The sequence below is a fragment of the Leucopleurus acutus genome, assembly GCF_964270905.1.
Source record: "Leucopleurus acutus genome assembly, chromosome: X".
NCBI lineage: Eukaryota > Metazoa > Chordata > Mammalia > Artiodactyla > Delphinidae > Leucopleurus > Leucopleurus acutus.
In genome coordinates, this window is record NC_139148.1 from 130,163,151 (window position 1) to 130,300,489 (window position 137,339).

The 137,339-nt window shown below is 61.0% G+C and overlaps 4 protein-coding genes across 12 annotated transcripts in view; 2 read left to right on the plus strand and 2 right to left on the minus strand.

Annotated features, from left to right (window-relative positions):
- HAUS7 (HAUS augmin like complex subunit 7) overlaps positions 1-14,491 on the minus strand; it is a gene marked incomplete at both ends in the record, with an annotated part of 17,919 nt that extends 3,428 nt beyond the window's left edge. For 2 of the 3 annotated variants that reach the window (XM_082864871.1, XM_082864873.1), the window contains 9 exons: positions 1,149-1,263; positions 2,121-2,345; positions 2,792-2,888; positions 2,981-3,139; positions 3,559-3,650; positions 6,657-6,718; positions 9,203-9,270; positions 13,284-13,399; positions 14,393-14,491. In XM_082864871.1, coding sequence (XP_082720997.1) covers positions 1,149-1,263; positions 2,121-2,345; positions 2,792-2,888; positions 2,981-3,139; positions 3,559-3,650; positions 6,657-6,718; positions 9,203-9,270; positions 13,284-13,399; positions 14,393-14,491 — 1,033 coding nt within the window. The remainder of the gene's footprint in view (positions 1-1,148; positions 1,264-2,120; positions 2,346-2,791; positions 2,889-2,980; positions 3,140-3,558; positions 3,651-6,656; positions 6,719-9,202; positions 9,271-13,283; positions 13,400-14,392) is intronic. The other variant, XM_082864872.1, reaches the window with a different exon arrangement.
- Positions 14,492-38,157: 23,666 nt separating this feature from the next.
- On the plus strand, positions 38,158-52,442 carry BGN (biglycan). The gene is made up of 8 exons (XM_082864870.1): positions 38,158-38,256; positions 47,290-47,549; positions 47,887-47,999; positions 48,575-48,788; positions 49,344-49,454; positions 49,732-49,825; positions 49,941-50,079; positions 51,342-52,442. Exons 2-8 carry the CDS (start codon positions 47,309-47,311, stop codon positions 51,537-51,539), a joined length of 1,110 nt encoding a protein of 369 aa, XP_082720996.1. The 5' UTR covers positions 38,158-38,256; positions 47,290-47,308; the 3' UTR covers positions 51,540-52,442.
- Positions 52,443-77,743: 25,301 nt separating this feature from the next.
- On the plus strand, positions 77,744-117,121 carry ATP2B3 (ATPase plasma membrane Ca2+ transporting 3; the record flags this gene model as incomplete). 5 transcript variants are annotated; one of them, XM_082864852.1, is made up of 21 exons in its annotated part: positions 77,744-77,951; positions 81,900-82,097; positions 82,281-82,538; positions 82,935-83,060; positions 83,176-83,298; positions 86,323-86,364; positions 87,785-87,949; positions 88,316-88,530; positions 89,175-89,417; positions 89,791-90,032; positions 92,059-92,293; positions 96,666-96,845; positions 96,977-97,064; positions 97,677-97,783; positions 98,081-98,272; positions 99,430-99,643; positions 100,323-100,534; positions 101,392-101,499; positions 102,543-102,725; positions 106,931-107,017; positions 116,801-117,121. In XM_082864852.1, 21 exons carry the CDS (start codon positions 77,744-77,746, stop codon positions 117,119-117,121), a joined length of 3,747 nt encoding a protein of 1,248 aa, XP_082720978.1. The 5 variants fall into 5 exon arrangements, with proteins under 5 accessions (XP_082720978.1, XP_082720980.1, XP_082720979.1 ...); XM_082864854.1 differs by lacking the exon at positions 106,931-107,017; XM_082864853.1 differs by lacking the exons at positions 86,323-86,364; positions 106,931-107,017 and having other exon boundaries at positions 83,176-83,349; positions 87,749-87,949.
- A 6,495-nt stretch (positions 117,122-123,616) lies between these two features.
- Positions 123,617-133,775, minus strand: CCNQ (cyclin Q). 3 transcript variants are annotated; one of them, XM_082864876.1, is made up of 5 exons: positions 133,541-133,775; positions 130,471-130,654; positions 128,874-129,006; positions 127,452-127,679; positions 123,617-124,039 (listed from the first exon to the last, which is right to left on the minus strand). In XM_082864876.1, the coding sequence occupies exons 1-5, from the start codon at positions 133,656-133,658 to the stop codon at positions 124,010-124,012; spliced, it is 693 nt and encodes a 230-aa protein (XP_082721002.1). In that variant the 5' UTR covers positions 133,659-133,775; the 3' UTR covers positions 123,617-124,009. The 3 variants fall into 3 exon arrangements, with proteins under 3 accessions (XP_082721002.1, XP_082721001.1, XP_082721000.1); XM_082864875.1 differs by having other exon boundaries at positions 123,617-124,099; XM_082864874.1 differs by lacking the exon at positions 133,541-133,775 and adding an exon at positions 133,034-133,534 and having other exon boundaries at positions 123,617-124,099.
- Positions 133,776-137,339: the final 3,564 nt, after the last annotated feature.

The following is a 137,339-nucleotide window of genomic DNA, read 5'->3' on the forward strand; positions in this document are numbered from 1 at the left end:
GTAAGATGGAGACCGCTGGCCTCACTGACAGGATAAAGAAAGACTAAACGAACTAAAACACCTCTGATTCCAACACAGAGCAAACCAGCGTCCATGTTCTAGCTGAACTCCTAGAAGGGACTCTTCTACATTTTTTTCCCTTTAGATAAGTGAAATCATACTGTATATTTCTTTTTGTGTGTGTGTTTTTTTTTTTTTGCGGTACGCGGGCCTCTCACTGTTGTGGCCTCTCCCGTTGCGGAGCACAGGCTCCGGACGCGCAGGCTCAGCGGCCATGGCTCACGGGCCCAGCCGCTCCGCAGCATGTGGGATCCTCCTGGACCGGGGCACGAACCCATGTCCCCTGCATTGGCAGGCGGACTCTCAACCACTGCGCCACCAGGGAAGCCCCTGTATATTTCATTTTTAACCTGCATTTTCCTTTTAACATTACATGATACACATTTGCTCATGTCACTGTAATCAAGTTTTGAAACAACAAATACCGTCCCACCATATTCACATACCAGAATTTACTCAAGAATTACCCAAGGGTAAAACCTTGGATTATTTCCATTTGTCACTATTGTAAATCCTGCGACAGCATCATGTGAAACGGTATAAGACTAAAAATGACCTACAGGGTCAGTAGTAGAAAATGTTAAGTAAATTATAGCAAATGCCTGAAAGGAAGTGTCTGATGATTAAAAATGTGACTTCAAGAACATGGGAAAACGCTTAAAATGAGATCCAAGGGAAAGAATATAATAGTGTACACATGTTGTAATTCTACTCACCTTACACAAAGAAATAAAAGATGATGAGAGGAAACGGAATAGAGGGAAACAGACCAAAATATTAACACCGACCATCTCTGGGCCAGCACATTACGTAATGTTTTTAGTTTACCTCTGCACGTCTTTACGTTACGTCTTTACGTTATCCCAATTTCCTACAATTAATGTTTTTATTTTATAATCCGTCAGAAGAGTTTTCAAGGGAAGGAAAACCTTAAGCATTGGAAAAAGAAGAAGAAAAGTGAGGGGCCAGTCCCCAAATGCGGGTCAAGCACAGAAGGAGGCAGGCACTAAGCGGAGGTGCACCGTGAAGGCCCTGTCCCTGCCCACCAGACGGGTGGCCACAGCCACAGAGAAGTGGTGACCACATACCTAGACTCATCACAGAATTGTTGCTGCCCCAACAGATCTGCTTGCCCTGCTGCTGTTTCGCCATCCGCACGGCTTTCACCGAGGTGTCAGTGACCTCCACGACCGCTTTCAACAGCTGGGAGGGAGGGAGGAAGGGAGGGGACTTGTGGGCTTGAATGCTGGTGGTCTGACCCACAGAAGGTGTCTCCTGCTTCCCACCCAGGTTGACGCCAAACATGTGCGTCCACCCACCAGCCCAGGGTGAGGGCAGGTCTCCAGCTGGAGACTCACCCATCAGAGCTCCCCAGGCTAGCTCCTCCCCCCTGGCCCAGCGGGGACGCCACACTATCATGGACCCCATCCCACAGAGGCCACGCAAAGCCAGGGTCACGGTGGGAAAAACACTGTCCCAAAGTAAAAGGGCATTTCTGATGGGAGAGGACTGTGCCCTAACTCAGCCTGTTGGTAGAACTGCAAAGGACAAGCTGGTCAGAGGTTCGGAAGTCTAGGAGCTTTTTTGTTCAAAAACCAAGGCCAGCATCATGGAAGCCCTGAGCACATGTCAGAGTTCCACGCATGGTGACTGTACTCACAACCGTAACCAAACCTAGCATTCCAGGCCAGCCTCTGGGGCTCTGAGTCAATACTGATGTAGTCAGCGCAGCAGCGTGAGGCCACTTTTTCTCATCTGTCTGAACCGGGTCAAGGGCACAGACAGGCAAACTTCTGTCTATCTGTCTGGCATAGTTCTTGGCCACACAAGAACGAACAGGCTGTGATACATTTGGGTGTTTCGTGAAGACAGAGTGAGGCCAATACAGGGACAGAAGCTGGAGGCGGGACGAGGGTCTCCCACATTCAGCTAGGACCCAGTGCAGGCCATGGCACCGTGAGAAACGCCTGCCCCAACCCGCCACCCACTCGCAGGGAGTCCCTCACTGGGGGCTAGGGTGGCACCTGGGAGGGAGAGGGAGGGGGGAGGGTGATGCTTACTTGGCTGCATGAGGTCAGAGTCTGGTACACGGCCTGGATGATGGGGCCGCACGGGCGGAGGTTGGGGCCTGGGCGCTGGCAGCAGTCTCCCAGCTCATCGTCATAGACTTGCAGGAAAGCCATGATGAGCTGCCGGAAGTCAGAGATGACCAGGCGCAGCTTCTGGTCTAGGGTGCTGGCGTCGGCCCCGCCCACAGCGGCTCCTTGCTTGTGCTGCGCAAAGCACTGCAAAGCCAGAGGCGGAGGGTCCCTTGAGGCTGCCCTGCCTGTCGCGGGGCACCAGGTCCCTAACCCACTTTGTGAGGCGGGGTCTGCCGCCCACTCCATGCTTCCCCGAACTGGGAGACAGAAAGAAGACCAGAGGCCTGCATGGGCCTCAACATCCTCCTCGCGACCTCAGTAATGAGGCTGGGTCCAGGGCTGCGGGGAGGGCCACACGCCGAAAGCCCACCCGAGGACGGTCCTGTCCACTCCTCAAAGAGCCTCCCCACTCCTGCCTTCACGGAGCCTGAGTACCCATCACATGCTAGAAACTGGTGGGCACCCACCACCTCGCTTAGGCCTCCCGACACACTCATTGTAAAGACGGGGTGTCTGAGGCTGGGGTGGGCGACGTGCCTCGCCTTAGGACACGTAGCGGGGCCCCTGCGCCCCTGCGGCCGGCGCCTCACCTCCACCCTGAGCGACTGCAGCTTCGAGGCACTCTCCTGCAACTGCCGGGCCAGCTCTGCCACCTTGTCGTCCTCTGACTCGATGGAGGGGCTGGCCCTGCAGGGAGAGAAGGGGGGACACTTCTGCCCTGCGCCATCACGGGCACTGGGGCACCTGTGGGCCATGCACAGACCGAGCGGGGCGTGTACCTCTGCCAGGCGCTGCTCTGCTTGTCGAGAAGTGGCTGCACGCCCAGGGGCCACGCGTCACACTCGGGGCTCAGGAGCATCTGCAGGTGGGGGCTCAAGAAGAACTCCCCCAGCAGCGCCTCATTCTTCTCCCGGGTATCCTCGAAGTGCTCTTTCACACTGCAAAGGCAGCCCCAGGGCCACGCCATCACCGGCCAGAGACCCAAGAGGCCAGATGAGACCGGGCAGAGAGGCCAGGAGAAGGCATCTCCTCCAGTCTCCGAGAGCCCACCCACGTGTGGAGACACCGCGGGTGCCCACCCTCCGCCGAGGTCAGCCCATGTTCTCCGAGGCCCGCACCACACCTTCATGCCGACAGCCTGGCACCTCGGGTGGCACCCCGGGGTGGGGGTGGGGCTTCCTGCCTAGGCTTGCGGCCCACAGCTCCTGGGCCAGGGAGCAGCCGCCTCTACGGGAGCGGGGAGCGGAGCCCCAGCCGGAGCTGTGCCCGGGGCTGGGCCCCTAGCCCCTCTAGCGCCAGACGGAGGACCAAGGGGGCCCACCGGCCGTTCCAGGGAGGGCCCGTCCTGAGCCTTTACCTGCAGCAGCTGGAGCCTCCGACAGTCAGGCTCCGGACCACGTCCAGCAGCTGGTCCATGAAGCGCAGCTGCTTCTGGGCACAGGCCCGGCCCTGGGCAGGAAAGGCCACATGCACTCACTGGCCAGGCCACGTGCCCCCAGCCCGCAGCTGGCCCCTACCCAGTAGCGTCGTGGACTGGCCTGGGGCCCCTGGCACAGCAAGACAGGCCATGGCTGTGGCCTGCGCCGAACCCACTCCTTGCGGGGAACAAGAGCTCGTCCCCAAGGGGCGGCAAGCAGCCAGGCCTTACAGCCAGGCTTCCCAAGTGGCAGCTGACTCAGCCCCCTACCCCAAAGGCGGCTGGGACTCCCGGCAGGGAGCTGTCTGGCCAGGAGCTCAACTCCTTCCTCCTTCCAGAAAGGGGAGGAGGCTCACGGCTGATCCCCATGATGTAAATACAACCCGAGGGGCCCAGCCTGCTCCCTAGAGCCCTGCATAAGCAAGGATGCTGGGAGGTAAGCTGGGCCCGGCTCTCCGCTCGAGCTCCTCGCCGGCCTGCCCTGACACACCGCTATTCTGGGGAACGCACCAGAAAGATGCGCTCAGCCAGCATCACCGGTGACTCAGTATAAAGCCCTCCAAGAAGCACCTGCATTTAAAGTGGGCTGAGAGCTCGGTGCTTTGTGACCACCTACGGGGGTGGGAGAGGGAGGGTGGGAGGGAGACGCAAGAGGGAGGAGATGTGGGGATATATGTATACGTGTACCTGACTCACACTCACTGTGTTATAAAGCAGAAACTGACACACCATTGTAAAGCAATTATACTCCAATAAAGATGTTTAAAATAAATAAATAAAGTGGGCTGAGAGGGAGAGGGCTGAGAGGCTCCTGGTGGCATCTCAGGCCGGGCAGCCCTGTGTGGGGAGCAGATCTGGGGACAGGGCCACATTCTGCTATCATGTTTGCAGCTCAGTTCCCCGTTCACGAGTCTCATGGCTGCGGCTGCCTGGCTCTCGGCTGTGTAGCCACGTTGACAGGACCAGTGCCTCCGGAAGCTTCTGGCATCTCCATCTCCTTGCCCTCGGCCTGCCCCTGGCTGCTCATCACTACCTCTTGTTGACTCATTCTCCCAACCTGGCCAAACAGCACTGAGCCTGAATGATACACCTGAGGGGCAGCCTGGGAATAGGAGGTGGGAGGTGGGACACTGTCTAGACAGAGGAAATCCTGGGCTGAAATGTGAGACCAAGCGCCACTCAGGATCTCACAAAGCCTTGACCAGCGGCCAGGGTTGCGTGCCGTCCCCTCCTCAACAGACCCGGCTCCAGGAGACCCCCCCAAGCCCAGGAAAGGGTAAGTGTCCCTCACAGCCTGTACACTGAAAGCTACAAAACATCTCTAAGAAAAACGAAAGAAAACCTAAACACGTGGAAACACAGCCCGTGCTCAAGGATAGAAAGAGTTAATATGGCTGATGGTAATACTTGCCAAGGTGATCTACAGATTCAACACAATCTTCATCAAAATCCCGAATGGATTTTTTGCACAAATTGACAAGCTGATTCTAAAGTTCATATGCAAATTCAAGGGACCCCTAATAGCCAAAACAACCTTAAAAAAGAGCAAAGTTGGAGGATTCACATGTCACAATTTCCTACAAAGCTACAGTAATCAAGGCAGTGCGGTACTGGCATAAGGACAGACATATAAACCAATGGAATAGAGTAGAGAATCCAGAAATAAACCCTCACTTTTACGTTAACTGATTTTCCACAAGGATGCTAAGGTCTTTTCAATGGTGCTGGGAAAACTGGATAGCCACATGCAGAAGAATGAAGTTGGATGCATACCTTACACCACACATAAAACTAACTCAAAATGGGTCAAAGACCTAATATAAGAGCTAAAACTATAAAACTCTTAGAAGAAAACACAGGTGTCAATCTTAACGGCTGGATTTGGCAATAGATTCTTATATATGAAACCAAAAGCACAAGCAACAAAAGAAAACTAGATAAACTGGATTTCAACAATGCTAAAAACTTCTGTGCTCCAAAGGACACATCGAGAAAGTGAAAACACAATCCACAGAATGGGAGAAAACATTTGTAAATCGAATATTTGATGTGACTTATATCCAGGATATATAAAGAGTTCTTACAACTCAATAATAAAAAGACAAATAACCCAATTAAAAAGTGGGCAACGGAAGCGAATAGAGACTTTTCTCCAAAAAAGATATATAAATGGCTAATAAGCACACGAGAAGATGTTCAACATCATTAGTCATCAGGGAAACGCTAACCCTTCACACCCACCAGGATGGCTGGTGTCAAAAAGACAAGAACAAGTGCTGGTGAGGATGCGGAGAAACTGGAACCCTCGCACATTGCTGGTGAGGATGTAAACAATTGTAAAATGGCGGCTCCTCAAAAAGTTAAACAATTCCACTCCTAGCTATATACCCAAGAGAACTGAAAACACGTCTTCTGTCAAAAACATATAAAGAACAGTCACAGCGCTGCTTATAATAGCCAAAATGCGAAAATAATTCTTTCAAATATTCTTTTTAAATTTTAAGGGTAGGTGCAGAGTTTCTTTGACTGATATGGGGGTGGATTGGGCCTGCCTCTGCATGGAAGCCCACGGGTGGGCAGCACATGGGGGAAAGTGCAAGGGCTCAGGAGCCAGAAGCCTGGGTTTGAGGCCAGGCTCTGTCACTGGGTAACCTTGAGAGACTTGTCTGTCACCTTCCCCATGAGATGGGGCTAAGACAAGTACCTCCTGCCAGTGCGGGTGTGACAGTTACTGGCACGTAAAGTACTTACCACGGTGTCGGTGTGTATGAAGTCGTCCACCAAGGACAGGATGTGCTCTCTGCCCCTTCGGTCATCACAAGCCAAAGATCCTTCTCGGCCTCCTCAGCCACCCTCCCCTCTCGGCCCTAGGGATGGCTGGGGTCTACCCAAAGGAATCCTAGGGGTTCCTGCCCCAGGGGGCTAAGGAGCGGGGACTGTGGGCGCTAGCTCCTGGGCCTGAGGGAAGAAAGCCCTCCCATGCCCACCCCAGCGTCACCGAGGCCCCCGGCCCATGGGGACAGAGGGCCTTCTGTTACCTTCAGGAGCTCGTGGTCATCCAGCCCACACAGCATCAGCTCATGGCCCAGTTTCACCATCTCTGTTGGAACACAAGGACCCAGTTACCACAGACACCCACCCAAACAGGCAAGGACACCACACACCCATGCAGGGTGCCGAGTGCTTCCCTGGTAAGGGTGCTCCTGCTGTAGCGTCAGCGGGCCCAGCACCCATGAGGCCGGGTTGGGCCTGCAAGACCCAGGTATACAAGGATGCAGGTGGAGGACACACCAGGTGCCAGGACTGCCTCTTGCTGTGTGACCTATACCCAGTCACTGCCCTTTTCTGAGGGCCAGTTTCCTCACCTGAAATAAGAGGTCGCACTCAATGCTCTTCCACATAGGGAACTCTTGCTTCTAGCAGAAGCCAGCCAGCTGCCTGAGGAGCCCACAGAGGCCAGGGAACCTTCCAAACATGCTGTGTGTCACCGTTTCAGAGACCTCGCCAAGCCAAAGCAAAAGGAACCATCTCACATTTGTCAATCTCCTGCACACCTTTCATGCCAGCACGTCCCTTCATTTTGCTGGCAACCCTAGGAGATGGCAACCCTTTCATCTCACAGATTGGGAAACTGAGTCCCTGCGTGGTGCAAGGAATGCTGGGCCACGGCTTCCAGGGAGCCCCGGGCATTTTCCGAGTAACCACCTGGTATACGAAGAAAGGCCAGAACTTGGAGCCAGAAAGCCTGGGGTCAATACTCGCTCCATACCCCTCCCCCCAGCCCTGCAGCAATGCCCTTACCCTCACAGCTCCCACCCTCATATGCCTCAGTGGCAGGACACACATCTGCTTTGGAAGGTTTGCTGCTAGAAGCAAGCAGGGCATCTCCAGTCATCCTGGAGACACGGTACAAATGCCAGTTATACCCCCAGCACATGTGCTCAGCCCACACCCCTTCACCCCGAATCCTTGCGTACGCCCTGGCCTCCCTCTCACTTAGCCCACATCCGAGTCTCATCGTGGCCGGACTCGTGCCCTGTTAGACCCAAAGGCAGGCTGCAGCCCTCCTCAGAATAAAGGCCAACATCCTTCTGCGGCCCACAAGGCCGGCCTCATCTGGCCCCATGGCCCCTCTGACCTCATCCCAGCCCTTGCCCTCACTCTACACCCTACGTCAGCCACCCCGGCCTCCTGGCTGCTCCTCCAAGCTGCCAGCCACACACAAGCCTACCTCAGGCCCCTTGCGCTTGCTGTCCTCCTGCCCTGAACGCTAACCTTCCTGATACCTGCCTGGCTCCCTTCCTCCCTTCCTGCATGGCTCTGTTTTTTTAAACAAAGGCCTTCCCCTGCCACCTTGTGTCGACAGCTCCACCCTCCTCCCAACCCACCCGAGCACCACCTTGCCTTCACCTGGCTTGTTTACGGCGCTTCTCACCATCTGATGCACTGAGAATTGGCCGCCTTCTGTGCATCAGCTGTCTCCCAGCTAGCAAGTGAGCTCCGTGAGAGCAGCACGACTCACTGCTGCACCGCCAGCACCTAAAACAGTGCCGGGTGCACAGTGGGTGCTCCATAAACACCTGTCACGTGAATTTGTGGCTTCTAACCCCCCTACCTGTCCCGGTTTCTCCCAATGATACTCCTTCACAAGCACTCATGTCTACCACCTGCTCTGCCACTCAGCACACTCCCATGGGGTGGGTAAGGCTGAGCACCCACACTTTACAGAAGAGGAAACTGAGGCAGGGAACGGAAAGGGCCAGGGCTGGCACCTGTGCGTGCATGTGTGTTAGAGGATCCAGGTGTGGCCTGATGACCAGGCTCACCCGGCCTCGACCCGGTCCCATCAGGAGGAAAGTGGCGGACATGACAGTGCTGGGGAGAAGGGCAGCGCCTCTGTGCAGCCCAGGCCGGCCCCCAGGCCAGCCCCGCAGGCTCCAAGACACAACCCCCGCTCTTCTGGCCCACTGCAGCCTCGGGGACAACTGTCCCCAGATAACTAACTTGGTAGTGCCAGCAGCGGCACGGGTCAGGAATCTGGGGTCCAGCTAACCCACCCTGGAGCTGGTGGGGGGAGGGAACACAGGCCCCTGGAAGGATGGGCCTTTGGAAACACTGTTGTGTGGGCGAAGAGCCAGCCACCATCTTGAGGACTGCAATGCACTCCCCTTTATCTAATGTTCATTGCTGGGTTAAGGACAGTTTCTGCCAAAAAGCGATCAAAAAGAAGCGGTTCCAAGACAAGGCCCCACAGGCCCACAAAGCGCTGCCCAGCGCGCTCCCGGGAATGCCGCGTGTCGCGTGCACGCACACACACCAGCGCAACGCGGACGGACCGCTGGTGGCGTCGGCGAGAACGGCTGTCTCTGCCCCCAGCACCTCCGTGGATGGGCTGGCAGGGTCTCCTTCACATGTGCAAGGGAGGGTGGGTCCTAGCAGGCTCTGGGAATCCATGGAGTGCGCACCGTGCAGGAGAAACCACCAGTCCAATGGGAAATTCGCGACCTGCTGAGGAGGCCGTGCACCAGGTGAGAGTGGCCCCGAATCCGCCATTCAACACGAGACTCCCACAGCGGAGACCCACCTTGGATCTTCACCTCGGCTGAGGCCCCCTTAGGTGAGCTGAACCTGTCTTGCCAGGAGGGACAGACCCTGCAGGGAAAGAGCAAAGCCCAGTCAGGCCTGAGTGGGCTGCAGGGGCCCCTCACACCCCTCCTTACACATGCTCTCAAAAGCGAATCTTTGTGCCTAGGTGCTAAATACCACTGGAACACTCACTTTAAAATGGATAATCTCATGTGATCTCAACTCCGTAAATTATCAGAGAAACAAAAAACCAAAATATTTCTGAACGCTTACCTCAGAAATGTGAATGTGAATACTGAAATTAAAATTCTCACAATAAGGCTTCCCTGGTGGCGCAGTGGTTGAGAGTCCGCCTGCCGATGCAGGGGACGCGGGTTCGTGCCCCGGTCTGGGAAGATCCCACATGCCGCGGAGCGGCTGGGCCCATGAGCCATGGCCGCTGAGCCTGCGCGTCCGGAGCCTGTGCTCCGCAACGGGAGAGGCCACAGCGGTGAGAGGCCCGTGTACCGCAAAAAAAAAAAAAAAAAAAAAAAAATCTCACAATAAAAGACATGAAATGACTGCCCAAGAGAAAACACTGAGTTCCTCAGAGCACTGAGCTCTTTATCAGGAGGAACCCGGGGGCTGGCTTTTCTTGCAATCATGGCGCAGGTCTATTTGGAGGATGTCCGAAACGGCCTTCCCTGCTCTGGCGTCCTTGCAGGCCTGGCTTGGGCCCCCTCTCGCACCTCTACGTGTGTGTCTGCCCTTCTCCGCCTGCAGCGCTTTCTTCCCGCCCAAGCCAAGCACACCGAGTTGGCTCCAACTCGTCCCATGAAGCCCACGGCTGACATCACCGCCCCAGGGAAGCCAGGGGCGGGCTGGACATGCCTGCAGCCAGCTTGGCGTCCTTCCGTCACTGCGGGGCCTGGGAGCTGTCTTTCCACTGCGCTCTGACCGCCCAGATTTCAGGCTCACCGAGGCCAGGAGCTGACTTTCTGTTCTGTATTTCTAGGCCCTAACATGGCAGCCATCACTGAAATGGTGGCCAGTGGGCATTAACGAATGGATGACCACAGCCCCATGTCACAGAATAATCTGCCATTAGTAAATGCCCATGCTGAGCTCTCTCAACAGAGGGAATGTTTTTAAACTAACATAAGTTAACAGGAGATGATGCTACCCCAGGTCACAGCTTTGAGCCAGCCTCCCAGGTGGGCAAACAGCAATCCCAGCTGTCCCCCTGGCTTGGTGGAGCCCCAGCCTTGATGATACCACACAGATAAACGGGACAGTGGCCACCTGTAAGCATCTTGCCTTAAGATGCCCAGCTGACGGGCAAGACCACTTCCAGACACAGAGCACATCCAAAGGCAGTAAGGGGTGCGATACACTGGCAGGCGTCACAAGTGACGCACAGCACAGGCCTCCCACTGGGTCTCTTCCATGAGAGGGGTGCAATCTGAGCGCCGCGTCCCCAGCCCGAAGCTCCACGCCTGGCACAGCACCGAGGCCATGGGAACTTCGCTCCAGCTGCTTGCCAGGGAGCCCCAGGATGACTGGGGCCAGGACCCCGCCCTGCTATGGCAGTACGGGGACCAAGCCTCAGCCCCAGGGACCTGCTGACTCACTCGTCACGGTGGGAGAGGGCAGGGTCGGTGTTCGGTGGAAAAGGCTCACTGTTCCTTCCCTGTCTTCCCTGTTCCTTCCCATGCCTCCAAACGCCTGCATCCCAGGTCACACCGGCCCCAACTACGCTGGGGCCCTGGAAGCTAGTGGAGCCGCCCTGACCCGACCTGAGGCACCAGCCGCCCCCCCCTACTTGCAGGACTGCAGGAAAGGGGGGGGGCAGCCACCCGTTCTGCCAAAGAGGGCTGGGCGAGTAAGGGCGGGAGGAGGAGCCCCCGCTGTGTGAAAAGCTAGGAGGCTGGCCCTGGGCCTGGTTGCTAGGCAACCTTCCCGCTCACAGAGCACCAGAGAGAAGAGAGCGCTCAGTGATCCATCAGGCTGGACCTCAGCAAACCACTTCAACACGCTAAAGAATAAATCCCCGAAAGCCTGAGTGACCTCACTCGAAAGGGCTTTCATTAGAGTTGATTTTCTTGAAGCAGCAGGGAGCAGGGCAGAAACTAACGGTGCTCAAGGCCTTGAACCCAAGTACAGCTCTTCGGGAGCCTTAACCTCAGCAATCTAGGGGCCCCACGGCTCTGCCCCGCCCGTGCTGAGGGCCAGCTTGGCATAGAGGACCCCAAGAACCACCACGCCCAGCCCCGCAGCCAATGCCGCGTGCGGTTTCCAGGTTCCGCCCAGACAGGGGTGAATAGGTGGCCCTAAAGGAGGCTGCAGTGGTGAAGCCACGTGCAAAGAAGCCAGCAGGAAACTGGGGGAAACCAAACTGTGCAATCCTCTGGCCATCGAAAGGCCTACGGCACTTCTGCCAGCTTGGGAATCATAAAAAGCAACCGGACATTACCTGGTTGCTTCTTAAAAGGATTCTGTTTCTTGTATTTAAAAAAGCACTGAAAGCATTTGAGGACTGCAGCCAGAGGCTCTCACCCATGCCCCCTATGGCCAGCAGAGGGACCCAGTCCCCAGCTTCCACCTGGGCCAGGCAACTCTGGGCTGCCTCCCACGAGAGCCTCTCTAAGACCTGACTCTGGCCTCCCTTCGCCTGGGAGCGTGTTCAAGACCCCCGAACTAGCCCAGGCCATCCCCACTACTATCTCTCCTCCCAGGTCCCTGGACCAGGCGCTGGTACCTCCAGGGCCAACAGTGCCTGTCATGAGAGCCATTGCCATTCCAAGCCAGGCTCCTGCCATCTTTTCCCAGGGCTCTTGCAGCAGCCTCCGTTATTGGTCTCCCTGCCTCCAGCCTCTCCCCTCCAAATCCATCCACCACAGGACTCCCAAGTCACCCTGCCCAAAATGCCAATTTCAGTATGGCACTCCCCTGGTCCCGTGCCTGTCCTGCCCAGAGCGTAAGTTCAAAGGCCTTCACGTGGCTTGGAAGGCTCCACGTGAGCTGCCCTGGGCTGCCATTCAGGCCACTGCCGCCCGGCTCTCCCTCCCACACCTTGACTCCCCGCTCCTGTGGAAACGAGTGCCCACCATGTCTCGTTCCCTCCCAGATCAAATGCCACCTCCTCCCTGCCAAGGTCCACAGCACTCAGGACTGCAGAGGTGCGCCCAACACTGGGATCAGTGCCTGAGCCTCTGTGGCCACTGAAGTCCCAGCTCCTTGAGGACACCCATCCGTGTCGGAGGCACCTGGAATGGAACCCCGGTAAGCACGTGTCTGTACACCTACTTGTCACCCCACAGCCTGGAGCATGTCTCACATATGTTCAACGCTGCACTGCGACCTGGGGCTGATGGCGGGGGTGGGGGTCCCACCTGGTGCCTGCCCTCCAGCAGCTCCCAGTGCTCTGGAGAGCCAGACAGGACAGCAGGCCAAGACCCAACCAACAGGCTGAGGGCTCTGGCAGGGGTGCGCTCAAAAGGCTGTGGGTGTCCCGAGGAAGGAGGAATACGTTTTGCCCTGGGAACTGGAGACTTCTGAAAAGGAGACAGGACGTGTGAGCTGGGTCTTTGAAGGCTGTATAGGAGTATGTGTGACATGCAGACGCCTGGGCAGGCTTTGCTTCCCTTGCACGGTGCCAGGCACACACACCCAGCTGCACCTTGACCCAAAGGACTTGGAAATGGGGTCTTGGCCCTGCCTGCCACTCCTCGGTGGCAAGACCTGAGACAGTTCTCGACTCCAGCCTGACCCTCAGCTTCCCAGTCTGAAAATGAAAGGACTGAAGTACATCATTCCCCAGGTCCCTGCCAGCTCTGAAACTAGTAGTTACAGCAAGAAAAAACGCTCAGACGCCAAGCTCAGCTTCTGTGAGGCGGCAAACAGAGGAGCTGAAGCACTTCGCGGGGCACTTTCTTCCCAGATCTGAGCACGGCTTCACTTCTTATCTAAGCAGCTGCTCTCACAGTGACGGGGGATGGAGGACAGCTCCTCAGATAAAGAACAAACCCCATCTTCCCCCCAGCGGGTTGAGTGGTGCCCGTGTACCCCAGGGGTGGGGGAGGAAGAAACCAGGCTGTTACCGTGCATACATCCACTCCAGGATTTCCAAGCGGTACTTCGAGGGGCTACACAGCAGTTCCTGAATGGTCTTTGGTTCTGTGATATAAAGACCCTGGAGGAAGGGGCAGCTGAGGTCCTAAGCAAGGAAAGGGAAAGCCAGGAAGCTTTAGAAAGCCAACATCAGCGAAGGGCTGAAACGCACATCTGCAGTCAGGCTCTCAGCGCACCTCCGTTCACGCACGTTCCCGGCCGCCCAGCACCCACCAGGAGGGTCACACACACCCCACCACCCCCGCCGGGCGCGCCCGGCACACTGGCAGCGCTGTCGATCGCGCCCAGAGTTCAGTCCCCCTCATCCGCGGCTCCGGCCGCCCGCCACTCCCCGTCCTTTACGGACGCCCCCTCGGAGCGCAAGCGGTAGTTTGATTTGGTAGCAACTAGGGGCTTCGGAGAGATTCCGATCCCGGCTCCAGGCTGTGGGAGCAAAGGGAAAGGGGAGGGAAAGGGCCGACGGGGCCGATCGCGGACGGGAGGGAGGTGTCGCGGGGCGGGGGGGAGAGGAGAGGGGATGAGGGGAGAGCCGGGACGGGGTGGGAGAGGGGAGAGCCGGGACGGGGTGGGAGAGGGGAGAGCCGGGACGGGGTGGGAGAGGGGAGGGGCGCGCGGGTAGCGGCCCCGGGACCGCTGCCTGACCTCGCGGGGCGGGCTCCTCACCACCGCTGTCACGGGCACTGGCCGCTGACTCGGAGGGGGAGGCATGGACCCCGCCCATCTGTCTCCTCCGGACCCCGCGAGCTCCTCGAGTGCCGGGCCTGTGGCCCCCGACCCCCGCCGCCCGCCCCTGCACTCACTCCGCGCGCCCGGCCGGGTCTTGCAGCGACAGAAGCTCAGGCGCGGTAGGCGCACGGCGCCTGCCTGAAGTACCAGGCAGTACCAGAATGAAGGCCTGGAGCCGCCCAAGGAGCCGAGAAGGACGCCCCACAAGCCTTCCCCCGCAGCAGGACACAGGGCGCAGCCTGCAGCGGCGACTGGGGCGGCGCGCCGGGCGCCGCCGACTTCCGCAGCAGGCCCTGCCCGCCCCGCCGCCCGGCCCCGGCCGCCCCGGGGCGGCTTCTCGGCCCCGCAGCACCTTCAGCTTCGCGAAGACCTCCACGGCCGCCTCGAACACGCTGTCGTCCCCCTCCTCCTCGTAGCCTCCGCAGCCGCCGCCAGCACCCAGCAAGGCCATGTTTCGCGCTCGGAGCCGCGCCCCGCCCCCACGCCCCGGGCTGACTGGCCGGCCCAGCTGCCAATCAAGCGCCAGCCGGTGCTCCTCCCACCCACCCGCCTTCACCGGGGCCCGGGAGCGGCCCGGAGACGCGGCCCACCCCTCCCCCACTGCGCCTTTCCCCTGGGCCGCGGCTCCGCCCAGGAGGCTGACCTCAAGGAAGGGGACGGAGCTGGGGCTGGCGCTCAGTAGCCCGCTCTCCCGCCACCCTCCCGCCCGCGGCCGGGGCGGAGGACTCGGCCGGGAGAGCGCCTTCCAGGAGAGGGCGCTCCTACCCTAGTCGGTTTCTCCGCGGGAGGAAGAAGCGGGGCCTGGGTGACCGGACAGAACTGGGACTTGAGCGCCCCATCTCCCAGCGCGGGGCTCTGTCTCCGTTTTCCCACACTCACAACTGTAGTCAGAGGGAGGTTTCATGGGTTCGAATCCGGCCCCAGCTGTGTGACTTTGGGCGGGTTACCTAACCTCTCTGTGCCTCGTTACCCTCACCTAATGTGGATAATGAAACCACTTACCTCCTTGGGTTGCTATGAGGTTGGAATGAGGTAATAATTCCTATAAAATACCTAGAACAATACCTGGCATGCAAAAAACACTATGTACGTGTTCACTATTACTATGCTGGGCCCTGCTCCTTCCACCTACCCTTCCTCCAGTCTGTCTTCGACCTTCTGGAAGGTTCTGTGCCTCCTTCCTGCCATGTCCACTTACAAATGTCTTTGCACCTCTCATGCCCCTCAAACTCAATGAGTCCGAAATGACATTTGTCAGCCTGTCCTCCCCACACACCTCCAAAACCCCCAGCTCAGTGAATGCCCCCATCCCCCGGACCTGCCGATCACATGAGGTAGGAAGGAGCTGGAGGGTGGCTGGTGCCCAAGGAGTGAGGAACCAGCAGCAGGCAGCTGCTGCCAGCCCTCCTTGATCCTCTCCAGAGTCTGTCCCTGCTCTGTGCCCCACCCTGCCATCTCCTGGAGGGTGGGATCGGGGCAGGTCTAGAGGCGAGGAGACATAGGGACCTGGCAGGAGGCAACTGCAGTCCTCTGAGTGACAGGAGAGGACTTAGCCCTGTTCTGGGAGAAGGGGATGGGCAGGCGTCTGGGCTAACAGGAAGGGACCCCAGCCCGGCCTTGGCCTTGCGGGGCAGGGCCTGGTTCCCTACTGAACGGTTTGGAATTGCAAGCTATTCTGAGGACACAGAGCCTCTGAACTTGAGCTGCAGGGATGCCCCAGCCCAGGGACCCAGGGACCCAGAGACTCGCAAAGCAAGTCTGCTCCGACGTGGTTGCCGACTTGGGCCCTTCTGGCAGCTGAAGGCTGGAGGGGTCTTTGGGTTGTTTTGTTAAATCTTTTTTTCCCCTTTTCTGTTTTTGTTTTTCTTTCTTTTTAAACAATTTCATTTCCATCACAGCCCAGCTCAGACGTTCAAATTCTTGTGGGTTTTCCTGTGGAGCTTTCCTAGGACTAGGGAATTTGGCGGGAGAAACCATGGCAGTGCGGTGGCCTTCCCCACCCTCCCCATATCCTCTGCTCCTGAGGCTCGGGAAAAAACCAGCCCCTGTGTATTCTGGAAGAAAATTCCCCTTCTCCACCCAGCTCCACGGAGCCAGTAGTCTAAACAGCCCTTCCCCGACTCAGCAGCTCTGTCTATGGCACAGGGTGGGACTGTGGGATTGTCAGGGCCATGATGAGAGAAGACCATCTTAAAGGGTCGTGGGCTTCGTCCCGTGCATGGAGAACCCGCTGGCCAGCCCTAAGCTCATGGACATGGCAGCTGAAGATGCAGCAGCAGGCCGCAGCCTCCCCAGCCCCAAATCGTGGTGCCTCCCAGGCGCCCTCCACCGGAAAGACTGGAGGCTGGGATGGGAACAGAGACTACTGGGCCTCTCTAGGAGGGGGGAGAAAGGGCTGCCAAGTGGTAGAAGCTTCTGGAAATGTGGACTCAAACTCAATACAAAGAAGTGCTTCTCTCAGAGGGCACTGTCTAAACACTAACTGGCTGCCTGGAAAGAGAGGAGGAGCTCTCTGTCTCGGGATGTATGCAAGCTCAAGGAGGCAGGGAGGGATGCGGGGTGGCTTGCTACGGCGAGCAGGGAGTGGACAGCTCTGTAGGGCGCAGCCCTGCCCAGAGCCCCTGGCTTCTGTGAGGGAGGCCTGGGCCGGTCAGGGGCTGAAAATGGGGCTGAAGGACAGGTCCACCTGGGAGGGGATGCAGCTGGGGGGCAGATGTCAGCAGAGGCTGTGGGGCCCTGAGCAGACCCGAGCACTGAGCCAACCTCCTGATCATGGGGGAAACTTGGCCATGTGTCAGTGCTTGGAAAACAGGTTGGAAAATGAGACCAGTTGACAGGTACTGGCCTCACTGTGTCAGGGATGGGCTGGCAGCAAGCAGTGGTGGCTGAGGCAGCCAGCCACGTGACGCACCTCGCCTTGTGCCTCGGGCACAGGAACGTATAGCCAACCAGGTGGCTTCACCCCATGGCCTCCCTGCCCTGGAGCAGTGGGCTGTTGGCTAGAGGTGCGCAGGTCATCGGGCAAGAGGAAGGGTCCCTAGAGCATCTCAGCCCCGACGTTCCAGCTGCCTTTAGCAGCAGACCCCAGGGTGCTGGGGGAATCTGACCCCCCAACAGCCAGTCGAAGAAAGCTGAAGTTCAAGTGTTACCTCTCCAGCAAGGAAGAGAAGGCGGATTGGCTTCTGCTGCATCTGACAGGGGTTGAAGGCCTTGTTCCCAAAGACGGGAGCTTTTGAGGGACGGGGCGGTCCCTCCAGCCCCCACTTTCCCCACCCCTGAGATTCCCCAGTAAGAAAAGGAGATTAAAGGACTCCTCACCACATCCTCTGGTGAGCACCAAATGCAGGCTCCTGGAGAAAAGGCAGGTGGAGAGCGTATGTGTGAGAGAGAGAGGGACAGAGGGAGAGAGGTTTCAGGGGAAGAATTCTGTTAGTTATGGGATGAGAAGCTCTATGGGAGAAGTAAGTGGCAGGGCCTGGCACTGGATCTGGGGGAGAAATGATACAGGGTAATGAGGCCAGGCTGAGAATGGTCTGAGTTCAAGGTTCTCCGGGAGAGGCGAAGTGAGAGGGCTGTCTCCCCTCGCTCTCCCCCGCTCCCCCTTCCCGAACCTCTCTCATCTGCTCGAGACTGAGCCGCCAGGCTGGGCTGTTGGTCACCCATCCACCCAGGTGCCTGGGGCTTGCAGCCAGCCCACGCCATCTGTGCCAGCCGGAAGCCCACTCGAAAACAAACCATCTTCACGCAGATGGGAGGAGGGGTAGAGAACAGGAAAGTGGGGGGCGCTTGCAAATGAGATTGGGAAGAGCCTCAAGGCCGCAGGGACCCCAAACTTTGACCTGAGCAATGAGACCCAAAGGGTTCCAGGAAAAAGAATGACACCAACTTTCCTTCGGGTGGCTGTCATTCAGCATCCCAGAGGCCCTGGGGACTGGCCTGGCCAAGCACAAGCTACTGGGGAACTGGCAGTCATAGTGGGCCAGACAGACGTGGGCCCGCCACGAGGGTAGTCTTGGGGGGAGTCTAGTGGTCTCTGGTCCTAGCACTGGGCGGATAAGAATGTCAACCTAGGAGCTGCCTGGTGACTGCCAGTTCCGGAATGCTCTCATTCTAGGCCTGTGTCCACATAGAGAGATTACCGGCACAAGAGGATGAAGAAGCTGCCCTGGGACCTTGGCCTCCTCTTCCTGTCGCGTCTGATCCCTATGCTGGGGCAGGGACCACAGCAGCCCAAGGGGCAGCTGAAGAGCCAGCCCTTGAGAGGGGCAGGTGGCTCCCTGCCCATGGGACACCTAGGCAAGGCTGCCCTCACAGCAGGTCAAACCCTGGACCTCCTGCTTTAGGGCCCCACCCCCATGTCCTGCTGCTCAGGGGCCCTTGGGAGCTCAGAGGACCCCACCCGCTCCCAGCTCCTGCAAGAGCACGTTTCGTATGCCCAGGACCCGGATCGGATCCCAGCCCACTCCGAGGGCCTGCGAGGGTCTGCGGGTCTGTTTGGAGGCCCGAGGCGCTTGTGCGGGTGCGGACGCAGCCAGGCTGCGTGGGCGGGGCTGTCCCCACCAGGTCGCTCCCGGCCCTGGTGGATCCTGGGGTGAGCCATCGGGGAGGGGGGGGGCTGACCGGGCCTCTGGGGGTTTGGGGGCTCCCCGCTCGCGCCCTCGCGCTCAGGGTCTCTGGCGATCCAGGCGCACGCGCCCAGCGCAGAGAAGGGTGAACAAGCCGGGGCGCGTGCACGCGGCGCGGGCGAGGCGGGGACGCGCGGCTGCACATGCGCTGGGGGCTCGGCGGCCCCCGGGCGGCGGCGGAGGGAATGGCGGGCGGGACGGCCCCCTCCACGGGGAGACGCTCGGGTCTAGACGGCTTGGCAAGGCCGGCGGGGCTGAGTCACATGCGTCTGGAGCTGGAGACGCGGGCGCCAGGACTGGAACGTGAACGTGCCCACTCGGGAGGGCCGGCGGCGGGCGGTGGACCTCGCCTTCCCTCTCCCTCGCCCCCAGCCCTCACTCGAGCCCCAGTGTCTGCCCAGACTCTGTCCCATGTCTGAGGCCCCTCCATGCCCACCTGGAGGGGCAGAGGCAACTTCTACAGGGAGTCAAGCAGGGCCCACGTTATTGGCAAGAACCATCTGGAATTTCAGACGGGAAGGAGGATGGGAAAGCGGCCTTCACGTGCCCCTATCCCAGCCATGGCCCTGCTCCCCCGACCCAGCCACATCGGCCACCTGGGACCTTTTTGCCCCCAAACCACTCTTGCTGCTTTCCACCTCCTCTGGCCCACCTTCCACTGGCACCCTCCCCAGGGATGCCCACAGCCCAGCAGCTGAAGGTGCCGGCTTCTCTCTGCTGACCGCCAGGACTTCTTACTACCCACCACTGCATCCCCAGCCATCACTGGGGTTCTGTGTTCCCTTTTCCTCCCTCTTTCTCTGTCTCCGCCTCAGTGTCTCCCCCCGCCCCCCACCTCCATGGCTTGCTCCCTCAGGAGCGCTAGGTCTCAAGCAAGGAAGCATGACACATGAGTCCGGATCGCCTGATGTATTTAGTTTTCACAAAAGCATCTGCAAGAAAAGTTGTTTAATTGGGACCAGATCCTCTGAGGTTTTAATGGCATTAAAACAAGATGGGTTTTCTCTAAGGGAGCAACTGCTGGCAACAGGAAGAGGGCATGGAAAGTTTGGCTTTCTTCTTCTCCAAGTCTGAAGAGGGAAAAAGCCACTGTACCTTTATTTATATACAATAGATGCCCAAACACATGCTGGAGGGACCCTCCCACATACCCCCCCCCATGGGTAGACCTGGCATCCATGTGCACATCCGTACACACACACGCACACACACAGGCTTTGATGTTACTGGGACACATTGTGGAAGGCACAAGAGCAGGCCTGCTCCCTTGCTCTGGGGGTCACCCCAAGGGTGTGTCTTTGGCTGCAGAGCCACTGTTCTGCCCTGGGCCCTGGCAGAAGGCCTGGTTCAGTGAACTTGTCAAATGACAGACAGCAGGAGGGCAGGCCTGCCAGCACAGACTTTGGCCCTGAGCTCCAGATTCATACACAGAACTGCCTTATAGATGTTATGGCTTGGCTGTCTAATAACCAGCCTCCCACCTGAGAGGTCAGGAGCTGGCCTCCCCAGCTTCTGCCCCACGCTCACTCCACCCACAGCGTTCTGGCTCCACCCACTTCTCCCACCAGCCCGCCCCACCCTGGGCCAGACACGGTGACCTCTCCCGTGGAGGGTGCAGCCGCCTCCACGCTGGCTCCCTCCTTCCGCCCTTGTGCCCCCAACAAGTCTGTGCTCCACCCTGTAGCCCAAGGGACCCTTTTACAATATAAGTCAGATCACAACCTATGGACTGGGAGAAAAGATTTGCAAATGATGCGCCTGACAAGGGCTTAATATCCAAAATATACAAGCAGTTCATATAATTCAATAACCAAAAAAACCAACAACCCAATCGAAAAACGGGCGGAAGACCTAAATAGACATTTCTCCAAGGAAGACATACAGATTGCCAATAGGCACATGAAAAGGTGCTCATCATCACTAATTATTAGAAAATAGTAAATCAAAACTGCAGTGAGGTACCACCTCACACCAGTCAGAATGGCCATCATCAAAAAGTCTACAAACAATAAATGCTGGAGAGGGTGTGGAGAAAAGGGAACCCTCCTGCACTGTTGGTGGGAATGTAAATTGATACAACCACTATGGAGAACAGTATGGAGGGTCCTTACAAAACAGAACTACCATATGATCCAGCAATCCCACTCCTGGCCATATACTGGAAAAGACAAAAACTCTAATTAGAAAATATACATGCAACCCCCATGTTCAGAGCAGCACTATTCACAATAACCAAGACATGCAAACAACCTAAATGCCCATGGACAGAGGAATGGATAAAGAAGATGTGGCACATATATACAATGGAATATTACTCAGCCATTAAAAAGAATGAAATTCTTTGCAGCAACATGGATTTGCAGCAACGTGGATGGACCTAGAGATTATCACGCTAAGCAAAGTAAGTCAGAGAAACACAAATACCATATGATATCACTTATATGTGGAATCTAAAATATGACACAAATGAACATATCTATGAAACAGAAACAGACTCACAGACATAGAGAACAGACTTGTGGTTGCCACTGGTGGGGGAGGGGAGGGAGGGAAGGATTGGGAGTTTGGGATTAGTAGCTGCAAACTATTATATATAGGATGAATAAACGACACAATCCTACTTTATAGCACAGGAAACTATATTCAATATCCTGTGATAAACCGTAATGGAAAAGAATATGAAGAAAGAAAGAATATATATATGTGTATCTGAGTCACTTTGCGGGACAGCAGAAATTTACACAACATCGTAAATCAACTAGACTTCAATACAAATTTTTTTAAAGAGTCAGATCATGCGTGACTCCTCTGCTCAGAAGTCTACAGTGGCTCCCTGCTTCCCTCAAGGTCAAAGGCAAAGTCCACCCGCCACCCTTTGATACCCTATCAAGCTGGCCCTCCTGCCCTTCCCCACCCTCACCCCTCACTTAGCCCGCTCCGCCTCACTGGTCTCTTTGCTGGTTCTCAAATTGGGCCAAAGCCTTGCCTGCCTCAAGGCCTTTGCACTGCTGTCCCTCCTTTTAGGAGGGCTCTTTACTGGAGCCCTTTTTGCGTGGCTATCTCCTTTTCACTCACATCTCCACCCAAATGTCACTTTCTCACAGTCCTCATCTGATCCCCTGTCGAAAGTGTTTCTTCCTGCAGTCACCCTGACCAGCCGTTTCCTTCTGATGGGGTCCTCGTGCACCCCACTAGACGGCCAGCTCTGTGAGCACAGGGGAGATGGCCATGTAGTTCACCATTGTACTGCACGCTGTGCTGGGGAATGGTGCCTGGCCCACCACAGGGGCTCAGGAATGTTCTGTGAGCAAAGAATCCATTCTCCAATCCTCCCTTGACAGGAGGGGAGCTTTCCGCTGTGCAGTTCTCAGGAGGCTTAAGGGACAAAGGGCATTGCTTTGGCATCCTCCGGGCTGCCAATTGTGAGGGAATGTGTCCTGACTTGTGAGGGTACGTGTGTTCTTGGGGGGCAAGTGTGTGTGGACAGTGGGCCACGTGTAAGGGAAGGACAGGAGGAGAGGGGGCAGGAGTCCCTTCCTAACCCTCAGAACCCTGCGATCGTGCAGCCAGAAGCAACCGTGATCATCTTATGCAGCTTCTCTAGGCCCCTTCCAGTTCTCAGATTCTAGAACTTTCTAAGCAGCCCATAGCCACCACATTGAGATGGGGAAACTGAGGCCCTGAGCAGGGAGGCTTCCTCCTGACGTCACATGGCCAGGCCGTCCAGGGCAGAGCTGGGAGCCCAAAGCCCTTCCAGCAACACCCAGGCTGCATCTCTGGTTCCTGGAAAATCCTGACAAGCTTCCCGCCCTGCGCTCCAGACACCAAGCTCAGGGTTAGTGTTGGCCAGGGGCCCTGCCTGTCTCAGCCCAAGTCCACGACCAAGCTGTGTGTGCAGGAGGGGCGGGGCAGGACGGCACCTCTGGTCCTGCTGAGCCCGCAAGCTGGCTTCGCTCTGTGCGGGTTCGTTCAAGGTCCCCACGATGGCCAGGCGCCCTGACACTGGACCGAGTAGGGCCCCCGGTGGGGGAAGGGCAGCGAGGACAGGACTCCACAGGACCTGGGGAACTGAGAGTGCTCCAGGCCTCGCCCCTTCCTGCCTAGGTGGGTAGGAGCGGGGGTCCGTCCCTCCCCCAGGCCACTGTGCCAGAGAAACCTGGGAGTAGGCCTCCCCCACCTCCAGCCCTGCTAATGGGAACCAGATGGCAGGATGTTTAGTCAGCGCCTGGGGAGCGGCGCGAACAGGGGAAATGGGTTGGGGGCCAGGATTCCAGAATCCATCCCTAGGCAGGGGGAGGGTCAGAGCCAGGGCTCCCGCCACAGTCCAGCTACAGGGTCCCGCATCAGGCTGGGTCCTACCACCTCCTCAAGTGATGCCCAGCCAGGAGGCAGGAGGCAGGAGGCCTGGCGTCTGGCATCGGAGTTGGGCGAGCCCTATCCCCTCGGTTCCTTCTGCGCAAGGGGGGAGGGGGGTCGTGCTCGCTCGTCCAGCACATCCTGTGTCACCCACGGGCGCGCAGGCAGACGGTGGCTTCATCCCTGGCGCGCAGGGGGCTTGCTTACAATCCCCAGCCGGGCTCTGTCTCTGGTCTGTGTGCGGCGCGGCCCCAAATTCAGGCCTGAAACCAGAGACCTGGACAGGACAGGGGAGGGGGTGCCAGCAGACCCTGCGAGTCCCTGCCACACCCCGGCCGCAGTACAGCTGGCGCTGGGGACTCTGGCTGATCCCCAGGCCCACATGGGCAAACGCTGAAGACCCCAACGAAGACCCGCTTGCGGGGGACTCTGTGCCCTGCCCCCAGCCCTGTCCTGGGTCTCACACATTCCTCTGTGGCCCCGGACGGTGCCTTGAACCCCAGATGGCTACGGGACCCGCTTTCTCCACGAGCTTTCCTGGCCCTGCTGCTCACTCCCCTCCCCCTCTCCCCTCCACCCAAGCCTTGCCCACAATTAACTCATTTTTTAAGATCGCTTCCAAACATAAGTCAATGCTGGACAGAGCTGTAGGAAAAGCTTCCTCAAGGCTGGCCCCAAAGAGCCATGTGGTGAGACCCGGCCTGTTTGCCAGCCCCCGCCCGCCCTCGGCTCCCACAGCTGGGCCTGGGGCTGGGCCCTCTGAGGGCGGGCCGGGGGGGCCTGCAGTCAGACACCCCTTCTTTGCCTCTTGCTGCAGCCCACAGCCCCTGTTCTCAGGCCCCACCCCGACCCACAGGTACCCCTCTGCCTGAGAGGGCACCCGTGAGGCATAGGGGCGTCTCGGGCAGCCGTCACAGAGGCCTGGAACTCTCAGGCCACCCGAAGCCAAGTGTGCCCGAGGAACCCGGCTGCCCCTGGCCCACACACTCCGCTGTGGGGGGAGGGAGCGTGGGAGGTGGCAGTCTGGACGTACACCTGCTCACCATTTTACAGAGGGGAAAGTGGACGCCTGGAGGAGGGGAAGCTGCCCAGAGGTGGGCAGGGAGCCAGTGGAAGGAGCAGGGGCTCAACCGCATCCTCCAGCCCCGTCTGAGGCACGAGGTCTGTGCCCGGGCGGCCCTGGGGCCCCAGGGGCTGGGGTCTACGCTTGCTACCCCCGTGTTCTGTTTCCCCTGGAATTGGAAGGCCTCTGCGCCGGTGCCCGTGGTGGACGCTCACAGGCTTGGCCGGCTCCAGAGGGGCCGGAGTCGCCGTTGTCCCGGTGGCCCTGGCACCTGCCCCCTCTCCCGAGGACCCTGGAGGTACTGGGGCCTGCGGCTTGCTCTCGGGGCCCGGCGCCTCTCCTTCCCAGCCGCCGAGGAAGGACCTGGCAGCCTGGGGCGGGCAGCCTGCTCTGTGGTGGGCCTCACAGGTCCCCTGTGTGTGGAGACAGAAGCCCCATTCACGGGGGCCACTGGGCCGGCGCCAGTGGAGAAGGAACACAGGCCTCTCAGAAAAGGAGCGAGAGAGCTCGGGTCCAAGAAAAAAATCAATCTCTCTTTCTCCTCAGGTGGGAGCAGGGGACCTTGGCGGGAGTCGGGGGCCAGGCCTGTGGAGGCGTTTGTTGGGGGGAGCTTTCCTGGGGAAGGGCCGGGCTGGGTCTGGGAGGCTCCCAGCACTGTAGCTCAGGGATACGGACTGTCACTTGCCGCTCCCCTGGTGTCCCATCCTGCCGCGGCCGCCGCTGCCACCCCTCCCTGCCGTTCATCCCCTCCGCCGGCCCGGGCGGCCTGCGCATGGTGGCCATGCAGAGCGCGCTGCTCCCTTTCCTGGCCCTCTGGGCGGGCTGCTGCCCTGGAGGGGCCCTGACCAGGCAGGGGCCAGGCCTGAGAGAGCCCGTGCTGCAGCCAGCCTCCACAGGGCTTCCCACCCTGCGGCCGCTGCTGCCCAGCCCGTCTGGGCCCCCCGACGGTGAGTAGCGAGCACCAGCAGGGAGGCTGGCAGGACGGGACCCTGCCCCGCTAGTGGGACCCCCCGGGGCGGGGGCAGAGGGAGAGCGAGCGGGTCACCCTGAGGCTGCCCACGAGGTGCCCCCCGTGGGTGTTCGGTTCAGGGCCAGGAGGGACCCATGAGCCTCAGGGAATCCTCCCTGGGGGGCGAGGGGGGACTGCAGACTCTGGGAGGCCCTCGCGCTGGTTGCCCAGGGTGGGGGCGGGGGAGGGGAGACAGCCCCCTAGGAGGGGCCACTGCAGCTGGCGCTGGAAGTGAGGGCCCCGCCCAGGGGTGGGGTGGGAGGGGCCGGTGGGGGGACCCAATTCCCCACCCCCTGTAGACGGCAGGCCCCTGGTCAGTGCTGCTTAAGGAGGGGCTCCATGCGGTGGAGGGGAGGCCCAGGGCGGGGAGCCGCCGCCCCTCCTTTGCAGCGGCTGAAAGCCCCTCAGCGTGGCCCCGGGGCTCGCCTGGCCCCTAACAACCTGCTCTCGCAGCAGCCACTGGGGCCGTCACCTCCACCAGCGACTCCTTCATCTCCCCAGAGGCTGCCCACCGCTCCCTGCCCAGGAAGAACCCACAGGGAACCGGGGGGCACAGGAACAGGCCCAGCCCCTCTGCCCAGGGCCCCCCCTCATGAGTCCAGGACCGGCCGCTGCCTTGCCCCAACAGGCCTGAAGGGTCCCCAGGAGTTCTGAGAGGCAGGCAGGGCGACCCATCCTGCCCTTGAGCTCTCTCTGCTCCCCCTCTCTCCCACTCGGGGTCCCCCACTCTGGGACCATGAAAAATTGGGGAGGAGATCAGGGAATCTCTGACACTTGGTGGCCTTGGGGGTTGGTGACAGAAGGCTGAGAGCCCCTGAGGAGAGAAGAGGGCAGAAGTGAGGCCTGGGTGGACAGAAAGAGGGAGGCGGGCCGGCCGACAGCTGATACCCTGCTCGGGAAGGAGGTGCTGCCTCCCCGCCACATAGCGGTCCAGGCACCCCAGCCCACACCGGCTTCTTCTGCAGGTCGAGTGCGACCCACCCCCGGGAACGGCGGCCCGGACATGCCTAGTGACGGGCAGCTGGACAGGCCATGGCTGCGGCCCACCTCCGAGGAGGGAGCCCATAGAGCCCCAAACAGCCCCCAGCCCCGCGCTGGAAGGCCCCCGCCAGACCCAGGCTGGCCAGAGGAAGGCGATGCCGCCAGCAGCCTGGGGGCAGGAGCAGGGTCACAACCACGGGGCCGGAGCTGTGCAGTCCTATCTCCAGGCCACAGCCGCAGCGGGGCCTGGGGCGGCGAGGCCCCGGGCTGCCGAGCTCAAGCCCTTGCAGGCAACCAGGACCCCCCGAGCCCAAGAGGGGGCAGTGGCTGCCGAGGAGGGCCAGGGCAGGCAGGCAGGGGGCCAGGAAGCCAGGAAAAGGGGCCCAGAGCCTAGGAGGCCCCCCAAAGGTGAGGACCAGCTGGGACAGGCAGCCCCCATATGGGCCCTGCAGGGGGTGAAGTGGCCGAGGCAAGAGCCAACCTCCGCCAATCATACTAACGTCCCCAGCCACTGAGACCCCACCGCGCTCTCAACGTGCCCAAGCTGAGCGGCCCCGTGTGTGGGCAAGTGGGGAACCCTCCCAGGGCAGGTCCCCTCCCCCAGCCTCAGGGCCCCGATCTGGGCCTTTTGCCCTTGGTGCCAAGGGAAGGAGGCCCAGAGGCCTGTTGTCCCAGCTCAGCTGGCCAAGTCACCGGCAGGTCCAGGGAGCCCCGGGCAAGCCCCTGCCCCTCGGCGGGCCCCTGTTTCTATGTGGCCAGGCTGGGGCCTCATCTCTCATCCTCCAGGGGCCTCCCAGCAGCCCAGCCCTGGAGGCTGGCATCGAAAGAAAGATCACACCCGAGGCCAAGGTGGCAGCGGCAACTCGGAGACCACAGGTCGTGGGCGGAAAAGGCCTGGAAGCAGGCAAGGGCACGGCCATGGGCTTGCAGACCCGGGCGCTATGGAGCAGGCCATGCCCTCCCTGCCGGCCTCCTGCCTCCTGGCCCAGGCGGCCATCGCCTGTGGCAACGTCAAGATGAAACACGTCCCTGCCCTGTCCGACCCCGGCCTGACGACGCTCTACCTGGCAGGTGGGTGTCCCCTCTTCCCTGCACCCACTCCCGTGGCAGGGGTGAGAAGGCCATACACCTTGGTCCCTTGGCCACCGTGGCTGCCACGCCACCGTGCCTGGGGTCGGCCCGCCTCCCCTCTGACCTGGAACAGTCAGAAGAGCCAGCTCCTTCAAAGAGTGTCACTGCTGCCTCCGGCCCGTGTGGGAGAGGTAGAGTGGCAAAGGGGAGGGGGACAGAGGGGCGCGGAAAATGGCTGCCCTGTGTGCTCACAGAGAATGAAATTGCCGAGATCCCGGCCCACGCGTTCCTGGGAGCGCCCAACCTGGAGTGGCTGGACTTGAACAAGAACAAGTTGGATGCCCTTGGCCTGCACCCCGATGCCTTCAAGGTGCGTGGCAGCCCCTCATCCTGCTGTCCTGGGGGGTGGCGCGGGAAGAGGCCCTGGGCATCCTCTGCCCGCCCCCCTGCCCTACCTGGAGTGGGAGCTGTGCAGAAACCCAGCGCTGCGGGCTTTGATGATTTGGGGTAATGTGGCCCATAGCTACGAGCGTGGGGAGCAACACAGATCCTTGGGCCCCACAAGGAAGCAGCACTCCTGGGAGAAACTTAGGGGAGTCCCCGAAACCCCCAGACAGGCCTGGTCCAAGAGGGAACCAGGAAGCCACAATGCAACCAAATAGGGGGCTCCCTGGGCAGGATGAGCCCAAAGCCATGCCCGGAAGGCCTAGTGCCAGCCAGCAACACCCCAGTCTCCAGCGCCCTCTTCTCCCCCAGCCCCTAGAGTCTGACGCGGCTGAAGTGGCTGAACCTGGATGGGAACTCACTCTCCACGGTGCCGGCCTTGCCTGCCTCCCTGCAGGAGCTCAACCTCAACGACAACCTTCCGCAGGGCCTGCAGTGCAGCAGCTTCCGGGGTGCGGGCAGGCCCCGGGGGACAGGGGCCAAAGGGACTGGGCCCGAGCAGCCACGGAGGCCGAGGGCAGGGGCTGTCCAAGGCGGCCTGGCTGGAGGGCAGACGTGGGAGCGCCAGCCCAGGAAGGCGGCCCCGGCTCCGAGGGCCGGGGGGTCTCTGGAGCTACGGTGGGCAGCTCGCAGCAGGCCTTCTGAGCTCGGCGGTCAGCTCACCTGCCCCTCTTCCCGCCGCCCGCAGGGCTCGGCCGGCTGCTCACACTGGAGGTGGAAGGGAACCGGCTGCACGATGGGAACATCGCCCCCCTGGCCTTCCAACCCCTACGCAGCCTGCTCTACCTGAGGCTGGACCGGAACCGGCTGCGGACCATCCCGCCCGGCCTGCCAGCCTCCCTGCAGGTGAGCTGGGAGCCCCGAGGCCACAAGAGGCAAAGCTGTGGCCGAAAGACTGGAGCATCTGCCCACGCCAGCCAGGCCGGCGGGTAGAGCTGCCCCCGGGGGGAATTTTGACGGATAAACCCACAAGGCCTGCGCACCAAAGGGCCTTTCCTCCGCCTGACCTGACCTTCCTGGAGCCCAAAATTGAGGCTCGAGGACTGTCCTGGACCCGCTGGGTGTCCCTGCACACGGCTCATGGCCTCTCTGGGCCGCATGATCCCCCGTGCTTGGCGGTACTCTCTGAGCCTGTGTCCTGTGGGGCTCTGAAGAGTCATGCCAGGGCTTGCGGGTGTCGCTGGGATCCTTTGCACAGCTGGCCATGGCCCTGAGAGGGGCAGAGACGGAGGGACCCAGTGGAAGGGGGCAGGGGACCCGGCCAGGCTGCCAGTGAGTGGTGGGTGGGGCGCTCACCCCGAGCCCTGGCCCTAGGAGCTGCACTTGGGCACCAACGTCATCGAGGAGGTGACAGAGGGCACACTGAACCGCAGCTGCAGCCTCAGTGTGCTGGCTCTCAGCAACAACCGGCTCCAGGAGGACCGGCTGGCGCCCCGCGCTTGGCTCGATCTCCCGTGAGTGCGCTGCCATCCACCCTGGCACCGCCCGAGCTCCGCCCCCATGGGCCGAGCTGTGGAGTCCAGAGAGAGAGGATGCTCCCTAAGGAGGCAGAGAGTCAGGAAGGAAGGCCGCGAGGGCTGAGGGAGGGCGCTGTTGCTCAGGCCTGGTCTCTGGTGGGTCACCTGGGTCACCTGCCTCCCTGCCCAGGGCTCAGGGTGGCCTGGGCCCTCAGCCACACCTGCTCCTCCAAGATTTCCCTCTGTCCCTCCCACCCGACAGATTCCCCAAGACCACAGAAACCCCCTCCCCTGCCCATGCCCGGAGGTGCCGTGGGCCCAGATGGAGGGGCAGGCTGGGTGGTGGGAAGTCACATGGGCAGGAAGGGGCATGGAGGAGATGGCAGCCATGGGAAGAAGGCATGTGAGTTTCCCAGGGCAGCCGTAACAAAGTACCACAAAGTGGGTGGCTTCAAACAACAGAGATTTATGGCCTCACACTTCTGGAGGTCAGAGGTCCAAAATCAAGGTGTGGCAGGGCTGTGCTCCCTCTGCAGGCTCTAGGGGAGGGTCCTTCCTGCCTTTTCCAGCTTCTGGGGGCTCCAGGTGCCGCTTGGCTTGTGGCCACATCCCTCCAGTCTCTGCATTTGTCTTCACGTGGCTTCTCCTCTGTGTCTGTGTCTCTCCTCTTCCATCTCTTATAAGGACACCTACCATTGCATTGCCCATCCTAAACCAGGATGATTTCATCTCAAGATCCTTCACTTACATCTACAAAGACCTTTTTGCCAAATAAGGCCACATTCACAGGTTCTGGGTAGACATATCTTTGGGGGGCCACTATTCACCCCACTACAGGAAGAAGGATCCAGGATGAGTACCCATGATCTCATTTGGACTGCTGAGTCGGGTCGCTGGCAGGAGGGGCCCAGGAGGAGACAGGGCCCTTACAGGCACTGCCTAAGGAGTCAGGATGTGACCCCGGGACCAGCTGAAGTGCTGGGGAAGTACAGTCCATGGGATCTGAGGACCACCGAGGCAGGGCAGGGGTGGGGGGCTGGGGGGAGGCAGGGGTTGACCGTCCAACCTGCCATTCCAGAGACTGGAGCCTCCCACCCTGCGTCCTCGTGTTCCAGGAAAAAGTTACCAGGACGTTTGGGTTTAATTATTCCTCTTTCCTCTCCCCCTCTTGCCAAGGGGGCAAAGGAAAGCAGACAGCAGCCTAGGGAGGGGCCGCCCAGCCGTGTTCCACTCCCGCCGCGGGGCCTGGGCAGGGGGCTGGCGGCCACCCAGCTTTTCTCCAGCTGGTAGACGGGGAGCAGGCCTGTGGCTCTGCAGGCTTGGGAGGCACCGGAGCCCCCGCCCCCATGGACTGAGGACGGCTCCCATCCCAAGGCCAAAGGGCTGACCCCACCCACAGGGGCTGGGGGATATCACTGAGAGAAGTCACTTTCCTTGCTGGACCCGTTCTAGAAGCATCACCACCCTCTGCTCCTGATTTCCCACCATGGAGTGACCTGGGCTCACTGCCTGCCTCCCCGATCCCTCAGGGTTCCCTGTCCCTGACCCCTCGGAGCCTTATTTTTCTGCGGTGAGCTAGGTAGGACCCCTCAGACCCCTTTTCCCAGCCTCAGCGGACAGAGGAGAGCACAGCAGCCAGCTGTTGGGAGCCTTGGGGGCAGCTGCCATCTGGGGCAAATCCTCACTCTCCCCTTGGGCTGTGCCACTAGCTACCCCCACCCCGACCCCTGGGCCCGCAGGAAGCTGGAGGCCTTGGACTTGTCGTACAACCGGCTGGTGCACGTGCCCTCCTTCTTGCCCCGGGGCCTCCGCCGCCTGACACTGCACCACAACCGCATCGAGCGCATCCCCGGCTACGTGTTCGCGCACATGAAGCCGGGCCTGGAGGTCCTGCATCTTTCCCACAATAGCCTGCGTGAGGACGGCATCCACGGCGTGTCCTTCCTGGGCCTGCAAGCCTCCCTGGCCGAGCTGCTCCTGGACCACAACCAGCTGCAGGCCGTCCCACAGGGCCTCCTGGGCCTCAGGGCCCTGCAGGTGCTGAGCCTGAGCCACAAGATCAGGTAGGGCCATGGCCTGTGGCCATCCTGCTGTCCCCCCACCCCACCCGCGTCCCTACCGCCAGCCCAGGAGGAAGCTCGGCTGAGGCCCAGAGGCCCAGCCCGGGAGGTTGGCCAGGTGCTCTGGCCTGCGGGCTCGTCACCCAAGGGCCTCAGAGGCTGAGGGCGGGACTGTGGGGGGCATCCTTCACCGCCCCCACCTCCCCATCTTGGTCGCCGTGACTGGAGGCTGTAGCCGCTGGCAGGCCCGGGCAGCCAAGGTGGACAGCTGCAGACAGCAGAATCTGGGCAGGGGGTGGGCGGGCGGAGGTTGGGAGGGCTCTGGCCCAGAGCAACAAGGGCCGAGCCCCAAGTGGGCAGGTGGCAGGTGGTGGCTGCGACCCGCCTGACCCTCCACCCTGGGTCTGGTGTCTCTGCCTTGGTCTCACCACCCCCTCACTGTCGGGCTCCTCTTTCTCTCCTCTCACCTGAGGCCTGACTCTCCTTTCTGGGGTCTCTTCTCCTCTGCCCCGCCCTGCTACCCCCACTCCACAGGCACGTGCCCCTGAATTCCATCTGTGACACACGCGTGGCCCAGGACTCCAACCTCATCTCCACGCACCTGGAGAACAACCTTATAGACCGGCGTCACATCCCACCCACCACGTTCTCCTGCATCCGGGCCTACCACAGCGTGGTCCTCCAGCCCCAACAGGGGGAGGGGGCGTCCGCCTAGCCCCACCAGCCTTCCCCGCCCCCTGCTCTTTTGGGACTGGGTGGGTGGCGGGGCAACTTTGTACCACTGGGAGAAAGATGTAGAAGACCCTGCTGCTTCAGATGCACCCATGTCCCATTGACTGCTGAGGCCCCTTAACTTAGTAAATGACCCAGCCTGGCATGGCGCTGGTTTGGACTTGCACATAATAAATGCATCTCATTCAAGCCCGCTTGCCTCCACCAGCCTCCCTCCCTCCTGGATCTAAGCCGCCTGTGCACGCTGGCACTCCGTTGTGCATGGAGCCCCCAGAGCCCACATCCTGGACACTGCTTTGTCAGCAGAGGGTTAAGAGGGCCTGGTTCTAGAAATTTCTCCGAGAGCCTCCCCACCCCCACCCACCCTGGCCAGGGTTCTGAAGTCCCAGCGTCACCACCCTCTTGTCCAGGACGCATCCCTGTCCCAGGAGTGGACGCACACAGGGTGTCACCACCCCCTGACTGGAGTTGCTGACTGTCTGCTGAGCCCTAAAGACAGGACCCATCCACTGTGCTGGGTGGGGACGCAGGAGCTGCGGAGCCCCCTGAGGCCCCTGGAACAGTTGCCCTGCCTGTGTGAGGGGCCCCCAGGAACGGGGCGTGGTCAGTGTGTCAGCCTCGGCAGCCGTCACCGTGCCCAGTGCTGGGGAGGGAGAAGGACGGTGGTATGGGGGTGACAGGCATGGAGGATGCAGCCGATCGGGATGGGCCCCGGCCTTCAGTGCTGCTGGATGTGGGCGCAGCGAAGGAAGCAGGGCCCCAAGTGCCCACTGCCGAGACCTTGCCCCGCCAGCACCTTGGGCTGGGGTCTGGGCCTGGGAACCGTGAGTCTCGCTTCGGTCCCATTCTGTAGCCAGTCCCCCCCACCCGCCTCCGTGAGTTCTCAGCAGAGAGAAGGCCAGACTCTGGGAGGGGGCGGGGAGAGGCCTGGGAAGCTGGCGGAGTGTTTGCTTTGGACTCATCCCTGCATTCCTTCTCCTCCGGGCCCACAGATATGACACTTCCTGTTTGGACTGGGTCAGAGGCCAGCAGCCCTTGAGGCGCTGGCCCTGAAGGAGCGGCCGCTGCTTTCCCAGCTCTCACGGCCCCTCCTCCCCAGCATGGCTGCCTGGCCCCGGGCCCCCCTGCTCCAGGGCGGTCAGCCCCCAGCCCCCTCCCTGCACTCAGGGGTCAGGCCCCCACCGGGAGGCACAGGAAGTTCAGGCTGGGCGACCCCACCCCCCGCCGCTCGCACTTCCCCACTGAGCAGGCCCTCTGGGTTGATTCCACTGCAGATGGGGAACTCAGCCCTTGGAGCTGCCGGCAGGTGGGCAGACAACTCCTGCGCAGCCGGTTCGAAGCCTTCCTCCCGCCTCACGCCCCACATCGTGGCCTGCAGGAGAAACAAGCCCAGGGAGGAAACACCATGACGGGCATGCGGGGCCAGTCCAGAAACCGCCTGGCCCCCCGGCCCCGCACCTGCTCCCCCTCGTGGCCCCCACCGGAGCCTCCTGGCCCTGCTGCTGGGGGCCAGCCTCCCCGAGGGGAAGACCACGGGGCCCCGCGCTTCATGGCGTCCCTGCGTCTTGCTGGCTTCGCAGGAGGCCCACAGATGCCTCCCTGTGGCACAGCCCCCCGTCCAGCTTCCCTCGTCTGGCCACACCCAGAGCGTGCCTCTCTAAAGATAGCTAGACACAGGCCGGGCCTCTACGGAGCCCCCTTCGAGCCCTGAAATTACAGCCCTGGCGGCCCGGGACATAGAGCCGCTGTGTGATTATGTCCTCAGGGGAAGGTCAAAAAAAGCTCTGGCATAGAGAGTGCCAGCTTTCACCGGCCACGCCTCGGCCATCAGCGCTGGTAAACTTCCAGAGAGCGGAGCTCGCCTGCTCCGCAGCCGTTCGGCTCCCGTTAGCAGTATCCTCATCCAGAGGGTCCCCTGAGCACACATTACACCTGCTGCCCCTTGGGGCTCCAGGGTGTCATGACTCTGGCCTCAAGGAAGCAGTGAGGTGCGAGGGGCGGCCCCCTAGTGACTGTGGGCCTAGCCCCTGCCCTGCCCCTGCCCAGCCCCTAAGGGTGCAGAGATCGGGGGTGGATGAAACCAGCAGGCCGTGAATTCGGGGGTGCCAGCTTGGGTTCCGGGGCTGCAGCGCCTAGGAGCCTCGAGGGCCCTCTCCAGGATCTCAGCTGAGTTCTAGGCAGGGTGGCACGCTCAAGAAGTGACCTTGATGTATGTGTGTGATGTGTCCCTGCCTGGAAAGTGGTCCTGGAGGTGGAAGGGGACTCCCGTGGGCAACGCCTTGCTCTGGGCTGGCCGCACAAGAGCCCTGTGGGAGCACTCCAGGGAGAGGTCGGAAGGCAGCCCCAGGGCGCCACTGCAGAGCCGCCGCCTCCCAGAACTCCCCCCTGCGCCCCATCCGGTGTGCTCCAGGAGAGTGAAGGGCCCCAGCGGAAGTTGAGGCTGATTGGCTCAGTGCCCGGGGAAGGGACAGACGATGCAGAGGGGAGACCTGAGAAAGGAGTGGGGAGCCCAAGACAGACAGGGGGAGTGATGAGCAGAGGCAGAGGGGAGTGAGCAGGGCACCAGCCAGACATAGCAGGGCAGGGAGGCTAGGAAGGCCCTGGAAGGGGTCTGGCAGAGGGCCCCTGAAGGTCAGGGTCGGGCAGCTCTTTCTCGGGCCCAGAAACTCATGGGCCGAGCAGCTGGGTGGGCTGGAGCCCAGGGTTGGGGGTGATCTCTGTCAGCTGCTGCCACCTCTATAGGGGCTCCCTCCGAGCCCCTGGAAGCCCTGCCCACTGGGCCACCTCCCAGGCTCCCAGGCTCTGCCCTTCAGGGACCCGCATCAAAGGCAGGGTTTCGTGCCCACAGGGGATCAGAGGCTTGAGGCCTGCCCTCTGGGTGCCCTGCTTCTGTCCTGGGCCTCCCCTTCTCGCTTTGAAGCCAGGGCACCAACAGCTGCAAGCCAGAGGGACGGGCTGCAGCTGACTCCGGGTCCTTCTCCACACACAGGCCTACAGGATGGCAACAGGCTTAGATGGCCCTGCCTGGGGCGGACCCACAGCTGCTCACCAGCCCTGCAGGTGCTTCTCAGGTCAAGAGAGCCGCGTCTTTACTCTTTCTGGCAGAGGGGTCTTCTGCCAAGGGGCCTGCTGGGGTTTCTGGGCTGAGGGGCGGGCTGGTGCCGGCAGGATCACCCAGCCCTCCGAAGTACCTGGGGGGAAGAGTCCAGGCTGGGGCTTTGGGGGTCTGTCCAGCGGTGTCCCAGAGGCGCAGGGCATGCTAGGAGAGGGTGCTGCCCACCCCCCTGCCTCCCCTGGCCCCACCTCTAATCGCTCGGCCAGCCCTGTCTGCCACTGGTTCTTGTGGAGCTAAGACAGCTGTGCATCGGCCTCCTCCAGGGGCCCGGGGGCCTCAGGAAATGCCTGCTCTTCCTTCCTGCCTTGCCCCCCATGCCTGCCCTCCCCTGCCTCCTGCTGCCGCCTCGCAGCCCTGAAAGGCCAGAGGGCAGGAGGCTGCGGCTCCGCTGGCCAGCAGGGACGTGCTGTTCTCAGCGCCGCTCAAGCTGGGGTCCAGGTTGTTCCCGCACTGCAGCCACAGAGAGAGCTGAGGCCTGGGGAGAGGGAGGGGGAGGGGGAGGCCCAGGACTGAGGTGCAGGCCGGCTGGTCTGGGAGTGGCCCCCAAATTAGAGGGCCAGGCCCAGTGACTCAGTGGGCCTTGGCCCGGGTGTGCAGTTATGGCTTATTGCAGACTGCAAACCACAGACACAAGAGCCTTCCAGGCGCAAAAACCGTACTTACGGACATATTGCCCCAGACGTACCCCCCAACTGCGGGAAAGAGCTCCAAGGCGCAGGGTGTTGCCTCACCACCGCCCGCAAGTTGCTCCCTCCAGGAACGTGCCGGCCCACCACTCGGCCTTCCCACCTCACTGCGTCCCTGCTCCCCACACCCTCCACACCTAGCCCTGGGCTCTGCCTTCCACCAACACCGTCCCTCTTCCCTACTTGTCTGCTCTAAGTCATCTCCTCCAGGAAGCCTTCCTGAGCCTCTGGCGCTGTGTGTGGCCCTGGCGTGCCCCAGTCCCCTCCTCACAGAGGGGACCTTACTCAGTAAGCGACCTGGCTCCCTGGGCAATGGGCATGCCTTTTGCTTATTTCTTTTCATTTGAAAATTTTGTAAACAGCTTTATGGAGCTAAAATTTACATACCATACAATTCACCTATTTAACGCATACAGTTCAATGGTTTTTATTGAGTATATTCACAGAGGCCGCAACATCATCATAGTCGATTTTAGCACATTTTCATCACGTCCAAAAGAAAACTGATACCTTTAGCTGTCACCACTCTATCCACCACCATTCCCCCTGGCCCTAAGAAACCACAAATCTACTTTTTGTCCCTGTAGATTTGCCTGTTCTAGACATTTCATGCAGAATCATGCAATATGTGGTCGTCTTCAACTAGCTTCTTTCGTGGAGCACAGTGTTTATACGTGGGTTGGACCCTCTTTCCCCTCCTCCCCAGCTGCATCGGGGGACGCTGAAGCTCAGTGGGGCGACCCTGAGATGTTTGAATATGTCGCCAACAAACAGTAAAAAACAAACAAACAAACAAACAAGCAAAACTGACTCCCTGTGTCTGGAAGGGCACGTGTTCTCTCCAATCTCCTGCTCGCAACCATCTGCAACTGCCTCACCCAGGAAAACAAGGAGTCGGAGCTCCCGACCTGGCCCTGCTTTTCTTACTTCTCCCTTGGCCGTGGCCCAGCCTGGAAGCTTCTTGCAGGCAGGCGGCTTGGTCAGGCCACCATTGTGTCCCAGGTCTGACCAGGGGGTCCCTGAACTGATGCTGGTGAACAGAAGAGGGGTCTGGGCCCAGCCACTCCCCCTGGCAGAACTTTCTGGACCCTTACCTGCCTGATGGCCTGAAGCTGAGCACCAAAAGCCTAAACAGCAGCTGGCCGGGTGCGCGGGACCCTCGGGCCTCACCCCTGCTCTCCTTTCACGCCCCGCCTCTCCCTGGCCCGCCCTCGGCCTCTGCATCTTTCTTTTCCTCTCAGTGGAGTTCTGTCCTGTCTCGTGTTGCCTGCCTTCGTTTCTTCCCTCTTCTCCTTCGCAGATCTCAGTGTCGCTCCCTGCCTCGGTTTCTCGCCCCGTCTAAACCCTCACGTTTGTCTTCCCACAACTGCTCTTGCAGGAGTCTCCCCATGATCGAGGCTGGGTACACGGGCCGGGGGAGGAATGGGACCCCACCCAACAGGAAGGAGGTGTCGTGCTATGGCCCTGGGCTCATCTGGGCCCTCAGGAAGTGGCCGAGCTTCCAGTGATGGCGTGGATGCCACGGCTGATGACGGCCCCTTCCTGGGATGCTTGGTGGGCTGAGCCAGTTACCACTGTAAGTGGCCAGCACAGGGCTCAGCCCCGAGGAAGTGGCCACCCTCAGAGCAGTTATTGCACCCTAGGGGACCTGCTCAGATGGAGCAAGGATGACTCGCTGGCTCCTCCTCTCTGAATCAGCTTCTCTGAGCCTCAGCTTGGGGCAGGCAAGCTGGGGAGGACCCCCAGTATCTGTGCTGCGTCCTGCCAGCCCCCAGCTGAGTCCCAGCCTGAGATCACACAGACAGGACCGCTCCCTCTTTTTTAGGGAAAAGAGGCTGCAGTGGGCTGGGAGGTGGGGCGCCCGGAGTGCCCGGGAGCCTAGATCAAGCCCTTCCAGAAATCCACAACAGCTGCCACCCTGATCCCTTTCCAGGCTGAGGAAGGCTCAGGACCAAATTCCGGGGCCCCGTCCCTGGACTAGCGATCAGAGGCCACCTGCCCCTGGTCTCCCCTCCATTTCTGCCCTCTCCCTCTCTTCCGCCCGCCCTAACACCCGCAAGCCAGCTCCCGCCCCTCTCTGGGCCTCAGTGGCCCCATCCGGATAGTGGAAAGTTTGAATCTCTGAGGCTGCGCCTGCCCAGAGCCGCCAAGGGTCCTTGTGTGAGTTAGACTGTGTGTCCCTTCACTGTGTGCCCCAGGGTGCAGAGGGGGGGCAGGCAGAGTGGGGGGAGTCCTGGGGGGCGCAAGGGGGAGGGGTGCAGCTAGCCCAGCCGTCTACAAGAAAATTACTCCCTCTGAAGCTGCCAGGGGGGCCGGGAAGCCTGCCCCCTCCCTCCCTCCCTCCCTCCCTCTCTCCCTCCCTCTCCACGCCACCAGCCCCCTCCCTCTTTTCCTCCCTCCCCGCCCCCTCCCCGCCGTCCCCTCCCGTCGTCGGCCCGCCCGCCCAGCCTTTAGCCTCCCTCCCGCCGCTGCCACCGCCTCTGTCTCCCTCTCTCCACGAACTGCCCAGGAGTGAGCAGCTGCTCTCCGACGACCCGACGGACCGACAGACGCACGGACTGCCCGACCCTCAAGACCGCCAACCAGCCAGCCTGTGCCCGCCGCTTCCCCTCCTCAGGTAGGGTCCCCCCCTCCACAAGCCCCGTAGTGTCCCCGCTGTTCCTACGCTGGCCCTGAGCTGCTCTCACTGCCTAACCCCTGGGTCCGCTGCCCCCTCACCGCCCTCTCCCGCCCCTGGGCTGCTTGTGGATTCCCACTGCACGGCTGCAGGCTCCTGGTCCGCGCCCCTTCGTCGCCACCCTGCGGCCCCCTGGGTCCTTGTCCCATTTCTGCGTCTTCTCCCCGCTGTCCTCCAGGCACCTTCTACATCCCCTTCGTTCACCCCTCTGACCTTGCTCAGCTCTGCTCCACATCTGCCCTCTCTGCCTCCCGCCTCCGGGTTCTTCCCCTTGGCCGCTACCCCAGAGCGTCATCCAGGCATGGCTGGGCGGCTGGCACCCTCACTCTGCCAATGGCCCCCTTAGTTCACTGCAAGTCCCGGGTGCACTTTGCACTCGGCCCTGGTTAGGAGGACCTCTGGGCGGCCACCCAAGCTCGTCACTGGGGAGCGGTCCCCACGGCCTGGGGCTAGTCCACGGCGTGGGCTCAGAGACTCGGTTTCCCAGGCACACCCCAGGCTCCCTGCCCAGATATTCCATGCTTACCCACAGGCCAGTGCCGTGCCTCCACCTCCTCCCGGGCGAGGTGTGGGTCCACAGAGTCCTGGCTGGGGAGTCCCCGGGCGGGGCTGCCTGGACAGCTCAGTCCTCTCTGCTCCAGAGCCCCCTTGGACTGAGGTTCCAAAGTGGGGTGCAGAAGGAGACTCAGGCAACTGTGCTGTGTTAGCCACAGGCAGGCTTGGCCTGTGGCCCCGGAGGGCTTCTGGGGACCACGGGTAGATGCGAGGACACCATCAGCCCAGGATGGGCACCTTTAGGAAGGGGTGAGGTTCAAGAGCTCCCAGGCTAGATGCTCTGTCCCCCAAAGGCCGCCCCCCACTGGTGCCTGGGGGCATCTCAGGAAAGGAGAGAGAACTCCAGTTCTGAAACAAAGTGTAGCGACAAGGTTGCCCTCCAGAGCCGTTTGGGAGGGGAGCGGTGGCCCCTGCTGGTCCCACTCCCACCCCATCCATTGTACAGAGGGGGCAACTGAGGCCCAGAGAGGGGCAGGAACCTGCCCACAGTGGCACAACCAGTCAGGGGCAGAACTGGGGCCAGGACTCAGAGCTCCTGACTGACAAATCCAGGCTATTGACCCCGTAGCATCCAGGGAGCCTGCAAAGTCACTTGCATGTTGACGATGATAGCTTATGGTCAAGTGCAGTGCGTGGGGACTGGAGTGAGAGGGGGCTGGCATGCTGAGGGAAGTGCCGAGGGACCCAGGAGAGGAACAAGGGAGAACGGAGCCCTCTGTCTGGGTGTGCCACTGAGTATCCTGGAAGGCTGGGGGATGGGAACTGCACCTCGCTGCTCCACGGGCGGGGCGGGGCTGGGGCCTGGGCACCCGGTGGTGAGAGCTTCCCCAGTTGCTCCGCTGAGTGCGGCAGAAGTCCCGGGGTCCTCCAGGGCAGGGTGCTGGGTGGGGCGGGCGGGGCAGACCTCGCTCAGGCCAGGGAGATTGTTCTCACGCAGCTGAAGTCTTCGTAAGGGCCACTCAGGTTGCCGATTCGGTGGCCAGTCCTGCCCTCTGGGGGTTCCTGCTTCTGTGCGCTCACCCCTCCCTGGCCGGCCAGCTCTCCACGAGGTAGGGACTGACTGAGCTTGAGACCAGCTGGAGATGCTCAGGCCCCCCTCGGTGCCACCCACACCCTGGGAAGGCTGGCGGTTCGGCAGAGGCGCCTTTCTGTGCAACTTCCGGTGTCCGGCTGCCGTGGGCCAGCGTGGGTGAACCTCTCAGGGCAGTCCTCTGTGCGTGCATCGAAAGGAAGCCATAGCACTGTCTCCGAGCCGCCAAGACCGGGCGGTGGGAAGAAGGCTGGGAGCAGGGAGGGCCCCCACGGCGAGGCAGCGACCGGCCCACCTTCACGTCCCAGGACCCGGCTCACAGAAGGCATTAACCGTCCGACCGCTTTTATGCCCTGCCCTGGAGCAGGGACCAGGGACCCCACTATGTCGATGGGGAGTCCGCGGCCCAGCCCCTTCACCAATGGGTCTGGTGGCAGTTCTGTACCAGCTCATTTTAGGGGCCCAGAAATGTGGGGTGCTGGCCCTCTGACTGTCATGCAGGGTGACAAGCAAGCATTGGCCCCAATTTCTCCCCAATCCCATCAGTGGCCCTGGCCCATCAGAGGAGCGTGAATGGGGAAGGACCGGAAGAGAGGGTGTGTTCCTAAGACAAGAAAGCGGTTCCTTTCTTCAGCAACATTCCTTAGTCATTCAGGACCACAGAGCATCCCTTCCAGCACCGGCGTCGAGTCCCAGAGGAGGGATCTGTCATGAGCCCCTTCCCAGGACCACCCACCACCAGCCCTCCTCCACTCCCTGGAGAAGCCCCAAGGAGACAGGCCTGTCCCAGCCATCACTTGTCCTTGGCCTCCTGGGGATGCAGCCTGAGGCCGTGGCCGGCCCTCAGGGCCACCCTTGGAGCACGTGAGCTGCGGGGCGGCAGCCCAGCTCCCAGACTCCCAGTAGGGCCCGGCGCTGTCTGGCTCGCCTCCGGGCAGGGCCCCAGTCCCAGCTCCGGGGCCTCCAGAGCCCCACCTGCTAGGCCACTGGGCTGTTTGCCCTTTCAATGGCATGTCTGGAGCCCCTCTCCTTCCCTGCCAACACCCTGGATTGTTAGAAAGTTCTTCCCCAGGGTTGGAGAGCTTGGTCCCTGCCCTGAGCTGCCCACCCCTCCCTGTGCCTGTCGGCCCTGCTGGTGGGAGGGGACACACCAGCCCAAGGGCTTAGCTCAAATCCTGGGGCTAGAGGGTGATGGTGACTGTCCTGGGGCGCCCTGCTGTGAGCATGGGGTGGGGGTGAACATGGGCCCCCTCTGGAGGCAGGCACCCCCCGGGCCCTGCCAGCTCTGCCCCCTCTTGTCCTGTCAGCTGGTGCCTGGGGCACTCAGTTCTCCTCCCACCCCCTCTGTCCCCTCTGCTCACATACTGGGGCCCACACCTGATCACCCACGAAACCTTTTCTGTGAATCCTATCTTCAAGGAAGCCAGTGCGGGGAGAGGCAGAGGTGCCTGCCCTGGGAGGACGGAAGGGAGTCTGCTCAGTCCTGCCCCAGGCCAGAGGCTAACTGGAAGCCCTAGAGCCAGGCCCTTCTCCAGGCTTCCAAAACCAGTTTCCCAGTGCTCCCTGGGGCTGTGGTTCATCTCCCCACCTTCCAGATGGAAGGTTCTGGGGTGAAAGCCCTCCCCTCACCTGGAGTCCCCAGCCCCAGGGTCCCCCAGGGCTTCCTTCACGCCCTCTGGGACTCTGTTTGGCTTGTCCCCCACCCTCTCTACTCTGGGGTGGGACAGCTCCTGGGTGCCTATGGGAGCTGCCCACTTGCCCACACGCCACCAGCCTCAGCTCCTCCAGAGGCTGCTCGGCCCCCATAGCAGTCCGCAGAGCAGCCCAGCTCGCGCTCATTGGCAGGCTGGTATCGCTGACGTTCCCAAGCCCAGTGGAGGTGCCAGGGACTCAGACGACTCACGCCTGCCCCTCCCCATGGTGACACATCGTTCAGGTTTAGGGGACTGGGGCTCTACCCGGCCTCCTCACAGCCAGCTCTCGTGATCCACGGCGTCTGAAGGCCAAACTCGGCAGAAACCCCAGCCTGGAGCAGAGCTGCAGGACAAGGGGCAGCGGGCTGGGGGTGGTCCCAGGCTCCATGCGACTCTGAAGCGGCCCCTGCTTCTCCCCCACCAGCTGCCTCTGGGTGGCTCAGATGGCCAAGAGGGACACAGCAGTCAGAGGCCCGAGTGGCCATGGGATCGGCAATTTGGGGAACAAAACTAGGACCTGAAGGAGAGGGGCAGAGGGCAGACAGGACCTCAGGCTCTGGGAACCAGGCTGAGAGCATCTCCCTGTGGGGTCTGGCACCTGCTGGGACCTAAAATGCTTGGGGGAACCTCCCGGGCCAGGCTGGGATGATGGCTTTTCCAGGCCACTTCTGTGCAGCTGGAGGCGGAGGCAGAGGGGCTGGGGCTGGCCTGATGGGTGCGCTGGGGCCGAGGAGGGGCATCTGGCCCCGCGGGCTGAGGGGAGCTATGGATGGTGGCAGTCAGAGAGAGACGCCATGTTTCTAGAGGATTCGTGATGCAAGCCAGGGGGCGCAGGACCCACAGGGCAGGGTCCTGCTTTCCGTCAGTGTCACCTCCCAGCCAGAGTGGGGGAGATGCAAGGAGTCTTCTGCAGGGACCGGGGGCTGGTTCGGCCCCCTGTGCAACCCAGGGAGTTCGGGATTCTGTGACTTTGGGCTCTGCAGCAAAGTCTGCGGGGGCAGAGGGTGGGGCAGGGCACGTGTGCCCCCTCTCCCATTTCCTCACAGTGTGGCCTTGGGCAGGAGTTTCCTGCTGGTCCTCAGGAGGGCTGTGCTAAGAAATCCCTTGAGTGCCCTGTCCCACCCTGGGAAGGGATAGAACACCTTCCCCCTCCCTCAGGGTTTCTGCAGTGAGCCTTCGGGGGTGTGGGGGGGGCAGGGCACCCAGCAGCCCAGGACCCCCAGCTGACCTGGCTCATCTGCCGCCTGACTCAGGCATGGCAGAAGGCCGGCACTGGAACTGCCGGCCTTCCAGAGGTTTCCCAGAAGGCTGGGGGTGGAGGTGATGGCTGTCCTCAAGGCTGTGGGGAGAGACGTCCGGCCTGGTCAGTACCGGCCGCCTAGCCACTTCCCCGGTGCCAGCGCTCTGCAGCAGATGGGCTGGCTCCCTGTTGGCCTCTGACACCCACATCCAAGTCAAGTCTGTCCCTGAAGGCTGCAGGGGCACAGGACCCAGCTCTGTCCGGTCACCTCAGCAGCGCCAAGACCCCAGCAGGGAGGAGCGCCCTGGCCAGCCACGCCTGGATGTCTGCTCCCCTCGTAGCTGGAAGGCGTGCCGAGGCCGTGGCGGTGGGCTCGGGGTGGCTGGCGAGCAGACACTGATGGCGCGGGGCTCAGGGCCCACCCCAACCCCTGCAGCCACGACCCCAACGCGCGTAAGCCTCAGGAGACCCACGGATGGTGCACGTCTCCTCTCTCGGGGCCCGGGAGGGAGGCGGTGAGCAGCCGCGTGTCAGCTTGCAGAGCAGAGCTCTGGGCAGCGCCCCTGCCTCTGGCCTGCTAGTAGAAGCTGGGCCTCAAAGGCTTTGGCGGACAGAGGGGAGGGGGGAAGCGCGACCCGCAGTCCCAGGGACCACGGGCCCGCGCGTCCGGGTTCAGGTCGGGCTGCTCAGAGGGGCCAGACACCCGGGCCGAGGCTGCGGAACAGCGTCAGGCGTCCGGCATCTGCGACTTGGCAGCCGCGGGCCGCACATCTGCAGGCGAGCTCCCAGGGCCTGCCAGACCTCAGGCCCGCTCCCGCCGCCCTTGGCCTGGCCTGAATGCCTGGCACGGCCCCTCCGTGTTCTCAGGGGCTGCCAGTGTGTCTTGTTTGGCTGTGACCTGGAGCAGTCCCAGTTGGAGGACTGTGCTGGCTTTCAGAGGGCCAGACAAGGAGAGCCCTATTGGGTGGGCGGCCCTCACTCCAACCTGTGGGCGCGGCGTGAGGCCTCACCGCCATCACCGCTTCTTTCCTTCGCTCTGAGGAGGGACCCATCCAGCTCAGAGAACACTTTGATGGGGCTCGAGGCTGCCTGAAGTCCTTGGGGACACGCCCAGGAGGCCCAGAGGCCCGGGTAGTGTGGGAGGTGGGGCCGGCGGGACTTGCCACGGGTCTCACAGTACCTGTCCGTGGGGGGCTCCCGCTTCCAGGGCTGAGGGCCCACCCCCCTCCTGCACGTGTGTGCGGTGGGAGGGACCCGGTGTGAGGTCGGGGGAGGCAGCCCTGCAGCTCCTTCTGGGTCTGTTGCGGCCCCCGGGGGCTCGGTGTCCAGTCGGCCCCCTCCACTCTGCACAGTTCTGGCCGCTGAGTCTCCTGCCAGCTCTCCGCGGGGAAAGCAGGGCTGTGCCGGAAAGTGCGCCAGCCTGCCCACTGCCTGGGCCCAGCCAGGAGCCGGGTGAAACCAGCCAGACCTTGTCCTGTGCTGTCACGGGGCCCTGGGGTGGGGCCTCCAAGTCCTCAGCCTCCCTCCCCCCAGAGTGAGCCTGCACTAGAGCCAGCCCTTCCCCTCTCTCAGCCACTCTGTGGGGCCCCAGATGCAGCGACATCAGAATATCAGGCACGGCGCCCGGAGCGGCTCACCTCCTCCAGGGCCTCCGTCCCCCACGGAGGGTCCCGTGAGCCCACTTGGGGCCCCAGTGGCTAGTCCTGCCCTGGTTGGCCTTCCCAGCGCCTGTCCATCCTCCCCCGTGGTGGAGGGGCCAGATGCGGGTGGAGACGCCCCGTGGAGGCCCCCAGACCTTCCTGGTCCCACCAGGCTGGAAGAGCCCTGTCTGCGCCCACCGCCCCCCGAAGCCTCCCCCCGGCCTGGCCAGACCAAGCCCCTGCCCCCCCTTGTCCAGGTGGACGGTGGATCCCAGAGCCTCCCAAGGATCCTGCCGGGCTTTCCAGCCCTGACTCACCCCTGCCCGCCCCCCCACCATGAGGCAGTGGCTTTGGCAGGAGTGCCAGGCCGGGGGGCAATCCCCTCCCTCTCGTCCCATCATCCTCGCCTTCCTGTCCTCTCCGCTGCTCTTCCTCCGCGCAGCCCTGGGTGTCCAGCAGCCCCTGGGCAGGGGCCCTGCGCCACAGCGGCAAGCCTGGGAGGCCTAGGCCCACCCTGCTTTGCCCTGGGGTTTGCGAACTCGTGGGAAGGAGGGACTCATGGTCCAGGAGGCCAGCCCAGGGCCTTCTCCCAACTCTTCGCCAAGGCCCTCTAGGGGCTCCCCAGGTCCCACGGGGCCAGCCTGGGGCTGGCGGGACCTTGGAGTGTCATCATGAGCTCTCAAGGCTTGCAGGAGCCAGGGAGGCTGGGCGCTCCCCCAGCATGAGGGACCCTCACTTTGTCGTGTGACCGGGGCAGGCAGGCAGCTTTTCTGGGGCTGGCTCCGCAGCTGCGTCTGATGAACAGCACCCTGGGCCCCCGGCCGCTGCCTGCCAAGCAGACTGTGGCCCCAGCTGCCAGAAAGGCTGCTCTGGCCCCTCTTGCTGGCAGCTGCAGCTCTGTCCTCAGGATGGTGGGAGCCAGGACAGGCCACGTGCCCAGCTCAGTGGGGGGCCTGAGGAGTGCGAGAGGGGCGGCAAGATGGGGATCAATGGGAACCTGAGGTGCAGAGCTGCTGCGCCCACGTGTGGAGGTGGCCGCAGCTCCCAACCCCCGCCTGCTGGTGGGAGGACTCCAGGGCAGCAGTGCCCACCCTCCCCAGGCGGCCAGTCCAGCCCCAGGTCAACCGGGCCTGTCGGGGGCCTCCTTCCCCCTTTGCAGCCGGCTATCAGGCTCGGGGGGCTCACCCAGCCCCACTGAAGCCCCGAACAGCCTTTCCCCTGGCCAAGATGGGCCCCAAGTGCGGGCCTCCCTGAGGTGGGGCTGCTTCACGTCTGCACCCGGGGCAACCGCAGACACCCCGCGCCTGGGAGACAAGCAGGGCAGGTGCACTTATTCCTCTATAACACGGGAAAATGAGGCTGCGGCTTTCCCAGGAAAGCAGGTAGCTGGGGGTGGTAGGAGAGGCAGGGGCTCCAGCCTCCTCCTGGGCACTGTCCTTCAGCAGAGGAGCCTCTGGACAAGCCTGAACCTGCCCGCCACCCTGGCAGCAGCCCGCTCCCCTCTGGTGGCCTCTCCAGGGGCCCGGGGCCGTGGGCAGAAGGAAGGGTGGGAGCAGAGGCGGGAGCCCTGGGGCTCTGCGGGCTGAGCCAGGGGACGGCTCACGAGCCAGGGGAAGGCTCGTGGGCCAGGGGAGGAAGCCACAGCCCAGGGGAGCAGAGGCGGGGGGGGCAAGGGACACCCCTTCCATGTCCAGGATTCCACGCGTGGCCTGGGAGAATGCCCCTCTCCTCACCTTCCCTCCAGGGCTGGCCCAGCCTTCTACCCAACGTGCCCAGCCTGGTGCCTTGGCCTCTTGACTCTCTTAGAGAAATGTGGGTGTGCTGCAAGGGGGGCTCAGGCAGGAAAGGAAGCGACTTGTGGTCACCTGAGTCAGCCCTGAGCGCGCTCACACTGCCCTGAGCATGTGGGAGTGGCCGGGCCACAGTGGTTTCTTTAAATCTGAATTCCTCAAAGCCTGTGGGTGGCAAATGGCTGGGTTTCCCTCTCCGCCTCCTCCACTAGCCTCACTGACCCCCCAGGCAGGCTGCAGCTGACTCAGTGGCTGGTGCGTGAGTGTGTGTGTGCTTGCGTGAGTGTGTGTGCGCTTGTGTGTGTGCTTGCATGAGTGTGTGTGTTTGCGTGAGTGTGTGTGTTTGCTTGTGTGAGTGTGTGTGCGCTTGCGTGAGTGTGTGTTTGCGTGAGTGTGTGTGCGCTTGCGTGTGTGCTTGCGTGAGTGTGTGTGTGCTTGCGTGAGTGTGTGTGCGCTTGCGTGTGTGCTTGCATGAGTGTGTGTTTGCGTGTGTGTGCGTTTGCGTGAGTGTGTGTGTGTGCTTGCATGAGTGTGTGTGTGCTTGTGTGAGTGGTTGCATGAGTGTGTGTTTGTGTGTGTGTGCGCTTGCGTGAGTGTGTGTGCGCTTGCGTGTGTGTTTGCGTGAGTGTGTGCTTGCGTGAGTGTGTGTGCGCTTGCGTGTGTGCTTGAGTGACTGTGTGTTTGTGTGTGTGTGCGCTTGCATGAGTGTGTGTGTGTGTGCTTGCGTGAGTGTGTGTGTGCACTCGCGTGAGCGTGTTGGAGGGGTACAGACTCACCAACTGGGAAGACACAGTGCTGCCCACTGAGGCCAAGTCCTGCCCGGAGTCTCCTGCCCACCCACACCTCCCTCCCGGCCCCTACAGCCCAGGGCCTGGCTGCACCGGTGAGGGGTGAGGGGTGAGGGACACGAGGCCAACACGTGCAGAACCCCAGCCCCCCGGGCTCGGGACGGTAGCCAGGCAAGGGCCCAGAGGATGGGCGTGGGCGCCAGCTGGGCACTCCTGATGGCCTCTCCTCACCCCAGTCTCGCAGGCACACCCACCATGTGGCCCCTGTGGCCTCTTGTGGCCCTGCTGGCCCTGAGCCAGGCTCTGCCCTTTGAGCAAAAAGGCTTCTGGGACTTCACCCTGGACGACGGGCTGCCCATGTTGAACGACGAGGAGGCTTCAGGCGCCGACACGACCTCGGGCATCCCAGACCTGGACTCCCTCCCTCCCACCTACAGCGCCATGTGCCCTTTCGGCTGCCACTGCCACCTGCGGGTCGTTCAGTGCTCCGACCTGGGTCAGTCCGGTGGGATGGACGTGGAAGCGTGAGGGTGGGGAGGGGGTGACCCCAAGCCAGCTCGGGAATCCTGGTTTCAGTGTGGGAGGGTGTCCATCGGTCTGCTTGCAAGCAGGCGGGGAGACCCCAAGCCAGCTCGGGAATCCTGGTTTCAGTGTGGGAGGGTGTCCATCGGTCTGCTTGCAAGCAGGCGGGGAGCGAGAAGCCCCTCCGTCTGCCGACTCTGGCGCTGGCCCACTGGCGGCGGAGTCCCTGCGTGCACGCGGGTCCCTGAGCTCCGCGCCACGCTGGGGTCATGGCCATGGCTCACACTGGTGACGGTGGTGCCGGCCCCCAGGTCTGAAGGCTGTGCCCAAAGAGATCTCGCCCGACACCACTCTGCTGGACCTGCAGAACAACGACATCTCCGAGATCCGGAAGGATGACTTCAAAGGCCTCCAGCATCTCTATGTAAGCCCACCCTGGCCCTTCCAAGGGGCTGCAAGGAGGTGGCAGGCCCGCAGCATGGGGGGTTGGGTCCAGATGGGTGTGGGCACATACTTGTGGAGTGCGAGAGGGGACCGGAGACCTGGGGAGTTCTGAGAGAGGTCTGGAGGCGGCTGTGGTGGGAGTGCCCAGGGTCACAGGGCACATGTGCAGGTGTCAGCAGCCGTAAGTGCAGGACAGGATCACTCAGCCCAATTCCCTTCTTGACTGAAAACTTTTCATCTTATTGACTCCTCCCAGCAACACAGTGAGAAAAGATTTCATTGTAGCCAGGGTGCAAGTGGGGAAACTGGGACACAGAGGAGCGGCAGGCTGCGCTAAGCAGCAGTGGTATTGCTGGGCCTAAGCGCCAGCTCCCTGATCTGCACTCTGCCCAGGAGCACAGACGGGTCTCCTGGAGGCTGAGCTGCGGCTCAAACATCTGTAAAGTCCTGACAACTGCTAAGCGCGAATCGCTAGCTCAGGTGGCAGGGGGTGGGGGAGAGGAGAAGGCGGGCAGGTGGGGCCGGGGCCTCCACCTCAGCACGCGTGCTGCCTAGGCCCTGGTCCTGGTGAACAACAAGATCTCCAAGATCCACGAGAAGGCCTTCAGCCCCCTGCGGAAGCTGCAGAAGCTCTACATCTCCAAGAACCACCTGGTGGAGATCCCTCCCAACCTGCCCAGCTCCCTGGTGGAGCTCCGCATCCACGACAACCGCATCCGCAAGGTGCCCAAGGGCGTGTTCAGTGGGCTGCGCAACATGAACTGCATCGGTGAGTGAGATCCCGCCAGTGGCGTCGTCACCCGTCCCCGGCGGTGGCAGTGGATGGGGGAGGAGGGTCAAAGGGGGGGGCTCTGCCAGCCAGGGCAGCTGGGTGCTGGGCTGTCCAGGGCAGCCATGGACCAGCCGGCTGGGCCTCGCGGTACTTTCTGGAAGCTTGTCTAGGAGCACGCCCCAGAGCTGCCAAGGGCCCGTAAGGAAAGGGAAGGGAAAGGGCCAGTGCAGCCAGCCAGCCAGCCAGGGGCTGGGTGGGCGGGGGAGCCCGGCCTTGATTCCTATCTCCCCTCCCTTTCTCCATGCTCCCTCTGTCCCCTAAGGCTGACGCCAGGCCCAGTGCCCTTGGGAGTTAGTGGCCTTGAATAGCGAGGAGTTTGCATTCAGTCCATTAGCGTTAGTAACTTAGCGGCACTGCTTTTAGGGAGAGATGGGGGAGCGGGTAATCAGCAGGGCCCGCTAGGCCAGCCCAAGCCAGGCAGCCGACAGGCTCTGGGGGCGTGCGGGCAGATGCCCAGCCCTGGCTCCAGGGCTGAGGGGGCCTCTCTCTTAGAGATGGGTGGGAACCCCCTGGAGAACAGTGGCTTTGAACCTGGAGCTTTCGATGGCCTGAAGCTCAACTACCTGCGCATCTCTGAGGCTAAGCTCACCGGCATCCCCAAAGGTAGGAAGTCAGCCCTTGCTTCCCACACTACCCGGCCTTCGGAGCACACATGGACACAGGTGGGGGGCCTGGAGCCATCTGGAGGCACCCAGTCAACTCAGGGAGGGCTTTGGCTGCCCCTCTCCCCACCTGGGGCAGAGCTAGGGTCTCTGCTCCACCAAGCGTGGGACCGTGCACACACACACACACACACACACACACACACACACACAGCATCAGCCCACACACGTGGCCTCCCCTCCTGCATTCAGCCCAGAGCATCCTCTTTTCCTGGCAGACCTCCCCGAGACCCTGAATGAACTGCATCTGGACCACAACAAAATCCAGGCAATCGAGCTAGAGGATCTGCTCCGCTACTCAAAGCTGTACAGGTGGGCTGGGGGTCTGGGGGCTGGGGGGGCTGGGGGCTGGGGGCCTGAGTCCTCACAGTGCCGTGCGGCCTGCGGGCCCCGCCACACCGTCTTTTTCTCATCCGCCCCTTCGCAGGCTGGGCCTGGGCCACAACCAGATCCGCATGATTGAGAATGGGAGCCTGAGTTTTCTGCCCACCCTGCGGGAACTGCACTTGGACAATAACAAGCTGTCCAGGGTGCCTGCTGGTCTTCCGGACCTCAAGCTCCTCCAGGTGAGAGCCAGGGAGTGGGCAGCCCCTCAGCCCATGGCCCTCCTTGCTCAGGCCCAGCACGTGTGGGGTCTGGGTACAGAGTGGAATGGGACCCCGCTGCAAAGGAGCAGGCTCAGGGATCCCTCCTTCAGCGCCAATCACCTGCACTGAGGGAGAAGAGGGGCGGGTGGGGATGCCGCTGTGGACAGCACGGAGGGCGGGCCCGGGGCAGCGAGGTCGTGAGGGAAGAGCAGGTTTCTCAGGTGGGTGCAACACCTACAAGGTGCGGCCGGGCCCACGAGGTCAGGGAACAGTCTGGGCACGGGGGTACACAGATCTGTGGCAAGACAGGGACAGCCCAGGGCACGAAGTGGGCTGATGAGGGATACAACGCCTGGCCTGGGGCTCTCTCAGGGGCCCTACCCCCAGTTTGGCTGTCAGCCACATGGATGAACTTGGCCGTACTCGGCCCTGCTCTGGACCTCAGTCGCTGCTTGCAACCCATTCGCACGTGCCAGGAGACCCGCCATTCTCGCGGGCTGGCCAGTCAGAGCCGAGTACACCGGAGCCCGCCTGAGCCCTGCGTGGGGACCGCCCACCTGCAGCGGCAGCGCCCCCCTGGCCAAGCCGAGAGCGCCCTCTAGCGGCCGTGTCCTTGCCGCCTCTAGAGGGCGCCGCTGCAGTCTGAGCGCCTCCCTGCCGTCATTGGGTCCTCCCTCCCTGACCCTCCTGTCCCACAGCATGTGGCTTCAGGGAGCTGGGGGAGCGGGGGAGGAGGAGGCTCTTTCTCCTCTCACGCCCCTGGGGCTCTGGACTGGGAGGCTGCTTCCCTGGGGGCAGACCCAGAGCCCAGGGAACCCAGAGGGAGGGCCAGGGACTTTATGTGAGCCCAAGGTGCCATCCTTCCCGCATCGACAGTCCTACCCCACCACTCGTGCCGCACGTACCCCTCACCTCACACCCACACCCCCCGAGCTCCCCATCCCAGCACCCAGTCACACACCAGTGCCTTAACGCGGGCCAGCACCCGCCCAACAACCATACCCAAGCCCCAGTTTGCTCCTCCAGACCATGGGAGGATCACCTCCACGCCCTCAAAGGGCCGTGTGGACGCAACACAATGAAACGTGGCCCATGAGGCGGTGGGGCGGGACTCAGCCGGGAGGGAGGGCACCAGCCCTCGGGGTTCTGCCCTCCGCTCGGCCTACCCAGGCAGGACAGACGTAGGCAGGGGGGTCGGGGCGACTGGGCCACCGCCCTGAGCCACACCCCTCTGCCCCCAGGTGGTCTATCTGCACGCCAACAACATCACCAAGGTGGGCGTCAATGACTTCTGCCCGGTGGGCTTCGGGGTCAAGCGAGCCTACTACAACGGCATTAGCCTCTTCAGCAACCCCGTGCCCTACTGGGAGGTGCAGCCGGCCACCTTCCGCTGCGTCACTGACCGCCTGGCCATCCAGTTTGGCAACTACAAAAAGTAGAGGTGGCGGCAGCCGCCAAGGTGGCCTGGGCGGGGCCTCTGGGGAGCACAGCGGATGTCCTGAGGGGGGAAACAAAGCAAGGGAGCGAAGCCAGTGCTCAGCTGCACCCGACCCAGCCCCGCCCTTGATCCCCAACCCCCTCGTCGCCACCCGACGTCCTTGCCCTGGCTCCCAAGTGTGCAGGTGAGGCGTGAGGCCTGGCCCCCATCACACGCCCCTTAGCTTCAGAGCTGCCCCTGCTCCCCCATCATGACCACGCAGAGGTGCCCCCACGAAGCTTTCTTCCCATTCACCCCAAAACCAAATTGTCTGAGGCTCCAGTCCAAGGAAAATGGTCCCTGGGTCTGGGGGGCCAGGGATGGAGACGGCGGACCCCGCTGAGCCCACCCTACCTGCCGGGCACACATCCCTCCTCGGCCTGGCCTGCTACCCTTCTCCTCCCATGCCCGCTGGCATCCTTCTGTGACTTCACGGCCATCCATCCCAGCCTGTTTGCTCTACCGGCCCCTGGATCAGTCCTCTCCATCTCTCTCTGTCTCTCCGTCTGTCCCTCCCTCGTCTTCCCTCTCCTCTCTCACATCCTTGGGCTGGGTCTGGTCTCTGTCTCGCTGGGCTTCTGCCCAGCCCCTACCCAGGTGGGCTGCGGTGGGGGACAGCTGCCCCCCACCCCACCCAGGCCTCGCCCCCAAGCCTGGATGATCCGGCAACCATGCGCTCCACAGGCCACGTGCTCCCAGGGGGAGCATTGGACTCAGCCAGGCCCTGAGAGTCTGTCCCCCGGGAGGGGCCCAGCACCCCGCAGAGTCCCCAGCATGCTCCTCACTGCCCCCCTTTCCCCCACGACGGCTAGGTCTCCCCTCCCGTGGCCTTCCAGCCCCTGGGGTAGTGAGGAGGGGCTGCTTCTGAGGTCGGTTGTTGTCTTTCAATTAAAGAAACACTGTGCAACACGGCTGCGTGTGCAGCCTCTCGGGGTGGACTGGGGACCCAAAGGAAACGGGAGCCACGAGGGTCCGCTGTGGCTGGCGCCCAGGTTCCGCCTCTCCGTGCCCCGTCGGAGCCCTGGGCTGCCTGTTCGCTGCTTTCCCTGACTTCAGCGGGGAGCACCCCCAGGCTCAGGGCTGGACCAGAAGGCCCCAGGCTGCCCCCTTCCCGTCCCTTCTAGTCACTTCTGTTGCCCCGGCTATCCTCAGACTGGGCTCCTGCAGCAGGGCCGGCTGAGGTGGCATCTGCCCTCCCAGAGTGGAGTGTCTGCCAAGCAGCCGCTGGCTGAAGGGCACCAGGCCAGAAACTCCCCCCAACCGAGCGGGAGCCGGGAAACCCTAGGGGCCCCTGCCCGCCTCGATGGGGTTTGGGGGCGCAGCACAATACCGGATTTCGGCTGTGGTCAGAGCTGTGTGCCACACCTGTGTCAGCACCAGGGGGCGCACTCCTGTACTGGCTTGGCCTGGGCTCCCAGCGCAGCGACCACCCAGTAGGTCACCCTGTGCGCAGGTTGCAGCGTGTGGGTGCCGGTTCCCAAGAGAGGATCCAGGGCACAGCCCGTGAAGCCTGGGGACATAGGTCTGTCCCGGAAAGGGAGTGGGTGGGGAACAGTCCCCCAAGAAATGCCCCTTGGATGGCAAGCCCAGCGGGCTAAGCAGGAGACAGGCTATGGCCTGGCTGATCTTCCCTCGTCATACACAAGGGGCCTCTGCCCCAGGTGATGGGATCCAGGGCTTCCCTGAGCAGCTGTGGGCCACCAACGAAAATAGAGCAGGCGGGGCCGCCAGGAGTGCCAGCCCAGGAGAGAAGGAGCCCAGAGGCGCCACGTGCTGGCTCCGTGCACAGAACCCTTCCGCCTGGCCCGGCCCTGGGGCACCCGGCGTCCCCAGATTTCTCCTTTTGGGGATGGGAGGCACCACTCAGTGTGGTGGCCCAGCAATAGAATGTCACCCGTTGGCATCACAGCACTATTCTGGGCCGTGTGCTCCACGGCCCGGCAATCTCTGCTGAGCTGGGCAGGCTCAGGGCAAGGGCACTGGCGGGGGTCCAGGAGTCAGGGCCTCGGTCAAGTCCCCTCGCTGGTGGGAGGAGGGGCAGCCGGCACAGGGCCTGGCGGAGACAGAAACACGGAGCCCTCGGGCTGTTTCTCTGCGGGCAGCTCTGGGCACCGGACCCTGTGGATCGCCGCCTTCCCTCCAGGCTTGCTGCCCTTCCTCTCCTCCCTGCCTCCCTCTTACTCTGGGACACCAGTGCCACGACACGCTGGTGGGACCGGTGTAATAATGCTGGTAGGCACAGAGGAGAACCCCGTGGTTGGGCCCCAGGGAAGGTGTCCTGTAGGCCCGGTGGGTCACACACATGAGAGGGGACAGCGCCATGCGGGCATGGCCCACACCCTGCCAGACCCAGGGGACCACTCAGGCCCCACTGCAGGCGCCGCGGAGTTGAACAGGGCCGCACCCCACGAGGGCCTGGGGATCATGGTTGGAAAGGAGGTCTCCGTACCCAGAGCACTTGGTCAAAGACAAATGACCCTGGCGGGGGGACTTCCCTGGTGGTGCAGCGGTTAAGAATCCACCTGCCAATGCAGGGGACACAGGATCGAGCCCTGGTCCTGGAAGATCCCACATGCTGTGGAGCAACTGAGCCCGTGCGCCACAACTACTGAGCCTGCGCTGTAGAGCCCACGAACCACAACTACTGAGCCCACGTGCCTAGGGCCCGTGCTCCGCAGCAAGAGAAGCTGCTGCAATGAGAAGCCCGCGCACCACAGTGAAGAGTAGCCCCCGCTCGCCGCAACTAGAGAAAGCCCGCGCGCAGTCAAAAAAAAAGGCAAACGGCCCACTTAGCCTCACTCTGGTATCGAGTGCGTTGCAGACTATGAGACGATAGTAATAACAAAAGTTGAGACTGACTGGCCTTTGAAAAAAGCCTGTGGCAACATCTCTGTCAGCCAACAGTCCCTCGTGTACGCTTCCCCGTATGCCTTATACACCACGCAAGGCTCCTGCCTGCGGAGCCCAGGGCCCAGCTGCGGTCCCAGGAAGCCCCAGGTGGCAGAGCTGCAGGGGACTGGGGTGCTCTGCTGTGAGCTGTGGGCAGGTGGATGGGCGAAGGGGTGTGCAGTCCCAAAGCCTCGGTAACCCCGCGGGAAAGGGGCAGGAAAGATGGGGGAGGGGCCAGGTCCAGTCAACCTTGAATTGAGTAGGAGCCTGCACTTGGGTGCACGTTGGACGTGGGGTGAGAGTTAGGGAGTGGGCAGGGTGGGGTGTGGCACCCCCGGGGCCTGGAGAATGCCCCCTGAGGGCCAGGAGCATGCCGGGAGCTGTGGACGTGTGGTTGCACTCAGAGTAGGGCTCTGATCCGGAGGGTGAGCTGGGCCCGTCACACGTGCGTGCACACACACACCCAGGGCAGTGAAAGTCATGGCAGTGTCTCGCTCTGGGAGGGCTGTCCCGTGAAAGGAGAGGCCACTAGGGAGCTGACTCTGAGCGGCATGGCGCTGGCGTGGGGGACATTTCCAAGTACTTATTGCGGGTCAGGTGCCTTCTGGGTGTAGCCGGGCCCAGCTGGAGCCTAAGCTCAATCCACTGCTTGGGTTTAGACGAGTCGGGGCTTGTCGGAGGGGCAGCCAGCCAGGTGTCCTCAGGCCATGGCCGGGGCTGGGGGCAGGGCACTTAGAGGGACAGCCCCTCCTTGAAGGGCCTGGGTGGTGGAGGGGCCCACTCTGAGAACTTGGGGGTGTTCCTCCATTGTGGGCCCCACCCCCATGGGCTCCTGACTCTGGGCTCCAGGCTTGGGAGGGCAGAGGTTTCAGGAAGAGGCAAAGCAGCTCCACTCTGGACACATGGGGCAGGGCATGGTCGCCAGGGGTGGCACAGGGCCACTGTGGCCGCGGAGAGCCCAGGGCAGCTCCAGCGCTGAAGGACCCCAGCTCCCGCTGCCAGCTCAGGGCTGGTATGAGTTTCCTGGGGCCACTGCTGTAACAAAGGACCACACGGGCGGCTTCAAACAGAGATCGAGTCTCTCATGTTCCTGGAGGCCACAAGTCCAAAATCAGGGTATCAGTAGGGCCGCACTCCCTGGAAAAACTCTAGAAGAGGGTCCTTCCCGGCCGCTTCCAGCTTCTGGTGGCTCCAGGTGTCCCTTGGCTTGTGGTTGCGTCACTCCAGTCCGTCTCTGTCTTCACGAGACCTCCTGCTGTGTCTGTGTGTCAGCTGTTCTTCTGCCTCCCTATTATAAGGACACTTATCACTACATCTGGGGTCTGCCCAGATAACCCAGGATCGTCTCCCCATCTCAAGATCCTGAACTTATATCTGCAAAGGCCCTATTTCCACACAGGGTCCCAGCCCAGTGCAGGGTGGGGGGGTTAGGATGTGCACGTCTCTCCAGGGGCATTTCAGCCCCTCCTCCCTGGGCTGCAGGGGACCACTGGCCCTGGAGGTCCAGGCACGCTGGTGGCCCCCGAAGCCAGGGTGCGGTGGCTGTGATCTCAGCCAGGGAGAGAGTTGGGAAGAGGAGGGGGACCCGGGGCCCAGCCAGAGGGGCTCCCATTTCAGGGCTGGACTGAGGATTGCTGTCCCCGGAGGAGACGGTGACCGCCACACCAAAAGTGGCAGGAGCGAAACCGGGCAAGGGAGGGGCGACAGCTGCGGGGCCCACGGAGGGGAGGGACCCGGGGACAGGTGGTGGCCGAGGACCTGGGAAAGAAAGAGTTTGGGAAGGGGGAGAACAGTGAGGGCTGAAGAGGCAGCCGGCTCTGAGCTCTGGGAACAGGACACACTTCACGTGCCAGTGCCAATGCCCCCGTGTGCACAGCAGCCATCAGTAAAATGAACACCGCCCCCAGGAGTGATAATATGTCCCCGGGTCGCTGAGGGAAGACAGTGACACAGTCCTAAAAGTGAGTCTTCTCTCTTCTCTTCAGCCACTCCCAAGCCTCCCCTCTCAGCACCCATTTCTTCCTCCACCACTTCTGTCCTCCCAGAGCCACCAACACATGTCTGCTAAGAGGCTGGTGTTTGCTACTGGCCAAGGTTCACCCCCGGCCCAAGGGAAGCTCCAGCGAGGGCCCAGGGAGGCCAGGGGCCTCGGGCCTGGGATGGAAGGACGTGCCCTTGTGCCAGACCCCAGAGAGCCTGTTCCCCCGTGGGAGGCCAGGAAGGGGGGTCCGAGTCTGGGGGAAGGGCTCTCTGGAGGCGACCCACCGATTGGGGCTCCTCTTCCCCGGTGTGGGTGCCCGGGACAGGCTGGCGCCCCATGACCCAGCCCAGTGCAGGCCCAGCTTGACCACCGGCTCCAGGTGGGGGCTGGCTCCCCTCCGAGCACAGGGGTGGCCAGGAGAACAGTGCCAGGCTGCCGGGGCAGCACCCGGCTCCAGGGCTGCTGAGGGGCCGAGGGGGTCAGAACCAACCACCAACCGGGACAGCCAGCTGGCTCTCAGAAAGCAAGTCCCAGGAAAAGCGGCCGGGCTTGGAGTGCAAGGGGAGCATGCGCGTGAGTGAGCGTGCATGAATGAAGTGTGCGTGGGAGAGAGAGAGTGTGAGCAACTGTGTGAGAGGCATGAGGGAGGGTGTGAGTGTGACTGGGTGGGTGAGAGTGGGTGTGAGTGTGAATAACTGAGGAAGTGTGAGTGTGTGTGAATAACTGAATGTGTACAAGTGTGTGCAAGTTTGTGACTATGTGTGACTAGTGAGCATGTAAAGATGTGAGAATAACTGAGCATGTGGGGGGAGGGAGTGTTCTGAGTGAGCGTGTGTCACCGGCTGTGAGAGTGTCAGCATGTGTGAGAGTGTTAGCACTGTGAGAGTGTCCGCACGTGTGAGAGTGTCCGCACGTGTGAGAGTGTCAGCACGTGTGAGAGTGTCAGCACGTGTGAGTGTGTCAGCACATGTGAGTGTGTCAGAACGTGTGAGAGTGTCTGCACGTGTGAGAGTTGTCAGCACGTGTGAGAGTGTCAGCACGTGTGAGTGTGTCAGCACTGTGAGAGTGTCCGCACGTGTGAGTGTGTCAGCACTGTGAGAGTGTCACCATGTGTGAGAGTGTCATCACTGTGAGAGTGTCAGCACGTGTGAGTGTGTCAGCGTGTGTGTGTCAGCACTGTGAGAGTGTCAGCATGTGTGAGTGTGCCAGCGTGTGTGTGTCAGCACTGTGAGAGTGTCAGCACGTGTGAGAGTGTCATCACTGTGAGAGTGTCAGCACGTGTGAGTGTGTCAGCACTGTGAGAGTGTCAGCACGTGTGAGTGTGTCAGAACGTGTGAGAGTGTCAGCACGTGTGAGAGTTGTCAGCACGTGTGAGTGTCAGCACGTGTGAGTGTGTCAGCACTGCGAGAGTGTCAGCACTGTGAGAGTGTCAGCACGTGTGAATGTGTCAGCGTGTGTGTGTCAGCACTGTGAGAGTGTCAGCACGTGTGAGTGTGTCAGCGTGTGTGAGTGTGTCCGCACTGTGAGAGTGTCAGCACGTGTGAGTGTGTCAGCATGTGTGAGTGTGTCCGCATCCCTGAGGATGTGTCAGCATGTGTGAGTCTCTGTGTGTGTGTGTACGCACATGCACACGTAAGTGTGACCTCTGCCTGCACTGAGAGGTGCCAGATCTCAAGGGCTGTCTGTGGAGCAGCTGATTCCTGCTTGAGGGACAGACCGTGGGGAGCTGTGCCAGTCTTCTGGCCCAGGGAAGAGCCCCTGGGTCTGCAGAGCCTTCGTGCCCTTTAGGTGTCTGTCACAGTGGCACCTCCTCAAATAAGCCTTCCCTGAGCTCCCAGCACCATCTTTCATCTCCCCCCTCCCCGTGCTCTCCTTGGGCTTTTACCCCAACTGTGATGCCTTGAGTTCACGCTCTGCCCACCAGCTCCTTGTTTTGGGGTGTCTGCTGTGTCATCGGTGCCCAGACCAGGCCTGGCACACAGGACACCCCGGGACCCTGTTTGTCCCAGGCAAGGAGCAATCAGTGGCCGTGTCCAGGCCTCTTCTACCTACCTGCTCCGGACTGGTGACGCGCACCACGGGCCTGTCACTCACACTCAGCCCCCGTCCTGTGCCGCTCCCACCCCCTCGCTCTCCTGCTCGCTGCTCACGGATGGGGGCCAGGGCCTGATCCAGGTCCAGAGGCACTCACTGTCCCTGGGGCTGGGCAGCTTGGGGCTTTAAGGACCAGCGGCACGGCCAGCCAGCTCCCGCCTGGCCACTGGGTGTCCACGGGCACACACTCGGGCCTCTGTCCACGGACGTGCCTACATGTGTTTGGGCATACGGGGGTCTTCTCCACATTGGAGTTTTGTCTGTGTGTCTGTCTCCCCTTGTGTCTGCGAATGTGTGTCCCTGTGTGTCTGCTTCTGGGTGTGTCCACCTGTGTGCGGGATCTCTGCATCCTGTATAAGGGTCTTTGTGTGATAACCTTTTGGGGTCATTGACTTTGAGAACCTGTCCCAAGCTCCAGCTACCCTCCGGGAAAAGTGTTTAGATGTCTTACTCCCAACTGCTAGCAGGCAGTTTGCTGAGGATCACCAGCCCCTCGGAGGCCACGGGGCGGGGGTGAGGGTCAGAGGGGGGCAGGGACCCCACATTACAAATCAGCAACTCAGCTCCACGCCCCGTTTGACTGTCAAGGAGACAGACCCAGGGGCAGCCAGGAGAGGGAGCGGCAGCCTGCCTGCTCGGTGCCCTTTCTCTGAGCTCCCAGGTGCCAGGGCCCCCCAGTACCCAGCCGCGCCCACTCCCACCCCCCTTGGCCAGCGCCCTCCGGGGTCACCGCCAGGCCAAGAAGGGCGGGCACCGCCGCGCGTCCTGGGGGAGAGAAGGGCGCGCACCGGGCGCGTAGCTCGGGAGCCGCGTGGCTCTGGAGCCCCGCGGCCCCCGCGCCGCGCGCCGCCCCCCGCGCCCGCTCCCTCCTCCCTTCCTTCTCCTCCCCCCTCTCGCTCCCTCCCCCCTCTCGCTCCCTCCCCCCTCTCGCTCCCTCCCTCCCTCCCTCCCTCCCTCCGCGCTCAGAGCTGCGGCTGAAGCCGAGCGCGCCGCGTCGCCCGCCGCCGCCGCCGGTGCGGAGCGTGGAGAGCACTCGGCCGCAGCCCTCGCCCGCCGCGGAGGGTCGCGCCCGCGCTGCCGGCCAGGCCGCCTGGTGCCCGGGCCTTTCGGTCCCTGGAGCGGATCGTTGTCCGCCGGGCGTCCGCCTGCAGCGACTAGCGACAGCGCCCGCCGGAACCGAGGCCGCGGTGGCGGCCGTGCCCATGACCGGGTAAGTGGTGCCCTGGGCGCTCGGGCGCTGCCGGGGTGGGCGCGGGCGCGGGCGGGGAGGGCGGCCCGGCAGGTGGCGCGGCAGGCAGGTGGAGGGACACGGATCCCCGCCCGCTGCACCTGCGCCCCGCGCCTGGCCTGCTGTGTCCTTGCGGCGCCGCGGCCGCGCGTCACCCCCGGGTCCCCAGGCCAGCGGGCAGCGCCCCGCACCCTGCACCCTGTGCCCCGCATCCTGCGCGCACGCGCATCTGCGTCTGGGGAGAAAGGCCGCCGGGGGCTGCGGGCGGGTCCCGGGGCGGGCACAGCCGGGGGGCTCAGGGCCTGGACTGGAGCCGGCCTCGCGCACGCACGTTCTCGGAGCCTCTTGGCACCCCCTCCGCCCCCACCCCGCCCCGCTTCCTCACACTGTGTCATCCTTCCCGGACACACACAGTCTGAGAACCCCTCACACGTTCCCGCACTGTCCCCTGCACGCCCACACAGCTGCCTGGGCCCGCCACCGGCATGCCAACGGCAAGCAGACTCGGCCACACTTGGGTAACTCCTTCCCCATCCCTCTGCGCACAGCTGTCCCCCCCTCCTCCCCTGTGTGACCTTGGCCAGATGGCTTCTCCGGGTCGGGTCCTCAGTTTTCTCAGGGGTTTAGGATTCTGGAATTTGGAGCGCTGGTGTGGCATCTCCCAGAGGAGGGAGCCCTGGGTCTCCCCCTTGGACTATCTGATTCTCTCCTTAGACCTGGTCTCCTTCCTTCTACTGGTCCCTTTGGGGCTTAACGCCTGGCCAGGAGAGGGGTGGGGGCATGGCATGGGGCAGGGCAGGACCAGAGGGAGCCTTGGAGAGCCCAGGGCGAGGGTCTGGTGAGGGGATGGGAGAGAGTGTGTAAAGGCTCCCTGAAGGGGCAGGGCAGGGCCGCCTCCCTCAACTAGGCACCTGACATTCCTGGGGCTGGGGGGAGGGGGGAGGGGGGCCCCTCGGTATTCCAAAGGTGAGGCCTTTGGGCCCCTGACCTCAGGTGGGTCCCTGCCAGCCACAGGGTCAAGTCCAGCCTGACCCCAGCCAACCCAGTCCCCCTCATTTGCCCACCAGCTCTGTCCACTCCCTACCCACCACAGTCACCCCTCACTAGTCTGGTTACTAATCCGCCCTGGTTGCTTGGGTGCCCAGCACAGGCCTGGCTCAGAGTGGGCATGGGTTTCTGTGTGGCACATTCACAACCTTGACCTCACTGAACTTGCAGAATCAGCGGTGAGGGAGGCAAGGCCTGGGTTTTTGTCCCCATTTTTCAGACAGGGAAATTGAGGCCCCAAGAAAGGAAGGGACTTGGCCCTGCGTTGGCTGGCTGGGGGGTGGCTGGGGACACTCTCACGGGCCTGGTGGGGGGAGCACGTCCCACACGTCCTGGCACAGTTCTAAGCAGGTTTCTAGACCCTCTGGCTGAGTCTCCCAAGCTACGCCACTGTTTCCATCACCCCCTTTCACAGCCAAGGAGACCAAGGACACATGAGTCACGAGAGGGGAGCTGGGCTGCAGACCTGGGCAGTGGGAAGCCCCTGCCTGCTCTGGCCTGCAGAGGGGAGGGCTGGGGGGCTGTTCGGGCCCCGGAGGGCCTCAGCTGAGGCTTAGCAGAAAGTCCAAGGGTGGAGCCAGCCCCTGGAGAGCCGTGTGGAGGGGGCTGGGGGCCTGGATTGTCCCTGCTGCTTGCCTCGAGGAGAGGGAGGGCCATGGACACAGCCAGTCTGGATCAGACCAACCTGGTCCATGCCTAGTGCCGCCACGTGGTCTGATCGAAGGGGCAGGCGTCTCTGGCACAGAAGTTGGGGGGAGGGGGGAACGCAGGCAGATGGAACTGGGGCGGCGTGGGAGGGGGCTTTGTGCAGAGCCAGAAGGAAAGCCAGTCCTTCGGGGAAGGAAGCCCCGGAGGCTAAGAGCGCGCTGGGGGGAGCTACTGCGCCAGGCAGGCGGCCGGCAGGGACGCTGCAGCAGGCCCCCGAGGGGCAAAGAAGGTGGCGGAGAGCACCCGGTTGCTGCCGGCTCTGGGCCTCATGGTCTTTGTGACCTTGTCTGAGTCCCTTTCGCGCTCCGGGCCTCGGCGGACTCCGCTGACATTTCAGGGTTCGGAGCTGGAGCTCCAGACGTTGAATCATTTGCGAACGCGGGGAGGTTGGCCGTGAGTCAGTGAGCGCTCTCTAGCCCAGAACAGCCTCTCCCGGCGCAAGGTGGCAGCGGAGGGTGCTGGGGTCGGCTGCAGCCCCTCTCCCCCTCCCCCAGCGTGACTTTTAGAGAGGGACCCTGGCCTTCTTGGTGAGCAAGATGAGAGTGTCCTGGGCGCCTGGGGACTTTGAGAGCCGAGCTTCGGCTGGGACTCTCGAAGCCGTCGACGCCAGGCCCAGCTTCCTCCTCCCACCTTACAGAGTTGTCAGCACGTATGTGGGCTTTGCCCACTACGCTCCCTTCTGTTCTTAAACTGAGGATGTGTATATTTAATTGATGGCTGCTGTCTCTGTCAGAGGTTACCAGCACCTCAAATAATGTCAGTAGTGACAGTGATAATAGTTTGTGACAGACACTGTTTTCAGTGCTTCACAGACATTCTCTCACTTCAACGAAACAACCAAATGAAGCAATGGCTGTTACTGTCCCCGTTTTGCAGATGAGGCGACCGAGGCCCAGAGAGGTTAGGCAACTTGCCCAAGGTCACACAGCCAGTAGGGGTAAAACCAAGATCGGAAGGCAGGCCGTCAGGCTCCTGAGTCTGATTTGTGCGTGTAGCCACTGGTTCCGGAGCCTCTGGAAGTCTGTGCTGAACTCAGCAGAATGGCACATTCTATGAGTGAGCCGATTGTCAAGGGCACTTCCAGTCCTGGGAAGACCCTGCAGGTCAGAAGCTGAGCCACCTGGGCCCCCCATCTACCCACTGAGAGAAACAGACAAACCGTAGATTTGAGTCCCTTCAGTAAGTCTTCCCCGTGACCCGTCCAGGGCGCCTCTACGAAGGTGAGTAAATGTCTGCTGCTAGGTGGAGGCCTGGGCTGTGGCGCCAAAGGCAGATGCTTCAGTCTAGCGTAGGGCGTGCAGCCTGGGCGCCTCACCAGTGCCGTCTCTGAGATGGGCCCGGGAGCCAGGCTCCGGCTGTGAACTTCACCGGGCACAGCAGGCAGACACCTGGACCGCGCAGATGTCTCCTCCCCACTTCACCCCCACCCTTTCCCAGAAGGCCACTTCTTTACCTAGGACCCCAGCTCCTGGCTGTTTCTCTCTTCCCTGCCCTGGCTAAGCTGGCAGAAGCCAGGCCAAGTGGTGCCCGGCTGGAAAGCCCTCCCCTGCCTGGGCACCTTCTGTTGGGTGGGAGGTGCTGGAAGTGGGCCTGGGAGCGCCACCTGGAGAGCAGGGTCTGAGCCCACACGCCACCAGGACAGAAGACAGAGACTCTCCACCGGAGGAGCAGAGGCTGGGCCTCCCAGACTGCCCAAGGTTGGGAAGAGGGGATGAGGCCAAGTTCACGTGCCGAGTAGATGGCAGGACCCACACCAGAGCCACAGGGTGAGGGGGAAAGGCTCAGGTGGGGGGAAGGGCTGGAGGCTTCCCCTGAGTCCCGCCTCCGAGGGCTGGCAGGGATCTTGGAGCGCAAGGGGTTTCCGGAAACTTGGGTCCAAATCAGAGTTGTGTGAGGGGGTGCTGTGGCCAGTGTCCTTGGGGAGCACCTTATGTAACGGGGTCCTGGGCCTGCCTCAGTGTTCTGTAGGTGGCTCCAGTAAAGGGGAAGCCTTTTATTCAAATGAGAAGTTCTGTCCTGCATCCGCAGTCCCGAGGCGCCTTCTTCCGTTGTGAGGTTCCACGTGGTAGCCACTAGCCACAAGTGGCGACTGAACGAAACTTAAGCAAAGTTGAAAATGCCGTCCCTCGTCCACACACCACGTTTCAAGTGTTCAGTAGCCACACGTAGAGAATGCTTCCGTCATTCCAGAACGTTCTGTCACCCCGTGCCGCTTTAGAGCCAATGCAGACCAAGTCCTCACAGGGACCCTGAGGCCACTCTCAAGCCTGCGCCCCCAGTGGCTCCTTGAAAGGGAGCCGGTAAAGAGGTTGTGGACGCCTCCAGGCAGCCTGTCCGCACCCTGGAGAGTCTGGGGGGCTCTGCCACGCTCGCCAAGGGCCAGCCCAGGTGCCCGCACAGAACTGGGCAAGGGAGGCAAGAGTGCCTCTTTCCAGAAGCAGCCCACCATGTGGCGGGGATGCTTCCAGCAGCCCCCGCATGCCTCTTTGGGCAAATCCGGATCTGGCCCCTGCGAGTTCAGGATCGCTCGTGGGGCAGGTCTGCAGACAGGGGGAGGCTCTTGGGCGTTTTTTCAAAATAACGTTTACTTCTTTCATTTAAAAATGGTGCTCTTAACATGCATGCTCTTTACAGAAAATTCATGAAATGCTGAGACGTAGAAGATATAGGAACACCCCACCCCCCTCATCCTATCTCCAAAGTACCAGTCAGTGTTTCCCATTTCACTGGACACGTTTCTGCTCCGTTTTCTTTGCATGGGCTATTTATTTTTACATTACTGTAATTATACCATGGGCACAATTGTGTAATCTATTTTTTACTTCACACAAGCATTTTCTTTATTAATGTAATCCCTTTCTAAATGATTTTTTTCAAAATGGATACGGCTTAATTTTTTGAAGATTATGAAGCAGTAAGTACTTATTACGAAAATAAAGAACATGATCGTTGGCTCATTTGACAGCTGTTTACCGAGCACCCAGGATGTATCAGGGCGGTCCTCGGGGCTGTAATTACAATTTTTAATGGCTGAATAATATTCTCTCAAGAGATTGTAATTCACTTAATTATTTGGCTATTCGTGGAGATCCAGGCATCTCCAGAGCATCTCGGTGGGTGACTCGTTCTGTCCTGAGGAGAGAGTGCCCAGACGGAAGCTCATTCTGCCAAAGGGCTTTTCTGGGCGTCTGAAGGGCTGGCTCGCTGCAGCCTTGCCAGCGTTAGTCATTGTAATCAAACAACCTGGCATAAATATCTAGCTCCAGAGTATCTACTTCAGTTTCTAGTTCTTGAATTGTTCCTGACGGTGAGCATTTTTCTACACGTTTGTTCAGTTCCTCTCCTTTATTTGTGGAGGTCCAAGTGTTTCCTCTTGTGGGTCTGAATAAACTTTATCCATGAAACATAGTGACAGTTTAGCATACTTGTTGCAAATAATTTTAAATCCTCTTCATTCATTGCCTTTTCATTTTTTCATGCAAAAGGTTAACACTTTGCATCTCACAATTTTTTTGTGATTTCTTCCATTGCTTCTAGGCTTACACAATCCCTTGGAGAAATCTGAGAACTTCCCACCTCTGGGTTGGCCATGTGTCTGCGTGTGTGTGAGGGAGCGTGTGCGTAGCTGCAGTTTTAAGATGTTTAACTCTTTAATCCACGGGTGGGCAAACTTTTTCTGCAAAGGGTCAGATGCTATATATTTTCCACCTGGCAAACCACAAGGTCTCTGTCCTGACCATGGCTGTGTACCGATAAGACTTTATTCACAAAAACACTTGGCTGCCAGATTTGGCCCCGAGGCCGAAATTTGCCAAGCCCTGTTTATCCAAAAACAATTTGTGTTGGGGAATAGTATGAGGTAAGGTTCTCAAGCTGTAACCCATCATCCCTGTTTCTTTTATTAAACCTTTTGTCCCCTGGTTAACGTGTGATCCTGATGTGTGGTAGGGCCTGTCTCTGGGCTGTCTGTCCCATTTTGTGGACTCGGGCGTGGGCTCCCACACTGGTAACTGCCCACACCCTGGATTTTTTGATACCTGGCCTGCAGGTCCCACGTCAGTTATCTTAAAGCAAAACAAAACTCCTTTGCTCTTCTTGTCCCCTGAACTTTAGAGCCACTTGTCCGGTCCCCGAATCAAGCTCTCATTCTCTGCACCTCTTTAGAGTCCGGAGCAGCGGGTGCTTCTCTGCGGACTCGGGTGGTGCCTGGCTCTCCGCAGATGCTGTGGGTTTTCCTCACAGAGGGACACAGGGGAGGTGGGTGTGGGCAGGAGAACGTGATCAGAGCAAAGGCCCACAGCCCAGGATGGCCAGACAGACCCTCCTGATCAAGAGGCGGGAGAACCAAGCCGGCAACCAAGGGAGGGGCAGGGAGACGCAGGCGTCACTGCCGGCCATCTCCGTCCCGGCCGCGGGGGACCTCAGAGCGCGGGGCCTTGGTCCTCGTGCTGTGCTTTGGAGTCACCTCTCCGGCCGGCCCGGAACGAAGGTGGATGCCACCGGGCCGCCGCGAGCACTTCTTCCCCACTGGCCTGGGAACGTCCTCCGCCCCCCGGACCACGGGACGCCGGTAATCCCGGCACGCCCACGTCCCGACACAAACCCCAGACCGGGGAGCGGTGGTGGCCTCCCTGCCGAACGTCTGTGCACACGGTCACTGGGCACGATGGTGGCCACCGCGCAGGGAGGGCCCTTCTCCGCGAAAGGACCAGCCCCCGACCGCAAGCGCTGGGCGCCCTCGGCGGCGGCGGTGCGCAGCGTGGGGAGGGCCAGGCGCCCGCTTCCCCGCCGTGAGCGGGCCTCCACCTGCCACGCCAGGCCCGGGGGAACCTTCCCTGGCACCCCCTCCCCACTTCTGGGCCTCAGCTCTGTTCCTCCTGGAAGAAGCTGGGCAAAGCGTCCCATCTTGGTTTGGAGCCAGGGGCCTGGGAGGGAGGCACGTGGCCCGGGGCCGGACGGTCCGGTCCCCTCGGTGCTGGGCTCCCGAGCGCTGCCCTGCGAGCGGGCGGCCCTGCCGCCGAGGGAGGCTCCCGCCTGATGTGGCCCAGTGCCCGCAGCAGGCCCGGAGGGAGGGGCTGGGACGCAGGCGCCGGCCATCCTGGGCGCCCCCCAGCCCACCTGATCCCTCCCTCCTGGGCCCCTGGCTGCACGGCCCGCAGCGCCACGGCCGGTGGCCGGGCTCTTTCTCGCGGACACCTCTGTCCCGGGGAGCGGAGCGGAGCGAGAGTCCCTCCGACCCTGCCATCCATCCGTGCGGCCAGAGGGCTGCTGCCTGGGACCCCTGCCCTGGCGGCCCCCAGAGGGGCCCGCGTGGCTGCGCCTGCGGGTGGCACGGGGGCTGCACTTCCATCGCGTTGCACGTGGCGGCAGGCCCGCCCCCCATCTTATCCCCCCTCGTCCCCCACCCCCTTCCTGGCTCTCGGCCTCACTGGGCTGCAGTCAGCAGGGGCATGCAGGGACGGGACTCGGACCCTGCGTTGTTGTCATTGAGGCACTCCCGTGTGACAGGGGCCCTCCTGCCTCTGCATGACCCCCACTCCCTCCTGGGCACACCGTGGGCCTGCGGAGCTTTGCGGTGTCTTCTCAGAGGTTCGCTGGAAATACTTCTGGATTTGTGTGCCAGGTTCTCCATGAGAAATAGCTTTCAGGACCCAGCAGAGTGCCGTCTGCGTGATTCAGATGGCAGCCAGGCCCCTGCCGTCTGGTGCCCTGGTGACCTTCAGATCCTGCCATTGCTGCCAGTTGGGGTTGGTAAGGATGCTGGAACGGAGCCTGAGAGCCTTGCAGATGCCCATCCCTGGGCTGCAGCTTCCGAGGCGTCCTCTGGGGTGGCACTACCAGCCACTCTCTCCTCCATCCACACATTTGGCGCGTGTCCCTCCGAGGTCAGCCTGGAAAGGTGGCCCAAACGCTCTGGTGTGCTAGTTCTTCGTGTCTGGGTCACAGAAGGCCAGCTAGACTGGACTCCCGTATTCAGTCTGAACACATCTTCTCTGCCCCACTCGGCACTCTCGTGCTGCTGCCACTCAGCCCTCCCAGTGGGATGCCCAAGACCAAGGTGTTTTCTACGTGCTCAGAGTGGCCTGTGCCCAGGGTCCCTGTATGACGATGGTCCTCATCACCTCTTTCTCCCAGTTGAGCCGGCTCCATGGGGGACTCAGCCAGGGCGCTGGACCTGGCTCCAACCTCCAGCCAAACTGGGTCCTATGAGGGACACAAGGAGACCTACTTTGCCGACACTCAGAGACCCCCTTGGTGGAGCCCAAGTCAGCGGCACATCTCTGGGCCCGCATTTGCAGCCTGGCCTTCCAGACTCTTGCTGGCCACAGGGAAGTGGGTGTCCTTCCCTGACAGTCTCCCGCCCCTGACCTTCACCCTAAGAGTCCCTCCAAGCCTGTCTTCCCAAGGGCTTCAGCCTGTTTCCAGAAACCAGACCCTTCCCCGGCAGGACCCACCATGGGGCCCCCATGGATCGTGTCCCTAGGAGGACACTTGGGTCCTGGCAGTCTCCTTATCTAGTCACCCTGGGCCTGCAGCATCCCGTGGCCTCCAGCTGTCTATAATTTCCTTAATTACCTGTTTAGGACTTGCCTGCTTCCGGTGGCTTGGAGCTGGCTCTGGGGACCGGAAGCTGGCAGGGTGGGCCGTGTGGTACCATGGACAGAGCCGGGGATGTTTCGGGCAGGATTGGGACGGAGGGGCCTTCATTTTGTCCGCGTGTTCTCGGCCGGGGAGGCCTGGAGGACAGGGCCCCGCGACCTCCTGGCCCCCACGTGTGTGTTCTCTACCCCTTTTGGGGCCAGAGGCATGCTCCCGAGACTTCAGGCCAGGCCACGCTCTGCAGGGCAGGCCCGGGACCTCACTGGCCGCCACCTGCTCACAGGGTAAAGCAGCAGGGGTATGGGCCAGAGTGGGCCGGACCGGAGTGCGGGGGAGGGGCGGCTGACCCGGCTCCCTGCTGCGATGCGCGCTCTCCGCACACAGCTGCCGTAATTGGATAATTAGTGCCATTATGCTTCCTGCCCATCGGCTTCTCTGCTCCTGCTTTCTCGCACTCTCGCTCTCTGGCAGAAAACAAATGACTGCCCCCCAGGGTAGAGGCTTGACCCCCGTAACTACGCTTCAAGGCCCCAGCAAGAAAAAGGCTTCCAGCTTCCCTTGGGGACCAGGGGGTACCCGGGATTGTGAGGGCCACCATGTGCAAGTGTGGACTTCCCTCCAGAAGCATCAGGCTTGAGGATGGCCCTCAGCAATAGGGAAGCATGGGAGAGGCCCATGGGGTCAGCCCCTGGCCTCCCTGGTGGAGCCTGGTCCTGCCTGTGAGTTCTGGGCTGCAGGCAGGGCTGGTGGGTGCGGGCCACCTGGGGCCCTTCCTAGGTGTGTGTGTGTGTGTGTGTGTGTGGTGGTGGTGGTGCCCTGTTCTTGGAGTTCACACCAATGCAGCCAGGAGGAGCGAGGACCCATTTTCCGGATTCAAAAGCGGAGACGGAGAGAGGTTGAGTGATTTGTGTCGGTTCACGCAGCCAGGTCTCACCCCAGCACCTGCACCTCCGAGCCCTGAGGTGTATGTGGACAGATTTCCGGTCTGGTTTTAACTACACGTTCATTGCTTTCCTGTGGTTTTCTGGGCACTCGGCAGGTGAACAATGTAGAATTCTCTAGAGCCGGACCGCCTGAGTTCACGTTGGCCTCTGCTCGTTGCTGGCTGTCAGGGATCTGGGCTCCTTCGACGGTGTTGCCATCCTTGACATGTGGATCCCATGTGCAAAGGATGGAGCAAAGTAACTGCTCCTGCCCCTGTCTTCACATCATCATTCCAGCCCGCAGGAAGGAGAGGGGCGGGGGAGGACACATCCTTCCCTTTAAGGACACAACCTTGAAGTTGGCTCTGTCCCTTGCGCTGAGAACCCTCAGTGCTGTCCAAGAGTAAGGCGGTTCCTTGTCCCTTTTGCTCACATCCCATTGGCCAGGGCCTAGTCACATGGTCCTCCGTAGCTGCACTGGAGTTGGGGGAAGATAGTTGTTAGCTGGATGACAAGACGCCTATAGCTAAAAATTAAAATACAACGTGGGAAGACAGGAATAGAAATCAGGGAAAGTCTAGCGAGTCTCTGCCACGAGCTCCTGGGGATTCGTGAGCACCTCCTAAAGCCATATTGTCTGCTCAGAATCTGCAGTCTGGAGACCAGGCCTTCCCAGGTGTTCTGGTTCCTTCTGAGGACAGGGTGGGGTCAGAGCCCCTGAGGAAGTGCGTACTAGCAGCAGGGAGAGAGGAGGCACACGGGGAGGCCCTTAGGGCCACACTTCTTTCAAGTAGGGGACAAGAGCAGTGGCAAAGCCTGCCAGCGAGCTTAGCCTCTCAGCTCCTCTGCCACCTATTGTGGCAGCCACCCAGCTGAGACAGGATATGGGTGGTGCCGAAGGGCCCTGAGGCCGAAGGGTGAGGGTGCAGAAAGGTCTGCTTAGGTTTCCATTCGGGTAGAGGGGACGCTCCAGGAAGTCAAAATCCACATGGGCAGAATCGTCAGCTGATCGGCCAGTCAAGGTGGTGGAACTCCTGCTATCAGTGTGTGGCCTGGGGCACCGCGGAAAGCTAGTCTGGATACGGAGCAAAAGGGCCAGTAGGGCCTGTTTGGTTTTTTAATTGTGAGAAAGTGCACATAACATCAAGTTTACCACGTTAACCATTTTTCGGCGCCCAGCTGGGCGGCATTAAGTACACTCAGGTTGGTGTGCAGCCATCCCCACCACCCATCTCTAGAACCGTTCATCTTCCCCAAGGGAAACCCTGTGCCCATTAGACACTAGCCCCCCTCCCCCTCCCCCAGCCCGTGCCCCGCCCCCATCCTACTTTCTGTCCCTAGGAACCTGACGGCTCTAAGCAGCTCATACAAGTGGAGTCATACAGTATCCGTCCTTTGTGTCTGGCTGATTTCCCTGACCATGATGCCTTGTAGGTCCAGCCATGTTGTAGCAGGTGTCAGAGCGACCTTCCTTTTTAAGGCTGAATAACGTTCCACTGATTGGATGGACCACATCTTGTTTGTCCATTCATCCATTGATGGACACTTGGGTTGCTTCTACCTTTTGACCGCTGTGAATAATGCTGCTGTGAACGTGGGCGTGCAGATCTCTTAGAGACCCTACTTCCAGTTCTTTTGGGCATGTACCCAGGTGTGGGATTGCTGGGTCCTACGGTAATTGTTGAAATTTTTGAGGAGCCACCATGCGGTTTTCCATAGAGGCTGCACCATTTTATATTCCCTGATGGGCTTGTTTTGTTTTGGTTTTTTAAAATAACTTTATTTATTTATTTATTTGTTTCGGTTTTGGCTGCGTTGGGTCTTCGTTGCTGCGCGCGGGCTTTCTCCGGTTGCGGTGAGCGGGGGCTGCTCTTCGTTGCGGTGCGTGGGCTTCTCATGGCGGTGGCTTCTCTTGTTGCGGAGCAGGGGCTCTAGGCACACGGGCTTCAGTAGTTGTGGCACGTGGGCTCAGTAGTTGTGGCGCACGGGCTCTAGAGCTCAGGCTCAGTAGTTGTGGTGCACGGGCTTAGTTGCTCTGCAGCATGTGGGCTCTTCCCGGACCAGGGCTTGAACCCGTGACCCCTGCGTTGGCAGGCGGATTCTTAACCACTGCGCCACCAGGGAAGGATAAGCTTGTTTTAACTGGAGGATTCTGGGCCCTCTCTGGAGCCTCTGAAGGCAGAGGCAAATATGCGGCCTCGAACCTGGCTGGGCCTCGTGAGCCTCTGGGGGGGCTTTACAGAGCCCAGTGCCACCCCCTCCTGACTGAGGCTCTGACTGGGGCTATGCGTTTTTACAGCCCCCAGGGCTGGGGGAGTGGGGACCCCTCCAGGTCCGGTGTCCACTGCTCTAGATAAGGCTAAAGCACTGGGCCATCAAGTAGCAAGGGATACCGAGGAGGTTCCCCCGCCCGAGGAGAGGGGCTGAATCAGGTAAAGCCCGGTCCCTGCCACCTCCAGGAACCTAGGCTTGTGTTTCCCTGGGTTCTCAAATCCTCCTTGAACGGACTCTGATTAGTGGGGACTTCCAATGCCCAGAGTCTGTGCATCTGTCTTTCCGCTGGCCTCACATGTTCCTTTGGGTCTGGACCAGGCTCTGGATAGGAAGCATCCTTTGGCCTTGCTGGCAGCCCCCGTGGGTCCCTGAGGCGGCCCCGGTGCCCTGGTCACAGCACAACAGGGGCAGCCCCATGTGGGTGGAGGCGGGAGTTTGGGGAGAGGGTCCGTGGCGGTGATTGACCCTTTTCTGCTGTTATTGTTCTTGCCCAAAGCTGTTCTCTGCAAGAGCCACTTGGCGCGTGCACAGATTGTACCAGGAACAAGGCGGGGAAGGAGCGGAGGGGGGACGGAGCTGTCCCTTTAAATCTGTTTTCTCTGTTTTATTTCCTTCTTTTATCCCATCCTCCTCCCACCACCAGCATAAGCGGTGGAGCTGTGAGGGCCCAGGAGCTGCAGTGACGGTGCCTCTGAAATATTAATGAGGCTGTTCTCTGCCTCGGCTCCTTCCCCCCGGGTTCCCTCCCTCCCTCCCTCCCTCCCTCCCTCCCTGGCTGAACGCGGGGCCTCGTCCTTGGAGCCCTCATTTCCCCTGCAGGGCGGTCGCCAAGGTGCGTGGGGCAGAGGGGAGGGGGCGGGGCCGGCAGGAGGGAGAGGGCCTGGGGGGGAGGGGCGGTGTGGGAAATCCAGGGGTAAAGGGGTAGCTGGCCACGGTCCTCACCTGCCTGGGATCATTGGGATGTAAGGGGCAGGGCAACGGCAGGGCGAGGGCAGGGCGAGGGCAAGGTGAGGGCAGGGCAGCCGCTCCTCGCTCCCCTGCAGGCTCCCCGGCCCCAAGCCTGTCTGAAGGTGCCGGGAGGCCAGTCTCCAGGTGCCCAGAGGTGGAGAGAGGAGGGGACTGTTATTTCAAGGAATCCCCACGGCGAGTGCCTCTGCTGCTGGGTCTGCAGGGAGGGCACAGGGCGGGTGGGCGGGCGGGCATCAGGTGGCATCCTGTGCCCTGGGACACTGCCTCAGAGGGACTCAGATGGGACTTGGGACTCGACTTCAGGGGCTCCTGCTCCCTTCTCGTCTCGGAGCGTGGTGTCCTGGGCCGGTTGTACTCACAACGGGGGAGTGTTCTCACCACCAGCTTACTGACAGGGAGGTGGCGGTGCCAGTGGCGAATGCCCGGTCACCAGTGTGGGGACAGATTCCACTCGGCCCCCAGCGGCTGCCATGGGACTGTGTCTCCACAGCTGTGAACGGCGGTAAATTCTAATGCGTTGCGACCTGTGACCTGGGGGGCCGGCAGGTGGGATTCGTCCTCCATCCCTTGCCTCCCCTGTGAAGGCGCTGGGTAGAGCGCAGGACCGGCTGCTGGGGAAGCAGAAGGGCTTTCTCTCCGGGCAGCCAAGGGGCTGAGCTGCCAGGGGTGGCCTGACTCTCTCCTCAGGGACCTGGAAGGCGAGGCCAGGAGGTCTGAGAAGGAGAGAAGGCGTCTCATCCAGGAAGCTCCTAGCTGTCCAGGGCCTGGAGGGAGGGCCAAGGAGACCAAGTGGGGGACCCGGGAGGTGCTGGGAGAGCCCCCAAAGCCCGGTCCGCGGTGGCCAGGGAGGGCTGGCGCAGGGGGGAGAGGACTCCTGGGTTTCTGGTTGGGTGGACATGAGTCACGGGGCCCAGGGGCAACAGGTGTCAAAATGTCCAGGCCTGCAGCTGAGCTATCGTCTCCTGCCGTGCCTGTCGCCCCCCTGGGTAGCAGCCTGTTGAAAGTCACGGAGCCATGGGGAGGCGGGCCAGGGAGCCCGCAGCGGGTCTGCTCCCGCCACCCACCAGTGCAGGCCAGTTTGGGCCAGGAGGGAGCAAAAGCCAGAAGGTCCGAGTCCCCCTCTGTGGAGGTTTTCAACTCAATTAAGCCAATTAAGGTTTGAGAGATGAAGGAGTACAGAAATGGTATGTTCCCTGCCCTTTTGGTGCCTACAGACCGTTCTAGGCAGCCAGCCCAGGCCGGAAAGTCACTTCTGTTCTTGGCCATTTCGGTGATGCCTGCTGTCCTTATTCAGACGGAGGGAGGCCGTTGCCCAGGCTTACGGAGAACCCAGGGAAACAAGAGTATACGCTGCTTGGTCTCTCCAGCGGCCACCAGTCACTCAAGACAGACCTTGATTTGACTGATGTCCCCTGTACCCGGTGGCCTGTGGAGTTAACGAAGAGGAAGTTTAGCAGGACCACCGTCTCCGGCTTAAGGGGCCCCGAGCTGGGGGTCATGGCGTTCCCAAGGCTCCCGGCTCCTCCTGGGCCGCCCAGGCCCCGCTCGCTCACTCCTCCAGGACCCTGTCCCCACCCAGGGCTGACCATGCAGTAGACTTCTTGCCGAATCGATAACCATGTGTCTCTCAGAGCTGATGACCCAGCTGCGGGAAAGACCCGCTCACAGGCCGTTGTCATGCCAAGCGGAGCGAAATAGAGCCAGTCGCGGGACTCTAGACTCAGCAGCGATCGCTTTTGGCGGGGACCTTCTGGAGAACGGTCCGCTTGAATGGCCGCTCAGATTCCTCAGAGGCCATCGGGGGAGAGGGGACAGAAAGGTGTGGCGGCCGGGCTGCGTGCTGTGGCAGGCCAGCAGTGCTGTGGGCGTGTGTGGACAGACCCACAGCCAGCGCACGACAGGAGCTGGGGTGTGGGGGTCCTTTGAAGGAATGCGGCCTTTTGCTTGACGGGGCAGGGGAGGACTGAAACACGGGCTCGGCTTTCCGGAGGCCAGCGCAGCTTGGAGGCAGAGAGGGTGACAGCACCTGAACTGGGCGATGCGGTGACCCGCCACCCGACTGGAGGGAGGCCTGTGGGGTGCTGGGCGGCACGTGGGGCCTGGCGGGGGCCGAGGGAGAGAGAGCGGGCTGCGGTGCAGGCAGGGTGCCGGGGGTACCGAGGCGTGGAGCGACGGCAAGGCCAGCCACGGGGCTGCGGCGAGGGCAGAAGGCCAGGCCTCGACTCCCTGCCCGGTCCCCTTGCCGTGAGTCACCTTGGGCCCAGTTGGCCGCAGTGGCGACAGCACACCAGTTAGGAGCAGCCCAAGGCCCCGGCATGGCTGTGTCTGGGCCCGGCTGCTGCTTAATGGAGGGCAGGGCCACACCTGGGGACAGGAGCAGGGAGCGGGGTGGGGGGGGCGGGGGGAGATGAAGCCGCCCTTGGGTGAGCCCTGGTTGTCGGGGCGGAGGCCATGCTGTGCCCGCCTGCAGGTGCCCCTGGAAGTGTGAGACCTCCCCTGGGATGAGCTGCTGCCTCCCAGCACAGGCCCAAGAGCCCACCCAACCATGGGCGGTTGACTGGGTCACCCCCTGGAACCCACCAGTGTCATGTGGGCGGGGCTGGGTGCCTTTCAACTGGTCTCCACAGAGAGGGTGTAGAGGCCAAAAGGATAAAAGGAACAAATTGTCCATCTGGCTTCCCTTTTAGAGAGAAGTGCTGGAGAGGCCCTGGTAGCTCGTTGGGTCGACTTTGCAAGGTCTTGGAATGCAGGGGCATCAGAGCCCCGGGTGAGCGCCGGCCACCCCCCTCAGCCAGGGCTGGGAACTCTGCTCAGCGACAAGTGACTCACATATTTGCCGGGTGCCCCCCATCCTACCGGAACTCACAGCGCCCGTTGGTCAAAGGCAAAGCGGAGCGACCGCGGATGAACCCGGCCCCGCCCTCCCCTCCAGCAACCAACAGGCTAGGGGGCTGGGGAGACAGAGCCCGACCCCGCCAGTTGCACCCAGGGTGCTACCTTCTGGGAATGGAGAGACAGGGGCACGGAGCTCAGGGCAGAGAAAGGAGGGGAAGGAGACCGCTGCGGGGGAATGACGGCCCGCGGCGTCTGCAGAGGGCCGGGGAGCTCGGGTGGCTCGAAAGCTGCCGTCACGGCCTCCAGCGCCTCCTGAAACCCTGCAGTCAGAACACCTGGCCAAGCCTCAGTTTCCCGAGCTGACAGATGGCAGAGGATTCCTGCTGTGCCCACCTGGGTGCGCAGGTGCGTTCACAGAGCACCCCGGAAGGAGCCTGCCCTGCCCCGACCTCCCGGAAGCCCGGCTTCCTTCAAGTCCCCTGAGCTCCGGTCGTGCCCCCGGGGTCCCTGCCCCCACCTCTCCTGCAGCCCCCTCCGTCGTCTCCCGGCTTCTGCCCCTACAGTCCATCATCACCCAGCAGCCCTCTGCTCGGTGGCGGCCTCTGCCGCTCGTGGCCCCGTGGGATCCGCCTCCTTCCTGGTATCAGAACACTCTTCCCTCCCTGGCCCCCGGCCCCCAACCGAAACTGCACCCCCATTGCTCTGAAGCTCTTATCTCCATCTCTCCCACCAGCGGGAACTGCTAGGCACCCATATCCCGGCCATTCGGTCCTGCCCACCCTCTGTCCCCAGCAGAGACGGCCGGCACCGGCATACAGTAGATGCTCAGTAAGGATTGGTCAGATGGTGAACAGCAGGGACAGGAGGTGGGGAGACGCATGGGAGCGGAGAGGACGGTGCGTTCGTGTGTCCGCCATCTTGTCCCCACATCTGGCAATGAAGGCTGCTCTGTGCAGAAAGTATCTAGAGTTAACACTTAGGTGCCCAAACTTTTAAAACCTGGCTCACTTTGGATGGCCGTTAGCTGAGGTGCCTCTCTGTCTCCCAGACCTCTCTGGCGGGACTGCCTTAAGTACGTGAGATTTTTCTTGACAGCGTGAGGCCAGTGTCCAGAGGAACTGAGGCCTCCACCATGTTCCGAGACCCCCTGAGGCCTGTGGGCATGGGGGAGTGGACCTTGTTTCCCAGGGACCTTGGTCTCATCCCCTGAGGACTGTGGCACGTCCATGCTCCTGGCGTCCGCTGGCCTCACAGAGAGGTAAGGGCTCTCCTGAGAGCAGAGGCCACGAGGCTCTGGGTTACTGTGTTTCTATGGGCGGTTCTAGATCAGAAACCTGGATTGGTGGCCGAGTTCTGCTTCCAAGAGGATCCTCTGAGCCAGGAGCTTCCCCAAAGGTGAGGGATCGGGCCCACTGAGCCTCACCGCCAGGAGGCTTCTTTGCTGGTGTGAAGGCCAAGGCCACGTGCGCTGAGACCGATTCAGTCCGGGAGCTTAGCGCACGGCCTTGGGGGATGCTACCACGCATACTCAGGCCACAAGCTGGGAATGAGAGGTGGGGAACGGCCAGCAGGAGGAGCTAGGGGCCCGAGGAGGGGCGGCCCAGCAGGCCCCCGTGGCCCGCGCCACCAGACCCTGTGAAGGCGGCAGGCAGGGCAGCCAGGTGCCGAGATTCCTCAGGCAGGTGGGTTGGTGGCGGCGGGGTGTGGGGACAGTGCGAGGGACGACAACTTCCTGACGCTCTGCTGTTAACCTGGGGAGACCCCGGCTCCTTACTCTGCCATCTGGAGGGCAGAGGGGTGTGGAGGGGAGTGGGTGGCACTGTGCTGTGGGCCAGGGTGACGGAGAAGTCACCAGTGACCTGTGGTTGCTTTCCACTTTCTCCTCCACCCTCCCTTCCGCTCTCTGCCTCCCTCCCTCCTTCCCCTTCCCTCTCTCCCTCTCCCCTCCTTTTACCCTCCCCACCGCACCCCCCTTCCTCCCTTGCCCCCGACCCCAGGTCCCCTCAAGGCAGCAGAAACACCCTGCACGCTAAGCCTTGACCTAGCGCCCAGCTGGCTCTGTCCATGGCTTGGCCTGCTCCCCGGAGCCCTGCACAGCGCCAGGCCTGAAACCTTGAGCCGCAGAGGCCGCGCCAGAAGACCGCTGCCCCCAGGGATTTATAGCATGCCGGCTGCACCGGGCGAGTCTTAATCAGGCAAGCGTGGGAGCTCGAGGAAAGCTCGAGGTTGGGCACAGGCACAGATAACCTAACCGCGCCAGGGCAAGACCAGCCACTATTCAACCCTGACACGTCACCCCTGCTTTGGTGTGGGTTCCCAGATGCACTAGGGGGCAGTGAGAGCCTCGCGTCCCAGGTTGGCTACTGCTGGCGGCGGCAGGTCCCCACCAGGAGCCTCTGGCGCCGCCTGCTTCCCCACGCGGCGAGCTTGCGGTGGCAGGACATGGGGGTGAGCTGGCAGGTGGGCCTGGGAGGGTCTCAACCGAGCCCCGGGCTTCTTCTCCCCTCCTTCTCCCCAGGTGTCTGTGTGCGGCCACTTCCCTCTGCCGCCACCTCGCCGCACCTCACCCAGGCGCTGGGACCTTGGAGGACACCCTCCCCTCCCGCACCACAGGCAGGATGGGGGACGTGGCCAACAGTTCCATCGAGTTCCACCCCAAACCCCAGCAGCAGCGGGAGGCCCCCCACGCAGGGGGCTTTGGGTGCACACTGGCTGAGCTGCGCTCCCTCATGGAGCTCCGAGGGGCCGAGGCGCTGCAGAAAGTCCAGGAAACCTACGGGGATGTGGGCGGGCTCTGCAGGAGGCTGAAGACGTCACCCACGGAGGGTAAGTCTGCCAGCAGAGCCCTGGCACGGGTGGCGTGTGCGCCGGGGATGCACGGCCCTGCGCCGCCCCTCACTCCTCCCTGCAGACGTTCTCTGGCCCCGGGGGCAGGCCCCGTCAAGGGCTGGGCGGGCTTGCAGCAGCTTCCCAGAGGCACTCCTGACCACGACCATGACCATGATCGGGCCTGTGCGCTCCCATTTCCCCCTGAGTGGGACATGCTCTGTGTGGGGCAACCCGACCCCCTGCACCTGTGCGTCCGTAATCAGCAGTTCCCGCTTGCATCTCTTCTTTGGATTAACTAGAAATGGAACGACAGAGAAGAGGAAGGGAGAAGCCGGCACCAAATCGCACATGCCGGCGGGATGGGCCCCAAACTGAAACCCCAGCAGCTCTTCCAAGAGACAAGCGGGGCAGCCCCTGACCGAGTGCCCCCGGTTCCCCATATGCTCGGCCCTCTGTGCAGTTGAGGGGGGCAGGAAGAGGAGGAAAGGCGTAGGGTTCGGTCCTCTAGGGAGGGGCTTGGGGTGGGGGCCCGGTATAGTGCTGAGTGGAGGTGGCACCAGCGCAGGCCATCCTGAAGAGGTCCAAATCTGAGATCTGCTGCAGGGAGCCTCTAGGGAGCCTGGGGTGTGTCCTCTAGAAGGTTCTAGGGGTGGAGGCCTGATTGCCACCTTGGTCCCCCCCTCTGCCCTGTGGCCCTTTTCCCCTGCTCCAGAGCAGACGTCTGCCCTGCCCTGCACCAGCCTTCCCCAGTCCTGCCCGCTGGGTCTGCTGGGAGGCCGGGACCCCGGGAGCCAGGCTTGGCCCCAGTTTCCAGAGGCCGGAGCATTTCTGGCCCAGCTGCCTCTTCCCCGGCAGGGCTGCTGGTGCCAGGGCTGCTGCCGGCCAGTGCCGGCTGATCGCATCAGCTCCTGTCTTGGCTATCACACCTCTGTCCACCCAGGGCCCTGGCCGCCACCCTTGTCTCCTGCTCTCTGGCTCCGTCTGTGTGCAGGTGACACCTGGGCTGGAACGGGCAGTGGAGATTCCTCCTGCCCCCGCCCCCCCTGCAGAGGAGGTGGGCCTGAGGCTGGGTGAGGGGGCGCCCGTACGGCCAGCTCAGGAGCTCTGAGGGGCCGCCTGGGTCTCTCCTGCTTTGTGCTCTAAAGGGACCCGGCCTGGTGTGGGTGTGTGATCGGGGCAGATGGCTTGGTTCAGGGCCGGAGGAGCTCTCTCCTGCTCTCCTCCTCGCCCATCCCCTCCCCCCAGCCCCCGGACTTGGGGCCGGGGTTGGGGGGGAGGCCGGGGTGGAGGGCCATTTAGCCACAAGGGCTCTGGCCTCTCCCAGATAAAAGGAAGCAGATGGGCTTCAGCTGGTAGCTCTTTCCTCTGCCTGTCAGGCCTTGTTAAATATTTAAAATGTCAAGGCCCCTGGGAACGTGCCCGATTCTGCCACAGAGGCTCTGGCGCTCGCCCGGTGCCTGCGGAGGGGCGGGCGTAAAGAAGGGCGGGTGCCCAGGTGGGTGGCCCCAACAGAGGGACCCCAGCCTGGCTTGGTCTGCATCCCGAAGAACGAGCGGTTCGAGGACCACCCTCCCATCTCCGACCCTGGGAGCCCTCAAGGCCCCAGAGTTCTCACCTGGACGTTCCCGCTCCTGCTTCAGACACAGTGACCTGAGCTGGGGGAGGGGCGACTTAGCTGAGCCCAGGCCCCCCGCACACCCCCTGGTGCTTTGGGGAGGGTGAGGAGACCAGGGCATTTTCAGCTATCCAGGAGGATTCCAGAAGCCAGGGAGCCTGGGTCTTAGGCCGAGCTGCGGAGACCTGGGCCCCGTCCCTTCCCCCGCTTGGCCTCCACTGGCACTCGTGGAAAGGAGAGGGCAGATTAGCCGAGAGCTGCCCCATGTGGTCCTAATCCAATTCTGATGGCATCTGGCCTCTGCTCTGGGCAGGGTGCCCACCTGAGTCCATGCCAACTGCCGGCCACTGCCCCTGCACCCAGGACCTGGGCCACCTCAGGGGCCCTGCTGGACCAGTGCGTGCTCAGAGCCAGAGGGGCTGCAGCTGCCTTCGGTCACCCCAGCAAGCACTTCGGCAACAGCAGCTCTCCGGACCCCTGAACCCACAGGAAGGCCAGGGCCTCTGGCTGGTCTAGAGCAAGGCACAGAGAAGCACTGCTGCCGCACCAAGGGCAAACCAAGGCCAAGGGACGGGCTGAGGGAAGGAGGGAGGGAGGGAGCTCCTGGGGAAGGGGCCCTGGGGGCCTAGCTTCCTGCGGGGACCAGCCGGGCATAGGGGGCAGGGCAGGCAAGATGCAGATTCCTGAGGCGTGACGAGGACCCATGGGCTCTCCTCTATCATTCTCGGGGCCTCCAGATCAGTGCCCTTTCCCAGGGCGGGGGTAGTGGAGACCCTGAGTGTCTGGGAGATTCAGGGTTCGAGGACCTTCCTAGTAACAACCCCACTTTTCACATCTCCTGTAGGTGAAGGGAGTGGGACATGGGCCCTGAGCTGGGTCCCCAGCCCTTAGGAGCTGAGGTCCTGAGCTTCTGCCAGACCCCCAACTCCACAGCCTCCAGAAACTTGAGCCGTGGCTGGGCCCAGGCACAGTGAGGCAGGGGAAGGGCAGAGACAGCTGTGGCTCCTGCTGGGGGGGGCGGACAGTGTGCGGTCATGGCCTAGCTCGGGGGACGTGCCAAGGCAGTGTGTCTGGGGGCTTTTGCTCTTGTCAGTCCTTCCACCCCGAGGGGCCCCCTCCCCCTCCCCTCCCCCTCCCCTCCCCCTCCCCTCCCCTCCCCCTCCCCTCCCCTCCCCTCCCCCTCCCCTCCCCTCCCCCTCCCCTCCCCCTCCCCTCCCCCCTCCCCCTCCCATCCCCTCCCCCTCCCCTCCCCCTCCCCTCCCCCCTCCCCCTCCCCTCCCCCTCCCCTCCCCCTCCCCAGAAGCCACCTTTCCCTGTCCAGCACACACCCACCCTCCTTCCTTCCAACCCCTTTGCACCACACTCAGCACTTTCTTGTTCTCAACTCATCTGGGACCCGGTCTTGTGTGGCTTTCCAAGCCAGCAGGGGGCACCCCAAGGGCTGGCACCCGGGTCCTTCTGGTTGCCCACCCCCTGCCCCTCCCCTCCCGGCTGGAGGCCTGGGGAGTGGCAGCTACTCAGGTCTGGGAACTGCAAGCCACTGTCTGTCCACGAGGTGTCAGTGTGGGACCAGGCACTTGGGGGCAGAGAAGCCAGAAAGGCTTGGGGGGAGTGGGGGGTGGGGGGCCCGTGGATGGGCCTGGAAGGAAGCAGAGTCCCAAGCGCTGAGGTCGGGGCCAGGGGACTGTGTCATCCCATCTGCCTGCCTCTGGGGAAGATGGCCAAGTGGATGCCTGGCCTTCGGAGGCAATGGCCTGGACACCAGTCCCACATGGAAGCTTTCAGTACCTTCAGGAATGGGCCTGAGGAGACTCATGCTCTAGAAGGAGAGACCCAGCGGCCTTGGTGCAGGCCTGGGTGGGAAGTGGGTCGTCCCAAGACTGAGAAGTCAGGGCCCAGCTTCCAAAAGCTGGGGCGGGCCCCTTTGTGGGTGTTGATTCTGAGCCGCTGCGCAAACCGGCCCCCCTCCCTCCCTCCCTCCCGGCTCACACAGCTTGTCGGGGCTGCGGAGGGGACTGTAGTTCCTGGAGCTCCGCAGGCGCACCAGGAGGATGGTCCCCCGTTCCTTGCGCTCGGGCTCCGAGTTACCGCGTGGTCGCGGTCGCGCACCGGTGCCCTCTAGGCAGCTGGAGAGGCTGCCAGCGCTCCCGCCTACATGCCCCCAGGGTTTGCAGAAGGGCTCCAGGTGCCAGGCCAGTGCAGTGCCCGCTTTCTGGGAGCTATCGGTGTAGAGGGAAAGACAGGCACGGAGAAAGGAGCAGGGGGATGCCCGGCTGGCCTTTCCCATGCTCTCCTTCTGTGCCTCTGCTCCACGTGCCCACACTGTGCAGGCCTGGCCGACAACACCAATGACTTGGAGAAGCGCAGGCAGATCTACGGGCAGAACTTCATCCCTCCCAAGCAGCCCAAGACCTTCCTGCAGCTGGTATGGGAGGCCCTGCAGGATGTGACCCTCATCATCCTGGAGGTGGCCGCCATCATATCCCTGGGCCTCTCATTCTATGCGCCACCTGGAGAGGAGAGCGAAGGTGAGGGGCAGGTCTGGGAAGGGCGGTGAAGGAGGACCTGGTGGACGGGGGCGGGACGCGGGTGGCAGCGCAGAGGTGCTGGCAGGAGGAGGGGAGGGATAGAGCCTGAGATGACGGAGGGAAGAAGGGTGGCGGAGGGACTTCTCTGCCACCTCTGCCCTTCCCTCCTGTCCTCGGGCACAGCGTGCGGGAATGTGTCGGCTGGGGCAGAAGACGAAGGGGAGGCCGAGGCGGGCTGGATTGAGGGGGCCGCCATCCTGCTGTCTGTCATCTGCGTGGTCTTGGTCACGGCCTTCAACGACTGGAGCAAGGAGAAGCAGTTCCGGGGCCTGCAGAGCCGCATCGAACAGGAGCAGAAGTTCACCGTCATCCGGAACGGGCAGCTCCTGCAGGTCCCGGTGGCTGCGCTGGTGGTAGGGGACATCGCCCAGGTCAAGTATGGTGAGCGCGCCCATCGCCACCCACGCTGCGGAGTCGCTCAGCTCCCACGTCAGGGGCAGGCCTTCTCCGGGGAGCACGTGGGGCGGGAGGCTGCAGGCGGGCAGCTTGGGCAGCAGGCCCAGCAAAGATGGGGCGTGTCAGCGGCCTCAGCGCCCCAGGAGCAGGCTGTCCCCACAGCCTGTCGAGGGCCTCCCCAGCACGGCAGGGCGCTCCTGTGGGCCCCATTCCCTGGAAGACGGAGGACAGGGCTAGGAGTGGGTGGGTACCCCCAGAAAGCAGAGCAAAGGAAGAGGGCCGCACACCCGACAGGACCTCCTCTGGGGGAGATGGGAGGCGGCATGGAGGAAGGCCTCCTGGACGCATGGTCTGTGGTTCTGGCCACCTGGCCGGCCTTAGGAGACCTGCTGCCCGCCGATGGCGTGCTCATCCAGGGCAATGACCTCAAGATTGACGAGAGCTCCCTGACGGGCGAGTCGGACCACGTGCGCAAGTCGGCAGACAAAGACCCCATGCTGCTGTCAGGTGAGCCCAGCGGGACCGGAGTCCCTGCTCCTGGAATGCCCAGGACAAACCTGTAGGTGCTGAGTAAGCCTCCCATCCAGATCTCTGTCTCAGCCTCTGTGTGTTGCTGTGCCAGGCACTCATGTCATGGAAGGTTCTGGAAGAATGGTGGTGACAGCCGTTGGTGTGAACTCCCAGACAGGCATCATCTTTACCTTGCTTGGGGCTGGTGGAGAGGAGGAGAAGAAGGATAAGAAAGGTAAGACAACAGTACCCTGCAGTTCCCAGTGCCACCAGGCCGCTGGCCCTCGTACGTAGCCGTGCTCTCTTCCGCGCCTGCCTGGTGACGGCCCCTTGCTGGCCCAGGCCCTGGCTCTGGCACTGGGGAGAACCAGCCCTCAGGGGGTGGGAGGCCATACCCTGTCTCCTGGTTCCTTTTGGAGACCCCTCTTCTGGGGTCTTTGCCCCAGAGCCAGCAGGTTGGGGGCCCCCCGTTTTGTGTGAGGCAGTTTCCCTCGGATGGCTCTTCCCCTAAGGCTTTGGGGGCGTGGGTGCCAGGGTCGGGGGAGTGCCCTGCCTGGGTAGGAATGGAGTTGGAGGGACAGGGACCAGGCACCCAACTTGGGGGTGTTCAGCCCACATGGTGAGGCACTGAGGGCCCCAGGCCAACGTGGCAGCTACGGAAACAGGCCATGCAGCCAAAGGTGGAGGGCTCCCAAGCAGAAAGGACTAGACACCCCAAAGGACAGCCAGGGCCAGAGGAAGCTGAGATGGGGCCAGGGCCCTCACCCTAAGGGAGAGCAGCGTCGAGGGACAGATGTCTTCTGACGGCCCAGCTCTGTATTCACCCTGGCCTACCTGGCACACGGCTACCCAGCCGCCTCCTCTTGCCAGCGTCCCGAGCCCCAGGCGTGGCTGGTGCCCCCTCCACTCCTCAGAACAGGGTTTACAAAGCTCTGGAGCTCGGCCAGCATCCCCCCCCGCCCCCATCCCAGTCAGGACCCCACTCCCTCCCACGACTCAGGCCTGCATCTGCTCGCTTTGCTCTGGCCTGGGTCTCCCCTCAGGCCACTGCTGCCATCAGACCAGGTAAGGAATGCCGTTCTCTAGACGTGCACCCCACCCCTGAGGGAAGCCGCCTGGGCCCACTAGAAGGACAAAGACACGCACGAGTGCGGGGAGACCATGTGCCAGAGCGCGCAGCCAGGGCCCTGGGGACAGGGCGTGCGGGTCGCCAGGCGAGATCGGTCCGCCCAGCCCAGTAACGCGGGGACAGGTCAGCGTAAGGAAAGACGCACTCGTGTTCCCGGACCTGGGCACGTGAGGGAGGAAAAACGGATGAGCCGCTGTTGCCTAAAAGCCTCCGTGGGCCCCGCCTCCTGGCAGCCTGGGCCTGGCTTCCCTTCCTGGACTCCTCCCTGCTCCTGGCCCACCCGGCCCACCCCTCACAGCCAGTGGGCACCGGCGGACCTTCGGCCACCTTGGCCACACCAGGCCCCCCTCCCCGCGGGGCTCAGCCCGGTGTCTCGCCACAGTCAGCACCCTGGGGCCCACAGGAGGGCAAGTGGGTGGGTAGGCAGGCCCTGGGCCTCCTCTGGGCTGGACTGGAGTCCTTGACGGCTGCTCGGCAGGACGCCTCTTCCACATTCCTTCCCAGGCTCTTCCCCTCCCGCTAGGTTCCCTTAAATGTCACCATCCTTCAGGACTCGGTCCTAGGCCCCTTCTCTTCGACCTTGACAAGACCCCTCCAGGCCCCCCCCCCGCCGGCTCTCCCCCAGCCCCGGTTCCTCTCCCTGGCTTGCTGTGCCACTTGAGAGTCAGAGGGGACACCAGCAGCAGCTGGCTCCCTGGAGGAGGGGAGGCAGAGATGGCCAGGCTCCGGGGAGGGGGCAGCGGCACCCACGACCCCTCGCCTCCCCCACGTTTCCGCCAAGGCCCTGGCCGCTGCAGAGACCGGAAGGTGGCACCTCGCCCTCAGCATCCCCCCTCAACGCCCCCCGCCACCTCTCGATCTGTCCATCAAGGGCGCTGCTCGCCGCCTGTCTCCTGCCTTCCGGCCCTGACCTCTTTCCCCACTCCTTCCCCTGCCTCAGCTATGTCCCTTCTCAGGCCAGGCCCAGCCCTCGTCTTCCCATTCCCACCGTGCTCATCTCAAACCTCCCTCCCTCCTCCAGAAGTTGCCACGGCCCCAGGGCAACACGCCCGCACTGTGCTGCACTGTCACCCACCGTGTGTCTACAGGTGTCTCCCCTGCCCCGCCCCAGAAATCTCCTTCACCTATGAATGCCCCACAGGGCCCAACTGACACCCCACTGGGGCTGCGAGGGGACCTCTCCCTCCTCCCTGGGACCCCCAGACCAGACCCCACTGCCTGGGAGCCACCTGGCCTCCGGTCTGTGTCCCTGGGTCCCCAGTGACATGAGCTGTTGGGTCGTGGCTGACAGGCCGGCCCACTAGCCCTTCCTGTCCCAGGCTGGTCGTCTCTGGATCCAGGGCAGTGTGTGTGTGGCCTGCAGAGAGCTCTCCCGGCTGCTGCCCTGGGGCAGGTGAGGCAGGTGGAGCTGGGGGGCGGAGCCTGACCCCCAGCTCAGAGCCCATCACCTGCCGGCTCTCCTGGGCCCTCCCAGAGTTGTAGTCCTTCCCGGCCCCAGAGGCACAGCCAGCACTGTTTACCTTGGCCTGGGGAAGCTGGTCACTGCCCCAGTCCCTGGCACCCAGCTGTGGGCTTCATGGTGGCCGAGCACGTCTGTGAAGGCGCGCCCGCACAGCTCCAAGTGGGGCCCAGCCCGGCCGGTGCCCCTGCCGCCCCCTCCAGCGCTGTGGGTGCCCCGAGGCTAGCCGTCTCGCTCCTTTATCCTCTAAAGCGCCCACAGACTTGACTGCTGGCCACGCTGCACAGAAAGCTGATCTCTAGGCCACCAGGACTTAGGAACCATCTAGGTCAACCCCCTCACACTGGTTCTGGGGGGAGCACCCATCCCGACTGGGGGGCCCTGTTTGAGGCAGCAGAGCTGGGACCTGACACCTGGCAGCTCTCATTACCCGTGGTGCCGGCCCTTCCAGAAACCTCCCACTGCCGACCATGCGTGAGCCAGGGTCTGTCCAGGGCTGGCCCGCGGCTTCTCTGGAGGGCTGGAGAGCAGGCCCTCTTCCCCCGCCCGCCGCCCTCACCACACTCACTGGCTGCACTGTCTGTGCCCCGCTGTCCTGTGTGCGCGTGTGTGTGCCAAGGCCACATGGGTGTTCTCAAGTCTCCGTGTCTGTCGTTCCTCTCCCGTTGTAGGCAAGCAGCAGGATGGGGCGATGGAGAGTAGCCAGACCAAAGGTAACGCGCGCCCTGCGCTCAGGATGGGTGGCAGAGGGTGCGGCGCAGGGTGGGGGGCCGCCCGCCTCGGTTGCAGACCCCGCCGGAAGTGCGCAAATATGGCCCGTGAGCCAGCATCCTGCTGAGGAAACTGAGACTTAATCGGGCCTGTGGGTTTCCTGGTTCAGCTGCCTGTCTGCTGAGCCTTCGAGGCCTGCGCCCCTTTCAGCCGGAATGCCTGGTGGGTGCCGATACCCTGTAGCCAGGGTGAAGGGTTGAAGGTGCTGGGAATCCAGAGATGGATAAAGTACGGTCCTGGCCCTCAGGAAGGTCACGATCCACAGACGTGAACCCGGGGCAACACTCAAGTGCAGTGTGGGACGCAGGGACGCAGACAAGCGACTGGAGCTCAGAGGCCGGCTGGGGTTGGGATGGCACTTGGGACAGGACCGTCCAATGGCCAGGGTCCCGGGCAGGGGCAGGGGGTGGCAGTCAGTGGGGTAGAGGCTAGAGTGGCCCCGTGGGGTGGGACCTTGAGTGTCGCTGAGGCTGTGGCCCGAGGCCATGGAAAGAAGAGGCCACCGGTGAGCGGTCTCAGACAGCCAAGGGGAGAAGGGATGGGCGGGGAGACGGAGAAAAGGGCGCGGCTGACACTGCATGGTGGCAGGAGGCATGCAGAGGCACTGAGAGCCCCACTGGGTGGGGGGACAAGGACGAGCGGCAGGGTTGGGTGCCCCCTGCGGGTGGGGGACGGATGAGATGACACGGGGCGGCGTGTGAGGCGGTGGACGGGCCAGAGGCGGGTGTGGGGCAGGGGACACAGCACCACCACGTTAGGGTCCACCAAGGGGGCTGTGAGAGGGCTGCCGGTTCCGGAGAGGAGGTGGAGAGGCACCTAGGGGAGAGGAGGGAAGGCCCCATGGCGAGAGAAAGGTGCCGAGCTGGGGCCCCGATGGAAGTCCAGGCATCCGCCGGAGGGGTGTCCACCTGAGGGCTGGCAGGAGAGACTGCCTGAGCGGGGAGCGGGGGAGGAGAGCGCGGGATTCCTGGGCCTCCCTGAGGGGAGTGGGAACATGGCTAAGACAGCAGTGGGCAAGAGTCAGCTCTGGGTTCCGGAACATTCCATGGGCCCCAGGCCTCTGCTTTCAGGTATTGAGATTTGGGGCGTTACAGGACTGGCCACGCTGTCTGTGTGCCCAAGTGCTTGTGTCTGTCCTCCCTTCCCCTGCGAGGCCCCACGAGAAGCATCTCTGTCCTGCCCAGGACAGCGCTGGAGCCGCTGCCCACCTCAGGAGGGCCTGGGCTGATGAGAGAGGAGGGAGAGGACAGAGCCCCGTTTCCTCTCGGATGGTGTGGCATACCTTTCTCCGTGAAAGCCCCTTGCAGCCGTCACCCCAGCGGCCAGGCCCTAACCTGGGCTGCGGGTTTCTTCTGTGTGCAGCTAAGAAGCAGGATGGGGCCGTTGCCATGGAGATGCAGCCCCTGAAGAGTGCAGAAGGTGGGGAGACGGAGGAGCGGGAGAAGAAGAAAGCCAACGTGCCCAAGAAGGAGAAGTCGGTCCTCCAGGGAAAGCTCACCAAACTGGCTGTGCAGATCGGGAAAGCAGGTGGGGGCAGCCGAGGGGGCAGCCCAGGGGCCACCGACGGGCAGGGGCGGACACTGGGCTCCCGGACTCGAGGCCGGACCAAGGAGAACAAGTGGGAAAGGGATGTGACGTGGGGTGTGGGCCAGGCAGCAAGGGCACGGGCTGGGAGCAGGTGATGGCCTTCGGGGCCTGGTTCCGCCCCCTCTGGTGAGCGTGGACTGCGAAGCTCCGTAAGGCCAGAGACCAGGAGCGCCTCCCCCGACTCGGGGCCACGGGAATGTGGCTGCAGCGCCCCTTAGCTCTTCCCTCTTGCTGTCTCCCCTCCCTCACCCCTGCCGGCCACCCTGCCCGCCTCCGTGCTCCGTGGCCTCTGATGTGGCCGGGCAGGGCTGGTGATGTCCGCCGTCACCGTCATCATCCTGGCCCTCTACTTTGTGATCGAGACCTTCGTGGTGGATGGCCGGGCGTGGCTGGCAGAGTGCACACCTGTCTACGTGCAGTACTTCGTCAAGTTCTTCATTATCGGTGTCACCGTGCTGGTTGTGGCTGTCCCAGAGGGCCTGCCTCTTGCTGTCACCATCTCCTTAGCTTACTCTGTCAAGGTAATAAAATAAACATGACACGAATAAGAATTCCGCGAGCCCAGGGTACAGACCCAGAACTTGTGGTGCAAAGCCGTTAAGCAACTTGGACGAAGCAAGGACTGGATAAAGTTTGGGATTGCTCAGGGGAAGAACGGTAGGCCAAGCAGGGACGTGGAGCTGGACTTGCACGTCCTTGCCCACCTGGCTCCCTGGGCGGGGGGGGGGGTGACGAGCTAGCATCTGCAGGATGTGGGCAGGGTCGCCGAGGGGCCAGGGAGTTGAGGTGGGGGCAGGGGGAAAGGGGGCCCCTGGGAGACGGTGGGCAGGGCAGAGATCGGGGTGGGCAGGGGAGCCACAGGGCCTGCAGGTGACCCGAGAGGGGGCTCTGGGCAGCAGGGAGGCTCCAGCTGCGCTCCAGGGAGAGTGGCCACCCAGAGTCGACCGCTCAGCCTGTCTGATGAGAGTCCTTACGTCTCACAGGCCCGCTGCCTCGGTTTGACCACCACCCACTGCCATCTGAGCTGTGCCCCTGCTGCCCGAGGTCCTGGGCTGTTGGTGCCGCGAGGGAAGCTGGTGGGCGGAGCAGAATCCTACATGCCGCTGTGCTCCCCCACCCCGCGAGGACAGCTGGCTACCCAAGCCTCCATCTGTGCCCTTTACAGAAAATGATGAGGGACAACAACCTGGTCCGCCACCTGGACGCCTGTGAGACCATGGGCAATGCCACGGCCATCTGCTCAGACAAGACAGGCACGCTCACCACCAACCGCATGACCGTGGTGCAGTCCTACCTTGGGGACACCCACTATAAAGAGGTTCCGGCCCCCAGCACCCTGACCCCCAAGATCCTCGACCTCCTGGTCCACGCCATCTCCATCAACAGTGCCTACACCACCAAAATACTAGTGAGCTGGGAGCCAGGGCGGGCCGAGGCGGGGGTAGGATGAGGGGAGGGAACCTGGCCCGGCTACAGCGTGGGCGTCACCAGGGGCTTGCTAGGCTCTCTTAAGGACTTTTGAGCCGAGAGCCACAATCGTTTCTGGGGTGCTGGTCTCCCTCCTCGTCCCCGGGCACTGGGCGGGGCCTGCAGGTTCTGGAAGCCCTTCCCAGCCCAGTGAGTCGTGGAAAACCTGCCCATCTAGTCCGTACTGGAGGCCCTCCTTAGCTCCCTGCCACCACACCTGAAAGACGTGGCGGCGGAGGCTGGGCAGGGCCCGGGGACAGTAAGGAGGGTGGCCTTGGGCCTCCAGGGCCATGCTGGTTCTCCTCACCTTGCAGCCTCCAGAAAAGGAAGGCGCCCTCCCACGCCAAGTGGGCAACAAGACGGAGTGCGCTCTGTTGGGCTTCGTCCTGGACCTGAAGCAGGACTTCCAGCCCGTGCGGGAGCAGATTCCTGAAGATAAGCTTTACAAAGTGTACACCTTCAACTCGGTCCGCAAGTCCATGAGCACAGTCATACGCATGCCCGACAGCGGCTTCCGCCTCTTCAGCAAGGGCGCCTCGGAGATCCTGCTGAAAAAGTGAGTGGGCAGCAGGACCCAGCCTGGGGCTGGGGCTAGCTAAAGCGTGTGGCATTTCTGGTTGTATTATTGCGGTAAAGTAGACATAGCATAAAATTGGCCCTTTTAATCACTTTAAAGTGCACAGTGGAGTGGCATTAGGTGCATTCGCACGGCTGTGCGCCATCACCACCACCCAGTCCCAGAGCAAGTTCATCACCCCGAAGGAAACCCTGTGCCCGTTACACAAGCACCCCTCCCCCTCCCCCCAGCCCCTGGCAGCCACTCATCAGCTTTCTGTCTCTGTGGATTTCCTATTCTGGACGTTTCCTATAAATGGAATCATACGGTACATGTGGCCTTTTGCACCCGGCTTCTTTCACTCAACATAGTGTTCTGAAGGTTCATCCAAGTTGTAGCCCATATCAGTGCTCCATTCCTTTTTATGGCCGAATAACACTCCATTGCTCAGGTAGACCACATTCTGCTTACCCAGTCATCCAGCGACAGACACTTGGGTTGTTTCCACCTTCGGCGACTGTGAATCACGCTGCCTCGAGTGGTCATGTGTGAGTTTCTGCTTGAACGCGTGTTTTCAATTCTCCTGGGTATATTCCTGGGAGTGAAATTGCCAGGTCATATGGTAATTCCATGTTTCGTTTTTTGACAAAACACCAAACTGTTTTCCACAGGGGCTGCCCCACTTTACTTCCCCATTAGCAGTGCACGAGGGTTCCAGCTTTTCATCCTCACCAACGCGTTATTACCTGGTTATTGTTGTTGTTGTTGTTGTTGTTGTAGCCATCGGGATCTCATGGTGGCTTTGATCTGCGTCTTGCTGATGACTAGTGACATTGGCACCTTCTCACGTGCTTATTGGCCATTTGCTTGTCTTCTCTGGAGGAATATCTATTCCAGCCCAAGCCCATCTTGGATGTGAATTCTTTGTCATTTGATTGTTGAGCTGCAAGAGTTTCTGTATGTTCTGAGTATTAGATCCTTAACACATTCTGGTTTTGAAGTATTTTCAATTGTGAAGTCCAGCTTATCTCTTTTTCTCTTTTGTCGCTTGTGCGGGGTTCCTTTTAGAGGTGGTGAAAATGTTCTCGGGTTGACTGTGGTGATGGTAGCACAACTGTGAATATACTAAAAGCCATTGCATGGGACATTTTAAGCAGGTGAGTCGTGTGCTGTGTGAATTGTATCTCAACAGAGCTGTTAGGGAAACTGAGGTGGGCGGCACACAGCTCTGCCTCCAAGTGCACCATGCCCTGCACCCGCTCAGCGTTCACACCTTCCCTTGGCCTTGGCCTCTGCAGCGCCCACGCACCCTTCTAAGACTTGGCCTGATTGTGCTGCCGTGCTCACCCCCAGCTTTCTGGGGCCTTCAGGTGTGGGTGGGGTCGCCCTCCCCCAAGGCCTCCAAGGGAGGATCCTCCCTTGTCCGTCCCAGCTGCCAGTGCTGGCTGGCCACCCTTGGCCTCCCTCGGTTTGTAGCTGCATCTCTCCAATCTCTGCCGCCATCGTCACACAGCCTTGTCCCTGTGTCTGTGTCTCGACGTCTCCACTTCTCTTTTTTTTTTTTGCGGTAGGCGGGCCTCTCACCGCTGTGGCCTCTCCCGTTGTGGAGCACAGGCTCCGGACGCGCAGGCTCAGCGGCCATGGCTCACGGGCCCAGCCGCTCCGCGGCATGTGGGATCTTCCCGGACCGGGGCACGAACCCGGGTCCCCTGCATCGGCAGGCGGACTCCCAACCACTGCGCCACCAGGGAAGCCCCCACTTCTCTTTTTATAAGGACAGCAGGCATTGGACTGAAGGCCCACGCTCCTCCACTGTGACCTCATTTAACTTTGCGACAACGCTCTTTCCAAATAAGGTCACATTCTGAGGTTCTGGGCAGAACGTGGAGGGGCACACTGTTAGGCCGCGCACAAGCACAGCGCCCCCTTCTGGGCGAAGCCCTCCACTGCATCACATGGAGGGCTCAGCCGGAGGCCTGGCTCCCCTGCCTCACGGCGAGGGCTCCTCTTGTTCTGTCCGCCCCAGGTGCACCAACATCTTAAACAGCAATGGGGAGCTGCGCAGCTTTCGCCCTCGGGACCGGGACGACATGGTGCAGAAGATCATCGAGCCGATGGCCTGCGATGGGCTCCGCACCATCTGCATCGCCTACCGGGACTTCTCCGCTGCCCAGGAGCCCGACTGGGACAACGAGAACGAGGTCGTGGGCGACCTCACCTGCATAGCCGTTGTGGGCATCGAGGACCCCGTGCGGCCCGAGGTAGCCAGAGCCCCTCTGTGAGCTGCCCGCTTGTCGGGATGGGTGGAGGGGCCACCCTTCTTCGCGTCTGGCCTCGGTGGTGAGGCCTTTGGACGTAAATGCAAGGAGGGAACTGCCCCTTTCTCCTGCCCTCCTGGCCGTCACGCCACTCCCTGCCAGACTTTGTAGGCAGAACAAATGGCAGCCCGCCAGAGTTGGACCAACTGGGGAGGGTGGGCGATGGCAGAGCCTCGGGGTCCTCCAGGGGCATGGCCAACATGCCCCAGATCAGACCTTCCCCGGCACACTGGACCCCCACCCTCGTCCTCTTGCCCTTGCACCCTTCAGGAGGCTCGGTCCTGCCGTCTGGAAGGCCCCCTCCTGCTTGGCCTCCGCCAGGTAAGAGAGGGCGGCAGTTAGAACCTCGACGGCTGCCAACGCCCGTAGGACTGATGGACCAGAGGGGCTGGTGAGGGAGACGCAGGAGCCGGGGACAACTCCCAGGGCTCTGGTTCCGAGAACTGGGTAGATGGTGTTTGGGGGGCTGGGGGAGGGGAAGGCAGTTCTCAGTCGAGGGTTTGGTTGGGGCCGAGTGAGGTTCGGGACATCCCCATGGAGATGTCACGTGGTTAGGTCCTGGCCAGAGAGACATTCTCCAGAAGCGTCTTTTCATGAGTGATGGTCGTGGGTGCAGCGGAGCACAGGTGGGAGGAGCCTGCGAAGGAGACTCCAAGGAGGGGGCCGGGCGGGGAGGGGAAACTGTGAGGGGCGTGTGGCTGAGCAGGGCAGCCAGCGTGTGGACACAACTTCACCCAGAGCTCTGCTGAACAGGGAACGGAGCGACAGGGCAGAGGTTGGTCAGGGTGCAGAGAGGAAGAGCAATGGAGGCGGTGCTGGTCCTTCAAGATGCAAGACCCCCGAGGGAGAGAGCCTGCCAGGCTGGCCCTGGAGCGGGGTGCTGGCGGCAGCTGCAGGACACCAGCCCCCAGAGAGAGTGTGCAAGGCACGGGGGGTGCAGGCTGTGAGGCAGGGAAGGATCCTCTCTCTCCCAGGGCCTCTCCAGTGGCGCCCACCTCGTGTCAGAAGCACGGGCACCTTGATCCTGCCAATTAGCCTGAAAACATGTGTGTGCACGGGCTGCCCTCAGCTCTCCCTCGGGAGACAGGCATTCACGTACTGGATCAGACACCACAGACCCTCCATTCAGAAGTCAGGGGTCATCAGCGACAGCGCATCCCCGAATTCCAAGGAGATAGGGACCATCGTGTGCAGAGAAGGGGCACCCGGAGTTGGCCCCAGGAGGAAGCGGGTGGTGGCAGAGGCAAGGAGAGAGACTTAGAGCCAAGGAATGGGCCCAGAGAAGGCAGGTGGGGAGAGGAGCTGCCTGGAGAGCAGGGGCACAGGATGCCGCTGAGGGCGGCAGGGCTACCTCCAGGGACACAGGGACTGGGCCTTTCCCTTCGCCGGACCAAGGAGAAACTGAGGCGCAGAGGAAGGCTGTGTCCATACGGCGAGCCGAGTCCTAAAGCCATGTGGCCCTTGCGTAGACCCGATGGCCTCTCCACCTGAACAGAGCCCCCAGGTGGCCGCTCCAGGGTGATGGTGGTTCTCTCCTTACTCCTTGGGAGGTGTCGACAGTAGCAGCTCTAGACTTTTCCATCCAGATAACTGGGGCTGAATGAAGCTGCCGGAAAGCCAGAGCTCCTGTTGGAATGTCTCACAGACCCAGGAAGGCGACATTCACGGACCCCCAGGGCTCTGGCCAAGGCCATTTCTACAGCATCATAACAAACCCGCCAGCCCTTCCACCTCCGCCCTTTGCCCGGATGGAGGGGTGTGAGGTGTGAAGCGGCTGGCAGCCGCACGGCACGGGGAGCCCTTCTTGCCTGACCCCCTGGGCCAAGGAGCCCTGCAAGCTTCCCCTAAGTTCCAGCATAAATATTTGTTGCAAACTGAAGCTCTAGTCGTCGATGTAAGGTTGGAGGCCTGAGATGTATTTGTAGATCTCCGAGGCAGAGCTGCAGAGGCCCTCTTCTGGCCCACGGCAGCTCATTTACAGAAGCGCCAATGAGGCTAGACTGGGGGCTGAACGTGGGGGCCGGATGGAACAGTCCAGAAGCACTGCACACAGGCGGGGTGAGGCCCAGCCCTTCCCCCGGTCCGTGCTCTTCTCAGAGAGGGATATTATTGTTTTTATACGTTTTCATCTTAGAGAAAACATGGATAAAAGTTCCCTGAAGGTCACCCTGAAGGCTCAGCCTCAGTGGCTGTCCCGGCGGCTAGAAGCACAGGGTGGGAGAGGCGTCAAGGCCAGGCAATGGGCAGCTCGTTTAAGATCCAGAAACGGCCTTGGCAAAAGGGCCCAGGGGCAGGATCGCTCCTCTCTGGCTGGAGAGTGGCTGAGTGAGAGGCTGGGCAGCAGGTGGGGAAGCCAGGAAGAAGCCCACGGGGACCAGCCATCCGCGCAGTGGCCAAGGAGGGGAGCCCCAGGTGCTGACGGCAGGCGGGAAGGCCGATAGGGTGCTGTTCAACTTGCCGGGATGCCTGGGGGCCTGGGACGGCTACAGCCTGTGGAGGGCCTGGCAGGGGGGTGTCTCTGCCCTGGGGAGCTGCATGGACCCTGTAGGCAGGCTGTCCTTATGCCAGAGGGGCCTGGGGGCTCCTGCAGACACCTGACTGCCTGCTGTGCTGTCGGGCCTCAGCCAGTGGGAGGCAGGCGAGGAAGGACAGTCACCCGATGAGGGAGAGGGCGCCTGCAGACGGAGGGAGCTTCCTGCCACCTGGCTTGGAGGCCAAGGGCCTTTCAGACCAGAGACGGAGCCGGGCCTGGGCTGAGCCCACACAGGGGAGGCCAGCAGAGGCTGGACCTGGGGCTCCCAGGGCTCAGGCCCATCACGGCCACTTGGTGGCAGCAGAGGGGCTGCTCCTCCCAGACGCATCAGAGGTGGTGGGGGGAGCTTGTTGGAAAGGGAGGTATCTCCCGGCAGCTCATCGTCTAGCTCTCAAGGATCCCCAAAGAACAGAAAGCGCCCCTGAGGCTGAGCGAGGAGACGCGTTACCGGGGGTGTGGGACGCAAGCCCCCTTCCCGGGGCGGGGCCTTCTAGGCCGCCTGGCCATATTTGCTGCAGGGATCGTAAGGTCACTCTGTCCCAGCCCAGAAGTGGGAGCCCCTCTGGCTGGGCCCCAGGTCCCACTCCTCTTCCTACTCTCTCCCTGGCTGAGATCACAGCCTCCACACCCTGGCTTCGGGGGCCACCAGCGTGCCCGGACCTCCCGGGCCAGTGGTCCCCTGCAGCCGACCTGGCCCCGCCTGCTGCCCACCTCCCCTGGGGTCTCCCAGCTGCCCTGAGCCCCTGGCGCCTGGCCCCAGCTCCCCCGGCCTGGCCACCAGGCCACCCCCGGGACACTGCGTGCTCCCGTGTTCTCTGTCGTGCTCACACGGTTCCGGGGGCTCAGCCCGGCCCCACCGGGAGCCCACAGTGGGGTGCGCCGGGCCCAGCGGACTCATCTCCTTGCCCCGCCGCATCTCCTTGCCCTCCTCAACCCTCCTGGCCCCTCAGGCGCGGTCGGCACGACTCTCCTCTGCACTGCTGTCTCGGGCTCACAAGTCCCCTCCTCGCTGGAACGGGAGTGTCTCCACTCCACAATGCCACCCCCTCCCAGCTGGCCTCCGCTCCCTTCAGCACTGGAGGGATGTCTTGTTCTTCTCCCTTTTCCGGAATCTAATCTTATGTTTGGAAAATGGAGAGGTACTAAGGAACCAGAGTGATGTCCCATTTCCTCTAATGAGCAGTGAGAATGCCTTGTCATGTCAAGCCTACGGCTCTAAATGTCTTAGGTTTTATATCATTTTAAAAAAAAAAGTGGCGGGGAAACAGATGGTAGTGAGCTCGGCCAACAAGGCCAGAGCCTGCCTTGAGTCAGGGCCCGAGAGGGTCCAACCCGAGGTGGGTCCTGCCAGCTGGCGGGGCAGCTGGGGCCAGAGGTTCCTTTCCTGTCCTTCCGGAGCTCACTGGCACGGCCCCTGCCGGCTGGCCTGCTAATGGGACTGGTCCTGGCTCGGCTGCTCTGGGTCTCCATTTCCCCAGTGGAACCTGAGGTTGAAAGAGCTGGGTGATTTCTCTGGTCACCTTGCTGCACTCGGCTCCGATGGTGCCCCTTGACAGCGTTCCAGTGGCTTCTCCCAGCCTTGCTCGTGGTGTCAGGGCCTGGTTCTGAGTCGTCGGTGGTCCCCGGGGCCGGCACAGGGAGGGAGGCACCTGGGCTTGGGGGCACCCTGCTCCCTGCGGGCCAGGCTCCCAGCCGGGGCAGAGCTGACAGGCCGTCTCTCCCGCCTCCTCCAGATCTGGATGGAGGAACGGCTCTGGGCTCCAGCCATCTTGTCCCTTCCAGGTCCCTGAAGCTATCCGCAAATGCCAGCGCGCTGGCATTACAGTCCGCATGGTGACTGGGGACAACATCAACACGGCCCGCGCCATTGCGGCCAAGTGCGGCATCATCCAGCCCGGGGAGGACTTCCTGTGCCTGGAGGGGAAGGAGTTCAACCGGCGGATCCGAAACGAGAAAGGCGAGGTAGTTCCCGGCCGCCAGCCCTCCCTCGAGTCCACGGTTCTGGCACTTTCTCCACCGCCGCCCCCTCTGTTCAGCCCTGACTGCCTGCCCTGCCACCGAGGCTCTGCAGCGTCTGTGCTTCTCCCTCCCAGATAGAACAGGAGCGTCTGGACAAGGTGTGGCCCAAGCTGAGGGTCCTTGCCCGATCGTCTCCCACCGACAAGCACACTCTGGTTAAAGGTAATGGAGTGGGCTCACTCCTCACCCTGCCCTGCCCCTGCCCCGGGGGGCGGGACGCAGGCTGGGTATGGCCGTCACCCCTCGGGTCGTCGTCTGCTCCCAGACGCCCAACGCTGAGCTTCCAGCTGGGTCTCAGGGTACTCAGCTCTGGACCCATTGCTGCTGGAGACTTTGTGGCTCAGAGGAAGTCACTGGCCCTCCCTGAACCTCATCGGGGAAATGGGGATAATAATGGAGACTCCCTCAAAGGGCTGACCTGCCGGAGCTCGAGCCTCCACTTCTCTGCGCTCACAGTATCAATGGAAGACGCCAGCAGAGACCAGCTCTCTTCATAGCAGATGGGGAAACTGGGGCCCAGGAGAGGGAGACATTTCTCCAAGTTGCCCAGTGCCGAGCCCCTGCCTTCTACGAAATCCCACCACCCTGTATCATCGCACTGGGTGATGGGCCAGGGTGGGAGAAGGGGGATGGGACTGCCAGTGAAGGCACAGGACTTGGTCCCAAAGATGGTGGAGAGCACGGAGGACTGGAGCCTACTGGCCCCCCCCCCGCCCCCGGGCTGGTCACCCGGGGCCACAGGTGGCACCAGACCTGCCCTGATCTGTGTTCCAGGGATCATCGACAGCAACACCGGCGAGCAGCGGCAGGTGGTGGCCGTGACCGGGGACGGCACCAACGATGGGCCAGCCCTCAAGAAGGCGGACGTGGGCTTCGCCATGGTAAGCCACCCGCTGTCAGCCTGGCTCACCACGCCAGGTGGGGCCTTGTGATGGAGGACGTAAGCTTTGTGCAGCAGTGTGGGGGCTAGCGTTGAGGCAAGTTGCAGAGTGCCAGAAGTTTCTTTCTCTCACATCTTGGCCACCTGGGCCTCTGCAAGCTCTGCCCTGTTGGTGGCGGCTGCAGCGGTGGCGCCCTCTTTGTTTGTGAGCAAAACCTCTCTAGTACAAGGACACGTTTGGAGTGGGTGAGGGGGGCTGGGGAAGGGGCCCCGTGGACACGGTGTGTGTGTCCCCCAGGGCATCGCGGGGACTGACGTGGCAAAGGAAGCCTCGGACATCATCCTGACGGACGACAACTTCACCAGCATCGTCAAGGCCGTCATGTGGGGCCGCAATGTCTACGACAGCATCTCCAAGTTCCTGCAGTTCCAGCTGACGGTCAATGTGGTGGCCGTGATTGTGGCTTTCACGGGTGCCTGCATCACTCAGGTGGGCACTGGGGGCCACCGGGGCCCAAGGAAGACCCCGGGCTCTCCCTCCCATGGCCGGGCTCCTCCCGCCCGGTGCACCTGGACCCCAGTGTGCAGAGCAAGCCCGGGGGACCCCGCCCCCAGCAGACATTCCAGCTGCGCGGAACCAAGTCATAGCTGGTTGTTTGTGTCTGGCTCGAGGCCCGTCCATGCTGCAGCAGGTACTTTATTCCCCTTGATGGTGGACTGATGTTCCATTGCATGGAGCGAGCACCTCCATCAGTGGGCATTTGGGTTGTTTCCACCTGTGGCCGCTGTGGACATGCGTGTGCAAGTCTTGGTAGACCTGCGTTTGTGCTCGTCCTGGGTCTGCTGGGAACTCCGTGGTTAACCTTTGCAGGAGCCTCTTTTCCTTTTTCAGTTCTCCAATTCTCCCCACTAGCGAGTGTCCAGAATTTGTCTCCCTTTCAAAGGTATTTTTGAATTGAGATCAAATCCGCATGACATTAACTGTACCATAATAGCCATTTGAACCAAAGTGTACCATCCTGTGCAACCGTCACCTATACCTCAGTCCAGAACCTTTTCATCACCCCTGTACCCACCAGGCAGCCACTCCCCACTCTCCTCTCCCCCAGCCCTGGCATCCACCCATTCGCTTTCTGTTTCCATGGGTCTGTCAGTTCCAGAAGTTTCATAGGAATGGAATCCTACAGGATATGGTCCCTGGTGTCTGTCTTCTGTGAGGCTCATTTTTAACCAACAAGTCAGAGGCGATGGGAAGGAAGGTCCAGTGCAGTTTCTACCTCTTCCTGGCCCTTGGGTGCAGGAATGCATCTGTCGGGCTCTTTTATGGTCTGGGGCAAGTGACAGGGCGTGGCAGCCTCCTGCTAACAGTTTGGACCACACCTTCTAGATCACTGCCAGCAGGTGAGAGAAGAAGGGAGACTGACAACATTTTAAGAGCAGGAATCTGAAAGCCCAGCGAAAACTCTCTGCTAACTTTAAGAAAACATAGGGATGGAGATGTCGTGTTTTTATGGGAAGGTTGGATTTGTTGCATTTTCACTTGAATTCAATTCCAGTGACATTGACCCCAAGCTGCGTCTCTTCCCAGGAGTGGGGGGCCGGTGGGGTTTCCAGGCCCATGTTGGGGTAACTGGCTCCTCTCCACAGGACTCTCCTCTCAAAGCCGTGCAGATGTTGTGGGTGAACTTGATCATGGACACATTCGCCTCTCTGGCCCTGGCAACAGAGCCGCCCACTGAGTCGCTGCTGCTGCGGAAGCCGTATGGCCGGGACAAGCCCCTGATCTCGCGGACCATGATGAAGAACATTCTGGGCCACGCCGCCTACCAGCTCACTACCATCTTCACGCTGCTGTTCGTCGGTAGGTTGGCCCAGGGCACCCTGTGCTGTGGCCAGCCCCGCAGGCCCTGGTGCTGTCCGGCAGTGGCAGGGACAGACGGGCACCTGGGGACCCGATTTCCGGTGAGGACCCCTCAGCCCTCACCTCCCTGCCATCCTGGGAGTTTTGTTCTCTGTATGGCATCGGCTCCTTTTAGATTCCTTTATTTACATGGGGGCGGGTTTGCCGCTTTGTCTATGTGTGGCCTCTCTTCCTGACGTCAGAGGGCCTCCACGAGTCTGATGAGCCTTGACCACGTGGTGGCTTGGCTCTCAGCACACGTTCCTGGGAGTGGACTCAAAGTTCAGTGCAGGCATGGCGGTAGCCAAGGGGCAAGAGTCACCACGTGAGGGCGCCCAAACGGCAGCACCTGGGGGTCCTCTCATGGGGCCTTTCTCTGCTGTCTCGGGAGCAGAAGCTGGTCATGGCTGACCCGAGAGCCGTTCCTTCCCCAGCTCGAGCCAGTGTGCAAATGGGTCTTAACGTCTTCACCCCTGTCCTGGGGTTTCAGTGCCAGACCCCCCCGGTCTGGACCCGGCCTTGGCTGTGAGCTCCCGTGGCTTAGCCGGGGGGCTGGGGGGCTCATGACTTCCAGCCATGCCGCCCGGTGGTGGCGCGCCCACCTGGGCCCGGCTCCCCTCACGCGGCCCTGGGCTTGCAGGCGAGCTCTTCTTCGACATCGACAGCGGGAGGAACGCGCCCCTGCACTCGCCGCCCTCCGAGCATTACACCATCGTCTTCAACACCTTCGTCATGATGCAGCTCTTCAACGAGATCAACGCGCGCAAGATCCACGGCGAGCGCAACGTCTTCCACGGCATCTTCGGCAGCCCCATCTTCTGCACCATCGTGCTGGGCACCTTCGCCATCCAGGTAGGAGGGACGGCTCCACTCTTGCAGGTCCCTCCAGGTCTGCCACTCCCATTTCTAGAACTCGATTCCTTGGCGGGAGGCCACCTTAACTCCAGGAGGCGCTGAGTGTTCAAAACCAGGGCGTATTGATAGAAAATGTGAGGTAGAGCGAGGCCAACAGGTCAGGATAGCTGGTTTCTCGCAGTTCTCAGAGGGGGGGCCAGCCATGGCACGGGGACCACCTGGGGAAGCACCCGGGCTGGTCGGCAGGCAGAAGGAGAGCGGGGAGCCCAGAGCAGGAGCTGAGGCGGGAGGGGCAGGCTGAGCACTTGATGGTGTGAATAATTCCCGGGCTCTGGGGTGTAGGGCTGTCCGCCTTGTGGTCTGGGACCCAGCCCTGGGTGGTTAGGGAGGGGGACAGTGGCCTGGAGGGTGAGAGCCCAGGAACAGAGAGAGTTGGAGTGTGGGCTTGGCACCAGTTGGTCTGTAGTTGAAAAGCTCACCCCTGGAAGAGGACTCCTCCCATGGAGGGGCCATGAGGCTGCGGGAGGCCGATCACCTTCACAGAAGCCAGGAACATGGCTAACGTGACCGAGCCTCGCCCGAAGGCTGGAAAAGGGACAGTCCGGGGCGCCTGGCTCAGGGGGCACCTTGCACCCACGGCCTGTGGTCAGCCGGTCTGGGAAGCTTCTTTAGGTGCTGGCTGAGGTGGGGACGAAGGGAAGGAGGCCAGAGAAAAGAAGGCTCCTGGGAACTGCCTGTCTACCTGGGTGAAGCAACAAGCCTTCTGACTCCCTGAGCTGGGCCCACAGGACAGGGGGAGCCCGAGGGCTAGAGGAGCTGGCCGGACGCGCCTCCCGCCCACCCCTCTTCCGCAGATTGTCATCGTGCAGTTCGGCGGAAAGCCCTTCAGCTGCTCCCCGCTGTCTACGGAACAGTGGCTCTGGTGCCTGTTTGTTGGTGTTGGGGAGCTGGTCTGGGGACAGGTGAGTGTCTGCCTCGGTGGCTTTCCCAGCCCTGCCCCTTTCCAATTTGTCTGGGGAACTGTGGGCAGCCCAGGGTCCCCTAGCCTGCCTCTGGGACAGGCCATGACCTAGGTGCAGGGCCACAAGTGACAGTCTCAGCAGAGAGCATGCAAAGGGCCATGGCTGGGATGCCACAGCGCCCAGCAAAACCACCCGCCGCTCCCCTTGCCACGGTAGGAGCTGAAAATCGTGCCTTAGAATTGGGCGGCTTGGAAAATGCTCACATATTTGAACCTCTGTGAACCTTCCAGGTAGGGTGGCTTCAGTGGCAGGCGTTATTCTCTGGAGGCTAGATGTCCAAGTTCATGCTTACATAGGGCAGGCCCAGAAGAGGCCGGGCACGAGCTCCCAGCTCCCCCGCCAGGGGAGTCGCGTGGCAGTGCAGTTTCTCCCAGCGGTAATGTGTGATGACACGCACGGTACCACCATCGGGGCAGCTCCCCTGAGTGGTGCGGTCCGGGGACTTGAGTGGCGTCGGTCCTGGAGGCCTGGGGAGCCCGTGTGACTTAGTTACTCAATCTCCGCGCCCCGGAGGTCAAGCTGGTACATGCGACCCAGGGACCCGCCCCAAATCACCGCGGCAGTGTAGCCTGCCTGCCCTTGGCCCCAGCTAAACCAAGAGGCAGGGGCCTAAAGGTCCCCTCCCATGAGCCAGGCCAGGGCCAGACCTTGGTCTGGCGAAGCGAGTCCCTTACATCACACGCTGTGCGGGAAGGTGGCGTGAGCCGCTCCTCTGGCTTCGATGGAGGAGGGTCCACCGGCACGCACGCTGCTTTGGAGAGCAGGATTCGGCAGCAGGCAGAGGCGGCCCAGGGGCCGCCCGCAGGGAGAAGCACTGAGGAGAGAGCTGCACACGGTGCCGGGGCCTGTGCAGGGGCAGGCGCACACACGGCCTGGGCCTGCATCAGCGGGAGGCGGGCAGCCTGCATCCGCTCCCGGCCCCAGCACAGCTCCCACCTCTGACGGCCACTTCTGCCTGCTGTCCCTCACCTCTGGCGACCCAGGTCATCGCCACCATCCCCACCAGCCAGCTCAAGTGCCTGAAGGAAGCGGGGCACGGGCCCGGGAAGGACGAGATGACCGACGAGGAGCTGGCTGAGGGCGAGGAAGAGATCGACCACGCCGAGCGGGAGCTGCGCAGAGGCCAGATCCTCTGGTTCCGGGGCCTCAACCGGATCCAGACGCAGGTAAGCCGCCGGGCTGCTCGGCCGCTCTGGCTCTCCTGCCTCGCGAGGGGGGCAACAAGCCAGAGGCGGAGAATGGGCGAGATGAGCCTGAGAGGACAGGGAAGCCCTTGGGGCTTGCCGCCGCGATCACAAGGGCAGTTGCCGGATGTGCCGGATGACAGTACGTCTCCAAGATGGCCTCTCCCTGACGCCTCGCTCAGAGCCCAGGTGGCCCTCCCCGCTAGTGGGCACAGGTGTCAGCTAACGGCGTGTGCTGTGACCCAGAGCTGTATCTCAGGGAGATGGGGGCACGGGCCACCCACTGTTTGAGTAGCTGCCGGGACTCGTTTTCTTTGCTGGGAGCTGCCCCAGGTCATGGGCCAGGGGCCTTCTCGGGATGAGGCAGATGCCCGTTTCCAATAGCCTTTGGTGAGCTCACCATTCATTGGGTTATACTGTGAATTCTGTGGAAAGGCTTCATTTGGGAAGTGAACTCTGGTAACCAAGTTGGTCCGTTCTGTGCACCCCAATCTCCTCTATAAACTCAGACAGCCACGACGACTGCCCAGCTGTGGGCGCTTGCAAAGGCTTCCTGAGAGTCTGCCTGACAGAGCCACCCTCGCTTCCTGCCCCCAGCTCTTCCCGGCCAGCCTTCTTGCCAGAATGTTCCATACTTGCTGTCTCTCTCATCATAGCCTGACATCAGCCCTCAACACCCCAGAGGCAGTTCTCACCAAGGTCTGTGAGACACCCTCCCGGCTCCCGAGCTGGGCTGTCCCTCCATCCCTCCCGCTTGCGGACTGTTTCCCAGCGCCCTTCCGGAACTGCGGTCCGCCCTGCTCTCCTGGCAGCTTGCTGGCCCCTCTCCATCTTCCTTGCCTGTCACTCCCACCTCCCACTGAGACCGTGGTCTGTCCTGTCGCCTGGCTGTGACCCTAGCTGCTGGAAGTCCCACGGTCCCCGGGGCACTGGTCTCTTCTTGCCAGTTCCCCGTGGCCTGGCCCTCCCCGCACAGCCTCCAGATGGCGACCAGGCGCCCCTCACGCACCACCTTCTCCTCTGCCTCACGGCACCCACCCTGGGCTCAGGTCAGCCCAGACCCAGGCCCCACCTCCCCAAGCCCACCTCCTCCCGCCCCCCAGCTCCTGATCCATGGCTCCCTCACTTCTACTGCCCAAGCCAGAGCCCCGGAGCTGCCCCAGACCCTCTTCCCGTCTCCCCACACACCTGGCACATTGGCATGGCCCTTCGAACGTGCATGCCCGGTCCAGCCACCTCCGGCCCCGCCCCCAACATCCTCCTGGCCCAGCCGCCCACGTCTCTGCCTGGACTGAGGCTCCCGGGGTCCACCCTGGACCCCTGCAGCCTATTTGCAACATAGCCAGCGTGTGACACCCCATCACTCCCTGCTCCTCCCGGGCCTTTCTCCGTGCTCTGTCCTGGACCCACAGCCCCACTGCCCCGACCCAGCTCCAATTGCTCTTGCCCCGGAGACCCACCGGCAGGAAGAACACCACCGGGTGCCTGCTCGGGCGGCTTCCCGCGTGGCCGCTTGGCCTGGGCCAGGACCTGAGAGCACAGCTCTCCCCAGCGCCCGCCTCCAGCCTGTCACAAGTCACCATGGGCTCATCCCAAAGAATCCTCCATGCCAGGTGCCCAAAGCGCCCTCCCAGGGCACGCGGCTCACCAGCTGCTGCCACACAACCCCTGGGGGCCTAGTCTCTGGGCGCCCCTCTCCTCCCCAGGCGCCAGCCTCAGCTCCCCGGCCAGAAGCTCTCAGCCTCCCGTCTGCCTCTCGGCATCACCCCACGTGCCCTGCGTCCCCGGAACTCCTGCTGCCTTCCCAGACTCCCACTCTGCTCGCCCGCGTTGCTGTGCCTTCATGCTGGCCACTGTCTGGGCCCCAGGCCTCCGCAGCTCCCACCGTGTCCCCTGGGGCCCCTGCTCATCCCACGGCGGCCCCATGAAGCCTTCTCAGAGTCCCAAGGGTCTGCTCCGGGCCTCTGGCTCAGCCCTCCCGGCATCGCAGGCGCCTTGGCCAGCGTGGCGGGGGAAGGATGTCTTGGGCCCGGCCAGAACACTGGCTGCTCAACTGTGAGCACCCACCCACCCATCCCGCCCCGACGGGCTCCGGTGTGTCATGCTGGGCGGGTTCTGCAGCAGAGCCTATTTGCTTCCATCGCTGAGCCAAAGTCAGTGTTAGCTCTTCTAGCAGCCAAGACCACAGCCCTGCCCCAATCCTAGGCATCCGGGAAGAAGTCTCTGGTGCCCCAGCCACCTGTGCGTCTGTGTCTTCTTACTGCCTGCAGGCTCTTGGACCTGACACTGCCACCCCGTTGGTAGGGTGGGTCCCCTCAGTCAGAGCCTTGCAGTTCCGGACTGGTCGGGTCCCTGCTTTCCACACGGGGAAATGGGGCCCAGAGAGAAGGGACTTGCCCAAGGTCACCCAAGTCTCCTTCCCCCATCCCTTAGCCCTGGCCTCTCCATGGAGCCACTCATTCCTCCCCTTGACTTTGTCACATCAAATCCACCACACTTCTCAGGAATGCCGAACCAACCAGTTGCTTTAGTTCACTTTTTAAGAGCGTTTGTTCATTTTGATTCAAAATACCTGCTTGCAAAGCAGAAATAAAGCCCCTCAAGTTGCGTACACCCCATGCCAAGAGAAACATTCTCTAGGCAGCCAGCCCTAGATTTCCAACCTTTGCAAGATACAAAATTGCTCCCCAGATTTCAGAGACCAGCACAAGTTTTTATGTTGCTAAGTGAAGGCATTTCCTAAGCTGCTGCCCGCTCTCACCATCATTGCAGGCACATAGAAACGCACCAGCCAGGAAGGGTGTCATTCCAGAATAAAAGAGTCCTCCAAATGCAGGACGTGGAGCTTTTCAAAGTGCTCACGACGTGGTCTATTTCGCATTCCATTCTAAACCAGAGAAGCTTCAGGAGTGACTGGGCCTCGTTCCTGGCCCAGTGTGGGGGGCTTCCGGGTAGGCGTGGGGCGGAGGGATAATTCTGTGGTATTTTGACTGATACCATCATCGCCTCGGGACACCATGCGGAGAGGCCCAGTCAGAGGCAGGAAAGGCATTTTTCCCTTCCCTTGTCGCCTTTGCCACAGTAAGAGTCCCCTCTTGAGACAGTCCCCTGTCTCTGTAGCCTTAGAAACATCTCAATCTAGGGAGCAGATGCCCCCCCCACCGCAAAGAGACAGCGACATCATGGCATGGGTCATCTTCCTTCAGTGTGCTGGGGCACTCGGCACTGCGCCAGTCCCCGTGGGCACTCAGTATGCCTTACTTCTGCTGGGCAGAAGGGGGCTCAGTGGTGCGTACACAACAATTAGTCTGTCTGGCAGCGCGTCCAAGGGTTGAAATGCCGGCCGTCTTCACTTTGGTTGGGATGGGGGCCGTCTGAGCACTCCGCTGCTCACGTCATCCAGTGAACTATGTGGCACTTTCTAGAAATCAGATCCACCTTCTAAGGCCAGAGATTGCACACACACTCCCCACTAAGAAGCGGCCCAAAGTGCGCCACAGCGGGCTGGCCTCCCACAATCTAGACACACGGTCTTCTGATGGGGGACGTTCGCAGTGGCCACCCAGCCACGGTTCCCCCAGGCCCCCCTGCCAGCCAAAGGCGGGTCGGGAAACCCAAAGATACTGCATCTCCGGCAAGTTCACCCCCATGGCTCTCATTTCCTGAAGCCTCCTAGGAGGCTTTAAGGGTGGGGGACAAAGTAAAGCCATCTTTGCTCCCCGGACCCAGGCTCTCCACTCTCCCTCCTGCCCTGCCTGTGGGAAGGCATTCCGATGAGAGAAAGCAGGGGCTTTGGGGAAACCCCCTCCCCCTCTTTTAAAATCCATTCTTACACTGAGACTTCCCACGGAGTACCCCTCAGTCACTTATGGCAATATAAACACAGGACGGGCCAGGGAAGGGTATTTACTGATGAGTGGCTTGCGATGAACATATCGTGAATGCAAATGGCTCTGTCTAAAGTGTTTGCGGTGCGCCCCATCGTCAACCCCCGCGCGCCAGGTCTTCTGAGCGCTAATCACTTGCTCAGCAAAGCCTCTCGTGGCAGAAGCACCGAGGCGGCCTCAAGGAGGCTTTGCTGTCACGATATGCACCCAGCGTGGCCCCTGCCCCCACCCAGCCCCACCCCCGTGCGGTCGCGGGGACTACAGTGCAAGCCAACCTTTATCTCATTTTCTCTCCCACAGATGGAGGTAGTGAGTACCTTCAAGAGAAGCGGTTCATTTCAGGGTGCTGTGCGCCGGCGGTCCTCGGTCCTCAGCCAGCTCCATGACGTAACCAATCTTTCTACCCCTACTCACGTAATTCTCTCTGCTGCCAATCCCACCAGTGCCGCTGGGAGTGAGTCTTGAGTCCCCTTTTCTCTCATAAATGGCATCTCTGGGGGAGGAAAAAGCCTCCCGCCTCTTCCTTCTCTTTTTTTCCAGTCTTACATCCTCCGCTCACCGAGGCTTTTCCGTTCTTTCTTTATCGCCCTGTTCAGTCCTTCCCGCCCAGACGGTGTGTCTCTCTAAAGCCATATCCTCTTATGAAATGTACTGAACCCATGGCACTGCTGGACCTCCTGTTCTTTCCTTTGGTTTTTGGGGTTTTGTCGCTGGTTTTCTTTTCTTGAACTTGTCTGCCTTTGCTGATGGTTCTTCATGAACTTGGCCGCTTCTGGTGGTATCTGGTGTCAGTCAGGTTGGGGCCTTGGTCAGTGTTCCGCGGGGCAGCTCGAGGGAGGCGCGCGGGCTCAGGGCCGCCCCCCAGGACTGGAAGGAGAGGCGAGCGCCTTTGCAGCGCCATTCACAGCGGAAGAACCCAGCCCGCCCACTTGGGACTAAAGCAGCAGCTTCCAGAGCTCTCCTTGAAGTGGTTTCCAAAGGCAGTACACCTGAGCCCCGGGCATTAAAGGTGACCCCAGGCGCCCTCCTCATGCCTCGAGCCCGCCCTCGGCCACGTTTCCTTTTGTTCCCAAAGCATCTTCCCTCTTTCCAAGCAGGCCTCAGGACTGGAAGGTCTTAACCTGATCTGGTCCGGACTCTCTCTCCTCCTTCCTTCGAGAAGCTGGGAGAAATTGATTCCTTTTTATACGTCCCTCTGAAAAGTTCCCGCCATGTCTGTCACATTTTAAAAGGAACCCAGGGGCTGTCCTAAAGAGGTAGAAAGTTCCACATTTCTTTACAATTCTTTACAAAGACAAAGGGCAAGCCACTAGGCCATGGAGCCCACCACCCCACGGTCCGCCCAGTAAGAGACAACACAAGGAACAGTGTGGGCCCCCCACTGCCCCCCACTGCCCCCCAGAGCCACCTGCTTCTCACAGCAAACTGGAGATTTCAAAAGCCAAACAGTACACCTTCAAGTATGAGCCCAGAGCCCCTGCCAGGATGGTTCACTGCTACCTGTTTCCTTTCCTTCCAGTGGGACCCGGCAGCTCTCACCTCTGTGAACACATCACTTCCCCATGGACGGAAGTTGTTAACTGTGCTTTTTTTCCCACACCAGACTCTGGGATTTTCTTTTTGCTTGATTTCTTCTCTTTTCCTGTTTTCTCTTGTCTTGTGTTTTCTTTTTTGTTTTTTCTTTTCTTCTTCTTCTTCTTTTTTTTTTAGGAACTGGTAAGAGGTCCCCAGTGGAGGGCGTCCCTCCTCTTGCTTAAGCTGTCCTTTCAGACCACTCTGCCCTTTATGGAAGGGATGTACTGGTCCCCACTGGGGCCACCTTGTCCCCTTTGGAAACAGCGCACACGTAAACACACACACACACACACGAGCGTGCTCCCCATCCCACAGGCCACACACATGTCCAGCTCCCTTGAATGTTCACTGAGCCACCCACCCGGGGCCACAGACGCTGGCTGACGGCCGTCACAGGCGAGCTGGAAAGCTTGTCCACAGGGCACTTGGCACCACTCCACCTGGGGAAGCCGCAGCTGCCACTTCCTTCACGTGTTCCTTTGCCATCTCTCTCTGTGCCTCCTCTCTGTCTGTCTGTCCATCCGCCTGTGTGTTGACTTGGGGGAAGGCATCCCGTCCCTCCTCTGCTCACCCCTAGGCCTTCCCCACACTCCTGCTGAGGCCGCGCTGTCTGGGGGCCTCAGGCCTCCTCCCTGGGGGCAGCCTCCTTCTCCTCTCTCTTCCTCGGCTTCTAGTACCTTCCTTCTTTCTGCGGCCACCTGTCCTGTCCCCCTTCCCAGTGCCGGGAGCCCAGCAGCATGGGGTAGGAGCCGCTCCCGGGGGACCTAGGTAGCTCCTGGCCAGAAGAAGGGTCACTGTCCATCCACACCACGTACCACTGGGAGATGAGCGCCTTCTGCCTGAGGAGGGTCCCGATGTCCTGACTCACAAGATGCTGGATGGAGGGCCAGGTGGCACCAGGGGACGTTCCTGCTTCCAGAAGCTGCCGACCAAGACCACTCCCTGCACCATCACCGCTTCCCAGTCCAAGCTTCAAAGACCCCGAGAAACCACCAAGCCTGGCCCCCACATCGTACGAATCAGGGGAAGGCCTGGCAGAGCGGAGGACAGCCCTAGGCCTTCAGTCTCTCTCTCGGAACTTACCAGAAGAAAGGCAGGGTGCAGTGGTCACGGGGCACAAGGTTTCCTCAGGAAAACCCAGCTCTTTCAGGAAGGCTTCTGTCCTCCTTGCCTACCACCCGGCCAGGCCGCGCCTCCTCCCGAGCGCCGCGGCCAGTCTCGGCCCAACATCGCTTCCGGTGAGAGCCTCAGGCTGTGTAGGTGGAAGGCCTTGTTGCGGGTGTGGACAAGGAGCGCGAAGGCCAGAGTGACAGGTGACATTGCTCACCCAGTGCAGGCCCCGGCACGCAACACCGACGCAAGAAGTGGCCAGAGTCCGAGGGGGAGGACAGCCCCTCAGAGGAGTGATGGGGGGAGGCTAGAGGTGCGATGGTCCTCGGGGCTCAGCGCGCCCACATTCACAGCCACGCACACTTCCTATTGACCTCCGACACCCCGCCCCCGGCTCCAGAATGGCCTTGGCTGCCTCCCCGCTGCCCACTCAGCCGTCTCTCCTGCCTGCCTTCGTGGCCGCCCCACCACAGCCATTGCACGGGACCCCAGCCATGCCTGGCCTTGAGGCCACCCGCCGGAGTGGCTTAGGAGAAAGCATTCTTCACTAACCACCATCAGTCTTCTGGAAACGAAGGGGGTGTGAAATCCTATCCCCGTTAGTGTGTCAGTCACCCTCATTCCTGCCCCAATCACACTCTCACACAGTAATTCTTCAGGAAGCTCAGCCTCATTCCCCAGCTGGCTGTTAGGATCCCCAAGGTGTAGGCAGACAGGAGGCGTCTATTCCCTCAGGTTTGCTAATGAGCGGCAAGCCCGGGCCGCCAGATGGCTGCCCCCAGGTGCGAGCGCCCCCCCAGCCACATATCCGCAGCCTGTTCCCCAGCAGCCTGGCCCTCCTGCAGCAACAGTGGGCCCCTGTGCTCAAACGCTTACTGTCCCAGGGGCAGGTGGCGAGTTTGCTCAGATGTGCCCAGAAGGACTCCCTCAGGGCCCTTCAGTTCTGATCAACCGAAAACATATCATGACAGTTGCTTTATTTTAATTGGCTTTTGCCGACTTGGCAAAGCCCAGCCCGACGAGCCCCCGGGGCTTCTGTGGACACGCCCTTCTGGAGCCTGGGGAGACACGCCCCTCGCACACTCCAGCCCCACTGAGGAAGGACCCTGCAGAGTGAAAGCTGTCTTGTTTGCTGGAATTTGCTTCCTTCTCAGGAAATCCATTGATTTCGAGGCAAGTCTGCCCACGTGGGTTTCTGGGAGTAGTGTATTGGCATTTTTGGTCAGCTCTTTGACAGTGTGCACACTGTCTCCGCACTAGGAACAGTGTCAGCCCTGCCCGAGCCTCCTGCAGCCAGGGACCCTACCACATGGAAGAACCTTCCAGGCAACTCCTAAAGCACATGCCAGCTTGCAGCCTAAGGCAGACCCTGCTCCAGAGCCCCCCACCCCCGTAGACACTTCCGGGCCGACCCCTGGGGCTGGGAGCCAGGGCCCAGGAAGCCCAGGAGACTTATCTGAGGCCCTGCAGCTGGAGACAGCCAGGATGAGAGGCAAGGCCGAGCCCCTGGAAAACCCAGGACTCTCCGTGCCTGGGTCAGTTCAGTGCAACATCCTGTTGACGCCGGCCACTGAGTCTGGCCTGTCCCGGTCCTGGGCACACGTGCATGCCCACAGAATGGGAGGTAATCTTCACAAAACTCACAAGCCACCAGCACTTTCGGCTGGCCAGCACACACAAAGCTGTGTCTTTGGTTTGGGATTCGATCCCTCAGTGAAAGAGCCGACTCTGCAGTCTGAATTTTCACATCTTCTAATTCCGTGGTGAGGAAAGGGAGCCTTCCCCCTTGCTACCCCCTTGATTGTGGGTCCATCACCGCACACCTCTTTGTGTTGGTCTCAAGTCATGATTCACCCTCATGCCTACAGGGAGGGTTTGGGACTTGGGAACTAAAGTTCATGGAGGCGCCATGGCTCTCCCTGGCTGCTGTGTTCAGAATTTGCTCTAAAGCCCCGTTGCCAGGGAAGCTGCCAGGTTCCTTCCTCCCACAGAAGGTTCTGGATAGTGGTTGGTACGGAAGGACAGGGCAGGAGTTGGATGGAAGAATTTTGAGCTCTGTGAGCTTCACAGTGAGAGAGAAGGGAGGGTGCAGAGGGTGACGACCCCCCCAGGGCCTGTTCCTCCCACAGTCCAAAGGTGTCAGACCCAGTTTCTGTTGTGGCCATTGTCATTGTTGTTCTCTCCTTTTCTTTTCCTTTAATGGGGTGGGAGATCCTTCATCCTTCGCTTTCCTCCCTGCTTCCACGTCCCTTCTCCGCCTCCACCACCACCTACATTGCTAACGCAAGCGATTAAAGTTCAGAACAAAAGCGGGGTACATCCACTTTCGGCCGCGACCTTCCCCCCTTCTGCTTGCAACTCTTCATCAGTAGCATGGTCCCGTGGCAGAGTCTGACACAAGCATCCTTCCTCCTTGTGGCCGGGGTAGTCCTGCGGGTCTGGAGTATCACGTGCCCCATCCCCGCTACTGGAGCTCACGGTGAGGGGAAGACAGGCCAGGGCTCACGTGCGGGGGCGAGAGCCGGGCAGCAAACAACAGAGAAGGAAGTTTGCGCTGAGTGCAGGTGGTCACCAGCCTCAGAGGGAAAGGAAGCAGAACGAGAGAAACATTAGTGGCACTATTTTGGAGAAAGGTTGTCCGGGACAGCCTCTCAGAGGATGATTTGTGAGCTGAGTTCCAAATAAGGAGACAAGGCCGACATGGGATGATCTGGTGGAAGAAGAGTGTAGGCGGGGGACAGGGCAGGGGTGATGGCCCTGGGGGACACCCAAGCTTGCTGTTCCGAGCACCATGGGCGGAGAGCGCTGGTCGGGGGAGCTATGGTGGGAGACACGTGCCAGGCTGTGTGGGCCCCCTACTCCCAGCACCTATCCACTGAGCCCCTGCTGCATGCGGGTGCTGTGCTGGGTGCTGGGGACGTCAGGGGCCTTATGTTCCAGTGACAGGAGACAGAGGAGAGAATAATGGGATGTGTGGGGTGTTTAAAGGTGAACCATGCTGGGGAGAAAAGGAGGCAGAAGAGGTGCCGGGGTGCTGAGGGAGATGAGCGGATTGCGGCTGTAAACGGAAAGAGCTGAGGGGGAGCCATGAGGCTCACTGGGGAAGAGCCTTCCTGACAGGGGGAACAGCCAGTGCAAAGGTCCTGAGGCAGGAGTGTCGTGCTTGAGGAAGAGCCGGGAGGCTGGAGAGGGTAAAGGCGAAAGAGGAAGAGAATGGCCCGAGGCAGGCCCTGGCAGGACTTTTCCTTTGAGGGAGACACAGCCACTGAAGTGTTTGGACCAGTGGAAGGTGCGACACGCTCTGACTTCCGCTGGAAAAGATTGCTCAGGCTGCCATGCTGAGAAGAGACTGTGGACGTCAAGGGTGGCAACAGGGAGACAAGGGAGGAGACGTGGGGGGGTGGGAGGTAAAGTTGAAGAAACAGGCAGAGCCCCGAGTCTGGACGTTGAGGCGGGAGCTCCTTAGCAGGCAGATGGCTAGAAGCACCCAGGAAATGCGTGGATGTGGACGGAGAAAAGGCCCAGACGACCCTGGGGCCCTTGGCCACGATAGAGGATGGGCAGCAGCAGGGGGACCTGGAAGCAGGGGTGCGGTGTGGGGGGCACGGGGCGCCCAACGGAGAGGTCCCTGGGGAGTGGGGGCAGAAGAGAACAGGGCCAAACGAAGCTGGGCCCCTGCGTACCAACAGCTGGAGGGGCTGCAGCCCCGAGAGAGGGGCAAAGAGTAACCTAGACGAGGGGGACGGAGCTGACAGCGAAGGAGGAAGCGGGCCGCGGTGTCAGAGGCCAGGCGGTGGGGCGCAGCAGGCCTCACTCGGAAAGGGGAGGGAAGCCGTGGGGCAGCCCCCAGCCCCAGGCAGACCTGCTCCTGGCTGGCTGTGATCTAGAAGTCCTCTTTACTGGCCGTCTTTCACGTCTTTCTTTACCTTTAAATTCTCTCACAGTAACCTGGACTTGGGGGCGTCCCGCACTGCGCAGACCAGTGCGAGCGCCACCAGTCAGGACCCAGCGCAGCTTCGGCAGTCCTGCCTGCTACACAGCGAGGGCAGGGCCTGACTCAGCGGTCAGAGAGGACCAGAGACCCCAGGGGCGGCAGCCACGCGGGCTGGAGCCCGGGAAAGATCCAGGGACCAGGCGGGGGGCGTCTCTGTGCTGGGGGGCTGCAGGGAGACACAGCCGCAGCGCTTGAGGCGGGGACGGCTCCGCCCTGGAGAGATTCGGGAAAGAGGGGCCCCAAGACACGCTGATGTGCGGCACTGGGTCTGTGCCTGCAAGTTTCAGCCAGAGCCCTGCACCAGGATGCAAAGACTAGGCGAGGGGCAGGGTCGGCGGGGGGCAAGGCTGACGGTCCTCCTGGACCTCCTCCAGTTCGAGAGGCCCATTAGCCATCAACGGGAGGTACAGGAGCAGCAGATGCAGGCGGAGGCGGTGCAGGGGGCATTGGTGGCGTCGAGGTGGGCTGTGCGCTGTGGGCGGCACTCACAGCCTTGAGGGCAATGACATCCCTTTGGGCGTCCTAGAGATGGACAGGTGGCCTGAGGACCCTGCCCTGGCCCCTGGGACAGTCCCAGGCCAGGAGAGGAGCTTCAGGAGGCAGTAAGGGTCACGCACTGGGGAAGAGCGCTGGACCCACCCAGCTGTGACCAGGCTTTCGCAGGGACGCGCTAAACTCCACGGTGGGGATGTCCTCAGACTCCCAGGTGCGAGCTCAGGCCTCCAGGGCAGCCCTCTCTTAGAAACGTTTCCCAGTTCCCACCAAACCCGTGTCCCGGGGGTTGACTGTGCCCTTCAGCGTGGACTGGCCTGAAAACTCCCCATCATGAGACCAATTCCAGGCCATGTGTTAAGAGCCCAAGATTTGCATGCAGGGAAATGGAAGCTGGAGGGAAGCTGACTCACCGTCAGCTGTAAGACACTCAGGATGACTCAAGCCAATGGCGCACGTTGGAGTGGGCAGCCCTGGCACCTTCTGCTGGTGACTGAGTGGCCGCTCTGCGCCAGGCTCTGGCGACAGGCAGCAAACGAGGCTAGTGAGGGGCATCAAAGTGAGTCTCTGATTACACCCGGGAGGAGGGCCCTGAAGGAGCCTTCCAGGCCAGAGCAACAGAAGCTGGGGAGGGAAGAGCCGGCCACCCTCTGGGGGAGCTGGGATGAGTTTGAGCAGGGGCCTGGCCTGATCACATGACCCAGGTCCAGGTGAGGGGAAAGGATGTAGCCAGGGGCACCGGGGCACTGCTGGCAAACTTACCACAAAGGCCTCCAGGGCCAAGGGCGGCGGCACACCGCTTGCTCTCATTTCTGTGGCTTGAGGGGGTGGCTGGCTGCCGGAGTAGGTCCTCCACCACCACACAGCCACAGCCGGTGCCCCATTGGCTCTCCCACAATCCTGGCCCCAGAAAAGGCCCAAATCATGAGGCCACATCTGCCGTGGCCACAAAAAGTGAATTGTTTCTTTCCATTAAAAATGGCAAGTGATTGTCAACTTCTGTGTCACCCCGATCTCGGAAGCCAGTCTGGGGAATGCAGGATTTAAGATATGGAATCAGAAAATCCCAATTTTATGGAGCCCTTGGGCTCATTTTTTGTTTTTGCACTTGATTGTGAGGTTCTCCTGGGTTAAACTGACCTAGGAGCACTGAGCTGGGCTGACCCCGGGTCCAGACACTGGAGGGTTGAAAGGGATTCATGGTCTAAACCAGGGGCAGCAATGAACATTGGACACGTCCTTCAGAGGACACGGCATGGCCGTGTACCAATAAGACTTTATCTACAAAACCAGGTTGAGGGCCAGAGTTAGCTCTTGGGCCACAGTTTTCCAACACCTTGTCTAAACCAAGAAAACCCAACCCTAGGACCTTGGACCTGGAAATGGCTTTAGAGCTCACTTTGTGTCCACCCACCCACATAGGGAGGCTCTGGCCTCCCCATCTCAGCACAGGACCAGCTGGCTAGTGCGAAGCCCAGCTGAAGGCTTCCCATCAATTCTGCCTCCTAGAAACATGAGGGAGCCCAGGCTGGGGGCCCAAGGAAGGAGCAGAGAGAGGCAGCAAACCGAGGAGACTTGAGCACATGTGGAGGTGAAGGCAGGGCAGCCAGCGGAGGCCGAGGGGCTGGTTCTGAGAGCAGGGTCCTGCGGGAGGTGTGGAGGTCAGGGGTGCCTGAGCTCAGCTGGGGCCTCGGTAGCTGGGGAGCAGGGCATTGTGGGAAGCTTTTCCCCAGGGGGCACTTGTGCTGATCTGAGGTCTGCAGATGCCAGTGGGGCAGCCAGGGAACAAGGTGTGGCAAATGTGAGTGGGGGAAGCATACGGCCCCCAACCAAATTCCAGGGACTGAAAGAAGTCGTGTGGTTTGGAGAGTGAAAAGGAGGAGGGTGAGAAAGGCTGGAGAGGCGGGTATCGGCAGACTACAAAGGGCCTCTGATGGCAGGAGATGCAGGACGGAAGGGTCTGAGAAGGGAAATGATGACCAGATCAAACACATCCACCTGGTGAATCAGGGCATCCGAGCAGGACAGGCTTGGTCGGTGTAAATTAAAAATGGGGCCATTTTCCATCTTGGATGCCTCCAGATGGGGGACTGGTAGGCTCTTAGGCCTGGAGCTCTGATGAGGGGCCTGGGCCGCAGTCCATGGTTATAGCCAGATGAGCCCAGAGCTGTGGCCAGGGCGAGGAGGTGAGCCTGGGGGTGTGCACAGGGAGGAGGGGGACAGGGACAGGCCGGGGCTCTGGGCACTCTGGGACAGAGTCACAAGCAGTGGAGGAGGTGAAGACAGAGAAACCGGTGAGGTAGGAGGAGGGCCAGACAGGGGCAGTGTCAGGGGAGCCAGGAGAAGTTCCCAGAAAGAGGGGCAGGTGGCCCCTGGGGGATCAAATAAGATGGAGACACAGACGGGCCGTTGGGCTTAGCAGCACGGAGAGTGATGGGCAGATGTGTCTGGGCCTGGCCAGCACGGGCTGCTGCCACAGGAGCCGGGGGACAGGGGAGAGGGCGCCGAGAAGCCAGGGAGGGGAACCAACGCGTGAAAGGCCTGCAGTGTGCCCACAGGCCGGGGACTTTCTCTCGCCAGAAAGTTCCTCGGACTCTCTGGGAAGAGAAAGTGGAGAGCCCAGTGTCCAGCACTGTCCCTTTGCCCAGTCATCTTTCTGGGTTCCCACGTTGGAATCCGCCCCCTCAGTGCAGGGGAAGGGGCGGGAGGGAGCAGTCAGGAGTCCCGTGAATCCATTGCCCTTGAGTTCCAGAGTATCTGCCCAGGTCAGCCTAGAAAAGCCACCGCCATTCGTCCCGCATGTGCATCAGGTGACGGGAGGGAGACCGCAGCGGGGCAGAGGGCTCCTGACTGTCCTGTTCCAAAAGACAGACGTTTGTCATGCGGTGACCCCTGCCGTGGGTGTGGGCTGCACTCACCGCTGATGGCCTCCTTCCCTCTTCCTTCCTCGCCCTCCCCCCCCTCCCTCCTGCTCACTGGCCCTCCCCCTCCCCCTCCAGATCCGGGTGGTGAAAGCATTCCGTAGCTCCCTCTACGAAGGCCTGGAGAAACCCGAATCCAAGACCTCCATCCATAATTTCATGGCGACGCCCGAGTTTCTGATCAATGACTACACCCACAACATCCCGCTCATCGATGACACGGACGTGGACGAGAACGAGGAGCGCCTGCGGGCCCCGCCCCCGCCCTCCCCCAACCAGAACAACAACGCCATAGACAGCGGCGTCTACCTGACTACGCGCGGCACCAAGTCAGCTACCTCGTCAGTGTTTTCTTCCCGCCCCGGGAGCCCGCTCCACAGCGTGGAGACGTCCCTCTAAGCAGAACTGCTCTCGGCACGGCACGCGCACTCCCCGCACACACACGCACCCGGGCGGGCCGGGCGAGGGCACTGGCCACGAGGAGGGCCCGCCAGGCCGCTGAAGATGCTCGAAGGCACCTGCCAGGAGCCAATGCATTCTAGGCTTCTTACTCAGGAGGACCAGGAAGGGGAAGGAGGAGGAAGGAGAGACCAAGAACAGTTGTGTTCCCCCCTTTTTCTATGGAAGCTTTTTTAAACGAACACTGTAATTCCACCAGATGTTCCCTGTTTGGGCTGTGCAGTGCGGCAGAGGGCCGGTTTCGGTTTATTGCGAGCTTCGTGGCACCTGCTGCAGAGCAATTGGATCCACAGGTACAAGAGGCGAGCACCCAGATGGTCCACCGGCCCAGCACCCCCTCCCCAGGACGCGTGCAGTCAGCCTGTGTGTGCATGTGTGCGTAGCCACGTGTGTGCGCGTATAGACGTGTCCGTGCACACAGGACCAGATGCGTATCTAAAGGATAAGGACCTACTTAACGGCATGATATTTCCATTTCTCTTATCGGGTGTTTTCATTTTGAGATTTCATTATTTATCGCGGCAGGGTTTTTTTCAGGGAACTAGACTGCAAGAATATCCTTCTGGTTGCTTGGGACGCCCCTCCCCCGCACTGCTCCCCTCCCCCCAGTCCCCTCCATCCTCCGTACTCCCAGCACAGCTCCTGGGAAGGCAGGCGCGAGGCCGGAGCGATTACAGTTGGAACAGTTGGAACATTTGCACTTTGAGACCCCTGCCTATAGAGAAAAAAACACCATTCGATGGAATTTTTATTTAAAAGGAAAATACCAAAGTATTGACGAGAATGATTCCCTCCAGTAGGCCGAAGGGGGAGTTTTGCTTTCGGTTTCCTTTGGTTCCAACTCCAATTCCAAGTCCTGCAATCTGGCCAGTGGGTAGGATTTCTTTGTCAGAGCCCCAACTTCAAGAGCACGAAGCCAGGCCACCTGCCGTGCCTGACCTCCTGGGATGATCCGGAATCCTCAGAGCAGCCCCAGGAGAGCCAGGTCCACGGGTGGAGGTGGGGAAGAATGCAGAGAGTCAGAAGCGGAGACAGACGCTCCCTCCAAACCCAGGAGGAGCCGGCATGGCCGCAGCGCAGACCCCAGCCCCCCGGACGCCTCCACCTGGACTCCCGCTCCGCTTTGGCAAATGCCAAGAAGCTGTCGCTGAGACGCCATAAAGCGACTGGGAAAGGTTCTCAGTCACCACCCGCAAAGCACTCTTCGGATCCTGGTGTTCTCGTTCAAGGGCATGCATTTGGGTCTGCAGCCACCTACGGCGACCTTGGGGAGGCCAAGCCCCTGGGAGCGATGGCCCCTCGTCTCTGTCACTATAATGGCGAGTGCGGAAGGCTGAGGACCTGGTCTGCAGGTGGGGAGAGCTGGGCCTGGGCTCCCCAGACGGTTCCCTCAGGAGCCTCTCCTGGCAGTGTGGGCACGCGGCGTGCCAAGCCTCAGTTTTCCTTGAATGCGCGACAACCGGGGTGGGAAATGCAGAAATAGCAGAGGTTCTTTTACCTTCAGAATTCTTCTGTCTCACATTCTGCAGGGAGGAGGTTGGGGTCCGGCCACAGCTAGTACAGGTGCCTGTCGCTCGGGCCTGGGGCTGAGCCGCTGGGGGACAGCTGGGAGCTGAGGGGTGGAGGGGCTCGCTCCGCAGTTGAGCAGCAGCTGGACCAGTGGCAAGGCTGGTTCGCCCATCCCGTGCCCATCCCACAGCCCCTGGCCAGGGCTCGCCTTGCCTCCACTTGTGTCTGTGTGCCTCCGGGCAGGCGGCGTCCCAAGCGTGCTCGGTCCCCACTGTTAACATTAATGCCATGTCACCCCGGGCAAAGGAATTTCGGTTAGAAAAGCAAATCCCACTTCAGATGCCAGCTACCGATAACTTAAAGCCATCCCTTTCTTCCAAAGGGCACATTGAGAATGTTACCCATTTGTAAATTGTTCCCTAATGTCCTTGTTTAAACAACAACAAACAGGGCAACTCAATTTGTTGAGGGTCTGTGTGTTCTTAAACAAGAACTGAAATTGGAAATGTTTAAATTGAAGAATATACACTGAGTAATGCTATGCTCACGGGCTTCTTTTCATCCTCTGTTGTAGACACAAGCCTTGCTGCTGCTGTCCAAAGTTGCCTCCTGTACACGGCGATTGTTTAGTCCCTAGGTTGCCTTTCCATGGGGTGTGGGGTGCAGATCGCTGCTCTCATTTCTGTGTGTCTTCAGGCCAGGGGCCCCATCTCGTTGGGAAGCCCCTCTCTCTAAAGCATTATCTTATATGGAATGGCTTGGTCAACTGTGTTCAGTTATTAAATCTGTTTTACATTTTTATCTGCCTGTTATAAAGATGAACAAAAATATCTTAATGAGGAAGACCACAGATACATAATAATTTAAAGTCTGTAGTTGAATTTCCTAATTTAAAGAATAGGCCAAAATTTCTGTGTATTGAAAAAAAAAATGAAAGGCTCCCACAATCTCAGTCTGGGTAACGTGTGTGATTTATTATTTGGTGAATTCTCCTCCAGACCTAAAGAGAAGTGTCTTCCTCCCTTTACCAAGCTGGGGTGAGCCCCGGGGGCAGCGGGGTTCCCCTGGGGTTGTGGCCACCTTGCCAATCCTAATGGAAGGAGGAGAGGGCTCGACCACCCTGTGGGGTCAGGTTCGCATGGTGGGCCTCAAACTGTCTTGACCTGGAAGGGCCTGACCTGAATCTCCAGGGTGGCATCCTCAGAGGAGGGTGGGAGCAGGGAGCGTCACCCAAATGCCAGAACCCTGGCACACATGCAGACGGCTTCGTTTTTTATTGTGGAAAAGTACAGATAACATCAAGTTTACCACGTTAACCATTTTTCAGCGCCCAGCTGGGCGGCATTAAGTACATTCAGGTTGGTGTGCAGCCATCCCCACCATCCATCTCTAGAACCGTTCATCTTCCCCAAGGGAAACCCTGTCCCCATTAGACACTAGCCCCCCTCCCCCTCCCCCAGCCCATGCCCCGCCCCCATCCTACTTTCTGTCCCTAGGAATCTGACGGCTCTAAGCAGCTCATACAAGTGGAGTCATACAGTATCCGTCCTTTGTGTCTGGCTGATTTCCCTGACCATGATGCCTTGTAGGTCCAGCCATGTTGTAGCAGGTGTCAGAGCGACCTTCCTTTTTAAGGCTGACATTCCACTGATTGGATGGACCACATCTTGTTTGTCCATTCATTCTTCAATGAACACTTGGGTGGTTTCCACATTTGGCTAGTGTGAATCACGCAGTTGTAAATATGGGTGTACAAATACCTATTTGAGCCCCTGCGTTCACTTCTTTTAGGTAGATACCTGGAAGTGGAATTGCTGGATCCTATGGTAATCTTCTGTTTAATTTTTGGAGGGACGGCCAGACCGTTTTCCATGGCACCAGCAGCGTTTTCTATTCCCCCCAGCAGTGCACAAGGGTTCCAATCACAGATTTCCTCTTTAAACCAAAGCCATGGAAAGAAAGCCCATTATTGCACTCATTCACTTGCTCCGAGGGTCACTGCCCCGTTCATTCCTTCACTCACTAGGCGTCTTTGAACACCCGTGCTGGGGACAGCCGTGCCGCACCACTAGAGCCACGAAGGCAGCTCTGGCCCAAGGTTTGCAAATGACTCCCGCGGCAATGGTGCCAAAAGTCCCTGCGTCCTGTTTCCTCATATTTCTATTCCCTGACTCTGCACGTCACCCTTGTAGACTTGGCAGTGCCAGAGAAAGCATTTTCCAGGGAAGCCGCCAAGAAACGAGCAAAATGGCTTCTAAGTTCCCTTCCAACCACCGGAGTCCATGCTTCCAAAGACGGCCAGAGACAAGTGGCAGAAAACAGCAGACGGACAAATACAGGAGCTCTTGCTTCACTGACGCACAAGCCACCTCGAATCACACTCTAAGCAAGCCTAGGTTGGGCCAAATGCCACATCAAGACAGCTGCACCTTCTGGAGAGATCGCATTCATTTATGTCTGAATTCTCTTTTCCGTGGACTTCCACTATCAAATATGACCCAGGTTCCCAGGGGAAGAAACTGGTACTTAGCCAAATGCCTTGGGGCGAGGAAGGTACTATAACACCCATCCCTACACGAAGCCAGACGCCATCTTTACCAGCTGGCAGCCTGGGAACGGGGGTGGGTGCCACGAGTTGGGGGAAGGCCCACGTGTGCGTTTCCTAGGCTGCTGTAACAAAGTACCACAAACCGGAAGATGGGGGGCGCTAAAGCACAGGCGTTTCTTCTCTCCCGGTTCTGGAGATCAGAAGTCTGAAATCAAGGTGTGGCAGGGCCACGTACCCTCTGCAGCCTCTAGGGGAAGATTCTAGTTTTTTCCAGCTTCTGGCATCGCCGGCAGTCCTTGGCTTGTAGACACATCGCTCTAGTCTCTGCCTCCGTCGTTGCAGGGCCTTGTCCCTGTGAGTCTGTCTTCACCTGGTATTCTCCCTCTGCACAGGCCTATCTCTGTGTCTCTCTCCTCTTCTTATAGACACCAGGCATATTGGACTAGGGTCACCCTACTCCCGTAGAATCGCATCTTACCTTGACAACACCGCAAAGACTATTTCCAAATAAGGTCCCATCCACAGGTTCTGGGGCTTAGGACGGGAACGTGTCTTTGGGGGTCACCACTCCCCATCCCAGCTGGAAAAGAAGGGATGGGTCGAGCCCCACACAGAACCTGCTTTGCCCCCTCCTTCCTCTGGCTTGACAGGCCGAGGAAGGATCAAACATTTATCACTTTACAGTAATTAAGACGTGCTCTGGAATGAAAAGCTCCTGGAAGCTTCAGGTTCTAGAAAATCTTATCTCAATCTCTCCTTTTTGAACCTAAAATAAAGGAGATGGAAGGTTGTATATCTTTTATAAGAGCCTCAGGAATAGGAAGCCAAAGCAAACAAAAGGAAACCACCCTGCACCAGGTTTTCATTCATATTCTGTGGCCGAACTGTCCTTACAAAGCACAGCTGGCCGTGTCACGTATTCCTCAAAAGTGTCACATACGTCCCAATACCTGTCCTTATCTCTGTTCCAATGACAACACACACTGAAGGTGGGGCTCACAGCCTTAGCGGCATCAGGAAGACACACAGATGACCCCTTAGTGACAAGCACTGAGCTGACAGGCCCAGAGGCCAGCACACAGAGCCAGCAAGTCCCCAGGGCAGTGTGACAGGCACACACATGGGTGGAGGGATTTTAAATAGCAACGAGCAGTCACAGTCTGAAGTTGTTTGGTCCAACCTGCTTGATTCACATAGTGGGAAACTGAGTCCCATCGAGAGAGAGGATCTTGCCTGATACCTGGTAATCGTGAGAGGAAACTTAGGGCCACAGAAACTCCAGAGAGGCTGCTGTTAGCCCCGCAGCCCAGAGCTCGCCCTGTTAAGCACGGTGGCTCTCGGCTGGGGTGGGGACACCAAGGGCAGTGCTAGGCCACATGGGGCAGGCAAGGCCAGGGTGGGGGGCAGCTGGGCCCAGCCTGTGGGGAGGAAGGGGGTGATGGAGGCAAGGTGCTTTTTAAAAAGCACGAGGCAGAAAGGACTGGCAAGAGAGCCGAGGCCGCCCTCAGAGGCCCGCCAGCCAGGCCCCTCACCCTCCACTGTCTGCGCTCAGAGCCCCGGCCCCGTTGAGCTGGAAAGGACACAGTGGAAGAGGGGACATTTACTCATATCCTTCACCCTAAAGACAAATAACACAATCACTTTGCACACTCAAGCAAGCCCTACTGCCTGACTTGTCACCCATGAGTGGCCCCTCCCTGTGCCCCTCACCCAGTGGACCCTGGGCATGCCAACCAGCCCCCATACCTGTGGGTGCCAGAGGGCATGGTGGCCAGTGGCCAGAGCCTGCGCTCCCCTGGTGACAACCTCGCAAATGTGGTGAAGTGCTTGGGACGGTCCCCCAGCCCCCATGCCATCATGTGTTGAAGGATGGTCCTACCAGCGTGCGTCCTACCAGCCGCCCAGGCTGGCCTCTTTCCCCCAGGGCACGCCCAAGAGCAGTCCTTCCCGAAGCAGTGCCATTTGAGTGGGAGTCGGGGGGCAGGGCACGGCTCTGAGAGTCCCTAGACTCGGCATCTGGACTCACTGTCTTGGCCTTAATAAAAAGTTGTAACTTTCTAGATACATTTTGGTCTTCTTGAACTCAGATGATACTCCTTAACCCCTCTTTCCAAGATGAAACTTCACTCGCCAAGCAGAACGATTGCCAAGCCCTGCAAGCGTCCCAGCAGAGGAGGGAGGACATGTGGGCCCTTCTAGGGGACGTCATTGTGACACGGGCACACGCTCTGCCATCCTGCCTTCCAGAAGTGGTGGAGGGCCTACCCCAGGCACTTCCACCTGGAGAGCCCTTGAGGGGAAACCGAGTCTGGATGGTACCCACAAACCCCCCAGGGCAGCACGGGCTAGAGAGCAAACACCGGGTGTCCCAGTTCATTTGTATCTTTTATTACACAAAATAAAGTTCCATCTATGTTGCACATTCATTCATTCTATAAATCAGGCTTTTAAAAAATCCCCAGGGGCTCAGTCCCATCCTTTCTTTGACTTTCCTTCCGATGATGTCACCCTCCACGGCAGTCAGGTCCTCTCAAAGGACAAAAGCAGATGCGGCGCCTGGCCTCGGCAGCCCCTCGCGGTGAACTTCAAGCCCGCCCGCTGAAGGCGTGGCTCCTGTCACTGTCCAGACCACGGCTGCCGGGGACAGTCATCGCCTTCACCAGCCCTTCCAGCGGGTCCTCTGGGGGCTGGCGTTCACGGCCCTGTGGCGGTACCATCCCCAGGCTGCCGAGCGTCACGGACTTCTCTTTGGGCAGGCCTGGACCAGGGCCTTAGGGGATCTCTGTGTCCATGGTATAAATCTGAATGAGATCAGACACAATGTTATCAATGATTGGCTTGGTAAGGTCTTCACTAAACACCTAGAAAGGAGAAGGAAAACAGGTTCCGGTTAGACTCCCTCTCCGTTAAACAAGGCACCCGCCACTAAGCACAGAATCACAGTGCACAGGGGTGGGGGATGGCATGGGGACTCGGCTATTGGAAACGAGGGTGGCTCTCTGCACAGCCGGTTCAGGTCCAGCCTGCCGAGGCTGATCACAAAGCAGAGAACATTCCAGATGGAAGAGGCTGTGGCGATCATCCAACTCATACAGGAGAGGGGACTTGCCCTGGGTTACATGGGAAGCTGGTGACAGGCTCCTGCCTCCCCCTGGAGCTCTCAGGTCCAGTCTCTGGGTATGGGAGCAGGGGTGGGGAGTTCATTTCCAGAAATAGGCTAGGTCTCCTGGACCCCACTCTACCCTAGGCCAACCCCTAGGGAGCACGTGGACCTGCTCTCTAGCCTGGACCACAACGTGTCTTTTTTTTTTTTTTTTGGAGACGCTGCACAGCTTGCTGTATCTTAGTTCCCCGACCAGGGACTGAACCCGGGCCCCGGCAGTGAGAGCACTGAGTCCTAACCACTGGACTGCCAGGGAAGTCCCCAGACCGCCACTTGACTGTGCCACGGAGCTTATAAAATTGCAACGTGAGTCCCCAGGGGCCCAAATGAAGAGGGCTTAACTCTGCACGTTCCCAAGGAAGGTCCGGTCCTGGCCTGGCTCCTGGGAGGGGAACTCTAGGCCCCTGCCTGATGAGAGGGTCTCGGTTCGCCCAGGGCCAAGGGACCTGGGAGCTCATATCTGGTCTCTCCTGGACCTGTCCTCCGTTCCTTTTATCTTTGCTGATTTCAACCTGTACCCTTCCCCGGTAACTAGCCCGAACTCCCATAACCACGAGCATAGCGGCTTTTCTGAACTCTGTGAGTCCTCCCGGCAACACAGCGAGCCTGAGGATGCTTTGGGGACCCCTGATGACACGGCAAGTAAAAAGCAAAACAAGGAGCACTGGTTGGATGCCGTGGCCCCCGGGCCGGGGGGTGCTGCCTGGGGAATCAAGGTACCACGAAGGTCAAGGCCCAGGGCTGAGCTGGGGCAAAAGCTGGACCTGAGTCCACCCTCCTGCACGGCCACCAAAGGAAGCGTGAACTCTCCACAGGCTGTCACTTCAGGTGGGAGATAGTGACCTGGAAACAGCCCCTCCCTCGACCACTGGCTCGGGAAGATCAGCCGTCACCCCCTGGACTCCGGTTGGAAAATAAATACTTCAGAAATACAGGCTTGCATAGCACAGGGAGATCAGCTCGGTGCTTTGTGACCGCCTGGAGGGGTGGGTTAGGGAGGGTGGGAGGGAGGGGGACGCAAGAGGGAAGAGATATGGGAACATATGTATATGTATAACTGATTCCCTTTGTTATAAAGCAGAAACTAACACACCATTGGAAAGCAATTATACTCCAATAAAGATGTTAAAAAAAAAAAAAGAAAAGAAATACATGCGAGCTGCAACTAAGGAGCCCGCCTGCCGCAACTAAGACCCGGCGCAGCCACGTAAATAAATAAATATTTTTTTTAAAAAAAGTAGTCCAGGGCCAAAAGCTGGAAACAATCCAAATGTCCCTCATGGAGGAACGAACCGACATGACGCGGCCCAGCCACACCACGGAACAGGACTCGGCCTCCAAAATGGGGATTCCGACACCCGCTACAACTCGCTACTGCTTTAGAGCCAGAGCCTCATCCACCCAGAGGCCCGAAGCACCTGGGCACGAACGGCCACCCCGCTGCCACCGCTGCCACGCTCGAGGGCAGACAGGTGACTTCACAGAAGTGGTGGCTGAGAGCAGATGAGCAGTAAGAATGTCTCACGATTTAGAGGCAGCACCTCGGGGCTGGGCAGGCGGCTCGTCAGCAGCCACTCAGCACCACGCAAGCGGCCCTCACATGCCCAAAGGATGCCCGGCCGCTCCCGTGCACGGAACTCGGAGCCACCCGGAAAGACAAGAGCGAGCGAAGCGCGGGCGGACCGCCCAGAGGGGCAGCCTCGTCCAGGAGGACGATTGCTGGGCACGTGTGTGTCGCCCAGAAAAGAGGCCCGTGGCGGAGCTGCTCCCCGTGCTCTCCTCTCACGAGGGGTGAGGGGTGACGGCCCAGAGCGGGAGGCAGAGGATGCTGCGGCAGCTCCAGCCCCGGTCACCGTCAGGAACAAGTGAAGAGAAAGGAGAGCAGGGAGGACACGCAGAGGAAAGCAGCCCAGGACGGGCCGGGAAGCAGCGGCCCCTTGCGCCGCCACCTGATTCAACAGAGTGGGGACCTTGGGCTCACGTGATCTGGAAGTCCCCAAGAAGCCCGGCACGGAGCAATGCTTTTGTCCACGCAGCTGCCCTTTGCCCCCCACCTGCCCAGACACTGGGCGTGGGGCAGCTGATGAAGCAGACAAGGTCCCTGGCCTTGGGGTGGGGTGGGGGGCTGGGGGGCAGACAGGCAATAGAGGACAGTGAATCACAGAAAGAAGCTGTGAGCTCCCAGGAAGGGCGAGCAGGCCGGGGGAGGGAGCCTCAGGAAGGGGGAGGCAGCCACTGTGGGTTCGCATGGGAGGGGTGGCGCCCAAAAAGGAGGAGCCTTCCGTCACCTCAAAGTCTGTTTACATGGAATCTCGTTGTAGGACAAGGAGGGACAAAGGTATCATGAAGAGAGGGCCGGCAAACTTCAAGTACAGGAAAGGAAAAACGGAGAATGATGTCAAAATCCCATTTTAAGGAATGGTGGGACTACCCAGGGAAACCCGCTAGGACTGCAGCCTTTCTGACAGACACACTTCACCCAGCTCTCGACAAACTGCTCTCAGCATTCAGTACGTCTGGGGGAGGCGGGGTGTCATCTGTCTTATCTATCTATGCATCCACCCACCCATCTATCATCCAACTACCTCCTTTTCCATCATCTCTCCATCCCACCATCCACCATCACCTATCCATCCACACATCATCTATCTACCTACCTACCAACCGCTGTCTTTTTAGAGCACCCCCTGTACATCTTCTGACGTGAAGCCAGACTTATTAACCTCGGATCTACGAGCTCCCACTCAGTTCAAAAACAGTGCTTGTTGGCCTCGGTAGTTCTCAGCCAGGGGCGACCCCTATCCCGAGGCACTTGGCAACGTCTGGCGCTGTCCTGCTCCTACAGCCGACCCTGAACGTCCACGGTGTCGAGGGCGAGAGCCTGCCTTACACTATTAGGACAGAGTATCCTCAAGCTTCAAGGTTCCCAAGTAGCCCGTCTCTTTCTTTGTGGATAATTACTACAAAGAAATGTGACACCAGGTACAGGGACCTCAGGCAGAAAAGAGGGGGACACACGCCAAGGGGGACTGCCAACGCAGTCACCTCACCTGCCACCATGGCTTCTCGGCCTCGGCCTCAGCGGGCACCTCGACCCCATAGGCCTGCAGGGCCAGGTGGAGCACTGCCACGGCTATGTGCTGAGCCTGGAACCGGAGGCACAGCCCCCCGTGGTAGCTGTCGCGCAGCAGGGCCCAGGCGGTGATGGAGACGGGGCTCCGCTGCCAGCTGTAACGGTTCAGCCAGTTCTTGACGGACAACAGGTAGTGGAGCAGGTACTGCAAAGACACGCCAGTCAGCTGGCCCCCCGTCACCTGCCTCCTTTACTGTGAGCCTGCGGCCTGTCTGCCCACCAGCCACTCTCCCCTAAGCGTCACGATGTGTGTACACCACAGATCGGATGTCGCCTCCCAGTGTCACTGGAAAAAAGCCCCAGTGCCTTCCACAGGCCTTGCCCCACCCTCCTGCCAGGTTCACCTCCAGCCCCGCCGCGGTCCCCTCAGGCCCGCCTGCTCTCAGCCTCCAGGCCCGGCTCCCAAAACCCGCTCGGCCGCTCTCCATGGCCACCCCGCCACTGTCCCTCTCCGTCAACGTGGCCCTGTGCCGGCCACCATCAGCGATCATTCTCCTCATGCCCTTGGCCCAGCTCAAACATTAAAACTCCAGAAACGGCGTCCCGATCTGCACGACAGGGCAAGGCACCCACAGTCCAGCCTGAGGCTAGGGGCCAGCCAGACACCGGACACTGGCTCTCGGGGCGCCAGGGCCAGCTCGGCCGTCTGTCAGCTCCCCCTCTGCCCGAACACCACTCTCTCCTGAGCCCACGGGGAGTGCCACCGAGGAGAGCAGCCCTGCACCGCACGCCGACAGAAAACGCTACGGCTTGGAATCTCCACCAGCGGCTCTGGGACTAGGGAGGGGGTCGGGAAGGCACACGTCCCAAGCCCCCCCACCCGCCTCTCTGCAGGCCACCTTTCCAGCTGCCCACAGGTCCTTCCGAGGGCTGTAAGGGTTCACGTGCCCCTTCTGCTGCTTTCTGAAGCAATTCTTCTGTTGGGACGAACGCACTCCTAGCTGTGAACGGTGAGTGACCAGGCTTTTCTCGTGGGTTCGTACACACAGCTGAGCTGGCACTGAGCTCTGAGGCGGGGCAGCAACTCCTGGCACAGAGACTCGGCAGGTCAGGAAACGGGCCCTGCCTCCCCGTGGCTCAGTGAACAAACAATTCATACGGGTCTGGGGACGGGCACGGGCTTCAGAGGGCACGCGGATCCTGGCTTGCAGCCACAGCCGCGCGGGCGGAAAGGCAGCAGCTGCAATTAGAGCTGCCTGACGGACCCCGAGAGTGGTGACGGGCGAGGCTGCCTGAGCCGGTCACTGCTTCTCCCCAGGGCCCCGCGTGGCTCCAGGCTCAGGGGGCTGCAAATAGCTTCGTGCCTCTGGGAACTGCCGGCGACCCCCCCAGCACATACCTTGTGAGGGTGCTGGAAGGAGACCTGGAAACGCAGAACCCGCAGTACGAGCAGCTCGCACTGCACGATGCTGTCCCGGAGCTCCCAAAAGCGCGAGTCCAGTTCCAAGGGCTCGCTGTCCGGGTGGAAGTACCTGTGCAGGGAAACAGCACAGCTGATGGCAGAAGTGGGTGGCCCCAGGAGCCCCCAGTTGTGGGATACCCAGAGGCAACGCCAGGGCCCCTGTGCTGTTGATCAGCACAGGGTCACCATCAACCACTCTCCACCTACGGGTGTACGAATGCCATAAAAACGGTAACCAGAGAGGAAAGAAGCCACTTCTAGCGTTAGCCCCATGGCTGTCCCACCTCCTCAGCAGGACGTCGAGTGTAAAGATGGGCTCTCTGCAGTGCCTCCTGAGGAACAGTCTTTGCACCCGGGGCGGCGATGCTCAGGGCTCTCACTCTGGGCCCAAGGAAGGCATTTGAACACAAGAATGTTGCCCTCAGAAATGTAAATGTATTTTAGCTTTCCATTTTGTTTCATTCCAGATCTTTGTGTCCTTATTTACACCTTATTCGTCCACAACACTCCCACCTATGCAAGATCACCAAGCTGTGTGGGAATGGGATACACACTCAAGTGACCCCAGTTCTCTGCCGCTGACTCACCCTTCCCGGCCCCTCCCTCTTCTTCCGATCTCCCCACAGAACCACACGGGGCGCCAACGTCCTATTAGAGCGCCCCACAGTTTCCCCTCGTGCCCGCCCACCCTCCCTGCTGGGGCCCTGGCAACGACAGGTGGACTCCAGCTGCCCTTCCGCGGTTCCCTCCCCTGTTTTTCTCCTACTCTTTCGAGGTACACCGTGAACCTGTCATGTTTACGGGGTGGGGAGTGCTTTTCTGTTAACTGTTTCTTAAAAGAGAAGCAGCACAAAATAGTTTTCTCCCCTAATGATTAGAGTTCCTGGAAAGGCTATGACGCACTAACTTTCCATAAGTTGCTTCCTCCCAGGCCCCAGGACCTCGGCACAGCCCGCCCAGCCGGCTGGACCCCCGTGTCCTTCCCCAACAGGAACACAGCTGCTCGGGCCCAGGACTCTGCAAGAGACACTCCTCAGCAACTCTGACCATGTTTCCACACCATCTAAACAGGACAGAGGCCCCAGAACCCAACTGGTTCCATCCATCCCGTCCAAGATTCCACGAGAATCTTTTTTTTTTTTTTAGAATAGAATTTGATCTTTTATTTATTGTTTAACACCCTTATTGGACTATAGTTGCTTCACAATGGTGTGTCAGTTTCTGCCGTATCACAAAGTGAATCAGCTGTTCATACACACTCTGCTCCAGCTGTGCCCACGTGCGACGCTAGGGACACCCTCTTTCCCACCCCGCTCTGCACCCTATCTGGCCTCTGAGGTTCCCCAAAATCTGGCCCCAGCTTCTCTCGTACAGGTGCCCCTAGGCTCCTGGCTCACCCCTGCCTTCGCTGTTACTGCTCCCGGCCCCAGTTCACGGCCACCCAGGTGCCTCCTCCTTAGTTGGACGGGGTGGGGCAGGGCCTAGTGAGATCCTTCTCTGGCCTCCCATTCACGGGGACACCAGAAGCGGCTACCTGTTGGAAACGTTGATGATGTCACGAGTGCGCAGGCGCTGTTCCTCCACTTTGCCGGCCAAGTAAAGGGAAGACATGGCCACCAAGTAGGGGTCATAGGCGTCCAGGTCGATCTCGCAGAAGAACTTATGGTATATGGCACAGGCGGTGGCGATGGGGATGGACCGCATCCCTAGCTTGACACCTACCGAGAGAAAGCAGGCAGGGGAGTGCTTCATCCAGGGCTCGCCCCCTGCAAAGTGTGAGGGGAGCCGCCAGGTTGGGCCCTAAGGGTGCACATCCCTGTTCTGACAAGACCGAGAGCTCAGGGCCCAGCTGGCAGGGGCTGCCATGCCTTCCACTGGGTCCTCGACCTGAGGGATTTAGACGCGAGCTTCTCAGACTCTAACGTGCTGACAAGCCCCTGGGGGTCACGCTGAAGTGCAGCATTCCCTTCAGTAGCTCTGTGGGCTCCACGCTTCTCCAAAGCCTCAAGGCCACGCCAGGAGAAGCAAGGCTTCAAACTACTGCACCTGGCATATCCCTTTCTGCACATCTTGAAAAGGAACAAGTTGTGTGTCTGTTTCCACCTTAGCAGGCATTTAACTAGAGGTTGCCCCCCCCTGCAGCTCACCTAACCAAAATCCTGCCAATGTGACAGGAGGAAAAAAGGCCTCTGAGTATCAAACAGGTGCCGCGAGTCCTGAGGTCATAGTTTAAGATTATACTCAGCACTGGTTCACTAATCCACAGGTTAGCAAAGGCAAGGAAAGCAAAGCAGGGTGACTGCCGGCAGAGCAGGAGAAAGGCCACAGCCAGGCTCGAGGGAAAAGGGAACAGAACTCAAAAACCAGAGCACGATGGTTTGATTTAGGGGTTAAAGCCCTAAATCCCCCCGACAGCTCCTAGGGAAATCACCGCATTGGGTCACAGAACCAAAACAAATTCACAATGACCAGGGTTAATAAGGGAAGGTTAAATGACATCTCATAGACTGAAAGAAGGTGGAGAACAACCGACAATCATTCAAATTGTGTTCAACATCCTCTACCTAAAAAGGTGTATTAGTTCCCCAGAGCTGCTGTAACAAGGTGGTCAGAAGTCCAAAATGAGTCTTAGGGGGCTAAGTTCAAGGTGTCGGCAGGGCTGCTTCCTTCTGGAGGTTCCAGAGGAGAATCCACTCCCTTGCCCTTTCCAACTTCTAGAAGCGCCTGCAATCTTTGGCTCACGGCCCTTTCCTCCACCCTCAAAGCCAGCGGTGCGACATCTTCTAACTCTGCTTCCATCATCACGTGGCCTATCTACTCCTCCTGCCTCTCCCTCTAAGGATGGGTGTGATTACATTGGGCCCACCAGATAACCTAGGATAGCTCCCCAACATCAAGATGCTTAATCCCATCTGCAAAATCTCTTTTGCCACATGAGGTAACAGTCGCAGGTTCTGGGAATTAGGATGGGGAAATCTTTGGAGGACCGGTATTCAGCCTCACACAGAGGGCAAGGGCATATGCAAAACACTTCAGCATTAGCTTTTAGCATTTAGCTTTTAGCATTTCCAGGTTTAAACTTCAGTTTCATAGACAGTTCCTACATGGGACCCCTCATTCTCAGAGATGTCAGATTAGGTGGTATTACTGCACATGACCCTCCAAGTCTTGCTTTTATAGAGCAAACCCTCAAAGAGTAGCATGCTTGCCTGGTTCACATGGATCCTCCAAGCAGATGTAGGGGGTATATGAGGAGGCACTGCCATCCTTCCTTATACACTTTGCAAAACTTCCTGGAAATTAAATGTACAAGTCACTGGGATTAATGGTCCCGCACTATTTTCCCCAGACTCTGCCCACCTTGACTTGAAAGCGAACTCTTCGCCAGAATGTGTACAAAGTAACAAAGATCGCCCTCTTCACCAGAATGTATACAAAGTAACAAAGATCGCCCTCTTCGGCAGACTGCATACAAATTAACAAAGATCAACAACAACGGAGCAAACCACTATTGACGGAAACAGTGTTTCTACCGGAATCCAATTAGCTACATCGCCTCGCCTTCGGAGTTAGAGCACTCAACACCACGGTGTGGATGCCCTGGCCGGGTTCAAAACGTGAGCTACGCCCTGGCTCCTAGTGGTTTTGTTTTTTTTTTTTTTTTGGGGGGGGGGGTGTTTGTTTTTTAAACTTAAATTTGCCAGAGTTCCCTGTATATTTATTTATTTATTTATTTTATTTATTTATTTACTGCGTTGGGTTCTTCGTGGCTGCACGTGGGCTTCCTCTAGTTGTGGCGAGCGGGGGCTACTGTTCATTGCGGTGCGCGGGCTTCTCACTGCGGTGGCTCCTCTTGTTGCGGAGCACGGGCTCTAGGCGCGCCGGCTTCACTAGTTACAGCACTGCAGGCCCAGCTCAGCACGGGCTCTAGGCGCATGGGCTGTGTTGCTCCGCAGCATGTGGGATCCTCCCAGACCAGAGATCGACCCCGTGTCCCCTGCATTGGCAGGCGGATTCTCAACCACTGCGCCACCAGGGAAGCCCCTGGGTCCCAGATGTGATGGGACCTCGTCAACAAGGTTTGTCAGGAGCCTCACCAAGGGCATATGCTCCAAAAGGCTCCGTGTGACCAGGTGCCAGCGTCCCCGTATGCTGCGAGGCAGGTGTGTCAGAAGGCGCGGCACACTCAATCGAGATGCGGGCGCCCCGATTCCGCCACCTTCTAGCTGGGGCCTTGTAGTTTCCACATCCTCTCTTTGGACCTACGCGCCCGCCCATGAAATGGCCATGACCGCGTATGCCTCGCAGCTCAAAGCCTAGTATGCAGGGCGTGGCGGAAAGGCAGAGGCCGGTACCCCTAAGCCGAGCCTCCCAGCCTCCGCTAGGGCAGTGCAGGCCCGATCTCTTCCCTCCGCTCAGCCACGCCAGCACCGAATTTGGCGGGTCCCATCTTTCGGGAAGCGGATCCCCGCTACGCCAGCCCCTGCCTGCCTGCTCGGTGCTCCCGCGGCGGGTTGGGGCCAGCTGGGTGAAAGTGCAGCAATGCGGCTCTGGCTCCCACGTCCCGTCCGCGCGGGGCCCGCCCTCTTCCCGGCCGTGGTTACCTGCCTCCATGATGAACCTCGTCACTCGGAAGTGCACCCTCGCCTCGGGTGCTGGCCGCCCCTCCGCGCCCAGTGCCGCATCCCCTCCATCGCAGGTCCCCGGGCCAACTGCTTCCATGAGGTCCCGCCCCACGGGCCCAGATCCCCCACGGGAAGGAGAAGGGCCCGGACGCGAGGCGGCCGGCTCCCCGGGTGCTCACGGCGGGAGCGGAGATCCCGCCCCGCCCCGGCCGGCCCGCCCGCCCGCCAGCCCGCCAGCCCGCCAGCCCGCCAGCCCGCCAGCCAGCCCAGCCCAGGCCGGCCCGCCCGCCCCAGGGTGGGTAGCGCAGCTGTCCGCCAAAGGCGGGTCCGGCCGAATACGCAGACTCAAGCTCAAGCGCAAGCGCAGAGGCCGAAGGCGCCCGCCCTGTCCCCTAGATGCAGCAAACGTCTCCTTTGGAGCCGACGCCCCGCCCCCGGGAGGCCGACGCCCCGCCTCCTGGAGACTCACGCTCCGCCCTCGGGAGCCGAACGGCGGCAACCGGAACCGGCGGGGCTACTCCTCCAGGGTGAAGTGACGTTACAGTCCTAGATCAGGGCACGGAAATATCACCCTCCCCGGCCCCTGAGCTACAAGTCCCTGCGGTCCGACTAAGGTGTGCCTCCGGGCTGGTGGCCCAGCGTGGTTCAGGACGGGGAGAGCTGGCTGTCTGCCAAGCCGCGGCGGGGGCCGGGTGCGGGGGGATCGCTTACCGGAGCTCACATCGGTGTCTCCCAACTGGAGAAGACGTGGGGTTCAATGTCAGTGTTCGTAAAACCCGAATCCAGGTTTGTCAGAGTTTCCCAGACCTACAGATGAGCCCTGAAGGGAATGCTGTGCACGAAATGAGGGCATGAGGGCTGTTCGTGCCAGGGTTTTCCAGGGGCCCAGCAGCCCTTGGGGATCTGGTTGCTGCTCGACTTTGCAGCTTGGCAGCGCAGTGGAGCTTAATAAACGTTTGCTGAATGAATGTTGCTGAATGTCCAGCTCACAGTGGCTTCCCACGTTTCGTTTGTGTCTTCCACAAGTAGGAAACTGTGCGTCAGGAGTCAGGCATGTAGAACACCAAAGGGACGCCCAAGCTAGTGACAGACAGTTACCCTGGGCATTCTGTTACAGTCAGACAATCGCTATGATTTGAGAGAGCTGGGAACGTTGAGAGGAAAAAAGCCACCTTTTCCCACCCACCCACTCAGGCCAACCTTAATCTCCTTCCTCAGCCCCCAACCCCCTACTGAGCTCCCCCTCCCCCAGCCCTCTCTCCACACCAGCTGGGTTGGTTTCCTGGCGCGGCTGTAACAAATGACCAGCAGCCTACGTGGCTTAAAACAGTAGAAGTTTATCCTCACACGATTCTAGAGGCCAGATGTCTGAAATCAAGGTGTCACCAGGAGCATACTACCTCCAGCTTCCAGTGGCCCCAGACGTCCCTTGGCTTGCGGCCTCATCTCTCCAGTCTCTGCCTCCCTCCTCACGTGGCCTCCTCCCTTGTGTCTGTGTCTCTCCTTTTCCGTCTCTGTCCAGGGCAAGGGGCAGACCCTCTGGGCTGAGTACCTCTGTGTGGGCATGCGTGTGCACGCGTGTGAGGGGGCTTGGGGGCCCCAGCCTCCTGGGCTGCTGACCCCTGTCATGCCTTGAGCACTCCGTCACTGCTGTCTGTCCCTGGGCCGGGAGCAGCGCCACCCTCTCCCCTCCTAAAGGGGCTGTGGGTCTTGGGATGTGGGTCCACTGCCTCCGAGCTCCCCACATCTGTGCACGCACACGAGTCAGACACTCCCCCCACGCACACTCAGGTGCACGTGTGCACACGCACGCACACACCCAGATCGTATCACTCTTCCCTCTGGCCCCTGGCCCAGGGGCCTGCCTGTCACCTTCTGGCCCACTGTTTGCTGGTTCAACAGCCCTGCTGGGACCCCTCCTTCTCCCCTGGGCCTTCTGTAGTGTGAGGAGTCTGGGCTCAGCGAGCAATAGGTGCCTGTGAATGTGACTCAAGGGAATGACTCAAAGAACACATTAATTTTGAAAGCACTGGGTCATAGGGCACCCTCCTGGCAGGCAGCCTGGGCACAGTGGTTGATAAATGAATCATTCACTAGCCACCAATTGGAGCCAGCAAACCTCGAGGCACTGTCTCCCCTCCCACGGGCAAGCCACACCCACCACGGGGACCCTCCCTTCCCTGCCCCCTGTCACCACTCCCAAAGGTGGCATCTCCACTCTCATCCCCCCTCCCCTGACCGCACCTGGGGATCATCTCCAGTCCCTGCACAGAGAGGATGATCAATAAAGGCGGGGCGGACTTCATCTCAGAAGAGGATTCTGGTATTGGCCGACACCTCCTTATCTACCCCCTGACTGTGCGCCCTGACACTAGGTAAACCTCAGCCTCCTTCTCCCGAAGGTGCCGTCACCTAACGAGGGAGTGAATGAGTAGGTCACGCGGAAGCTCACAGGATGGGGCAGAGAAGGGGTAGAGGTGTGCAGGGTGCAGAGGAAAGCCTGTGCCCACGTGGTCTTCAAAGGCAGGGGTGATCTCTAAAGTGCCCGCCCTGCCCACCTCATCCCCAGGGGCCTCCACCCGAGGAGTGGTCAGTGGAAGCACAGCCTGGTCCAAGGCCAGCCCTGCCACTTGTCCCTGGAAACTTCTCTTTCCACTGTCACCACTTCAGCCCTCCCTCCCCCCTCTCCACTGGCATCTTCCGGGCCAGTGAGGGCAGGTGCTCAAGCCTCCCTCTCCCCGTAGGCAAGCCCAGCAGCCTCCCTCTGGGCCCCCCTCCCCGCCCCCACTGCCCTCTGCCCGCCCACCCTTCTCAACACCACATCCCTGAAGCCACTCGTGTCCCTGGATCCCACACTCTGCCCTTGGCCCCCACCCCGCATACGGCCCCTGCCACAGGAGACTGTCCTCCCACCCCACTCGCACCCCATCCTCATCTTAGTCCGTTCAGGCTACCATAACAAAACACCACAGACTGGGGGGTTATAAACCACAGACATTGATTTCTCACTGTTCTGGAGGCTGGAATTCCAAGGTCAAGGTGCCGGCACAGTCGGGTTCTGGGGAGGACCTTCTTCTGGGGTGCAGATAACCAACTTCTCGCTGTGCCCTCACATGGCGGAAGGGGCAAGGGAGCTCTCTGGAGCCTCTTTTTTTTTTAATATTTATTTATTTGGCTGTATCGGGTCTTAGTTATGGCATGCGGGCTCTCTAGTTGCGGCGGGCAGGCTTAGTTGCCGCGTGGCAGGTTGGATCTTAGTTCCCTGACCGGGGATCGACCCCACGTCCCCTGCATTGGAAGATGGATCCTTAACCACTGGACCACCAGGGAGGTCCCCAGAGCCGCTTTTATAAGGGCCCTAATTCCACAGGGCCCTGCCTCATCACTTCCCAAAGGCCCCACCTCTCGGTACCATCACCTTGGGCCTTCGACTTTACCATATCAGTTTCGGCCCATTCAGACCATAGTACTCGCCAAGGTCAAGTGTCACCTCTGAGCTGCCTCCCACCCGCAGCACTGGTTGCAGTTGACCGCTTACTACAGGGGCTGGCTCCGTACTTGGATGTCTCACTGCCGACAGCTTGGAAGCCTCATCCCCCCGGTCCCCTCATGCCCCACGACTGGGCAAGCTGATCAGAAAACCCGGGGGGCTCCCTCCTTTGGCACCAGAGGGGAGTTCAAAGCCCACCCAGGAACCCTCACCCCAGCCCCACCCATGACAGAGAACCCCACCAGTCTCCTTTCCGTGCTCGCAAGCCATTTGCCCACCTCCTCGGGG

What these genes read in the sequence shown, in the direction of transcription:
- CCNQ (XM_082864874.1), bottom strand. Translation starts at nt 133,214, where the DNA reads ATGGGCGGGCGCGTAGGTCCAAAGAGAGGATGTGGAAACTACAAGGCC. An exon ending in CCTTCCAGCACCCTCACAAG is followed by an intron (nt 127,680 to 128,873) that starts GTATGTGCTGGG and finishes GTGTCTTTGCAG; the next exon opens with TACCTGCTCCACTACCTGTT. An exon ending in CCGAGAAGCCATGGTGGCAG is followed by an intron (nt 124,100 to 127,451) that starts GTGAGGTGACTG and finishes TCTCCTTTCTAG; the next exon opens with GTGTTTAGTGAAGACCTTAC.
- BGN (XM_082864870.1), top strand. Translation starts at nt 47,309, where the DNA reads ATGTGGCCCCTGTGGCCTCTTGTGGCCCTGCTGGCCCTGAGCCAGGCT. An exon ending in CGTTCAGTGCTCCGACCTGG is followed by an intron (nt 47,550 to 47,886) that starts GTCAGTCCGGTG and finishes GCCGGCCCCCAG; the next exon opens with GTCTGAAGGCTGTGCCCAAA. An exon ending in CGCTACTCAAAGCTGTACAG is followed by an intron (nt 49,826 to 49,940) that starts GTGGGCTGGGGG and finishes GCCCCTTCGCAG; the next exon opens with GCTGGGCCTGGGCCACAACC.